Source organism: Lissotriton vulgaris, chromosome 1_2, assembly GCF_964263255.1.
Source record: "Lissotriton vulgaris chromosome 1_2, aLisVul1.2, whole genome shotgun sequence".
Taxonomy (NCBI): Eukaryota; Metazoa; Chordata; class Amphibia; order Caudata; family Salamandridae; genus Lissotriton; species Lissotriton vulgaris.
In genome coordinates, this window is record NC_141686.1 from 362,092,951 (window position 1) to 362,237,129 (window position 144,179).

Consider the following 144,179-nt stretch of genomic DNA (forward strand, 5'->3'; position numbering starts at 1 on the left):
ACCATCTCTCTCCCCAAAGTTCTGGTTGTTTGCCAAAAATCATGACCTCGGTCTTACTAGCGTTCAGCAGGAGACAGTTGGACGTCATCCAGCCGGCGACCGCCCGCAGTCCTTGTTGGAATCTGGGGGCATCCACATCGGCATCCCCGCTGAGTGATGATGTGGTTGTGCTGAGTGATATGTTGGTGTGTTATAGTTATGTGTTGGTGTCCTAGAGTGATGTCATTGTGTCTTAAAGTGATGTGGTGGTGGTGTAGAGTAATGTGGTTGTGTTCTAGTGTGATGTTGTGTTTGAGAGTGATGTGGTGGTGTCCTTGAGTGATACCTCTACTACAGAACTGGAGTTACAGGACAGAAACTAGTAATGTAGTGTCGTAGTGATATATTAATGTTCCTGAGTGATGTTGTGGTGTTTGTGAGTGATGTTATGGTATCCTCTAGTGATGTGTTGGTATTTTTGAGTGATCTAGTAGTACTTGAGTGATGTGGTAGTGTCTGTGAGTGATGTGGTGGTGTTCCTTAGTGATGTGGTGGTGTTTATGAGTGATGTGGTGGTGTTTCTGAATGATGTGATGGTGTCCCTGAAAGGTACCCCTGAGTGATGTGGTGGTGTTCTTGAGTGGTGCCCCTGAGTGATGTTGTGTTCTTGAGTGATGTCGTTGTTGACTATATAGTGATGTGGTAATGTCCTAGAGCAGAGGTCTTCAAACTTTTTGATGCCGAGACCCCCTTGTAAAACCTTTTTAGGGGTAAGGACCCCCTTCTGACAAAAGTTTCTAGAAACTGGTACTCCTCATCATCATCTTTTGACAACCATAAATGTGCCTGTTAGACCTCATCACATCCATCCATCATTCATCCACCCACACTTTCACACATCCATCCATCCTTTCATCCTTCCATCCATCCATCCTTCATCCATCCACCCTTTCATCTTTCCATCCATACATCCATCCTTTACCCATCCACCCTTCCATCCATCCACCCACCCTCCTTTTCACACATCCATCCATCCATCCATGCAACCTTTTATCCATCCATACATCCATCCACCCTTTCATCCTCCCATTCATACATCTATCCATCATCCATCCACCCACCCACCCTTTCATCCATCCATCCACCCATCATTTATCCCCCCACCTTTTCACACATCCATCCATGTATCATTCATCCATGCAATCTTTTATCCATCCATACATCCATTCTTCATCCACCCACCCTTTCATCCATCCATCCACCCATCATTCATCCCCCCACCTTTTCACACATCCATCCATGCATCATTCATCCATGCAACCTTTTATCCATCCATACATCCATCAATCCTTCATCCGTCCACCCTTTCATCCTTCCTTCCATCCATCCACCCTTTCATCCATCCTCCTTCATCCGTCCACCCTTTCATCCTTACATCCATACATCTATCCTTCATCCATCTATCCTTCACCCATCCAACCTTTCATCCATACATCCATCTTCATCCATCCACCCTTTCATCCTTCCATCCATACATCCATCCTTTACCCGTCCACCCTTCCATCCATCCACCCATCATTCATCCACCCACCTTTTCACACATCCATCAATCATTCATCCATGCAACCTTTTATCCATACATACATACATCCACCCATTCATCCTCCCATCCATACATCGATACATCATCCATCCACCCTTTCATCTATCCACCCACCCACCCTTTCATCCATCCTCCCATCATTCATCCCCCCACCTTTTCACACATCCATCCATGCATCATTCATCCATGCAATCTTTTATCCATCCATACATCCATCGTTCATTCATCCACCCTTTCATCCATCCATTCACCCATCATTCATCCACCCATCTTTTCACACATCCATCCATCCATCATTCATCCAGCTACCCTTTCATCCTTTCTTCCATCCACCCTTTCATCCATCCACCCTTTCATCCATCCACCCTTTCATCCACCCATTCATCATTCATCCACCCACCTTTTCACACATCCATCCATCCTTTATCCTTACATCCATCCATCCACCCATCATTCATTCACCCACCTTTTCTGTGCCTTTCTCATGGGGGGGTGGGGGGGGGCAGTATCTCTCAGCGTGTTTTTCCTTCTTTCCCGATCATGGGAGGGCATCTCTGTGCCTCCCTGCTGGTGGCGGGGGATGTGTCACGGGACCCACAGCTCCAGGCGCATATCCATTGACCTCAAAGGGCTACACTACAGCCTGCTCCCCCAGCCCCCCTCCCCGACTTCCCCCAGCTCGAAAGGCTTCAGGGACACACACAGCCACACCCGAGTACTTGACAAGTCTTTTACTTGTTAATGAGGCTTCGATGTTTTTCACACCTCGGTGTGAATTAGGCCTCGCCATGAGCACCCTCATCAGCCCAAGCCAGGGACCGAATCTGCGACCCCCTTCAAAGGACTCCACGACCCCCCTGGGGGTCGCGCCCAACAGATTGAAGACCTCTGTCCTAGAGTGATGTAGTGGTGTTCCAGAGTGATATGTGGTGTCCCAGAGTTATGTGATGGTGTGCTTGAGTGATGTGATGGTGTCCACGAGTGATGTGGTGGTGTCTTTGAGTGATGTGGTGGTATTCTAGAGACATATGGTGTTGTCCCAGAGAGATGTGGTAATGTCCTAGAGAAATGTGGTGGTGTCCTAGAATGATATAGTAACGTCGAAGAGTAATGTGGTGATGTCTCTGAGTGATGTGGTAATTGAGTGTTGTGGTGGTGCTCTTGAGTAATGTGCTGTTGTTCCTGAGTGATGTGGTGGTGTGTCCCCCCAAACAGGCACTATGGCTAAAACGCGAACAAATGCTATTAAATCGACTCGATTTAGATCTGTTAATGCCATCTGGTATTAAAATATGTACTTTAAATGTGATATTTCAGCGGTAATACAAAATGTGCACAGTTATAACAAAGCCCACAAATAAGCAATTTACCAAAAAGCAAATACAGCTGTGGATATTCCACAAACGCAAAACGACTGAAAAATGCACTGCATGCATGCCTTTATTGGCCATCACATCTGAACAAACAGGAGGAAGCAGACAAACAACACGCATTCACATAGAAACATGCTCACTAGGCCAACATATTACAATGTGGGCCCCAAAAATGTACGACGCTGTGAGAATACGGTCCATCTTAACAATTACTGTGTCCCCTAAAAAAGTTAGAAAAAGTGCGGTCTGCGCCTTACCTGCCCCCTCTGGACTGGCTGCTCCCAAGGCACGTGTCTGGCAAACTGAAAGCGACCGCGGGCAGGTAAATGTTTTTATCAGGCGCTAGGAGATTAAGTGATTTGCCCCGAATCACACGACATTGAGGGCCCTGACGGGCCACCGCTCTAGCCGTTAGGCCACATCCTCTCCCTCTGTACCACAATTGCATGATACAGAGGCTGGCAATTGTAATTTTGGGGCCAGTATTCCTGTGGCTCTTGTACTGTACATCTCTGAATCGGGCTCCAAGTATGTTTGTGCACCCTAGGAACAGCTATAACCAGGTATCATTTAATGGCAGGTCATTACGCCACTTTAGTATTAACATCACAGAAAAAAATGAACACATGTATGTCACCTTGAAAAACAGTGAAAGGGTCCCATTTTTTCGTGCTTAAAAGGCCCGGAGCCACTAACAAGAAACGCGCTTGGAACGTATTAGGAATTCTTATTATTGGCAGGCAAGCTATTCGCTAGATGAAGCCATCCCTAACTAGGCTGCACTTCCTTTGTTTTCAGACTGGACGTCCTCGTCCTGTAATTCGGATTCAAATAAAAACGCTGCGCAGCTTTTGACATCTGACAATTGGAATCGCACAAGAACTGAGCATACAGGAAACGGCCAGTGTTGTTTGGAGACTGCGGGGGAAATGGTTGGCGGGAGAGGTGAGGTGAGGAGGGAAGAGATAGCGGAAATAGGTAGGAGAGGTGAATTAGGCGCTATAATACTGGAAGTGTGCTTAGATGCCTCGGCGGGCACCCCAGTTCTTGGCTGGTTGCTGTTGCCTTACAATGTTTTGTACTGATGCACACACACACACACAGTAAAATAAATAAAAATAACTTATGTCGAGTTAGGGTTCTCCTTTCACGCCAGAATGTATTTGCTTTGCTGTCCAACTTCCGTCCTACGAGAACAGGGCTAAGGATAGGTTTTGAACAATGTCACGTGACAGAAAGGACGCCCAATGGGAGAGCGAGTACGTTCTGTGACGTAAGGTGGACTTCCAGGATATCCTTGTTGTGCTAGAGAGACGTTGAATGCGGCGTAGTGCGTCAGCTCTACATCCTGGAATTCTGGGCAAGTCGTTTAATCACCCGGTGCCTACCAAAAATGAATGCGTCCGTGTGTAATGCCGCCACCACCGCGGCGACGAGAGCAGCCTGAGACACCCGGTGAGTGGGGAAGAGGGGGGCTGTGTGCGCGCGTGATGAGCCTGTGAGTGGTGGTGGGGGGTGTGTGCGTGCGTGGCTGTGTGCGCGTGAGCCTGTCCTGTGAGTGAGCGGGGGGGGGGTGCGTGGCTGTGTGTGTGCGCGTGAAGGGGGAGGGGGGTGCATGCGGGGGGGCTGTACGTAGGTGTGTGTGCGCGCGTGTGTGTATGTGGCGGGGGTTGGTTCTCTGTATGTATGGGTGCGTGCATGGGCGCTTGTGTGTCTCTGTGTATGGCATACGTGTATTTGCCACCGTAAACGAAAAGCAGAAAATTATGACACGCACTTAAAAGGAAAGTCTACGTTTGCAGTTACTTTGAGAGAAAATCACACGAAAAGCACTCAAATTAAAGTCTGCCTCATTGTGTGCGATCGCAACGGAATAATAAAATAAAATAACACGACACGCGTTTCGAAAAGTCTGCCTTTGCAGTTACTGTGTGAAAGAAAATAACCGACACGCACTTAAATTAAAGTCTGCCTTATTGTTTTACATACCAACGGAATAATGTACAAAATGTCTTGCCAAAGCTTACTAAATAAATAACAGGAATTAATGCTGTCAAAAAATAAAGACACGCACTCTAAGAGTGAAAGCGCTCAAGCTTTTACACGAAAGCCAGAACACGTAGTTCGAAACCGAAAGCACTGAAGCTGTCTCCAGCAAGCTGCCAGCAGCTAGATACAAAAGCGCGTTCACACGGACGAATCTGAGACAGCGAAGCGCGTGGGCGATCGCTGTCTCACATTCCCCCAGACACGCCAGCAAAAGATGTCTTCGCAGACAAGCATGCATTCGCATGCTTTTTAGGTCTGCTCGACCTAAAAAGCATGAATGCATCAATTTAATCTAGAGGTCCGGGATTGTGTTTCATGCAAATCCTTTTCATTTAAATTGTTGATGGGCGAAGATTTGCGCATTGAAAACAACGGGCTGCTAACAAGCTGTGGCCCTGACCAATGTGGCCCACACTCGCGCCCGTCAGGGGTTTTGGCCCCTTCTGACCCCCTCTGAAGGGGCCCTTTCCACCCAGAGAGGCCCCCGCAGCTCTGTGCTGGCGCTTTGAAGCAGCTCAGCTCAGCCCTGGCTTCAGCTCGGTTTCAAGGCGCTTCAACCCATTGTAGGCCGAGCAGAGACCTGCCAAAGACAGAGCTGAGGAGCGCTGCACCGACCCCATAATAACCGGGTCATTAACTTAGGAGTACCGGTACTCAAGTGCCGGTACTCTGTAGCGGTGAGTACCCACCGGCCCATTTAAAGCACTGGTTATAGTGGGTGCTGCACAGTGGACACAAGGGGGCGCCTGTTTGTTTAACAAGCTGGAGGCAGAGGAAACAGTGAAAGCTCCGGTCCTGGGATCAGCCTCATCCGTGGCTGCACCCCTGCGAGCTGGACCACAAAGGATGCTTCAGCCATTAAATGAAGTGAGATGAGGGAAGTTGTGTTCCATATCCCAGGTCTGGCAGCCGGTGATGTCTGGAGCTGCCTTGGCCCAGTGGCAAAGAATACAGAGCGCCAGGGGAGCTGTAAAGTGTGTGGGGAGAAGTGTGGAGGGCACCGGGTGAGGCCAAGTTCAACAAGCATTGCAGAGACAGACAGGGTTGGATTGGGATTGAAAATCGGCCACATTTGCATAATCACCCCTCAGTCAAATCACTGCTTTGGCTTAATCTTATAAAAACAAATTTAGGATGGGGAGAGGTGGGGTAGTTAGTTTACAATGGTGAAAGAGGTGAGGCCTCTCCTCCTCAGGCCCCCTGCCCCCCCCCCCCTCGGTGTGTGCACACATGAATGGGCCGCCAGCGAAACAAAGGCTGCTGCAGCGCCCACCTGCCCCCAGAGAGGCCACTCAGACCCCCCTGGCAGCTGAGACAGCGCCCACCGGCCCCCAGAGAGGCCACTCAGACCCCCCTGGGCAGCTGAGACAGCGCCCACCTGCCCCCAGAGAGGCCACTCAGACCCCCCCTGGCAGCTGAGACAGCGCCCACCTGCCCCCAGAGAGGCCACTCAGACCCCCCTGGCAGCTGAGACAGCGCCCACCTGCCCCCAGAGAGGCCACTCAGACCCCCCTGGGCAGCTGAGACAGCGCCCACCTGCCCCCAGAGAGGCCACTCAGACCCCCCTGGGCAGCTGAGACAGCGCCCACCTGCCCCCAGAGAGGCCACTCAGACCCCCCCTGGCAGCTGAGACAGCGCCCACCTGCCCCCAGAGAGGCCACTCAGGCCCCCCTGGCAGCTGAGACAGCGCCCACCTGCCCCCAGAGAGGCCACTCAGACCCCCCCTGGCAGCTGAGACAGCGCCCACCTGCCCCCAGAGATGCCACTCAGACCCCCCTGGGCAGCTGAGACAGCGCCCACCTGCCCCCAGAGAGGCCACTCAGACCCCCCCTGGCAGCTGAGATAGCGCCCACCTGCCCCCCAGAGAGGCCACTCAGACCCCCCTGGCAGCTGAGACAGCGCCCACCTGCCCCCAGAGAGGCCACTCAGACCCCCCTGGCAGCTGAGACAGCGCCCACCTGCCCCCAGAGAGGCCACTCAGACCCCCCCTGGCAGCTGAGATAGCGCCCACCTGCCCCCCAGAGAGGCCACTCAGAACCCCCTGGCAGCTGAGACATCGCCCACCTGCCCCCAGAGATGCCACTCAGACCCCCCTGGGCAGCTGAGACAGCCCCCACTTGCCCCCAGAGAGGCCACTCAGACCCCGCTGGGCAGCTGAGACCGCGCCCACCAGCCCCTAGAGAGGCCACTCAGACCCCCCTGGCAGCTAAGACAGCGCCCACCTGCCCCCAGAGAGGCCTCTCAGAACCCCCCTGGCACCTGAGAAAGCGCCCACCTGCCCCCAGAGAGGCCACTCAGACCCCCTGGGAAGCTGAGACAGCGCCCACCGGCCCCCAGAGAGGCCACTCAGACCGCCCCTGGCAGCTGAGACAGCGCCTACCGGCCCCCAGAGAGGCCACTCAGACCCCCCCCTGGGCAGCTGAGACAGAGCCCACCTGCCCCTAGAGAGGCCACTCAGACCCCCCCCCCCCCCCCCGGGCAGCTGAGACAGCGCCCACCTGCCCCCAGGGAGGCCACTGAGACCCCCCTGGCAGCTGAGACAGTGTCCACCTGCCCCCAGAGAGGCCACTCATACCCCCCTGGGCAGCTGAGACAACGCCCACCTGCCCCCCAGAGCTGCGAGACGAGGAGAGACAGAGAGGAGAGACAGACGCTAGAAGAGGATGAGACAGTCACTGCTGGAAGAGGACACGAGAGACAGACAGGGCAGCGGGGGCAGAGTAGGAGGCCCGGGAAGAGCCAGACGGCAGCACTCAGGGCGCTATAGTGAGGCGCTAAGGATGAAAGGCCGAGACAAGGAGGGGAGGTCTGAAGACCAAAGAGAAAGACAGGGGTCACAAAACCAGACTTTGAAGCTCAAAGAGCTGCCTGTCCCGGGGTGCCCTGTCCCTCCCCACTCCCGCCTGGAGGTAGAGACAAGGAATGAGGTGAAGAGAGGTCACAGGGCATGGATGCTCCAGCGGGGCCTTTCACCTGGCGGCGGAGTCCGGCTTCAAAACCCGTCCGACCGGGGGAGCTTGTCTAACCTGCGCGGCTCCCCGTCCCCCTCCACCCCTGCAGCTCCCTCCCCTCTCCCGCCTCCCGCCTTTCTGGGCTCCTCTCACCTCCTCCCGTCCAAAATCGACGCAGAAGTGCCTTTCCGCATTGCTAGAGTTCCGCCTAGAGTCCCACAGCGCCGAGAGGCCTCTGATGTTCTTCTAGGCGCTGCACCCCCTGGAATCCTGCTCGCCCGTGATCCTGAGGAAGCAGGAGGCGGAACGCAAGACTACTGCCGTAAGTGTGACCTTTCCACTTCCTGTATGTTAATGTGAAGGATGTTGTGTAGTGCTGAATTCTGCCAATGCTGCTTCTGGGCGCCTGTGAAAGGGATGCAGCATGTCCTCAAGCAAGGCCTCTCGCGCATGTGTCGCTGCTTGATAATCTAAACATATCCACTCTAAAATAAGTTCGCTCACAGCACAATCGAATACCAACCAAAGTACGAGAAATGCCAACTGTGCAAGGGGGCAACCCAGCATACCCATGTTTGTCATTACAATGTTGATGGTACATAGAGGCCTCCTTTAACTTGTCTTGGAGAAGCTTAAATATGATATTTTCACGAATGAACATCCCATTATTGCAGTCTATTTATACTCTCGTGCAAAAGCATGTAACATTTTACTCCCAGTCCTCTGATAGTTTGGGTTGTTATAATGAACCCCAGTCACTTCACAGTCGCTTTGTTCAGTCGTTGCTACTTAGCTCGTTTTGTGCAGCCCTCTAATTGCCCCTCGAAGATTGCCCCTCCTTTTCATGAACCCTGACTGGATAGAGCATGACATCAGCCCTCTAATTGCCCCTCGGAGGTTGCCCCTCCTTTTCATGAACCCTGACTGGATATAGCATGACATCGGGTGTTTTGATTACTTGTAGTAGTTTTCTTGGTCTGTAGACATGAGAATCTGGCCTCCTGCACCTGAATTGAAAAATGAGGGTAAAAGGACAACGTATGTTCCCTCTCCTATCTTATGTGCCAGTCTCCGCAACATATCACTCTCACAATAGTTCATGATATGTGGTATAATCTGCCACAGGAGCCCCCCAGGGATTGGCTTGGGGGAAGAGCCCTCGGCACTCTCTCCACAAAGAAGACTGACAAAACACTTTGCAGAAGATTCTATGTCAGGACCGGAGGCTTCAGATTATGCTATATCTTCCTTCGCTTTATTAACATAAAGACTCCACAGCAGCTTAGGAAAAGATATAATAAGAACGAAAAATGCTTTAAACATAAAGCATTGACGTAATGTTCAACAAATCAAACAACAACTCCCAAGAGTCTCTTTGCATAACAATAGTCCATAGTCCTTCTACTCTGTCCATCATCACTATATAACCGGACTTCTCATCATCTTCCTCCTCTTTCTTCGCTGCTCCCGCAGCCAGATAAGTGCTTTTCCTATATTTTTCCCTTTTTCAATGTGATTGGTTGTATTGTGTACGATCGTTGGGGGACTCATTGCATGGTTTATTCCCTTACAGAGTCCCCGGTTGCGGGAACGTTCTTCGTTCCTACGCGACTTTATTTCCCACTTGTGTGCGGTGTGTACATAGACCGCCAGGGGGCGGCCTGTCGTCTCGCCGACCCTTCGGCGCGCCTCCGCAGTGCCAGGAGCCGCGCCGTGGAGTCTGCTTGCGCAGGAGCCAGCCCTCGCGTACCCCTCTGACACCTGGTGCCCCGGGTCTGTAATTTCCTACTCTTGACGCCCGGTTGGGGTCTGTATAGCGGCTCTGACCGCGTGAATCACCTTCGGGTGTCCTTTGTGCACCTCTTTATCCGAAGTGTGGCCTAGCGCGCTTGAGGGGTGCGACGACCCGGTCCCGGCGAGGAGGGTCTGCGCGCTTGGGGGTTGGTGCAGCCCACCTGCCACGTCAGTTGGCCCAAAACGTGATCGCAGCCGCTTGGCCTGCCCACATTCGAGATCTTTCTCGGTTGCCGCCCTCTTGGGTGCCCCGCATTTGCCCTTGGTTCCGAGATGGAAGGGGAATACGAGGAGGAACCCTGCCCCTATCTGCAGGACGACGAGTTCTACCAGGCGGTGGACAATTCCATCTACCGCTGCGTGACGGAGGTGGTAGGCCCCATGGAAGACCGCCTTTCCGCCCGCATCGTGGAAGAGTGCGCGAAGCTGGCAGCGGCGCCTGTGCCTCCGTCCCCCGAACTCCCGGGGACGTCCGGCGGGTTGCCACCCGCCACGAAGAGGCCTTGTAAGGAGGGGCCGTCATCGGAGGCCCAAGGTGTGGACAGGGGCGCTTTTGAGCGTCTTCGAGACGCCTTCCTGGCTAAGGCGACAGCGGTGCCCCCTGCGCCCTTGGTGGACCCTAGTGCTTCGGGGGACGTGTCTACGGCCCCCGCCTCCCCAATCTACGACTCTCCGGACTCGGATGACGACGGGGAGTCAACCCGATCTTGGCTTCCGGTGCCCTCTGCCAAGGAGATGCCCCGGGATGAGTCGGGCATGTTGGACCCGGACGAGATAGTCCACCCCCGCTCTGCGGCCTGGGCACCGGGGGAGACGGTGGCGAAATTTGTCGCGGGCAGGCTGCGCAAGCCCCTGGAGAAGGAAGCGAGGGGTTGCCTACGTGGGGAGTGTCCTCGGCCAACTTTGGAAGGGAAAGTGGCCATGACCCCGGAATTGGATCCCAAGATGGCCACCTTCCTGGCAAAGTTTATGAAGGACCCCAGGAAAGGGATTGACCGGTCCTGGCGGGCCTGCCAGGACAAATTGTTAGATGCGGTCGGGCCCGCCACGAAGATCCTCGACATGGCGGAGGAGGCTAGAGCGAATGGCACCGCCATTTCACCGGAGGTGCTCTCGAATTGGGCCCAGAGGGTGATTGTGTTTTTGGGCAACGCCAACTGTGCCCTGTCCACTGAGAGGCGGCGTTCGCTCCTAATCAAGCTGGACCCAAAGTTGGGGGACCTGGCCTCGTCGGAGGCGGGTGCTGTGGCCCAGGGAGGCCTCTTCGGCGAGCCCTTCATCAGGGAGCTGGGCAAGTTTGTGAATACGTTCACGTCGCTGGATAAGGCCCAGTCTAGCACCAAGAGAGTGTTCCACCAGCGTTTCTCTGGAGGGGCCGGTCGCGGTAGGGGCCGCGCGATCGGCCGTGGTCAGCAGACCAACAACAAAGGACAAGGCTCCGGAAGAGGTCAATACCAGACCTCTGCTAACTATACCAACTTCTACCCCACCAGGGGACAGCGCTTCGGTGGCAGAGGGTTCAAGAAGAACTCCGGACAAGGCAATGCCCCCGGTAAGTGTACTTTGTTTGGATCAGGTTCCAATTGGGGGGCGGCTGGCAAGCTTTTACGAGGAGTGGGAATTGCTCACTGCCGACGCTTGGGTTTTGCAGACTGTACGAGGTTTCCATATCGAGTTTTACGACCAGCCCACTCAAGCGAGGCCCCCGCGCCCGATGAGTTTTTCAGAGTCAGACGCGCGATTGATAGACGGGGAGATCTCGGACTTGCTGTGCAAGGGAGCCATTCGTCTATCAACGCGCCACCCACATGGGTTCCTCAGCAACGTCTTTTTAGTGGACAAGACGGATGGGGGCAAAAGACCTGTGATCAATCTCAAAGAGTTCAATGGGTGGTTGGTCTACCGTCACTTCAAGATGGAGGGTATCCACCTCCTTCGAGACGTGCTCCTTCCTCGGGATTGGATGGTGAGACTAGATCTCAAGGACGCCTACCTGGTCGTCCCCATCCACCCCCCTCATCGTCGCTTCCTACAATTCCTGTGGGACGACAGGGTGTTCAAATTCACCGCTCTGCCGTTCGGTCTTTCTTCGGCCCCGTGGTGCTTCACGAAAGTCCTCCACCCGGTAGTGGAGTTTCTCAGAAGTCAAGGGGTCCGTATGCTAGTGTACTTGGACGACATCCTCCTCATGGGGCAGTGCCCAGAGGTGCTGGCGGGCCAGCTGCGTCAGGCTGTCGGCCTGCTGCAGAGACTGGGGTTCGTGATCAACGGCTCCAAGTCGGTTTTGGTTCCCACTCAGCAGATCACCTTTTTAGGTTTCGTGGTGGACTCGGTGCAGGCGGTCTTGAGCCTGCCGGGTCAGAAGGTCGCAAAGATACGACACCTGCTTCGGCAGACGATCGCGAGAGATCGCACGTCCCTGCGACATATCGCCAAGGTGGTGGGTCTTCTCTCGTCCTCCATCCAGGCGATTTTCCCAGGCCCGCTGCGCTACAGGGCTCTCCAACGCCTGAAGGCGCAACATCTGCGCCGTGGGATGAGTTACGATCAGTGGGTTCCCCTCACGGACGAAGTGAAGGAGGAAATGTCATGGTGGCTGTCTCACATGGAGGCATGGAATGGTCGGGCGATCTTCGGTTCGGCTCCGGACCTGATCATAGAGTCCGACGCCAGCAGGTCCGGCTGGGGCGCCCGGTGGGGGGATTTTTCCACCGGCGGCGCCTGGTCTTCAGAAGAACAACAATTGCATATCAATTGTTTGGAGCTTCTTGCGGGCTCCTTCGCGGTTCGTTGTTGGACCAAAGATTCGGTCAAAGCTTGTGTCCTGTTACGGATGGACAATATTTCGGCGGTCCGTTATGTGAACCATCTAGGAGGTCCTCGGTCCCGCGCCTTGGCGGACTTGGCGAAGGACTTCTGGGATTATTGCCTGTCCCGTCACATTGCGGTGACGGCGGAGTATCTGCCGGGTCAGTGCAATCAAGTGGCGGATTGGCACTCCAGACATCTCAGGGACGCCAGCCAGTGGAAACTGGATCCGGAGGTTTTCCGGTGGCTGCACACCCTCTGGGGTCCCTTCTCGGTGGACCTCTTTGCGTCCCGTCTCGACCACCAGCTGCCGCGTTTTTTCAGCTGGAGGCCGGACTCTCTAGCGGAGGCCACGGACGCGTTTTTGCAGGATTGGAGTCGGGAACAACCGTTCGCGTTTCCCCCGTTCTCCATGATAATGCGAGCGGCGGCCCAAATACGCCGCCAGGGAGCGGAGCTGGTGTTGGTTACACCACTCTGGAGGTCTCAAGTGTGGTTTCCGGTTCTTCTGGAACTTTCTTGGGATTTTCCAATCCTACTCCCCCTGTTTCCTCTGCTCCTGACAGATCCGGATCAGGAACCGCATCCCCTCGTCATGCAGAACTCTCTCCGCCTCGTGGCGTGGAGGCTCTCAGGAGACGCTGGTCGCTCCCGGGCCTTTCGGGGTCGGCTGAGCACTTGCTCTCCAAAGCATGGGCCGATAGTACGACGAAGCGTTACAGATCCGCTTGGCTTAAGTGGATGCGTTGGTGTTTACGAAGGGATCTGGATCCCTTGGTCGCAGGCCTCGTTCCCGTGCTGAATTTCCTGGCACATTTGGCCGACAAGGGCCTAGCGTGTGGGACGATCAATGCTATTCGATCGGCGATTTCGGCTGGCCATGACAACATCGATGGTCATCCAGTAGGGGAACATCCTTTTGTGTGCCGGCTTCTGCGATCTATCTGCCTCGCGCTGCCTCCGGAACCCAGGTACTCCGTCCTTTGGGACGTCAATTTGGTTCTGAATTTGTTCCTGTCGTGGCCGGCCAATTCCTATCTGTCTCTTAAAGAGCTGTCGGCGAAGTTAGCCATGTTGTTATGTCTGGTTTCCTGTAGGCGCGTCTCTGACGTGCGCGCGCTGGATGTCTCTGCTCGCATCTTTTCCCCGGATGGGGTTACTTTTACAGTAGGCCGACGCACGAAAATGTCGTCGCATTCTATTTCATATCCAGCTTTTCTTGACACTCCTAAGTTGTGTGTCGTGCAATGCCTCAAAGCATATGAGGACCTGACCTTGGATTTGCGCCCTCCGGGCGAGCGTCAGTTGTTGATTGCCCTGCGGAAGCCACACAAAGCTGTCTCCTCCCCCACTATTGCGCGGTGGGTGCGGTGGGTCATGCAAGAAGCGGGCATCAATACTTCTCTCTTTGGAGCACACTCCGCCAGGGGGGCCATGGCCTCTAAGGCATTCTCGGTGGGTGCTCGTCTGGAGGACCTAATGCGAGCGGCGGATTGGTCCTCGGATTCCACCTTCAAGAGGTTTTATTTTAAGCTGGTGGTGGATTTGGCCCAGTTGGTGGTAAGTAAGCTTTAAACTAGCATAATCTGAAGCCTCCGGTCCTGACATAGAATCAAAATTTGCCTAGCTTACGTAACGGTAAGTTTCAATTCTATTAAGGACACGGAGGCGAGGATTATCCCACCCAGGCTACAGTGGTGTCTCTACCCACCCGTATGGCAGTAAGTAAAGCGTTTTCCTTTATATTGTCAGTACTGTATTAATCACTGAATGCTCCTCGCCTTGTTGTCGCATTCCTGGACCACCTCGCTGATGCTGTTCCGTTTTCGACAGGCAACGACGGTGCTAAACAGGACCAATGAGGCTCAAGCGTGATCTGCGCGAAGAAAGAGGAGGAAGATGATGAGAAGTCCGGTTATATAGTGATGATGGACAGAGTAGAAGGACTATGGACTATTGTTATGCAAAGAGACTCTTGGGAGTTGTTGTTTGATTTGTTGAACATTACGTCAATGCTTTATGTTTAAAGCATTTTTTGTTCTTATTATATCTTTTCCTAAGCTGCTGTGGAGTCTTTATGTTAATAAAGCGAAGGAAGATATAGCATAATCCTCGCCTCCGTGTCCTTAATAGAATTGAAACTTACCGTTACGTAAGCTAGGCAAATTTCGATTGTTCGTTTCAATGTAGGTCACCATGTTGCCTATATTATTTGTGACTGTCACTCCTATCACTTAGTGTTACGCTTGGCGTGTTTTCTAGTTCTGCAGATGGTCAAAATGCCTTTTTTCATATTGCCATGAAGATTGACGAACATTGATACCAGCAAGTTGTCCAACAGGATCTATACTCGCAGGTACGATCCTGACTGCTATGTATGCGAGAAGTGAATATGTACCAAGGAAAGCAGAGCTTTCACAAAAGATAACTGCGGCGATTCACCTTTGTGCCACATCCTGATTATCGTGTGTACCCCTGTGGCGCGACCCCGGGCAAAAGCAAATGGCTGTGCGGAGATAAGTAAAACTTTATTGAGACGCTGCCCATCACAGCCGCACTGAGAGCCGTTGAACCCCTGCAGGGCCGTGAGTATGCTGCCGCGAACTGGCAATAACTTCCATACTCCACGACATGCTATGGAAACCATATAGACTGAGAGTGGGGCACAATATTGTAAAAATACACGGGACGATGCGCAACCGCACGCACTGAACACCTGCGCTGCTGTGGCACCTATTTGAAATAGTGCTAATATCTGGTGGCATCCTACTGAGTCCCCACCGTAACAGCCCGTCTGCTCCAATGCACGAACTGCACAACCATGATCCCAGGAGGCTGCCTGAATAGACGAATAATACCTGCACAATACGTGGGCAAACATCAGGGCACTGCACCACTGAGGAGAAGCAAAATACCCATATGAGCCCGAAAACAAAATACCTAATGACCAGATCTCACAGACGGAGCCAGTCCCCAGTAATGTCCTCATTGCTACGCATGGCTAATGAGAACCCCCATTATACCACTGCAACCCCAGTGAAACAGACTGGTTGGATCTGAAGAATGCCACCAGGGCAGCACTCATCGGGACCCTTAATTAGCCCAATACTCATTCTCCCCAGGGTGCAAAATATAGACTCATCAAGCAACATGGGCAAACTTGACAAACAACAGCCCAAACTATCATTCGATACACGTCGCACGCCCTGGCCCGCACAGGCACTTTCTGATACTGAGATCGACTCAGAACGTTCCTGAGACTCTAACATGGACTACCTTTGATCTTCTCTCCTCTCCACTGATCCAGGCATCGTCTAAGAATATTGCTGATACCACTGTTCACCCCACTCTTTTTATGTCATATTCTACACCCCCGTTTATTCGCTTGTTTTAACACCATGGTACGTAATGTGCAACACTGCATCTGTCCTTTGTTTACTCCCTGTAACTTTGTATCTTACTAATTCCCTTGTTAACACGCTAAATCCTCCAGGTCTTTCCAGCACCCCTGGTGACCATCCCTGTGAAGACTGCCAGTACCTGCTTGACATCCAACTTCTCCCTGGGCCACATCTTCCCTTCCCCTCTACTATCATTTGTTTGCAATGTTTCTACGATCTCCTTATTCTGCCTATGCTCTTTCACCCTTAACTCACTTCTTTCTGCTAGCCCTCCCATTTTAGACCAGGAGGGGTATTGACTTCGATTAAGCTACGTTCAGTTCGGCAGACTACCTATTTTATTTTCATGGTTTTTCCCTTCTACCTCCATCGTTAGCTGATCTAGGGCAGAAGGCGCCTGTACATGTGTACCTACTCTCATTTCCCCGTCTGCTGTATTCGTCCTCCCCTACCACCCAACGGTCCCTAAACGGCCTCCATGTTTGTGGCCCTTGCCAAAGCGCTCCCTCTCCCCTTGTTGGGGAGGGATCCAGTACTTTTGCCCCGGAGTCTCCGATTCCCCTCTGAGAGATTCCACAGTGTTAAGGGTTTCCCACATAGCGGAAAAAGGCCTTAATTGGCCTCCTTGAATGTGCCCCTTACTAAAGCACTCCTTCTCCCCTTGTTGGGGAGGGATCCTAGCATTCATGCCCTGGAGTCTCAGACACCCTTCTGAGAGAGTCCATAGTGTTAATGGATTCTTCACATAGCGAAGGTTTGGGAATATTCCCATTATCGCTGGGAACCCAGCACCTCACACCGTGAAAGGCGCTCTCCTTGAAACCTTTTGATAATCTCCTCTAGGCTGATACCTCGACCCTCTGATGTACTTCGGCGACCGAGTAACCTTGAGCTGATAACCGGTGGGGTTGCCCTATGCAGCTACTGAGGAGTTGGCTCTGGTTCCCCCCTTGGCCATCACCTACCCATCTGATTGTCAAACACGGTTTCTTCTCTTGTCGCCCCTTGTGTTTTCCTATCCCCGCCCTCTCCTCTGTCCTCCCTCCCTCCTTATCTTCCTCTTCTATTCCCTCTCTCTCGTCACCGAATCTCTTTTCCCTGCCAGCCTTTCCCTCCCCATTCCCTCCCCATCCCTTTGTAACTCTTGTATCTCCAGTAACTACGTACCTGAAACTGTTGTAACTATGTAAGTATGTTTTGATGCAATTGTACCTTCCCATGTAAAGCGCTCTGATAGCACCGGGTTTAGCCAGCGCTATATAAAACTTTTCAAATAAAATAGCTGATGCAGGACAACAATAAAACAAAACAAAGTGCCCAGATAATGCTGGGGATTAATGATCCTGCTGGAGAGCAATCATTTGTCTGTTGGTAGTTTTTAAATGCAGATAAACTGTATTTTATGTGGAAGCTTAGTGGGTTACTGCCTTTGTCACAGAGATCCTCGTGTTATTTGCAGTTCAGAAGTTACAATCCTAACATAGGACAGCGACCAATGAACTGTCACAAAAGAGCTGCATACAAACACGAATAGTATAGTTAGAACTTCGCTTTTTTTGTTTTGTGATATAGTTAGAACTTCCCCAGTCTCTCATTATTCTAAGATTGGTAACATGAGTATGTTTGGGCAGACTCATCCTCGACATCCCACGAACCAGCCACATCTCCGGACATCTGAGAGACCTTCACTGGCTCCCCGTCAACAAAAGAATCACCTTCCGCCTCCTCACCCACGCACACAAGGCCCTACACGACCAAGGCCCGAGCTACCTCAACAGCGGAGTCAACTTCTACGCTCCCAAACGCCACCTCCGATCAGCCAACCACGCCCTCGCCGCCGTCCCCCGCATCCGAAGAGCGACTACAGGAGGAAGGTCCTTCTCCTACCTGGCCGCCAAGACCTGGAACTCCCTCCCTCCCGACCTGCGCCTGACCCAAGACCACCTCTCCTTCAGGAAGAAGCTGAAGACCTGGCTGTTCGAGCAGTAGCGGCGTACCCCCCCCCCCCCCCCCCCCCCCCCCCCAGCGCCTCGAGACCCTACGGTACGGGTATGTAGCGCGCTTTACAAGTGTCACTGATTGATATACATTTTTATCAGTAAAGCTGACCCCCATGGAATACTCTTTAAATCCTAAGGTTGTGTTTCCCCAGACCAAACCCTCTTTAAATATACTGTCCACCAGTATGGATGACACGTGATTCCTACACCTTGTAATCATTCCCTGTAGACTGATTTGCATACTTGTATGATGAATTGTCTCTGTATAATGTGTGCGTGGTGTAAAGTACTGACACACACTACACTGATATGAGTAGCGCTATACAAAAAGGAAATGCATATGAGAGAAGGGCTGCGTAAAGATGAGGGGCTCTGTTGGAGGGTGGCAGTGAGGGAATCCAAGGAGGAGGTCATGGGGTGGAGAGGGAGCTAGGGAGAGATGAGGGGCACTGGTGGAGGGTGGTAGTGAGGGAGTCTGAGGAGGAGGTCATAAGGGGGAGGGGCTACAGGGAGATGAGGGGCACTGGTGGAGGGTGGTAGTGAGGGAGTCTGAGGAGGAGGTCATGAGGGGGAGGGGCAACAGAGAGAGGAGGGTGGCAGTGAGGGAATCTGAGGAGGAGGTCAATAGGGGGCCCATGGAGGGATGAGGGGCACTGTTGGAAGGTGGTAGTAAAGGTATTTACGGAGAAAGAGGTCAGTGGTGGGGCGCCAAAAAGGCCTTCCACCAGCGCCAAAGCTGACCCTGTCATGGCCTTTCTGTTTTTGTTTATTTAATTAGCAGTCGGGTCATAAGAGCTACTGTGGAACACACTTTAAAGTGTGTGCTAATTACATTTACTGCTATATTCAGTGATTTAAGTTTGAAGGCGATTTTTCTAATGTTTTTACCGGGCAAAATGAAAGTGGAGCCCGATGGTGCTTGATATGGGGCTGGGGCCCAAGGTCCGCTGTGACATAAGGTGCACTGGAGAGGAGTAGTGGATAATCAAGCCTGTAAGGGAGTGCGTTGCAAAGTCTGGGGTCAGGTGGAGGTGGTAATGAAGAGGGTTTCTCCCTGAAGGCTTGCACAGAGGGAGCCCGAGAAGAGTCACTTGCCTGATACTCCCACCTCAGAAACCTCCTCTTCCCATCAAAGGAACATTACATGGAAAAAACACTTTTTGAGAGTGATAATATTTAGAAAAAGATTTGGAAAATAGTGTGTTTTACTTGGCCTTGTAAGACTAAGAAGAGATAAAGGAGGAGCCTAAAGCAGGCCTGCCCAGACATATATGCGACAAATCGATCCCACAGTGGCCCACCCAAATGCACCCTTGGCCCACCCAAATAAAAATTCCTGGAGCCGTCCTTAAATTTCACGGACAGTCTGTAATTGGGACCTCACGTCCGTTGTCCGTGAGGATCCCTTTTACGGATGCCTTTTGTCCGTAATTTTAGCCTCTCACAGGGAACAGCCCTGCTCCCCTGTGAGAGGCCTCTCCCCCGCTGATGGAGCCACCTCACACTCCTCATGGAGCACAAGAGCAGCCCCACCCGCCCATTGTCATTTTGTATGCCGGGTAATTGCCACATACAGAATGTCAATGGGGCAGTCTGGGGTGTTAAAAGCATGTGGCGGCCTCCTCCTGCCTCAGTTTAGGGCCGGGCATTCTGTTAGATGTTACAGCATGGGCGTTTTACCTTTTATCTAAGTTAGATAAAAGGTAAAACGCCCTTGTTGCAACGTAAGAGAACAGGTCATTTAAAGAAGCCAGTAAAAGAAGTTAAAAAGAACGGGTATCGTTCTTCCACTGTCTCATCATTTTAGAACTGAAGTATTTTCAATATAATATTCAACAAAGCCATTTTACACTAGTACTACTCTATCGTCCCCCTCTGTCGATGCCATCTTTTCCTCTATCTTTGAGTGAACAGGTAGCTGACCTGCTCACGCATAATTCCAGAATCGCCATATTTGGGGATTTTAACTATTGGTATGACAGTGATCTTGCGGGGCCTCATGCTATGGAGCTGTTTGAAACCCTGACCAGCTTGAACCTTACCCAGCACATCACCTCACCGACGCACTCCAAAGGCCATATCCTAGACCATGTATGGACTCATAACCTTGCCTTGTCCTGCCCCAACATCTCCCCCTGTCTCTGGTCAGATCACTATCTGATAGAGGTGACCATCACAATCAAAGGGAGCATTAAGGCCCCTACCCTCCCTGGAGGACAATGCCGTAAATGGAATGCCTATGACGCCCAGGGCTTCCTCGACTTTGCATCCAACACCCGCCCTAACATCGACCCAACATCCGGCACCGACTCTATGGAGGGCGCAATCTCCACCTGGTTGCGAGCGGCCAGCGATAAATTCGCTCCTCTCACCAGCTTCGCTCACACGAGGTGTGGCAACTCCCACCGCTGGTTTTCTGAGGAACTAAAAACCCTTAAATCAAAGCTGCGCCTCCTCGAACGCAAATGGAGATGGGGTTACTCCACAGAGAACCGCGCAGAGTATGTGATAGCCCGTAACGAATACAAAAGTGCTATCATAAAAGCTAAGGCCTCACATATCTCAGAAAGAATCAACTCAGCCTCTAACAAATCTAAAGAAATCTTTAAAATCATGAATGACTTCTCCTCTGACCAAAGAATTCTTCCCTCTCAGGCTCCCACCTTAGATACTTGTAATGCGCTTAACACCTATTTCGTTCAGAAAATCGCTGACATTAAGAGCGCCATCTCCTCGTCCATCCCCCCTAGCTGCCCCGACCCCTCCCCCCTTAACCCTTCCATCTTCACCCAGTTCCCAGCTATCACTCCCAGCACTCTCACTGAGCTCACAACCCGCATCAAATCTGGCTCTCCCGATGACTGTTGTCCCCCCTCGGTACTTAGGGCAGTCTTCTCAGCTCTACCAGACAGTATTCTCCCTCTCTTAAACACTTCCCTTAGCACTGGCACGGTCCCCTCTGCGTTCAAACAGGCCATATTGGTTCCTCTTCTAAAGAAAGCTGGAGCTGACCCTGCCAACCCAGCCAATTATAGGCCTATCTCCCTTCTACCCTATTCTTCTAAACTACTGGAGGCCTATGTCACAACCTGTCTGTCAGCGTTCATTGAGAGCTCCGGCTTCCTGGAACCTAACCAGGCAGGTTTCAGACCAGCCCACTCTACCGAGGCAGTCATTGTAAAAGTCTTCGATACCCTTCGGGAGAATGCCGATAGAGGGTCCCCCCAGGCACTAATCCTTCTGGACCTCTCGGCCGCGTTCGACACGGTGGATCATGACATCTTACTCCACCGTGTCGGACAAGCAGGCATCCAGGGCCCTGCACAGGATTGGATTAAGTCCTTCCTTTCTGGCAGAGTGCAAACAGTCCACCTAGGCCCTTTCACTGCAACCCAGGTACCCACCACCTGCGGAGTCCCTCAGGGATCCTCCCTTTCACCTCTGCTCTTTAATCTGTATCTTCGCCCGCTAATTCAGTCACTAAGCAACTGGAACTGCACTGTCCTCAACTATGCAGATGATATGCAGATCATCTTTCCCTTAGACACCCCGGATGCGACATCCAATTTCCAGGCTGTAATGCTGCACATCCAACAATGGATGATGTCTAATCAGCTTAAACTAAATCCGGAAAAAACAGAACTCCTCTTGCCTTGCACTAGCTCTGCCCATTGGGGACCCCAATTCTGGCCAGCTGAACTGGGCATTGCCCCTACTCCATCGAGTTCAGTAAAAAGCCTGGGTGTCACCATTGATAAAGATCTCTCCTTGAAAACTCATGTTGGAGCCATTATCTCTGCTAGTATGTTCCAGCTTCGCAAAATCCGGAAAATTACTCATCTGCTTTCTCACGAGGCCTTGGTGCAAATTGTCATCTCCCTCGTACTCTCCCGTCTTGACTTTTCCAACGCCCTTTACTGGGGCCTTTCCAGGTCCCTGCTCCACCGTCTCCAGATGGTGCAGAACCAGGCAGCAAGGCTCATATGCAAAGTCCCCAAATGGCAATCTGCTAGACCTCTCCTGGCCAAGCTGCACTGGCTTCCCATTGAGCAAAGGGCCGCCTTCAAAATCGGATGCATAACCTACAAAGCACAGCACACCAACTGCCCGACCTTCCTGAAATCACTCATCAACCCTCATCGTCCGACCCGCAACCTCCGCTCTGCCCACCTTCATCTTCTTACCTCCCCAGTGTTCAAGTTAAAAAAATTGGGCGGCCGGAGATTCAGCTTCCTGGCACCCAAGCTGTGGAACTCCATCCCCCCACACATTAAAACCTCTGACACCTTGCTGAGCTTCAGAAAGGGCTTAAAGACCTGGCTCTTCTCAAACTCTTACTAGCCCTTTTTCCTGCCCCAATTTCAATCTCAGCGCCAGGAAACCTCCGGTGTCAGTGCGCTTTACAAATGCAGCCTAACATTAACATTAACATTAACATGGTTGCTGCTTTTTAGGTCTCGCCTTTTCCATTCCGAAGGAATGGGAAATGGCGAGAATTCAAGTGCTCAAAATACTTGTGAAACCAAGGGTTTTTTCGTGCAGTTTTCTTTGAGTTCACGTGAATCACGTGACCAAACAAGCACGCGCATCAGCCTCCCTCCCTCCCTCCTAATTGCATTTTTTCATGGCCGCCACCACATCAAAGGGCTTCTCCCAGAGTGTGCTCTGCGGCTTCTCCTCCCCTAATTATTCATGGCTGGCCGGTGGCCGGCCATACTTTCAGTTTCCCGGCCGCTCTTGTTGCTTGCGCTTCTTGTTAAACTTGTCTCCATTCCTGCACGGGCTCTAGCCTTGCCTACCACAAGGTTGGTAATCTCACATTAAAGCCATGTTTCCTGAGGGTTGATTCAGCTTTTACTCACAGTAGAAGCATGAAAGTCGCATGCAGACGTATTTCATGCAAAATATGACTTCCGCATATCGTATACGATGAAATGTTTCAATGTTTGGTATACTGTTGAAATGTGGTATGCATGCGTGTGTAGAACCCTTTCCCTGATTATACAACCACCAGAGGAGGGAACCTATAAATTCAGCACAGAGCAACTAACAGGCATTTTTGTTGCTGCTCTGTAGAAGCCCGAGCCGTGTTTGCGTGCTATTTAGTTGTGCCTGAAACAAAATATACTGCGTTCTGGGTGTTTTGCTGCTGCTTCTCAGCGCTATTTCTTCCTCTGGGACAAAGTCTGCAGACAGCAATCGGACAACTCTCCGCTTCAGCAGCTCTCATGACTGTCCCAAGTACGAGTTAGTATAGAAATACGATGTAAGAAGAGTGTCTTACTAAATTCTGATCTACTTTTTTTAGTATTAAATGTTTTTATTCAGCGCAACAGAACACTCCGACCCATGCATGCGAAGGCGCCGGTCGCACATTTACAGTGGTTAAAGTAACTCTTGGCGGGCACAAGCATTATTCGGTATATATTAACACAGCAAACCGCCTACAACCCAGCCGGGCCGGCCGCGTCAAACAAGTATGGCATGAGTCGGATTCTGTAGTGATCTATGCAATACGGTTAAACCCCCAACAAGCCCAAACTGCCCCCCCCCCAATGCCATTCCCACCCTCCTTCTTGTCCGCTAAGTAATGCTGGCCTGATCCCTTTCATTACAATTGGTCTAGAGAGCTGGTACCCTCACCCTCCCGCTCTGAGGTGCGTTCCCACGAGGCTTGACCTTAGGTTCCGGGATAGGAGTGTCTACCAAATGCAGTAGTTGCAGGTAGCGGGGGCAGCTCAATTCCCTAAATTCCCCTGTGAGCAGCGTCAGAAATGGCCGCCAAAGGTCTGCAAACTCCTCACCCCGCCCGCTGCAGTCAGGGATAGCTTCTCCATCCCCAGTACCATCCAGAGTCTATGGAGCCAGCCAAGGTGTATGGGGGGCTGTGGGTCCCTCCAGCGTGCCACTATATTTTGTACCGCAGCACCCAGGGCTATGGCAATCAACCTCCCTCTCACGGATTTCAGGGGATACATCCGTGTATTCGGCAGGCCTAGTAGCACATAAGCAGGGAAACGTGGCAGTTGAGTATCTAAGTGTGCGTCTATGAGGTCCAGGATGGTGGACCAGTATTGTTGCAGCTTCTCACAGCTCCAGAGCAGGTGTTCAAGTGTGCTCCGTTCCCCACACCCCCTCCAGCAGCGATCACTTGTTTTGGGGTCCCATCGGTGTATGCGCACCGGGGTGTGGTACCAATACATGGCTACTTTCGTCAGGGTCTCCGTGAGGCCAGTATGGTAGGCCGAATGTCTGGCTCTATGATAAATTCCCTCCCATTCCTTCCGTGTGAGTTGCCTCCCGAGGTCCTCCTCCCATCTGGCCCTCCCTGGGTGGTAGGTGTGTATGCGTGTGAGGAGTAGGTGTTGGTATAGATCTGAAAGTAGTTTCTTCTCCGACGTGCGCGTGAGAAGCCATTTCTCATATGGCGTGAGGAATCGTTGCGCGCCCGGACGAATGGACGGGTGCAGGACCCAGTGCCGGACCTGCAGGTAAGGGAGTCGATCCGCCTCTTGTATCCCGTAATCCTCTCTCACTTTCTGAAAGGAGAGGATTCCCTCCAGGTTAAACATATGCCCCACCTCCCTGCAGGGAGTGGTCCTCCAAGTTTTGAATGCCTGCGGATCTAGGCCCGGTGTGAAATCGGGGTTCCCGAATATGGGCGTCAGCGGGGAAGGGAATGAGGTGAGTTCATTCCGTACCGCCACCTGATCCCAAATTTTCATCACAGTACTCGTGATATAGGACGCGTAAAGATTAGGGGGTCTGTGACACCTCGGTAAAAAGGGTACACCCTGGAGGGGGCGGCCAGCCACCGCCTGGTCTTGAAAGAGCCAGCGTTTGCTGGATTCAAGTTGGTACCATTCCACTAGTGTGCGCAGCTGTGCTGCTTGGAAGTACAAGGTGTGGTCCGGCAGACCAACGCCCCCATGTGCCGGTGGTAGGGACGCTATTCGCTGCTTAAAGCGGGGACGGTGCCCGTCCCAGACATAGCGTGTCAAGTCCGCCTGGGTCTTCTGAAGCCAACCCGTCGGCGGGCGTAGCGGGAGGGTTTGAAAGATGTAGAGAATCTGCGGCAAAAGCGTCATCTTAATTGCCGCCACGCGTCCGAGCCAGGATAGAGTGAGGCGATTCCACTTTCTCAGTGTCTCATTGATTTGCGTGCTCAGTTTGGCATAGTTAGCGTCGGCCGTTCCCCGCACTGTAGGCGCCAGAAGGACCCCCAGATACGAAACTGTGGAAGCTGACCACTGCAGGTCGAATTCGGATTTGGCCTCCGCCAGCACGTCGGCGGGTAGGGACACATTCAGAGCCACCGACTTATCAACGTTGATTTTAAAGCCCGATGCCTGCGCGAAGGAGTGTAGTTCCACCAACAGAGCCCGGAAGGATTGCATAGGGTCCATCAGGGAGAACAAGACATCGTCAGCGTACATGCTGATCTTGTGCGTGTCCCCCCCAAAGGGGATGCCCCGGATGCAAGGATGTCGCCTGACCCTTTGTGCCATTGGCTCCATGTATAGCACAAACAGGAGAGGGGAGAGCGGGCAACCTTGTCTGGTCCCCCTACCAATCGGTAGACGCGGTGAGGTGTGCCCATTGACCCGTACTGTCGCCATGGGCTGGCGGTAGCAATTAAAGATTCGGTTACGGGTGGTCTCCCCAAGGCCGAATCTCTGAAGAGTCTGCTCAAGATAGGGCCAGTGCACCCTATCAAATGCCTTCTCGGCGTTGATGGTAAGCAGCATACATCCCGGTCTTGTGCGTGAACCGGCCTCTATAAGGTGGAGAACGCGTCTGGTGTTGTCGCTCGTTTGCCGCTGAGGGATGAAGCCGGCCTGGTCGGGTTCGATCAGCTGCTGCATGTATGGTGCCAGCCGGCTCGCGATGATACCTGTATACAACTTCAGATCCACATTCAATAGAGAAATGGGCCTGTATGAGCTGCATCGGGAGGGATCTCTCCCGGCCTTGGGTATCAATGATATGGCTGCCTCCATCATTTCAGGGGGAATCGTCCCGGTCTTATCGAAGGTGTTAAACAGGCCCGTAACAGGGGGGCTAACTGCTGGCAGAACTTTTTGTAAAAAGCCGCCGAGTAGCCATCGGGGTCCGGGGACTTCCCCAGTTTAAGGCGGGAAATCGCGGAAATGACCTCCTCCAGACCGATGGGCCTGTCACGGAACTGAGACTGAGCCTCAGTCAAAGATGGGAGAGTTGCCCCATCAAGGTAGTTGCTGCCCTGCTGCCAGTCTAGCTCGTCTGCATCGTACAGATCGGTATAAAAGGCCCCAAATGCTGCCACTATGGCAGCGCTGTCTGTGATCAGGTCCCCCTGGTTGGGCTGAATGGCCTGGACATGTCGGCGTTGCCGTTGTTCCCGCAACTTGCACGCCAACAATTTCCCACATCGGTCCCCCCCTGTATAGTAGGCATGCTTCAGGCGTATCGCGGCAAATTCCGCGACATCCTGGTCTAGCGCCGCTAGCATCTTCCGTTCCGTGCAAAGTTGGCGCCATGCCCTGGCCGCTCCGGTGCGTTGATGTAACTGCTCCAGCTCCCGAACACGCTCCGAAAGGTCAGCCCTCTTTTGCGCGCGCTCTCTATTGTTGGCCGCTGCCAGAGAGATAAATTCGCCACGGAGGACTGCTTTGAGCGCGACCCATTGAGTAGCCTTGGAAGTGTCCCCGTTAGCATTGTGCTGGAGAATGTGGTCGAAGGCCGTCTTAATCTTTTCCACAAAGGAAGGGCTCTGCAGCAGGCCGTCGCGCAAGCGCCCGTGCCGTTGCGGGCTTGGTGTATCAGGCACCAGAAAAGTTGCCGAAACCGGGGAGTGGTCCGAGAGCGAGGCCGGGTGGATGTCTACTCCCTGAGCGCGCGCCGCTAGGAGAGTTGAGCAAAGCAGGTAGTCCAGTCGCGCGTAAGTCTTATGGGCTGCGGAATAGTGGGTGTAGGCTGTGTCGTGAGGGCGAAGGTGTCTCCACAAATCGATCAGTCCCAAGTCGGTGAGATGAGCGTGCCCCTCTGTTGACACGGCTCCCACCTGGCCCACCCTCTGGCTGGAGCGATCAGTGACATTATGAAACACTAGATTGAGGTCCCCCCCAGGAGTAAGTGTTGGTGTGTGTTGGCTGTGGCCGCCTCTAGCGCCGTGCGCAGGAACCTCTCTTGACCCTCATTGGGTGCATACACAGAGCCAATTAGAAGCATCTGCCCCGCCACCTGGAAGCAGTGGAGCAGTAGCCTGCCCTTGATCTCCGCCTCCTTTTGCAGCACCCTCCCCCTAAAGGACTTCGCCACCAATATGGCCACACCCGCCACCTTCTTAGAGGTGGACGAGAACAGCTGCTCAGGAAAGGCCCGGGACCGAAGCCTATGATAATCTTTGGACAGCAGATGCGTCTCCTGCAGGAGACAGATGTCAGCTCGTGAGCGCTCTAGGAAGGAGAGGATCGCCTTGCGCTTGTTTGGGCTGTTGAGTCCCCTAACATTCAGGGAAAGAATGGTCAAGTGATACATCAACCTGGGTGCGGGGCCCAGATTCGCTTATGGTCAGTGCGGGTCGGTGGCCTAAAGGATAAACAGTCAGTGCCATCTTGTGGCGCCAGCGGACAAGAAGGTCCCCTCCCGCCCCCCTCTCCCTCCCCCCCAAACAACTGCCCCCCTACTCCAGAACCAACAAATCCCAAGGGTCCTCCCCCAGCCCTCACCCCGCTACCCTCCCCGACCTCCCCCCTCTGAGGAACCCCAACTTGGAACCAAATGAAACGAACCATAGTCTCGGGCCTGTTAAACCTCACAGGTCCGTAGAAGAGTGTCTATGGGAAACGTGACAGTAGCGGCTCTCTCCCGGCCCCCCGACCCCCCCATTTCAAAGCGAGGTGTGAGCAGTGGCCCTCTCGTGCTGCTCACGGGGCTACAGTGGTATCTCGCTCCACTTCCTCTACTGCTGCCGCCTGTTCCTGTGCTATCGTCTCAGGGTCTGGGTTCAAGCGGGCCCCACGCCTGCGCCTCCGTCTGACCTTCCGCCAGTCACCCTGACCCCGCTGCTCCGACCCTGCCTGAGAGCCATGTTGTATTTCATCCTCCGAATCCGAGGGGTCCGGCAGGTCAATGTTCAAAAGGGAGCAGGTGTCTCTGAGGGATCGAAGTTGGTGCAGCTTCCCTTGCCACTTAAAAATGATCCGGAATGGGTGGCCCCAGGAATACGGTATTGCTTTCTCACGTAGAAAGGTGGTCACGGGTTTAAATTTGCGCCGCTTCTGCAGCGTGATGGCTGACAGGTCCTGATACAACGCCACAGTCACTCCCCGGAATTGCAGAGGTTGCTGCCGCCGGGCCTCCTGGAGAATCCGTTCCTTCAACGGGAAATCTGGGAGGTAGGCCAGTATGTCGGGTGGCGGGGCCGGTGCTCGTCTCGGCAGGCCCACCCTGTGGGCACGGTCTATGCGGACAGGAAAGTCCTCTGCCTCCCCCAACACCGCTCGAAAGAGGGCCTGTAGATATTCAGTGACACTGTTCCCCTCGGCACCCTGTGGCACATTCCGGACCCGAATGTTATTCCTTCGTGAGCGGTTCTCCAGGTCCTCCGCGTGCGCCTGGAGGCCTACCTGTTGTTCTTGAAGGCGGAGGACCTCTTGTTGCAAGTGCGTGAGCTCGTCACTGCGAGCATAGCCAGACTCCTCCACCGCCGCTACCCTCTCCCCCAAGCCATCCAAGTCACGGCGTAGCTCCTGCTGTTCCCCTGCGATGTCCTGCCTGAGAGCCTGGAAGTCATGTCTAAGGGTGTTAAATAGCGTCTCTAGGAAGGTGCGCGTGATGGGAGCCTCCTGCTCCTCCTGCTGCTGCAAGCTTGTGGCTGCTGGGGTAGAGGGGTCGTCTGCGCCTTCCCTCCCTTGGTGGTGGGTTTCGCGAGCATGTCTGTGATGGTGCGGTTGGTTCTGCGACTCGAACTGGCCATACCTCCTCCCGTCGCAGGTTCGTAACTCAGTCAGCTCCGGGGGAGAAGCCTACTCCCGTCCACACGCGTCCGGCGCGGGCTCACCAGCAGAGCCCCTGCGGCCTTCAATCCTCCCCCACCAAGTCCTCTGTGCCACTCCTCTCCGCCGGGCTCCCCGGGTCTTGCCCTCACGTACTCCTCTCTCTTGCACACTTCCAACCGGGGACTCGATTACTCTGCCCCCCGAGATCAGCGGCCCGGTCTGCTCTGCCGCCGGGGTCTCTTGGCACCCCCAGGACTCTCCAGTAAGCCGGGTGCGGGGGGCACCGTTCCAACTGTCGCTGGGCCCACCCCACCTTCAGTGCTCCGGCGGGGGGGCCTGCCTCTTCCCACTGGTGCCACAGGCCCCAGTTCACCCCGTTGGCGCCGCACGAATCTGGCCCTCCGTTCCGCTTCCTCAGATTGCCTCCACTCCGAGGCCGGGTAACCACGTGGTCAGGAGGCCCAACCGCCCAGACTCCGGTGCTGCTCCTCCGGGCCGCCGGCTCAGTGTCCAGCCCTTCGGCCCCTATACGTGGTCTCACCCGCACCCCCCGGAGCCCCCTGCCGCCTGTCCAGTGTCCTTAATCCGGCGCTGCGTGGCCCCAGGGACGCGCGGGCTTACCTTCGAGTGTTCCGTTTAGGCCAGTCCACGGTGCTGTGGGGGGGCGGGGGTGTCGCACGGAGAGCCTCCTGTTGCTCTAGGCTTCCGCTGCGTCCATCGGTCACCCACCACGCTGGTCTCACCGCTGCCACTCCAGTCTGCTGGGCCCCGCTGCTGCCACCAGGCCCAAAGCCGGGGCCTCGCCCTGGACAGTACGCTGATTGGGAGCCGGGCGGAGACTGCTCCCTACCGCCACTGGCGCCCCTCAACAGGCGCGGAGCTCAAAGCCCCCGCCCAGGCTGAGCGACGCGTCCTTCGTCTCGCGCCTGGCCCCTCGCTGTCTCCGCCAATGTGTCCGGGGATTTTTTAGAAGTTCAGATAACAAGGGCGCACTGCCTCAATTTCTACGTTACTGTGTGTGGTTCATAAAATGGTTACTGTGTAGTGCGTGAAGAGCAGGCGGAAAACACCCTTAACCGTCTGAGAAGTCAGAGACAATACAACAATGTGACAATACAACAGCGTGGGGCCCGCTTGAACCCAGACCCTGTGCTCTCGCAACTACAATGAAGTGTTAAACAATTGAGTACAATAACAAGTATGAATGAATAAACAGAAGCAGATTCTTCAGTGTGTTTCTTGTCCCAGCAAGGTGAAGATTTATTGTATCCAGACTTGAGGAATGTCACAATATGCCGACACGTGTTTCGTCGTGTGCCGTTGAGTCAACACGACTCTTCAGGGCTTTAGACTCAACTCCTGGATGTGGGTTGAGAAAAGTCTGGAGGTTTTAGTGCTGTTCCACGTAGGTGGATTAGAGAGAGACACTGAGTTTTTCAAGTTCAAAAAAGTAGTAGGTAGGTAGGGCTGGAATGTCCAATGGAGTTAGAAGCGAGATTGTATTCTATCCGCTATGTTTCGCCCTATTAGGTGTGTCAGAGACTTCACAATTTAGCGCTGAATACGGGTTCGTTTCAGGTGATGACCGGGAGGGGATCCATCAGTCGGAAAACATCAAAAAACGGGTTCGTTTTTTCAGTTGGCGGTATGCTGTAGTTAGGTATCCCTCCTCCGTTGGTTCCCGGTAGCCGTCTGTCCCGGTGGCCGTCTCCGCTCAAGACTCCGGGCCTGCGTGCCGGCCGTGCCGAATTTGTTCGCCTCCTCTCGCCGGCGGTCGATCTCCAAGCTGGAGGTTACTGCCCACCTCCCGGGGGTCAGAATGCACTTGTTTTCGAGGGCCACCACAGCGTGAAGGGGGCTAACAGGGCATAGGGCCGGGGAGCCGAGGACAAGCACGTCCGTTCAGCTCGCCATCTTGGCCACGCCCCCCCTGATCTACTTTTTTTAACGTTATTAAATATGTTTTTGTTTGTTTTTGTCCCAGTGTTCCCTGGCATCATTAGGCTTTGTGGAGATGTAGGTCCCACGTGCGAGTGAAAACATGTTTTTCTTTTGTGATTTTTTGTTTTGTTTTACTTTTTATATTTTTACTATTTCTGAAATCAAAATATGTCCATATGTCCAATGCATTTGTTGTCGCTGTTGAAGGTTGTGCTTCTTTGCGGTTCAAACCAGGTCATAGTAAAGTGGATTGTTGGGAAAATAGCATGACTGTATTTCTCTAAAACATTTCTTTCTGGTGGTGTTGTTTTTCCAGTTTATTTTTGCAGAGTTTACACTCTCAGAAATGCATGGGTTACGCTTGTTTGAACTTACCAGTCTGTATTGTGCGCTGCTTTGAAAAAAGCGCCTGCAGACTTAGCCGTTGTGTGTGAACGCTACAGAGATGTGTGGCGTTTTCTAATGGTCCCCTCTATATTTTTCTTTCGGCTTTACACCTGTTCTCGTACTTGATTTGAACTCAGAAACAAAAGATATTGATATATTTATGGAAAGATTTGAGCTTTTCAGCACTTTTTAAAAGTCGAAGCGCTATGCAAGTGTTGCTTAACTTTCTGAATTCTGAGGACCTCCAATGAATCCCTTTTAGTAGCCACTGATCTCCGCCTAACCAATTTTTTACGATGTCAACCCCCAAACAATACACCATAATACAGAAACGTGTACATCAAACAAATACATTAGGAAGTAATTTATTTAATGCACAAATCAAAACCGCAGACATTTTAATGGGGAGGTATGACCTTTTCAACATTTAGCTTTATTTCTAAAAACTGAAGCTATATGCTAGATTCTGCATATCCCTTTGTCTTCTTTGCTTCCTATACATTCTCTCTTTTTATCACCGCATGCAACTGCTGCTTCATTTCACTTAAGTATGTGACATTGTCACTGTGTTGCGCCCCTTCCCCCCACGCATTCCCAGCCCTTTGATGCTTCCGCCGCACTCCAATTGCTCCCCTCTCCCGTGGCGTTTGTAATCCTGCCCCCTAGGTTGCCCCCTCACCCTCACACTCTGCTCGCATCTTTTTAGGTCTCGTGACCTCTCAATGCGCATGCATTGAGAGAAGCGAGACTATAGGGCTTTAAACAGACTTTAACTGACTGGCGATTTGATGCTGTGCCCGTGTGCTTTTAGGCCAATGCGCAAGCGCATTGACCTAAAATGCGCGTGCACAGCATCAAATTGTCAGCCATCTGTTGCCCAGCTTGGTGCCGCTCCACCCCCTGCAACATCAAAGGCTTTCACAGCCGGCCGGCCGTGCTTTCAGTTTCACGGCCGGCCGGCCGTGTGAAGTGCGGCCGTGTCGCATTTCTCCTCCCCCTGCCCCACAGAAATGCCCTCCGTCTTGTTTCTCTCTCTCTCTTAGTTAGGCCTTTTCTGAGCGTAGCGTCAAAATAGAATTACGGACCAGTTTGCTTCTCTGATCTGCTTGTTATATATATTCAAAGGCAGAATCCACAATCATTGCATACCAAATCTCACCGCTGTAATTCAAACCTCGTACTTAATTTCTGCGTAGGAGATGATTTCATTATGCCTGTCCCTTCTCTGTCTGAGGTTGTGGCTGCCAAAGGACCTTAGGTGCGTCATCATTTGAAAGAATCTGCTTAAGGTGCGAGTCGCTCGCCCCTCATACCACATCCTTGACAGCCTGCTAGATTTCATCAGACTAAACATAAGCTTCCTGAACATCTAGCCACTTTTTATCGAGGTGCTGAAAGAATGCTGCAGCAGGCTTTAATCTCTTGATCCCCTGCTCTACGCTTGGTGAGAATAATTATTTTGTGGAAAATGGAATGTGAGGCATTGGTGTGAACTGAACCCTCTCTGCCGACAGCTCTGCTGTGCCGCCTGACTCTCTACAAACCAGAAGTGTTGCTGGAGTAATACGGCTTACGATTTTGCTTAATGTCGCCATTATTCCATTTTAGGTACAGGGATGGGCGGACAGCATGGTGAGCGAGCCCAAACCAAGGTTTTGCTCATGTGCTCTGTTGCAGAGCCACAGTGTTGAAATTGCATGCATTCCTCTCTGGGAATTTCCTGATGGGCACTGATTTATTAAATCTTCCTGGGACAGGGTGATGGTCTCTCTTGTTTGAACCCTTGACAGAATAACTATTATTTTCTGTGTTGCTTTGTATTTCTGAGCCCCATATTTTAGCTCCTCTTCCGAGCACCCTATTGCACCATAACCAGGATTCAAAACCTTTCCTATTTGATAATACCGCCTGATCCATTTCTGTTAATTTTGCATAATGCAGCTGACAGGGCTTTGTCCCATTTGTGTGAGATTGCGTAGATGTGAGACAGAAACAGTGCTTTGAAGCACAAAGCTAGTTTTTTGTCTGCATAATTATTCTGCGAGCTGGAGCACAGCATGTAGTCAACATATGCACTATTCTTCGTTCATCTACCCTGCAGTTTGTGTTCCTATTATCTCGCGCCTCAGCCCAGGCATACGTATCTATTACGATCATTGCGTAACGTTGCCGCTTACCATAGTATGATCTGGCTTCAAAAGGTCAAAGGTCGTGCCAATCTTTGGCACTCCGTAAATCATCTTGGGAGTAGGCAGCATGCATTTTACTACCTTTGCAAAAACCTCACTAAGTGCATTTCCTTCATTCTTTTGGACGCTATCGGGAATAACGACATCCATATAGGCAGCATGAAGATGGTTTGGCATCCTTGCTGGGACACAGACGCTACTCACTGTGGGCAAAAACGGCCACCACTGGTACATTTTCAACATAAGGAGTCCATCAGGGTTCAGCCGTCTTGTATTCCTTATTTTAAACTTGTATTGATGTTGTAAGTTTCTCGTTACAGACCTATAGTTCAGTTACTGGAGTGGATACCTGACATCATACATACACTGCAGCTCCGGGTAGTGTATAAAACGAGTGCCTTGATTATATCGTGCTAGCAGGGAGGGTGACATTATTCCTGAGGAATGCCACTGACACCTCCTTGGAGGATTGAATGGGCAGACAAATGTAGACCTCAGTTTGTAGATTTTCCCCCAAGTTTCTTTCATCCTGCCACTAGGGGATTCAATACATTGTATACATTCCACCCTTATAGATCGTTTTAACACGCACACATACTCCTTTTTCCCCTCTGCACTCCCACACACCCTTGCAAACTAGACAAGTAACTAACTCGCATCCCTGCCAAGCACTGTTTTCTCATCAATAATTTTATGGTAAATGTTTACAACTAAACAACGTCCTCAAAAGACAATGAAAATGTGTTTGCCCTCGGCCTTAGTTTACAGAACCCAGAAGTTAAAATCAAGACATATGCCATAAAGCATTCAACCCACAATGCAACACAACTTAATATCACAATTCCTGTACCAGGAATTGCATTTCCATACTAAATGACTGAGTCACTGCAATATGAAAGCACACAGAGCACTGACTCTCCCACTCACTCACTGACTCTCCCACTCACTCACTCTCAACACATATTGCACTACAAATGCAATAGGTGTCACATTTGCGAAAGGAAAAGCTATTGGCATTGTAAATGACAATGCTATTAATGTATGTTTTCAAAACCAACACATAAAAAAGTGTCATTTACAATGCCAATAGCTCAAACTTTCTTCACTGCCTTTGCCAGTGCTTGTTGAATTGTGTCGTAAGCACAGTCCATTGCAACCGCGGAGCCCAGCCATTTGAGGTGTTATTTTTTTCATACAGGCATACAGCCAAAGGGACCTAGATGTTGCTTCACACAGTACCAAGGCCATTTCACCCCCTCACCCACTCATCCTCACACACCCTCACTCACCCTCACACCCTCAACCCCCCTCACAACCCTCTCACCCTCACACCCCTCACCCTCAGACCCCTCACCCTCAGACACCCACACCCTTACCCTCACCCCCTCACCCTGACACACCCTGTCACCCTCACCCCTCACCCCCTCACTCACCCTCACACCCCCTCACTCACCCTCACACACCTTCACACCCCCTCACACACCCACTCACACACCCTTACCCTCACCCCCTCACCCTCACACACCCCCAGTCACCCTCACACTTCCTCACCATCACACACCCTCACATCCTCTCACCCTCACAACCCTCACCCACCCTCACCCCCCCCCACAACCCTCACACCCTCACCCTCACACACCCTCACCCACCCTCACACACCCTCACACACCCTCACCCTCTCTCACCATCACCCCCCTCACCCTCACACACATCCCCTCACTCTCACACCCTCAGTCACCCTCACACCCCCTAACCCTCACCCCCTCACCCTCACCCCCTCATACCCCCCTCACACACCCTCACTCACCCTCACACTCCCTCACCCCCTCACACACCCTCACCCTCACACCCCCTCACTCACCCTCACCCCCTCACACACCCACTCACCCTCCCTCACCCTCACACCACTCAGTGCTACAACACATATTGTGTTACAATAGGCGTCACATTTGCGAAAGATAAAACTATTGGCATTGTAAATAACAAAGCTATTAATTTCGCTATTATCAAAACAAGCACATAAATAAAAAAAGTGTCCTTTACAATACCAATAGCTCAAACTTTCCTAATGCGAGACCTATTGCATTGCTGTGCTTCTCTCCCCTGCTGCAATCTCCTGCTCTCTAGAGATGTGGCCTAACGACCAGAGCTGCCATCTAAGTCACGTAAATACAAAACATGTTGCATTCCAAATGCTATAGGTGTCACATTCGCGAAAGTTATAACTATTGGCATTGTAAATGACAAAGCTATCAATTTAGCTATTTTAAAAACCAACAAATAAATAAAATATTTGTCATTTACAAGACCAATAGCTCCAACTTTTCTAATGCGAGACCTATTGCATTTCCAATGCTTGTTTTTTCTTCTTTTCATGTGCTTGTTTGACTAATAAACGCCAATGCTTGTTGTACTTCGCTACTTTGGTGGTTGATTATAACTTGCTTTTAAGATAGCACCAACTGCCGCAGTTTGCTTATTCTCAGCGCTAATCAGTAAGTAACTTGATTTGCTTTGACCAAATTCACCCGTGCTCAGTTTGTTGTCATTTGAAAGACGTGAAAAGCTGAGCTGGCATTCTTTGTCTTACCCACATCGACTCTTTGTGCACTCGTGGCAAAGTCGTCAGGGCGGGAGGCATGAATGTGTTCACAATCATGTAAAAAAAAAAATACTTTAAAGAAATGCCCAGAACACTGCAAAGATTTAGAACTGTTGTACCAGGGTGAACATCTGCATTTTAAATAAATGTAGTTGTTTGAATTTAGAAGAGAGTTCGTTTCGTTTTTACATGATATACATGCCAAACATGTTTCGGGCTGGGCTCGTGCACACGCTCTTAGAGCCCAGGAAGGCCCCTGGCTCAGCTCTGGTCCGACTCGCTGTGACTATTTTTTTTACTTCCACCCCTACATCCATAGAGTTTGTCTGGGGGGACTGAGTTGTTTTGGACTCAGCAAATTACACCCGATTGTTTACAGGATTCATGGGACAGGTAACAGCACCCACAGTCAAAGGTCACACAACACCCATCTGTTGACTATTTCTTTGCCTTTGACCATGTATGCATCTACTCTGTTGTCTTTTTCCCCTACCTTCATGCTGCATTAATACCGTACACAAGCTTTAAGACACGCAGACTCTACCCAGCTGCCACAGCTCTCTCTCTGCCTCTCTCGCTACCTCTCTCTCTATCTCTCTCACTCTCTCTCTCTACCTCTCTCTAGTCTCTACCTCTTTCTCTACCTCTCTCTCTACCTCACTCTCTAACTCTCTCTCTCTCTCTCTCTCTCTCTCTACCTCTCTACACCTACCTCTACACCTCTCTCTATCTACCTCTCTCTGACTCCACCTCTCTACCTCCATCTCTCTACCTCCCTACCTCTCTACACCTCTCTACCTCTCTCTCCACCTCTCTACCTCCACCTCTCTCCCTCCACTTCTCTCCCTCCACTTCTCTCCCTCCACTCCTCTCCCTCCACCTCTCTACCTCCACCTCTCTACCTCCACCTCTCTCTCTCTCTACCTCTCTACACCTACCTCCACCTCTCCACCTCTCTACCTCCACCTCTCTACCTCCACCTCTCTACCTCCACCTCTCTACCTCCACCTCTCCACCTCTCTACCTTCACCTCTCTACCTCCACCGCTCTCCCTCCACCTCTCTCCCTCCACCTCTCTCCCTCCACCTCTCTCCCTCCACCTCTCTCCCTCCACCTCTCTACCTCCACCTCTCCACCTCTCTACCTCCACCTCTCTACCTCCACCTCTCTACCTCCACCTCTGTACCTCCACCTCTCTACCTCCACCTCTCTACTCCCACCTCTCTACCTCCACCTCTCTACCTCCACCTCTCTACCTCCACCTCTCTCTCTCTCTACCTCTCTACACCTACCTCTACCTCCACCTCTCTACCTCCACCTCTCCACCTCTCTACCTCCACCTCTCTACCTCCACCTCTCTACCTCCACCTCTCTACCTCCACCTCTCCACCTCTCTACCTCCACCTCCACCTCTCTACCTCCACCTCTCTACCTCCACCTCTCTACCTCCACCTCTCTACCTCTCTCTCCACCTCTCTCCCTCCACCTCTCTCCCTCCACCTCTCTCCCTCCACCTCTCTCCCTCCACCTCTCTCTCTCTCTACCTCTCTACACCTACCTCTACACCTCCCTCTACCTCCACCTCTCTACCTCCACCTCTCCACCTTCACCTCTCTCCCTCCACCGCTCTCCCTCCACCTCTCTCCCTCCACCTCTCTCCCTCCACCTCTCCCTCTCTACCTCTCTCTACCTCTCCCCCTCTCCTTCTCTCCCTCTACCTCTCTCCCTCTACCTCTCTCTCTCCCTCTACCTCTCTACACCTACCTCTACACCTCTCTCTATCTACCTCTCTCTGACTTCACCTCTCTACCTCCATCTCGCTACCTCCCTACCTCTCTGCACCTCTCTACCTCCATCTCTCTACCTCCCTACCTCCATCTCTCTACCTCCCTACCTCTCTACACCTCTCTACCTCTCTCTCCACCTCTCTACCTCCACCTCTCTACCTCCATCTCTCTACCTCCCTACCTCTCTACCTCTCACTCCACCTCTCTCCCTCCACCTCTCTACCTTCACCTCTCTCCCTCCACCTCTCTCCCTCCACCGCTCTCCCTCCACTGCTCTCCCTCCACTGCTCTCCCTCCACCTCTCTCTCTCTACCTCTCTCCCTCTCCCTCTCTCCCTCTCCCTCTCTCCCTCCCTCTACCTCTCTCCCTCTCCCTCTCTCCCTCTACCTCTCTCCCTCTACCTCTCTGCCTCTCTCCCTCTACCTCTCTCCCTCTCTCCCTCTCAAATATGGCTGCATCTACGTGGGATGCGGTGGACTTAATGGCAGCTGGAGCTGACAGCACTGCTTGTTTTTTATTCCGCACTCCCCATTGCTCTCTTACTGATTGTGGACATTGCAGATTTTTTTGAGGTCTTGCTTGGCAGCTGTCATTTGCTACCATGTGCTCTGCCACAAGAAAGGTGCTTTCATTCTCTTAAGTTTTTATTTTTTGCATTATTGAAATTTAGGATCTTAGTAATTCCCATCTTAGATTGGTCAATAAAAAAAAACATAGGCAACAGCGCCATTCTGTAGGCGTGTGTAGTAACGGATGCGGGTATAAGTCATAACACATGCAGGCCATACAGCACAAGGTGACCAGCCGTCAGTGCACACTTCCACCAGGCACACACACCACCAGCCATCAGTGCACACATCAATTGTTAACGCATCCACAATTAACTATTGTAGCAATCGCAGCATGGCACTCTTTACTTTTAAACATATTCATCTAAAGCGCAGCACGGCACAATTGCTACAAAAATAAATACAAATATTTTTTGGCCTACAATTTATAGACTTTTGTTGCAATTGGTGTTGCAATATTTAGCAATGCCAATAGCTCAAACTTAATTAATGCGAGACCTATTGGCAACGCCAGTGCTTGTTTATTTTAAGGAACTGGCAAACATTGACGAAGCCAATAGTCCTGGCTTGTTGTTGGTGTAATGATACTTGCTGTATTGTATATCTGGAGGATGCAATGACAGAAATAACAATACCAGTCACGCGAAACACTATGCTAAGCGCAGATTTTTAGCCTGGGTGTTTTAAACCACGCTCTTAATTACATCAAACACCCCCTTTGAAGAGACCCACCAGTTTTTTACACCACTTAAAGCCCTGGAAACAACACCATGTCACAGTCACCTCACATCCTGGCACTGTGCATCATGCATGACTCATGACTTCTACGTTTTCAGACTGCCTGTATGCAGGGGCATAGTGAACCCACCCCACCCCACCCCTTGCTTTAGGAACTACAGCAAGGTGAAGTTCTTGATGGGCCTCTTCTGCCTGCAACTCTGCAGAAAAAGGCTCGGCTCATAATGTGAAAAGTTGGGTGAGTAAATAAGTAAAGGGAAAGTCCCACAAAACATCAGCACCCACATACTGATCACTCGGTGTCTAAGATCACACATACAGTTAGAAACTGGACTTTTCTGGATTGCTGAGATGCATGTTGCTTTAGCTATGTTCTAAAGCGATTGAGTGTATCACTCATGTGTTGTGTTTCACAAACTTTGATGCAAGGACATAGCGGTGTGTAGTAAGTGAAGTACCTCAGCCGACTAGGGCAGCCAATGCACAGACATGTCTGAAGGTCACAAGTTTGAGTCTTGACTGGTTCACTCTTCTCTTGCTCTAATTCGGTTAAAGGTGATAAAATGAGGGGGGGCGTGGCTTGGACGCCGATCGGGATGGCGGCGTGAGCTCGCAGCTCCGCGCGGAATCCCGCTAATTCTCCTGTTTTTTGGGACCCTAGGCGACCCGGAGACGACGCTCCTGCCCTCTGAAGTGTAAGGGGACAGCTGGGCGTAATCGGAGAGTCGCTGGGGGACTGCTGGCCCCGAGGAGATCGAGAGAGGAGGCGGCCGAGGTGTAGCCCAGGGTGTGAAGAAAATGGCGGCGAGGAGGTCGGACGGTCCCGGACTTCAGCCCTGAGCCCGGTTGTCGCCAAGCAGCAAGGGACCCTGCACCCGGCTGCCCGACGCATTAGGATTGGGGGGGCGATGCCCTGAGACCAGGGGACGCTGACCCGATCCACCCAGACGATCGGGGGCCCTCGTCGGCCACCCCCCTAAGACTCGTACTTCCCCCCGCAGGCCAAGGGGGTGACGGAACGGAGCTCGTCCGCCTGGCCATTGCTCCTGTGAACGTCGTCGGGGACATAGCACTGCCCGGTGCCCGGTGGCCGGCACGGACCCACGGGCGCACCCGCAGAACGGGTATCCGGACTTGTGACGCAGCGCCCTGACATGGCGGCGATAGGAGGGCCGATGCCCGGGAGCCGCGAGGGGGACTCGGCGACATCGACTCGGCTGAGTGAGAGTCCCTCCACGGAGCTTGACCAGGAACAGCGGCTGAACCGGCGTCTGGATGCCATCCTTGAGGCGATCACCTCCACTAAGGAGGCATTGCCCAAGTGGCCACGGGCCTGGGGCTGCTACGCGCGGATCACGCGAAGCTGGCGGATCGGGTCAAGGATCATGACCAACTGTTGCTGGACCTGAAGCCATCGGTGGTGACAGCGGAGCACAGGATCACGGACATTTTGGCCCGACTGGGCACACTGGAGCGGAGGGCGGAGGATGCCGAAGGCCGCAATAGGCGGAACAACGTGCGGGTCGTAGGCCTGCCGGAACGGATTGAGGGGGAGGATGCGGTGGCCTACATGGAGAACTGGTTCCGCACTGTGGTGGCGCCGGAGGGGCTTACTCCATTTTTCACTCTGGAGCGAGCCCACCGGGTGCCCGCTCGCCCGCCGGGGCTTGGCCGCCCCCCCCGACCGATGGTGGTGCGGCTCCTCCACTACAAGGACCGAGATCTCCTCATCCAGCGGGCCAGGATGTCGGGCCCTTATGAGGTGGAGAACAGCAAGGTAACGATCTTCCCGGACTATACGCAGGCGGTCCAGAAGGACAGGGCATCGTTCCTTGCTGTGAAGAAGGAGCTCAGGGAGGAAGGCATCCAGTATTCCTTGCTCTACCCGGCCAAGCTGCGGATTATCATGGATGGCACCACGCACTTTTTCCAGACTCCGGACGAAGTTTGGCAATGGCTTGAGTCGTACAGAGCGGGGACGGACAGATCACACCAAAGTCGGCGAGACCAACCCAAGCAGCCCCGGGTGCCGCAGTCACAACGCATCAGATCCCGCAAAAGGCGCCAGCGGGAGAAACGGGAGGCTCAAATGGCGGCGGAGAAGAGGGATGCACTTGCAGCGACGGCGGCCATTACAGGGTCGCAACAGAACAGTGAACGGGCCGAAACGGACTCGGGAGGGGAAGGCAGCCGGACAGGAGAGGAACTTTCGGAGGCGGAGAGCCAGAAAGGGCCGATAGTAACCCCACAGACTTCGGAGGTTATTTTTTGCGGCTGAGAAAGAACTGGGACTAGATCGGGACTTCATGGTAGGGTGTTATCCTGTTGCTGGGGGGCGGGTTGCCGGGAGGGGGAGCTGTGTGTTTTGGAGGGGATGAAGTGCGGGACGCGGGCTCTGCTAGCTGGGGTCGGCGGCGACTCACCCCCCTTAGGCCCTTAAGGTCGACTGTGGTGGAGACCACAGGGTAAGTGTGCGAGGAGTTGGATCAAGGTTTGGATGGGGGCGGCCATTGGGTTCGTGTGCTCTGTCCTGGGGAGTGGGGTTTGGGGAATGTTACAGTTTTGGGGCTGTTTGGGGGGGGGGGCAACTGCATTGGGGGGGCCATGGACCATGGACCGGACTATGGTGAAACGTCACAAAGTACATGCATACCTGGTACGCAGGGGGGTTCAGATTGCTATGCTCCAGGAGACTCATCTCACCAAAAAAGAGTGCGCTGCCTTGCAGAAAAGATGGCGGGGCCAGGTCTTTGGCACCACTTACTCAGCGTATGCCAGGGGGGTCTTGATCTGGGTGAGGGCGGGGGTACCCTTCCAGGTGCTGAATCAGGCAGTAGATCCGGATGGCAGGTTTGTGGCGGTGGAGGGGAGGTTATATGGACGGGATGTGGTTTTCTGTTGTGTTTATGCACCGAACACTGACCAAGGCCGATACTTTGATGGCCTCTCGGGGTCCTTGGCCTCTTTCCTGGCGGGTCCGATAGTGCTAGGGGGGGACTTCAACTCGATTACTGATGTTGCCCTGGATAGGTCCCATCCCCCCCTAGTAGACTCTCCTGTGCGCAGGCTGGCCGCGCACAGGAAGGACTGGCAAGAACGATGGGGGTTGCTGGATGTCTGGCGGGAGAGGCACAGGGGAACCAGGGATTATTCCTTTTATTCCGCTCTCCATGATCTACATGTCAGGATCGATTCGGTGCTTTGCGGGGGATCCCTAGCCCCGTTGATTACCCATGCGGAGTACCTGGCTAGGACTATATCCGATCATAACCCCCTATTGGTGCATATTCAGTGGCAGAGGGAGCGCTCAGTAATGCCAACATGGCGGCTTCGGCCGGAGACGCTGGAGGATTCTGTGTTTGACGATGCGGTCCGGCAAGGCATTGATAGTTATTTCGGTGGGAATGAAGGCACGGCTGCGAGTAGATCTACTGAATGGGATGCAATGAAAGTGGTGGTGAGAGGGGTGTGTTTGGGTAGGTTCTCGAATGCTCGTACGACTGTGCTGAATGACCTAATGAAAGCGGAGGAGGCTTTGAGGGACTTGGAGCGCCGCAGGCCAAATAGGCCAGGTCTACAGGCCCAGTTGTTGGAGGCGAAGGAAGTGGTAGCCGCGGAGACGGAACGTTTGCGATGTTACGACTATAGGCAGTACATTATCAGGGCACACGCAGAAAGGGACAAGGTGGGCACCCTCTTGGCCAGACTAGCTAACCCGGAACTTAGGGGCTGCCCGATCCTCAGCATTAATAATGCGCAGGGAGAGGTGGTGTACTCCCAGGCAGCTATATTGGACCGCTTCAGGGGATATTATGAGGAACTGTACCGGAGTCAGCTGGGGGTGGGGGTCCGGGACATCGCGGAGTACCTGGGGGAGAGGCCGCTTCCGGTCCTGGACGAGGAGGATGCGAAGGAACTGGGTAGCCCGATCACGCTTACGGAAATTCGGGTGGCCATTAAACATATGGCCCGTAACAAGACACCCGGGGTGGATGGACTGCCAATCGAGTTCTATCAACACTATGTGGACATTCTGGCGCCCAGGCTGCTGGTGGTGTATACGGAAGCCTTCGAGAAGGGGGCATTGCCTGGCTCCATGCGGGAGGCCTTGATAGTACCGCTCCTCAAGCCTGGCCGGGATGCCGCGGACGTGAGGTCTTATCGCCCGCTATCCATGCTGACGGTGGACTATAAGATCCTGAGTCGCATCCTAGCCACCAGACTGGCCCCGCATATGACGGGCCTGGTGCACAGGGACCAGGCCGGGTTTATACCCACGAGGAGCACGGCGATGAATATCCGCCGCCTGGTGGGGATAATGGACGCCATCTTGGATGGGGAGGGAGTGCCGGCGGTTCTGTCTGTGGACATCGAGAAGGCCTTCGATAGCTTGGAATGGCCTTTCCTGGATGGAGTGCTGGAGAGGTTTGGCATGGGCGGCGGGTTTCGAAGGTGGACGAGGGTCTTATATACCTCGGCGACGGCGAGGGTACGATTGGGCGGCATGGTGTCTGCAGCGTACCCGGTGGGCAGGGGAACACGACAGGGATGCTCTCTCTCCCCTCTGTTGTTTGCCCTGGCGATGGAACCCTTGGCGGTCCATGCGAGGTCAGGCGACCGATACGCGGGGATAGTGAGTGATGGGCAGTGGCATTATATATCGCTCTATGCGGATGACTTGCTCCTGTACCTAGCTGACACCTCGGGGGCGTTGGTTGGAGCGATGGATCTGTTGTCTGAGTTCGGCCGGCTGTCGGGCCTTAAGGTCAATTGGGCGAAGACTTGCGTGTTCCCGCTGAGAGCGGGATCGCCAGCCCCTAGCAGCGATTTGGGTGTGGTATGGGAATCCTCTTGCATCACCTACTTGGGTGTCCGCATTTACCACTCGGCTGCTGACCTTTTGGAGGGTAACGTTGGCCGCTGTGTCCGGGCGCTGCGGGGCAGCTTGTCTTTCTGGTCAACCCTCCCGCTGACAGTCCTAGGCAGGATAGCACTGTTGAAAATGGTGGCGCTCCCCCGCTTCCTCTATTATTTCCGAAGCTGCCTGTCTGGATTCCCCAGGGGGTGTTTAGGGAACTGCGGTCAATGATAACCGGCTTTCTATGGGGGCATGGCCGCCGCAGAATAGCCCTGAGCACGCTACTTCGCCCCAAGCTGGAAGGGGGCATGGCCGTGCCCGACCTGGAGCTGTATTTTCTGGCTGCGCAGTTGCAGGTCCTTACGCAGAACGTAGCCAGGGTGTTCCGGGGACCGGAGGAGGATCGGGATCGGGGGATACAGCGCCACGTGCTGTCATACATCATCATGCAGCAGCGGCTCGAGCTACGGGCCCTCACCATGGAGGAGCGGACGCTCCGGCTGTGCTGGCAGAGGAGCCTTCGGAGAGCGAGGGCATCGCGGCCTTATGCCCCGGAGATCCCGATCGGGATGTTGACGGCATTGCCGCACGGAGGAGATTGGTCCCCGTTGTTGGATTGGGAGGAGGCGGGGTTGCAGGTGGTAGGCGACTTGTACATAGATGGGGCTCTGGCGCCGTTCGAAGTGCTCCGGGACCAGTTCGGACTGCCTGAGGGGGGCTTTCTCCTACATGCGGCAGTTGTGGCTGCCGTACAAAAGCACTGGAGAGAGGGGCTCTCGGAACCCGCGACGACTATGGCGTGCCAATATGTGGTAATGGCGGCTGGTACATTCAAAGCTGTAACGTGCCTACATAATAGGATGCTGAACGAAGGGCTGGAACCACTCCACGGACTCAAAGCTAAATGGGAGGTGAGCGTTGGCCGGCCCATTCCGGATACGGCATGGGGCCATATCCTGGGACGCACGTGGAAGGGCACTAGGAACGCGCGCTTTCAGCAGGTCCTCTTCTATGTGCTCCATAGGGCCTATTTAACTCCTGAGAAACTACAGCGGTACTTTCGGGTGCCGGATGCCTGTTGCCCCCGGTGTTCGTCCCTAGGGGCGGACATGGACCATTTGTTTTGGGGGTGCCCGCAACTGGGGACCTATTGGGCGGAGGTAGGGGAACTCCTGAATGAAGTGACTGACAGGGAGGTAGACTTTGACATGGCAGTGTGCCTATTGCTCTGGTTCCCGCATACTAAGCACACCAAGGTGACAAGTAAATTCATAGACCTGGGTCTGATATTGGCACAGAGGGAAATATCGTGGCACTGGAAGTCCAGGGGAGGTCCCTCACTGCGTAGATGGAAGAATGAGTTGCTGCGGTGGTCTGACTGTGAGAGTGTGCTCCGGATGAAGCAAGCAGTAAAGTTGGGGAATGAGAAGGTACTGGATGCGGCGCGAGCATGGGAGTTAGTGGTACAGGCTTTGCGTGATTCTTTGGTTGAGGATGAGGAAGGCGAGAACTAAGCCGCTGGACGCCGCGGGGCGAACACAGAAGTATGGTACTACGCACTGTAGTGGACCCATCCAATTCGATAGGGCGAAGCACACACCTTAGCAGTTGCCAGGGGAGGGGGGGTGTTGGGGGGGTTGGTTATAGGGGGTTTGGGGAGGGCCGGAAGCCATTGGAGGGTTGCTTGTTAGGGCCTTGGACCTACTGGGACGGTGGCACTGAGTGGAGGGCAGACTGACTGGATGGAACGGCCAGGTGCGCAGGCCCATATCGTTTAGGGCAGGCCCTGTAAGGGCGACATCGTTGATTATCACGGAGATGGCTGTTGGGACTGTTGTTGTGGGTGGGGGGGTAAATGCAGATACACAAAACGATCTTCCGCCAGGGTCCCAATGGGACGTGCACTGTGATGTGTTCCTTTTGAGCGATGTGATATGCCGCCCGGCCTCCGGGATGCGGGCTGAATGGCTGTGTACAACTGTGAACTATCATTGGACGGGGGGAGCCCACAAGTGCACTGGCTGTTTAATTGTATCCTGTGGATTGTAACTCTGCAATAAAAATATATTTAAAAAAAAAAATTAAAGGTGATAAAATGAGGACTGTTGTTATTGGCACCCAGAGAAGATATGGTTTGGTTTGTTTCGTCGGCTAAATAACTAGTAATCCATATTATATGACATGCAATCCGAGTACAGACTGACTCGCACTTTGTTCTTGCATCGCTAGTCACTGACAAGTCACCTATAGGCTTCCTTGAACCTCAGGCCTCAACACACTAGTAGCACACCGCAACCAAACATTGACCCAATCATATGATCACTCGCATTCAATCTTCATATCGCACGCCCCAGCCAATCAGATGTTGAATCTCCTCATGACCTGCAAACAATCCTTTCGTACAGTTCATTCTCTCCCTCTGGGCCCCCCTTCTCAGTCAGACATGCACTCTAGACGTGTTGTTACTCTGAACGCATACAGTCCCTATGGCTCCAGAAGGGGTTGTTGGGATCCCCTCCTGAATCCTATTCCCTTCTGACAAGGGGCTGTACCTAATCCCTTAACCCACCAAAGGAATGTCCTTATCACGATGTATCATTTACACTAGAAATAGATTCTGTTTGACAACACTCCCATTACAGCTGCTATACCAATCTATTGGAAAACACTCAAATGCATTAGATCCTTCAACATTTTTTTATGAAAATCCGGTGCACCCTTCTGAAAGTCTAGAAAGAGACACATTGCTCAAAAAGAGTTTGGCTAGCAGTAGGTCAGTTGAGATTACCCTGACAACACAATAATTTATTAGGTATTCTACAATCACTAAGATAGTGGTGTACCCTTTGACAAACCAAATATCTGCATGAAATCCAGAAAGATAGCATTACAAAGCCTTACTGGTACTAGGACAATCTGACAGTCCTTCATGTGTTGTGTGCTCATTCCCCTTTTTGTATTTAGAACATCTGATACAGATTTTTATAGCAGTCCATCAAATCGTCCACCAAAAATGCTTTTGATTGTGATCCTCCGTTATTCAGCTACTTAGGTTTACAACACCAATGAGGATGTGTATAATACAAACTCTTAAAGCTTTTTCTTAGGTGGGTACATGGCTAAGCCACATCTTTGGTGATAGTGAGTTCTTTTCAGCTACAAACTTCTACATTTAGGGGAGGTAAAATCCAGAGGGATCATATTCTTGAAGTCCTTTTTGATGTAACATTCGTCAAGCCGCAGCTTTAATGGTGCATTGGATTGGCATTTCTTCCAATGAGTCCATGTCATTTTGAGTTATTGCTTGTGCTTTTCTATAGGAATGTTCTAGAGTGAGAGAGTAGTCAGAGAACAAGTATTGGCATAGCCAATAGGTCTCGCCTTGGGGGCCTTATAAGTGTTTTGTTATTCAGCACAATATCCTTGGTGCAACTACATCTATATTGCATGGCTAAACACTTATACGGTCCCAAAGGCGAGACCTATTGGCTATGCCAATGCTTGTTTAGTATTTTTGTTTACCCTGGCCTCTTCCACTACTTGTAGATATCTTAATCACCTTGTACATATCACGCATCCAGACATGTCACTGAGCACAGTATGTCACTTGATCACAACTCAACCTTGACTTTCACCTTGTTGGCAGCCGTGTATATGAAATGTATTATATGTGGGTATATATAAATGATGCAATTTATATAAAATATCCCAATACCTTGAAACCCTGATTCTGTGCTTTTATTGTGTGTTCCAGAAAATGTTTTCACATTTAACCTGTGCATAAAATACTTTGTTCCTAAATTGAATTGTATTTATAAGAAATATTTTGGTTACACCGGACAGAACCATTGTACTTTTTGCAAGACTATACCCGGGTTCTAAGTGACACAGGGTCACCCCATTGTTTATTGAGCATGATTCATTGCAGCCACTCCATTTCTCCCTTGTTCAGCCTGGTGGCGGATTCCCATGCCATGGTCCTTTCTTATTTCCTACACGGCCCGCTTGTTTATACCCTCTGCTTTCATGCTGCTTTGTTGTTCTCACCAGTATATTCCATTCTTAGCCGTTTATGGTAGCAGGCTACTCATTTAGGAGGTTAATGTTTTTCTGAATACACAGTTTGTAGTTCGAGGCAACCAAGTCTCGCGCTTTGTAAACCTGTCGCTGCTTCTGATGGCCAACGGTGGTCGCGCCCACTACCTCCGTAGTGCTGGGCACGTCCGTTGGCCGTCTCGGACCCGCCCACTACACTAAACCGCCGCACCGCGACGGAATAGCTGCCGCGGTTAAGCAGCTAAAATAAACAGCAAAGATTTGTAAACCTTGTTTCTAGTATAGTAATTTCCTTACTAATGTTTCTCTTTCAAGATGGCCGCCATTGTTGTTCTCGGCCAACATGGCCTACCCAGCTTGTTTCTCTTGTCCTTCTTCAATGTCTATGGATCGCCTGCAAACACAACAAGCTTTCATGTGGTTGCACAGCAGCAGCAATTGTCCCCGCAAGTGCTGAGCTAGTTTCAGCATGGCTGCCACACGCCCTTCTTTTTATTAGCGCGGGGCCCTTCCCTTGCCACCCTGACTAGGAGTGCAAGTAATTCACTTCCCATCATTGAGTACAAAGTCTCCCATGCTTTGCTACTGTGCATGCAGTGTCTCCTGTAGCACGTGTGCTGTCGGCAGCACGCGCAACCCGAGCTCCTCCTGTGATGTGCACCCGTGCTCCCGGGGAGCCCCCAGCCGGGGAGCCTTGACACCGGTCCTGGACCCCTTTCACCCCAGACAGACGCATGGAAACCACTGAGCTCTAGTAAATGCATAAGGTCTGGTTTCATCAGCTGCTGTTGCAAATTGGGTTCTGCCATTGGAGTACCTAGGCCTTGTTACACAAGCACAGCGCGTGGGAGTACAGATCCGTGCACTCTCCCTCCTCAACAAGCAATAACAGATCCACTTTGTGCATGTGAGAGTCTGGGACGAGGGTGAGAAGACTGTATTCAGTCTAATATTTACTGCTGTCTGTCCAACTCCACAAGTGGCAGCGGGACAGCAGAAAATCACCAAAAATGAGCACACACATCCGACAGTGGCAGTGCCGCCTGCCCACCCAAACCCTGTGGTGAGGCACCCTTAGGGTGTCGACAACTTACACTCCATTGTTTACATTAACTTTATTGGCTGTCGAAAGCACATGTGTGTCAGCAGTATTGGAATGTCAATAAACATACACAGAACAGAAGCTGAGGCAGCATATTGAGAAGTGTTGTATGTCTTGTGCTTGAGGGGACTCACAGACCCATAATTCTCCTTCACCATCTTCCTATAGTTCTGCAAACCTTTATTTTTTTGCAGATTTATATAACTCTACATGAGCGCCAGATAACATGTCACATTTTTTAGGCACAGAGATTTACCTAGAATCACATGATGTTGAGCCGAAGCTGGGACTTAAGCCTGATTCCCCCAGTTCCAAAGTTGGCTGCTCTGCCCATTATGGCACATCTCTCATACCCATAAAGGTCACAGCTCTGTTCCTACACTGCAGCGGGAATTCCAAGTCAAGACTAGGTATGTACCTGTCGGAGACACATGACAGCACCAACATGGACTGCCCACACAAGGGGAGAGGAGTTGGCCCAATGGCTAGGGCGGTCGACCTTGAATCTAGGGAACCGGGTTCGAGTCTCAGCAGGGATGCGAAACATCCTGTGATGCAGGGCAAATCACGTAATCTTCCTGTGCCTAACAAAAAAATGAATGTGTCCTCATGTAACGCAACTGGTGCTATGTAAAGCGCTCTGATACCCGATACCTTTGGGTCAACCGTTTTGCCCTCAAAAGCTTTTGCAGGATGCTCCTCCATGACTTTCCCTACATTTGTCACGTGGTACGAGGTCAAATGCCGCCTTGAAATCCACAGAGCACATGTGCAGCGGCGTCTTACACTCTTCGTGATCAGACACACGGCCATCAGATTGGATAGGATCCCTTGGTTCTGATTCAAGGGCAGTCTTCCAGCTTCTAATGCCCACTCAGACAGGCCTTGTGACAACAGGGTTGAGAAGTATTTGACGTCCACTTCTGTCAAGGCCCTACTTGTACACTCACTGTCCTCAGTTCACTCACAGTAGCAGAATGATGTGAGTTCTCTTTTCACCCTGCAGACCTCCACACAAGTCTTGTAGTTACAAGCTCTCGCATGAACCCCGAAGGGAAAGGGGACAGAGAAGAGGCTGCCTTGCTTCTGGGTTCACTTCTGCATTGCCCGGCACCCACTGTTGCTAATCTGGAGTAACACTTCTATGCGAACTGCAATTAAATAACATCAAATTAATAAGCTTCTCTAACTTATTCTTTTACACTATTTTACTCTCTTATTGAATACATTCACTTATACCACCTTTGTTAAGGCTTAGCCTCTCTTCAATGAGTCTTTTTGTACCTTTAACTTATAACTTCAGCGGTATCCGGGACCATGCTCCAAATTGAAATTATCAGACAGTCTTCAAATATTTCTTATATCTAAAACTGTATCTTTTTTCTTTCAGATACTTGCGGTTATAAAGACTGGATTCTACTCCTTGATGCAGACCTCCGTGAGGTGAACAGGTGAGTGTAACTGATTTGCTATGAACAAATTTCTCCAATATTTACATTCTACTCCTATTTAATAAATATATTAATATCCTATCTAGCTCATCGTCCCACATGAGACGCTAGCTACCCTAAACTGATTCTACAAATGAACTTGAGCTGCACTAAACCCTGACTACCTAAGAACATTCCTGAGCTCTCCTTCTCTCTCAAACCGTTGTTGAAGTGCGCAGCTTCGAACGCTGCCAATGCACTTCACTGCTGAGCGGCTGTTCTCGCGCCTTTAAAGGCTGTGACCGGCAACTTTTGAGTCTTAACGCGCGCCTGCAGTGATCTCTCTGATCACTGCAGGGGGCGCGTTCAAATCAGACAAAGCATAGCTCAATCTGTGTCCCCCGATCCGACTGCAACAGATTACGGCTACACAGTCTGCCGCACAGGCAGTCGGACGCGGAGCCTTGACAGTAACCCTCTGCAAGGCCACTCCTCCTGGCTTGGGTTTGTGAGGATACTGATGATGAAAGGCTCGTATCAATCTAGGAGCATGAACGTCAGATCTCTCCTCCCAAGATCTTTCCTCTAGTCCATAGCTTTTCCAATTGATCAAATAATGTCTTCTCTCTAACCATTTTTGAATATAGAATCCTTTTTAACCTCATATTCTTCCTTGCCTTCAATCAACAATGCTTTTGGAGGTTGTGTTTCCATAAAATATGGTGACACCTTTTAAACAGAGACACATTAAAGACGGGCTGTATTTTGACCTGCGAAGGGAGTTTTAGCCTGTTAGTCAGGGGATTTATTTACTGATCTACTGAGTATGGACCTACAAAACAGGGCTGACATTTTCTATTTCCTCTGAGCCTCAGATTCTTAGTGCTCAACCTCACCATATCTCTCTCCTGCAAATTTGCCCTGGTCTCCTCTTCTTAGTCGCAACGTTCTTTCACTAGAGCCAAATTTCTAGTTGCTGATTCTTGAACTTTTGTTAGATGTTAAATAATAATAATAATAATAATAAAACCATTTATTGAGCGCCTGGTTACACTGAACAGTGTGTCCCCGCGCTATAGAACCCCATCATTAAACCATCAGACCATCCAGATCAATAGAATCTCTAACCAGACACAGACCGCTAGTCTTTAGGGAAGAGATGCGTCTTAAGTTTCAAGCGGAATCTCCTCTCGGAGGGTTCCATCCGCAATTCAAGGGGTAGTTTATTCCAATAGGAGGCCGCTAAATAACAAAATGAACGGCCGCCCATTTTGGCTTTAAAAATGCGAGGAACTGAAAACAGCATACTGCCCAGTGATCTTAAGTGACGTTTTGGGCGGTGGATGCTGAGGAGCTTGTTCAGATAAGGGGGTCCTTTCCCTTGTGCAATTCGATGGGAAATGCACATGGCCTTGAAAAGTATACGCTCCTTTATAGGAAGCCAGTGCAATTTGGATAATGCATCCTTTCCTGAAGCTCTGCGTGGGAGGTTGAGAACTAGGCGGGCAGCCATATTCTGGACTCTTTGTAGTTGTTTCAGACCTTTTTGGCTCAGCCCTATAAGTAGGGCATTGCCATAGTCAAGATGTGGGGTGACTAAGGCATGGACAAGGGATTTCCTTGTACTCATCGGTACTAGGTCCAGGACCTTACGCAGGATTTTGAGAACTGCGTAACATTTACCAGTAACCTTTTCAATATGCTTCACATACGAGAGTTTGGTATCTAGTATCATTCCCAAATTCTTGGCTGAATCCGTAGGAACAGGGGTCTGACCAAGTTCTGCTGGCCACCAGTCTGATGACCACGCTGAAGGAGCCTTACCAATGAGCAACACCTCAGTTTTGTCTCCATTCAGACGCAAACAGTTATTGTTCATCCATCTCGCTACAGCTGAGAGACAAGCTGAAAAGTTGATAGCTGTCTCTTCTCCATCTTGACTGAGTGTAATCACTAGTTGCGTATCATCGGCGTAAGTTATAATATTAACACCGAAGGACTCAACTATAAGTGCAAGGGGTTCCATATACAGGTTGAACAAGGTAGGGCTCAGACTTGAGCCCTGTGGAACCCCGTGCTTCAGCTGTCTGGGAGTGGACTTGAATGGCGGACAATGAATTTGGAAACTTCTATTTTCCAGAAATGACTTTAGCCACTCATATGCATCTCCTTCAACTCCAATCTCTGATAGACGTGACAGCAGCGTAGAGTGTGACACAGTATCAAAAGCTGCGCTTAAGTCAAGTAACACAAGCGCTGCTGTCTGGCCTTTATCAGCTATTTGCCTCAGCAGTTCTGTTGAGTAAAGGACTGCCGATTGAGTAGAGTATTGAGCTCTGAAGCCAGATTGAGTAGGGTGAAGAAATCGCCTTTGCTCCAGATGTTCCATAACCTGTATATTTACAATTTTTTCTGCCACTTTCATACAGAAGGGCAACAGAGAGATTGGGCGGAGATTCTGAAGTTGAGACACGTGCAAGTTAGCTTTGAACTAGATCTTGTACGGCAGGCACCATCACCTCTTGAAATGCTACAGAAAAGTTTAGGTGCCGCCCATAATTTAAATAGAAAGGGGAAAACCCTGTGGAAGCATTTTTAGCATTGTTGTGTGCGAATTCAGCTGCCCAAACGAGATCTGGCCCATCACCTTCCTGATCTAACAGAAACAACCGTAAGTATTTTTATAATTCCTGATTGGTTCTCTCTGTCTGACCATCAGTTTGTGGGTGAATACTTGTGGAATACCTAATTTCTATGCCCTGCTTTCTAGTAAAGGCCTTCCAATAATGGGACAAGAATTGAGATCCTTGATCAGTAATCAGAATCTTAGGGATTCCATTAATCTTAATCAAATGCTGATTGAACTGCATGGCTAACTGTTTGGCATTTGTGTTTCCCTTTAAGGCGACAAAGTGAGCCATCTTAGAGATAGCTTCCACCATTATTAATATTGAACTGTACCACTATCAGAACCATGGTGACAGTGTGCCATGGGTGAGGAGGAGTGGGTAAGGGTTATACAGCCCGTGAGGGGCTTGCCGATCCGACTTTCCTCGTGCACAAGTCTTGCATCCTACTACATATTGTTGAACATCTTTTGTCATGCTGGGCCACCAAAATTGTCTCTTAAGTAATTCTTCCGTATGAGGAATTTCAGAATGACCGGCCAAGGGACTGTCATGGCAATCAAACAAAGCTTGCTTTTGGAGTTCACAAGTTGGCCAATACAATGTGTCTGCGTGGTAAGGCAATCGCTGGCGAATCTCTCTCCCAGTGTAGAAAACGGTAAGGCTAGGACCTTTTCTCAAGATTTGCCCGGCGCTAACCGCCCTTGTACCATTCAAATTTACCAAGCAATGAGGCAGGCGCCGGAGACCAGAAGGCAGGAAACAGAAGTTTTATTCCGACGGAGCAGAACACATCAGATCAGACAACAAGGTATCGTCTCGAGGTGCTCTAACAGCCTCTCGGAGGCCTGGCCTCTTATACACTGGTTTATGGCATGTGACCTTCCGTTAATACAATCAGATCTTTGCAAAGCACGAAAAAGTCATCCCCGTAATCCACGTGTTAATCCCACCCCCATATATCTTCACAATAGGGGTCCTCATCCTGTTGATAAGAGGAGGGGGGTCATCACGCCGTGGAGTGTGTTGTCGAGTCTTAGGATGTGTGCGCCTGATCATGTCACAGGGGGTGGGGAGGTCTGGATCAATAGAGGGACCTTTGAAGGAGAGCGACCTCATACAATAAAGAGCAGTAAATGATATCTCCCGGCTTAGGCAATGGCCTCGGACCTGTGTGGACAGTCGGACACGGGGTGAGGGGCCATCAATGGAGAGGTATTCATGCTGCGTGGACAATCCAGGGCAGGAGGGAGGTTTATCAACAGAGGGGCATTCATGAGAGGGGAGGAGGTGTTGGTCAGGCGCTGGCGTGACTCCCAAGGACAGGGTCATGCAGAAGGGTCGTGCTCAGAAGGAGGAGGGAGGGGGAGCCAGGATGCGCGGGGGATGCTTGCTGGGTCAGAGGGGACGTGCTGGCGATCGCTCGTGGACAGGGAGACCATGATGCTAAAAATGGCGATCGTGCACGTTGTGCATGGGTGACAAGCTGGCGCAGATGATGTTCAGATTGCAAACTAAAATTCCACAGTCCTCCCTTTTAACATATCTCGCCAACTTGTCAGTTTGGATTTATCCCCATAAGGCCACATACTTCTACTTCATAGAGGGGACTCATGTGCTCATTTCGGAAGTCCAAAGTCTTTGGGCACATACAGTTGGAAACAAGGCCGAACAAAGGTGGCAGACATTGGATACCTAAGCAACACCCACATATGATCACAACAGGTATCAGCACGAAGGAAAACAACCTCCAACCCCAATTCTTCAAAGTGTCCCAAAACCAGCTCCCAAGCGACCATCCTTCCTGTTCTTGGTGAACCTCTGAGGATAGTCTGTGGAGGTGTTCAATGGCTTTGTAGACTGAAGGCGAGTTGTCTGGCACGTAGGTGCAGCAGCTGGATCCGATGATGCGGCATGCTCCTCCTCGGTCGGCTAGGACCACGTCTAGGACGAGTCGATTTTGAAGAGTCACGAGGCGGACCGCCTGAAGTTCCGCAGTGTTGTTGGCGAGGATACCGGCGGTGATGTTGATCGTTGTTTCCACTGCCTGGGTCAGGTGCCGGATAGCACGGCTGTTTGCCATTGGGCCCCACAGAGGAACTAGTCCCTTTGCTGCATCCAGGAACTGTGCTCCGGTGGAGTCGGCTTGTCCAAGGTCGTCAGCACGCCTCTGCCGGTGATGGTTGGCAGGGGCTACATATGTGGGTGGAAGAACGAAGGCAATATAACAGGTGCCCTTCCAACCTCTCGGGAGCCAGGTGTAAGCCTTGGTGCCACACACAAAGTACATGTTTGGAGAAGCAACAAACGAAGGGGGTTCAGTTGAGTCCAATGTTCTGGTGATTCGGCAGGCGCTGTAACCCACCAGCTGCGTTCCCTGGCCTTCTAGGCACACAAGGCCGGTGATGTTGATAACAGACAGGGCCACAGTCAGAGTGGCGGTAGTTTGTTTTTGCAGATGAGTGAAGGTGGTTCTGGCTGGATTGTGGAGCACCTGTACTTCGACTCGTTCTTTGGCAGGAATGTCTTTGATGAAGGTGGCGCCTGCGAGCGCAGGACACAGGGCAGCTGGGGTCTTTCCTGTTTTGCTCAGCCAGAACCCAGAGTAGAAGTGTGACACTGTCTGGCTGGAGGTGGCGTTGTCCCTGTGGCTCTCTTGCATGAGGATCAACCAGGCGAGGCAAGAGCCGTGAACTGAGAAGGGTGAAGGGATGAAGGGAATGGAGTGTCCAGTGGCATGCGGGAGCAACCCGCAGATCCAACAGTTTGTAGCATTTGCAGCAAGGTTGTGTTGGTGCAACAGTTGCACGAAGGAATTGTTCCAGAATTCCCTGCGCCTTTCTCGGAGCTGAGGCGACAGAGAGATTAGGTGATGCTCTTTCAGGGGCGTTGGCTGTGCAGTAGGTAGCAATGTCTCATGAGCCGGTGTGCTTTCCTCCAGAATCCAGAAGGAGGTCGTGAGGAGGAGGCAGAAGAGGAAGACAATGAAGAGTGCAATTGTCTTTGATTTGTGCAGGTTGTCAGTCTTTGGATTTCTATACTGGGTATTTCCCGTTGCTTCCATCATCTTCTTATCTGGCGCTTCCATCATCTTCTTATTTGGCGCTTCCATCACCTTCAAGGGGCTCGGTAGTGGGCAGAACCACAGACTTCGTTTAGCTTCTCTCCCGGCGACCCTTGATTGTGTGTAGGTCACCGTTCTGAGATTTAACTTAGTCCGTGGCCTACTTAGCCGAAGCTCCCTCCTTTCGACGCAGGAAATACCCTTCTCTGGATGGCACAGTGGGATCAGAGAATTTCGCAAGTTCGAGTGCCTCAGTATCGGGATAACAGTCCAATATCGGTCGGTCTTTGCTCAGGAGCTCTTCTTGGGTGCGGACGTTTTCTGTCGTGGCCAGGTTTGCAGAGACCTTCCGGCAATGATGCGCGTGCAGCCAGTGCTTCTTCCCCTCCACTCGAAGCGCCGTTCGGGTGGTAATCAGCACTTGCCAGGGGCCCGTCCACCGAGGTTCCAGACTTTTGGTTCGCTGGAAATTTCGTATCAACACGAAATCTCCCGGTTGGATGTCATGGCCGGGGCCCCTGGAAGCATTGGGGATGGCCTGCTGCACCTGTTGATGAATGACAGACAACGTTTTAGTTAACTTGCACAGATAATCAGATAGTAGGACGTCTGGGACGTCATGAATGGAGGTCGGTTTGGGGGCAGTCCAGAGATTCATCGGACGCCCAAACACGACCTCGTAGGGGGTCAAATGGTGCTTGGTGGGGGTGGAACGCATCGATAACAAGGCCAGTGGGAGGGCATCCGGCCAGTTAAGTCCAGTGGTGGCCACTATTTTTGCCAGTTTCAGCTTCAGTGTGGCATTATGGCGTTCCACTAGACCAGCGGATTGGGGGTGGAAGACCGCATGAAATCGTTGCTTCACCCCCAACCCCTTTAGGATTAATTGGATAACCTCAGCTATGAAGTGGGGGCCGTTGTCGCTCCATAAAATTCGACAAAGGCCATAGCGAGGGAAGAATTCCTTCAGTAGGACTTTGGCAGTAGTCATGGCAGTGTTGTCACGGGTTGGATAGGCTTCTACCCATTTGCTGAAGGCACACACGATGACTAGTACGTACTTCAGGCTTTGGCATCTCTCTAGTTGGATGTAGTCCATCTGAAGGACCTCAAAGGGATGATTGGGGGTCCCGAACCCTCCCCGGGGCACTACAGTTCCTTTCCCGGGGTTGTGTTGTAGGCAGATAAGGCACTGCTGAACTAGACGTCTGGCTGAGTCAGGGATTTTGTCGTTATGCCAGACTTTGGAAATGAGTTCGATCATGGGTGCAGATCCTATGTGTGCGGGGGAGTGAGCCATGGTCAGTATGGGAATCAGATATGAGTCGGGCAGCAACCATTTGCTTGCATCCTTCGTTCGCCAACAGCCCTCCTCATCCTTCAAACCCATCCTTGCCCACTTAGTCAGTTCGTGAGGGGTGCTAGCCGACTGAATGTCTCTGATCATTACCCTTGCATCACTCCATTTCTCTGCTTGTGACCTGGTCACATACATGCGTGTCACTGTCCTATTCTCAGCTGTGGTTCGTGCAGTGATGTCGGCCAATGCATTCCCTTGTCCGACTAAGTCTGTTACCCTTTTGTGTGCCTGACATTTGATCACCGCTAATCGTTTGGGGAGGAGAACTGCTTCAATCAGAGCTGAGACTAGGTCTCCGTGGAGGATTGGGGTGCCGTGGGACGTCAGGAATCCCCTCTCCCTCCACAGGAGCCCAAAATGGTGGACCACTCCGAAGGCATACTGGCTGTCCGTATATACGTTCGCGGTGGTCCCTGTGGCTATGATGCATGCTCGGGTGAGGGCTATCAGCTCTGCTGCCTGGGCAGATCGTTGTGTGATGCAGGTTGTCTCAACTACTGTTCGGGCTGTCGTTACTGCATAGGCAGCTGAAGTGGTGCCATCTGGAAGTTTGATGCATGAGCCGTCTACCCATAGCTCTCCATCGGGGTCAGGAAAAGCCGTGTCTCGAAGGTCAACCCTACTCCTAGTCTGCTCGTCCGTGAGGGTCACACAGTCGCGTATGGGAGGGATGTCGGGGTCATTTTCAGGCAGGGGTAACAATGTGGCAGGATTCAAAGTCGTGCATCTCTTTAGTGTGATGTGGGGTGCAAGCAGAGTCAACTCGTACCCTGTCAGTCGTGCGCTAGTCAGGTGCTGGGTTTTGGTCTGGTTCAACAGGGTGTCGACTGCATGGGGTACTAGCACTGTGAGGGAGTTGGAAAGTACGATTCCCTCGCTCTGACGGATAGAGACAGCAGCGGCAGCTACCGCTCTGAGGCAGGCAGGTAAGGCTCTGGCTACAGGGTCAAGAGTGGCGGAGAAGTAGGCACAGGGGCGCTGCTTAGGACCAATTGCTTGAGTTAGGACAGACAATGCACACCCCTCCCTTTCGTGAGTGAAGAGGGAGAAGGGTTTGGAGTAATCTGGGGTTCCTAGGACAGGCGCCGAGCAGAGAGCATCCCGTAATTCCTTAAAGGAGGCTTGACACTCAGGAGTCCAAGGAAGCGGGGAGGGGACATCTTTGGTCAGCAGGGCAAGTAATGGTTTCACAATGAGACTGTAATTAGGTAACCATTGTCTGCAAAAAGAGGTTAGGCCAACCAGAGAGCGGACTTGCTTTTGTGTCTTCGGGATGGGGGTGTCTAGGATGGTTTGTATTCGGTCGGGTGTAAGCTTCCTCCCTTCTTTGGACAGGAGATGGCCTAGGTAAGTCACTTGTGGCTGGCAGAACTGTAACTTCTTTTTGGAGACTTTATGGCCATTTTCTGCAAGAAAGCGTAGAAGTTGGACGGTGGCTGTCGTTGCAAGCGGGGTGGTGTCGGCCGCCAAAAGGATATCATCGACATATTGGATCAACACCACTCCTTCTGGTAGCTGGAGGGCGTCTAGCTGTCTTTTGAGGGCCTGGCTGTAAATGCTGGGACTTTCAGTGTACCCCTGAGGAGCTCTACAGAATCGGTACGAGCGGGATTTTAAAGTGAAGCCGAAGAGATAACGGCTGTCTGGATGAATGGGGATAGAGAAAAACGCGTTTTTAAGGTCGATAACAGTGAAGGTGGTGGCAGTGGACGGGATGAGGGTCAAAATGGTGGTGATATCAGAGACTACAGGATATTGGGGTACCACCACTTTGTTAATCTCTCGTAAGTCGATGATGAAGCGGTACGCTTTCTCATCTCCTTCACCTTGCTTCTTAACAATGGGTAGGATTGGGCTGTTGCAGACGTTGCTAACCACCTCTTCAACCACTCCTGCATCTACCAGAGACTGAATAATCGCTACCAGTGCTTTCTCACCCTCGGGGGATATCCGATACTGTGGAAGCTTCGGGAGTATGGCGTCCTGTCGTACAGTTATATGAATAGGATCAATCATCATTCGCCCCACATCAGAGTCATTTGTGGCCCACAAGTACGGAGGCAGGGTGTCAAGCAGGGACAGGTCAGCGTCAGTTATGGAGCACATGTGTTGTGGGGGACGGGATCTGGGCATGTCTGGGTTGTCGTACAGGATGACTCGTATTCCATCTGGGGAACACCTAATGGTAGCTCGAAAATGCTTCAGTAAGTCAATGCCCATAATGGCGTCAGGGGAGTTGGAGGAGAGTAGGAATGTCACGTCAGCAGTGTTGTTTTCTAGGTCAAAGGTAATAGGTACGGACAGGGGGTTAGTGGAGGGCGTCCCATCGAAACCTATCGACGTTATGTGTGAGCCAGACAAGGGTGCCCTTGGAATCAGTCGTTTTGATAACACACTACGTGTCGCCCCAGTGTCTACCAAGAATGGAGACTCTGTACCCAGGACCTTAGCGGTGACATAAGGACCTTGCTGGTCAACACAGAGCTCGACTGGATCCCTCCCTTGCCCCTGGCAGTCCTATGCAAAGTCGGGGGCATTTTCACCTTCGGACAGCTGATATTGGTTCTGTCGGGGACGGTCAAATGTGTTCAATCTTCCTGATCTGTCATTATTGGTGTCGTTGGAGTTCCCTCGTCCCTGTACTCTATTCCTCGGACCACCCACCACATCCCTCGAATCCCTATTTCTATTCATCTCTAGTAAAACCGGACACTGGTATTTCCAATGGCCAAGCCCTTTGCAGAAGGCGCATTGGTCATTGCCAACGTCTCTCCGTCCAGTGTGGGACGTTGGGGTGTGATCCTTAGGAGGTAGATCTCTGGGGGTGTTTGATTGGTAGTTTCCCCTTTGGGGTTCCCGTCCCACCGTCATACCTTGTATCTGGGCTATCATTACCCTTTCTTTTAAATCTTTCTTTTTTTTCTCGGACGCCCTGTCATTCTCATTCTTTTGGTGCTCGTAATACTGAGCCATCTGAAGGATAGCTGCAGGTTTGGAGGCTCCCCAACTACTCTCGCTCGTCTGCAGCTTTTGGGAGACTTCTTGTGTTAGTCCCTTTACATAATTTTGCACAAACAGGTGCTGTCCGGTTGCGGTGGTCATGTCTTGGCCACTGTAGTCGGAGAACACGATCTCAAATCGAGAGAAGTATTCTGACACATCTTCCTGGGGTTTCTGTCGACAGGCCGTGACTATCGACCAGTCTACTTTTCTTTCCGGGACCAGTGTTTTTAATTTCTGGACTATTTTATCTGGGAGTTCCAGTATGTCTTTCACTGGTTTGCTCCCTGGCTCTCGCTGTCTATCTAGTTTACCGAGTTGGTCCCAGGTATGTCCAAACAGATCCGTGTGGTCAGCCTTCCGGATTTGCTTCCACACGTCAGCCGGCAGACATAGCCCAAAGAACAAGTCAATATCTGCTAAAGTCATTATTGTCGAACCCAATGCTGTGCCTAACTCGGTATAAAATGCTGTCGGGTTCTTTCTTAAGTCGGGCAGGGTTTGCTTAAAGGTGAGGATATCTTGTCGGTCCCATGGTTGGTAAACCCAATTGTACACAACCCTCCCTTTTGCATTTTCATTATTAATATCATCGCTCGTTCCCTGGCCCCGTGGCGGGATCCAGTAAGGAGCCGCTTCTCTGATAGGCATCATGGTATTGACTACTTCTGCCGAGGTTGTTTCAGGGACCGTAACCTTGGCTTCTGGTTTTTGTTCCGTAAGGTGGCGGAAGACCTCAAGCATCTGCATGAAGAGTTCCGTCGCCTCACATTCAGTCCCATCTCCAACGTCAATTTTCCTATACAGCGTTGTCAGCCTGGCGGGACCCTTACTTTGGTACCTATCTTCATATGCGTTCAGGGTATAGTAGCTGAATCGCAAGATGAAGTGCCGTCTGTGGCTGTCGGCATGCGAATTATATACGCTCATTGTGTAATCTTCGCTCTCCCTTCGTTCTACTAATATCTTCGCTATTTTGTCGATCCCATCCCGCTCATCTTTGCTCAACCTATTTAGTCTGGCTGGTGATTGTTTGCTAGCCTCGGGGTCATCTGACGAAGTTGTTAATGTGGCTGGTGCAGAGGCCGCGGGGGCTGGTGCACTAGCGCTAGGGTCACTTTCACTCACACTCGGGGCTTGCAAGCTTTGTTGGCTGGGAGCATATGGAGGGGGCATGTCGATGATTGGGGGACCTAGTAGTAACTCATCGCTCGCCCGTTGTTTGGAGGGCAATTCAGGGTAGAGTACAGAGGGGGTCCTAACAGGACATTGGCCTGTTGACCCTGATTCTTGGTTTTGTGTAGCTTCCTTTCTTTCTTTTATTTCTTCTTCTAGTTGCTTTGCGGCTAGGTGGGCTGCCTTTCGTAATTCTTTCCCTATTTTTGCTTCTTCTCTTTTCTTTCGTTGTTCCGTTTCTTTGCGCCACATGCCGATACTGTCGAGCATGGTGGGCGTGGTCTTATTCTTCTGGAGCGCTATTTCTAATGTTTTTATTTTATTTTCACTAAAGGAACCTATCAGTGGCCACCGACTTTCAGGGTTCCTTTTCGTATATTTATGCCATAGTCTAGTGTAAGCTATAGCGACTAGTCCATACTTAGTGAACATGTCCTTATTAGGGGTGCCCTCCAGTGGAGCTGGATGGTTCATCTCTAATAAGCGGTCCGGGCTAAACAGGCTACCAACCAGTGGGGAGAAGACAGGCATGACGGTCTACACCGGGGACAAAAGTCTGCACTACCTGTCTTATCACGGCGGACAAAGACTAGACAGAATATTTCTATTCTACGTTATTTGGAGGCCGTGAATACCTCAAAAAGAACCAATACCGAATAATCGGCCAATCAAACAATCCAGTGGGGAGAATAAGTGGGCACGAAAAGCTATCGCTACCCACTCTTTCTCTACCTGCAAAGAGAGACCTTGTTCTTCCCTGTTTGCAGACGAAGAATCTCCAGTCAATAATCCACGAACGATAGTTCGGGAAACAGTGGGGGAGGAAGATAGGCACGACGGATTACAATGGGGACAAAAGTCTGCGTTACCTATCCTTCACTGCTTGCAAAGAGAGAGCCTGTTTGTTTTTCCCCGTTTGCAGACAGTGAATCTCCAGAGGTTTCAACAAAGCGTAATACTAGTATTATCCAAACAAAAACAATTTTTTCTCAATTCGTCGTGCTTACACGACCTTACCCGGACCGCATGGACGGTTTCCTGTCCTCTGGATCCAGCGCCCGATCGTCCTCTCTCCTTTGTGATGTTCGCGGCACTCCTGATGGTTCCCAGTCAGGACCGTAGATCACTCGAGAGAGGTCTGTTCAGAACTAGTGAAGGTCGGATGATCGGCTGTCAGACGAGGGTCTATCGGACACGAGCTCTCCCGATCGTTGCAGTCGTTCACTCTGTCGTCGGGACCTCTCCCACTGGATCCACGTGTCGCTGATGGGCCCCACGCTTTGGGACGCCAATTTGTAGAAAAAGGTAAGGCTAGGACCTTTTCTCAAGATTTGCCCGGCGCTAACCGCCCTTGTACCATTCAAATTTACCAAGCAATGAGGCAGGCGCCGGAGACCAGAAGGCAGGAAACAGAAGTTTTATTCCGACGGAGCAGAACACATCAGATCAGACAACAAGGTATCGTCTCGAGGTGCTCTAACAGCCTCTCGGAGGCCTGGCCTCTTATACACTGGTTTATGGCATGTGACCTTCCGTTAATACAATCAGATCTTTGCAAAGCACGAAAAAGTCATCCCCGTAATCCACGTGTTAATCCCACCCCCATATATCTTCACAATAGGGGTCCTCATCCTGTTGATAAGAGGAGGGGGGTCATCACGCCGTGGAGTGTGTTGTCGAGTCTTAGGATGTGTGCGCCTGATCATGTCACAGGGGGTGGGGAGGTCTGGATCAATAGAGGGACCTTTGAAGGAGAGCGACCTCATACAATAAAGAGCAGTAAATGATATCTCCCGGCTTAGGCAATGGCCTCGGACCTGTGTGGACAGTCGGACACGGGGTGAGGGGCCATCAATGGAGAGGTATTCATGCTGCGTGGACAATCCAGGGCAGGAGGGAGGTTTATCAACAGAGGGGCATTCATGAGAGGGGAGGAGGTGTTGGTCAGGCGCTGGCGTGACTCCCAAGGACAGGGTCATGTAGAAGGGTCGTGCTCAGAAGGAGGAGGGAGGGGGAGCCAGGATGCGCGGGGGATGCTTGCTGGGTCAGAGGGGACGTGCTGGCGATCGCTCGTGGACAGGGAGACCATGATGCTAAAAATGGCGATCGTGCACGTTGTGCATGGGTGACAAGCTGGCGCAGATGATGTTCAGATTGCAAACTAAAATTCCACACCAGGACCTTCTTCAACCGATTTTCGTATTTCCTCAAGAGTCATTTCTTTCCTGATCTTTTCTTCTATTAATTCTTTCACAGTGGCCCCAATTATTTTGGTTTCCGGAATGATTCGCAGCTCGTGCAAACATGCTTTTTTCACTTCAGTATCAATTCGGGATAAGGCATCCGCCTTTCCATTATTCTTGCCTGATCGATTGGTGATGACAAAGTCGTAGTCAGCGAAGTATAGGGACCATGGTAGTTGTCGAGGAGCCAGGGTTCTGGCTGATTTAAAAAAATGCAAATTCCTGTGGTCCGTAAATACTGTCACTACATGATTGGCCCCTAAAAGATTGTGTCTCCACTCCTTAAAGGCATCCTTGATGGCCAATAATTCTTTTTCCGTAATAGTGTAGTTGATTGCTGCCGGAATTAGTTTCCTAGAATGATATGCGATTGGATGCAACTTTCTGGTACCTTTTATGCCGCTGTGACAAGACTCCTCTGATAGCTTCCTTTGAAGCATGTTTCTACGTAAAATTGTTGACTTGGATCAGCATGTAACAACACTGGTGCGGAGGTGAAGCTTTCCTTTAAAGACTGAAAGGCTTCTTCTGCCCCAGTAGTCCATTGGAAAGGAGTTCTCTTTTTTTAAAGTCTGGTGATTGGTATGACCTTCTGAGAAAAATCCTTAATGAACCTCCTGTAGAAATTGGCAAAGCCAGTAAAGATTAGTACTTCCTTCACAGTTGCTTGAGGAGACCATTTAAGTACCACTTCAATCCTTTTTCTTGTCCATAGTCGGACCCTCTGGAGCGACGATGAATCCTAAGAAATCCACTGATCTTACTCCAAAGGCCCATTTCTCTAACTTTGCGTACAAACTGTTTTCTCTTAGACGCTGTAAAATTCTTTTGACCTGTAACTGATGCTCCTCTTCGGTAGATGAATAAATCAAAATATCGTCTTTTTTTTTACAATTGCACATTGATCAATAAATTCCTTTAACACGTCGTTGATAAAGTATTGGAATGCCGCGGGGTGTTGCAGAGACCATATAGCACTACCTGATATTCAAATAATCCATATTTGGTTCTGAAGGCCGTTTTCCACTCGTCTCCTTCACGCACGCTGATAAGGTGGTACACACCCCACAAATCTAATTTCCTAAAAATATTTGCACCTTTCAGTTGATCCAGTAAAACTGAAGTCAAAGGTAAGGGATAACGATTCTTAGTAGTTATTCTATTCAGTGCGCGAAAGTCAATACAAGTCCTTAATTCGCCATCCTTCTCGGGATTGAAAGAGTGGTGATGAGACTGGAGACTGTGAGGGTTGGATGAAACCATTTTCAAATTTGTTTTGCAAATAGTGCTTCAAATACTGATTTTCCTTTTCAGTGAGAGCGTAAATTCTGATGCACGAAAGATTAACTCCTGGTTCCAGATCAATTTTACAGTCATAAAACCGGTATGGCAGTAGTTTTTTTGCCTCTGTTTCATTCAACACATCGGCGAATTCTTGATATTCTTCTGGGAGTTTTGCAGTTTGAACCGTACACACCATTAGCTTGTTCTCGCACAACTGGGAGGCTGGACTCTTTCTTGTTTTCCACCTTTTCATGACTGCAATCTTAGATGCTTCAATTTCAGTCTTTAGGGCCATATTCTCCTCTCTAACCGCCATTAACTGCTGCTGTATTACTTCTAGAATTTTCCCCAGATTCTTCTAATCATAACGTTCTTCCATTCTGCTTGGGTGAGTTCACTTCTTGGGCACATCACTCTGCCAAGGCCCTACTTGTATACTCACTGTCCTCAGTACACTCACAGCAGCAGAATGATGCGAGTTCCAAATTCCCCCTGCAGACCTCCACACGATTCCTCTAGTTACAAGCTCTCGCATGAACCCCACAGGGGATAGGGGAAGGGGACAGAGAAGAGACTGCCTTGCTTCTGGGTTCACTTCTGCACCGCTTGGCACCCACTGTTGCTTCTTCTGGAGTAACACTTCTATGCGAACTTCAATTAAATAACATCAAATTAATAATCTTCAATAGTTACACTCTACTATTTAATAAATATATTAATATCTTATCTAACTCCTCGTCGCACACAAGACGCTAGCTATCCTAAAAATGAACTGGGCTATTCTAAACCCTGACTAACTAAGAAAATTCCTGAGCTCTCCTTCACTCTCAAACCATTGGTGAAGTGCATGGCTTTGAACGCTGCCAAAGCACCTCACTGCTGATCAGCCTTCAAAGGCTGTGACGACTAGACCGGCAACTTCTGAGTCTTTAACGCGCGCCCGCAGTGATCTCTCAGATCACTGCAGGGGGCGCGTTCAAATGGCGACAAAGCATAGCTCAATCTGCGTCTCCCAATCCGACTGCGATAGATTACAGCCACACAGTGTGCCGCACGGGCAGTAGGACGGGGAGCCTTGACAACATCTAACAGCGCTATCAATCGTTCCCACGTACGACAATACGGACCCCAAAATGCTACAAGAATGGGCTGACAACAATTTACAAGCCTGAAGGAATATGCTGCATATCCTAATAAAGTATGCCCAATCTGATAGAGAGACCCTGTTGGTGGAAATAGAACGGAGTAATGGCTTAATAGAAGCCACGGGAGAAACAGAATTGATTGCTAAATCCAGAAAGGAAATCGAGGCCCGTTTGAAAAAAATCTGAGGAGTCCATTCAGGAACGTAAAATCCATACGGGTCGCATATTCACCTTTGCCCGCAAATATGACTCCTACAAACGAAAAGCCATGTCTGGACAACAGAAAACCGGGCAGGTGACGGGCCAACCAGTTAATATCAACAATGAGGCCACAGAATTCGACAATGCATCTCTCACTTCTAACCTCTTAAGTGCTGCGTCGGGGCGTTGGCCGACGGCAGCACTACCTCCCCAGTGCTGCGCACGACCATTGGACGTCCATTCAGCACTAGTTCCAATGGACAGCGCAGCACTGGGGAGGGATATTTGCGCGCAACTAAGGTGCTAATAGTGGGTCTGAGGATAGCAGATCAGTGGTTTCTACGGAGGCCTGCGACCTGACAGACTTCTCCGTGGTGGATGAGCTGTATTTTGTCAGCGAGGGCTGGAGATATTCCCTGCGTCTCCGCAACCCTCAACAACAACAACAAAGCAGAGCAGCAGCCAAAAACGCCGCAACAGGAGGCGCAATTCCAAAGCGAGGCACAGCAAGGGGCAATTCCCGGAGGAACTGGACCAAACCCCAATGAGGCAACAGAACACAGTAATTAATTTGACAGACCTCATTTTGTCTAAAGCTGAGGAGCAACTTTTGTCGTTAGGCCTTTCATTTTGTCCGAAGAATAACTTTTCTTACACTCAGGCACGCATAGACGTTTTTAAATGCATCAGGAAGATCAAACTAATGAAATACTTCCAACTGCACCCTAAGCCTGATGATCCAGCAAACACTAGTACTAGTACACCATCAGAACCAACAACTGTTTCTTTGCAAGTAAGAAATCTCGAAGGCCTTCAAACCCTTCTCTCCTTAGCCCATGGTGACAACGAGGAGGAAACACCTACCGTAAGTCAAGTTGACATCTTTAGCGACCGAGTCATAGCCGAACTAAAACAACTCAACAGAACTACTTTTGGAAAGAAAAAACAATACAATCATAATAACGAGCAATACTGGTCATTGATAAAGAAAATTCAAACTGACCAATCAGTGATTGTTAAAAACGCTAACAAAGGTGGTAACACGGTATTATGGGCCAAAGTGGATTACATCCAGGGAGCACAAAGACAATTGGATGATCCCTTGTGTTACACCAAGACAACTAAATTTGCCATGCTAAAAAGCAATGACATTACTAGAAAAAAGATCCATCAATGGCAAAGACAAAGCCTCATCACCAAAGAAGAGGCTAAATTTCTCAGCGTTTCACACCCAATCACTCCTGTTTTCTATCTTTTCCCCAAAGTTCACAAACGCATCACTCCTGTTCCTGGTCACCCTATTTCGGCATGTGGTAGAATGAAAATCTTTCTAAGTATATTGATTATTTCCTCCAACCGCACATGACTTCACTCCCTTCTTATCTCAAAGACACTACAGACTTTTTGGTTAAAATCAAACATGTTAATTGGTGTTCTGATTTCTGTTTTTTGGTGATGGACATTGAATCATTGGACATTTTGTCCTATCATTTGCCTGATTATTTAATGACCATTTTGGAATTCGACCCAAGTGTAATATAATAAGCAGATTGTACGGATCTGTTGAATTCGCAAACTGGAAGAATGTACTACCCTAACAATTTTACTGAGTGAATATGATATATTTTTAGCTGAGAGACTGGTGTCCCCGTAATTCTAGTCCAACGGGCAGCTATTCTTAGGCTATCCTTCCAATCTGTGACGACATAAGGTTTCATATGCTCTGCTAATCATAGATTTATCATTAGAACCATATACGCAGTCCCATATATCTGAATGGGATAGATTCACCAGTTTCAGATGATTAACAAAATAGTCACGAATCTGTATATATTTAAACTGCATATTGCATATCCGTAAGCTTATAGACAATCTGCATTTTACCGAAATTCATAAAACCACCATAGTCGTATAGGTCCCTGTTGTACACAGAAAGTCCAGTAGCCAGGTATACAAAACAGGATAGCATTATTATTCAGGCTTAAGTTCCAGGTTACGTTCAGGATAAGAAGATGAGTAGATGGAAATGTAAACCCCACCAGGCGCGGCCTCCCTGTCGCTCAGCCTGCCTGCCCTCAACTGCCACTCTACACTCAAGCCATGCACCCAAACATTCCATGAGGTCATCAGGCATTCTAGCACACATACTAGCTGAGCAACAGGGAAGACACCACCAGAGTAATGAACGGCATAAGTCACTTATAACACATCCCCCTTCCTTAGGGAAATAATATTACAGCAGTGAAAGAAAGAGATGTGAACATCTTCAAAAACACTGCATTAGATCTTCAAAAACACTGCATTACATCTTCAAAAACACTGCATTACATCTTCAAAAATAAAAACATTAAGATTAGCCCCATCCCGCTCCCTTCGGAAGATACACAACACAAAAGCGGTGAAACAGAACAGGCACGCACCCACGACCAACATGTAACGGGGTTCTGCCCCACAAACTATATGTGACAGGGTACACACCACCCTGTGGCCCAGTATTGGGACAAAGACTGCCCCACAACCTATATGTAACAGGGTGCACACCACCCTGTGGAACGAAATTGGAGCACTTATCGCTCCATAACCAACATGTAACAGGGTACATACAACCCTGTGAACCAGTACTGGGACACAAACTGCCCCATAACCTACATGTAACAGGGTACACACCACCCTGTGTAACAAAATTGGAGCACTTATCGCTCCACAACCAACATGTAACAGAGTACATAACGCCCTGTAGAACATGACTGGGCCACTGAGCTCCCCCAACCATATCGCAAAAGGGTAAACCACCCTAGCAAAAAAAATTATAATAGTTAGCACTTAGCTCCCGCAACCACCGCACAATTCTACGCAAGACTGGCACACCTCACAGCAATGAGTACTCACCACCCTAAGAAAAAAACCGGGGGACTTCGCTCCACCACCCCACAACCTCCCCGCAACAGGGAACCTCTCTATGAAGCTATAACTGGGGCACTTAATTCCCAGAAACTACACGTAAAAGATGACCACAAAATACATCACTAAGAAACATAACTAGGGCAAAATCTCAACATAAAAAATACACCCCTCCTTAAAAACAAATCTCAACCACCACCACCATCCTCACAAAACAATTTTGTCGCAATTGTCAGATTGAGCAAATAGCAAATGTGTCGCTCCGGTGAGCGATCTCTCACCCGAGGTCCTCACCACACTGAGTCCTTTTTAATGAGTTGCAAGTTTCTGCCACTCAATGCGCCGGTACACCAAGTTCACTGCCGAAGCCTTCATGACCGGGGGCACACGAGAGCCGCACCATACAGGCCGACAAAAATAGTATGCTCCCTCACCATTCTGACCCGCAACAGCGCCATTGTCCCAAAGTCTGCATGGGATGAAGACAGCTTGGGATGTCGAGACGAACTGCAGGCCACCGGAGGACTTCAATGCTTAGGAAACTTTATTGGCAAAAGTTGTACACCACAGCGACAATTGCAGAGTAGAAGTGAGGCAAGATGGCGGCACACAGCACACGCTGTACCGGGTGGCTTTCCGCATGTTGCTGCTGGAGGACGCGTAACCGCAGCAATGAAACCTGGAATGAAGTGAAACGTCACAGAAGACTGTCTGGCCGAAGCGCGTGAAAAGGTGAGTAGCGCTTGATAGTGCAAGCTGAGCACATTTGAATATTTGAATGTTGCGCAAAGAATGCAGCCACATGACAGTTGCTCAATGACGTCAAAAAGGAAACTGACCAACGCTGATCAAAGCAAAACCGCAAGTTTCTTCCTCAAAGTGCGATGAAAACCGGGATACCTCATTACCTCCTCGTCAGCCCTCCCCGTCCCAGTCCTAACCAATGAGCATAGCTCCTCCCACCAGAAACTCCCAAGCAACTAATAACCCATCCCTTCCCTCCAGGCCACACCCACACCCTAAGGCATATAAGCATGTGACCCGCCCATCCACATCCTGTTTGTTTTTGCTGCGGATTTCATTTCCTGGCAACTTCATCGTGGGGGTACTGGACCGGTGCCTCCTTTCGGGTAAGTGTGAAACGGCCTGCTGGGCGGCCGTTTGTTCCCCTGTTGTACCTGTTTTTATCATGTACTTTTGAGTCCTTGCTTTAGCGGGACCGTGGGGTTGGGGGGCCTTGACTGCCTGGTGTGGGGTGGTGTCTCCCTGCTGCGGCCTCCCCTCTTCCGGGTATGTACCCTGCCCTAGCGGGTGCACCCGGGGAGGGAGGGGGGGGGGTGTGTTGGGCGCGGCTAGCTTCTCTGCTCGCCAGTGGCGTGGCGGTTTGGCTCCTCCTTGGAGGTGTGTTTGGGGGCTCGGTGCTCGTCTCGGGCCCGTGTTTCCCTTTTTTGTTTTTGTTACCTGGGAGGCAGTGCGCGATGCAAATATCGTACTGGATGCGCACAGAGCAAAAGCGGCCGCGAGAACAGGCTCTGCAATATCCCTGCGGGGAAACGCTTTGAGCATTTGAATGGACGGGGCTCTGTCTACCGGGGCTTCGTGATCTCTGGCCGCGGGTCGCTCCCTGCCCCTTTTTAGGGGGCATTGCTTTGGTTCACACAGTGGGCCGTGTTTGCGATGCTGTGCCTGTATGCTTCCTTTGGAATGTCCGGGAGTTCGTGTTCCCGTGTCTGTTGGGAGGCAGGTTGCTTTTCATGTGGAAGCTGCTCTCTTTCGGTCCTGTTTTGGGCTGCCTGTTCTTTCTAGGGCCCGCCTCGGCGGGTCTTGGGCTCGAACTTCCACGGACCCGATAATTCTTGCCTCGGTGCCTATTCCAACCCTTGCGGGTGAGTAGTGCGCTATGCAAGTGTCCATATGCATTTAATTGCGTTCCGTTTGTCCTTCAGTTTGGGGGCGCCCTGGTGTTCTGGATGTATTGGGCTGCGCCTCGTGACACATGCGTGGGGCTGGTACTTTTGGTGGTCGGGACTCTGTGTGCTGGGGCTGCGTGTCCTTGGTTCCTCCCCTGGCCTCTTTCTCCTGCCGTGGGTCACTCTGTGCCCCTTTTTTGGGGGCATGGCTTTTGTTTAAGGCAGTGACCTGTGGTGGTAGCGCAACTTGTCTTCCTGCTGGGGCCTCTCCTCTTCCGGATTGGTTCCCTGCCCTGGCGAGTTCACCTAGGGTGGGAGGGGAGGTGTGTTGTGCACGGCTGGCTTCTCTGCTCGCCAGTGGCGTGGCGGTCTGGCCTCCTTTCAGGTACCTGTGGGTCGGTCTGCTTGGCGGCCGTTTTTTATTCCCCTTGGATGCCTGTTGTTTCGGGTACATTTGAGTTACTGCCTTGGCGGGACCATGGGGCTTGGGGGAGTCCGGGTCTCCCTCTTTTTGTCTTGTTTGGACTGGCCTGCTGGCCTGGGGGGTGTGGCATTCCCTGTTTGGCCCTTGTAGATCTTGCTTTGCTTGGTCTGGGCGCTCCTTTCTCTGTTCTGTGCCCCTGTTAGAGATGTGGTTTTGGCATGTATGGGCTCTGCTGTCACGGGGAGGTGGTGGTCGCTGGGTCTTCCGCTGCTCCTTCCTTTGGGCATGGTCAGGTTGCTTCTGCCACGTGGATCCTGTCTTGGATTGGTTGGGTCCGGGGGGGGCGTGCGTTAGTGGTTTTCTGCTCCGTGTTCGGGTCGCTTTTTGGTTCCATAGGCCCTGGGTGGGTGGACAGTCTGTAGACTTTTTCGCCTTTCGCCTATTGTTGGGGCTTGTGGGCCTCCCCTTTCCTCGATCTCTGTGTATGCTGTGCAGGAGGGGGTGTGGGGGATGTTTGGCGGACTTGCCTTTCCCCGGTTTCTGGGGGTGTCCTGGCTGTGTAGCGATTGGGGTTTCCTTTACAATGGTTCGCTGGGGTATCCTGGCTGTGTGGCGAGGGGATCCCGGTGGCTGGTGTGGCAGCTCGGTGCCTGGTGGTGTCCGTGGTTGCGGTTCCTTCTTCTCCTGTGGTCATGCGGGATGGGGGACCTTGAAGCTGGCTTTTGCTACCTCTGGTTTTGCGGTCCGGGCTGCGTCTTGCCCTGGCTTTTGGGTTCGGTCGCTTTGTGTGACTGTCCGTTTTTTCTGTGCTGGTTTGCTGATTTTGGGTCCCTCTGCCTCTTTTTCCGGGTTGGGACTGCAGTTGGACTTCTGGGCAGGCTTTTTCCTTTGCGACCCTTGGTGCGGTGGAGACGGTGGCTGGGTCCCCTGTGTCTGCTCGCTGGGTTTTGCCTTGGTGGACGGTTCTGCTTGGGGGACTCCCATAATGGTACTTCCCTTCGCGGACTCTTTACTATTTTGGGATCCGTGGGATTGTGCGCCTGCTTTTGGGCGGCGTTTCGTTCTAATTTGGTGGCCCTGCCCTTTGGTGGTGTGGAATGGGGCCGGGGTGTCCCTTTCTTCCTCTTGTCCCAGGGTGTACGGAGTGCTTCCTCTTCTTCTTGTCCCTCCTTGTTGGGCTGGGCTGCTGGCTGTGTTCTGTGCTGCCCCTTTTTCCCATTTCTCAGGCGCTGTGGCGGGCTCTTTGCTCAGGGCTCGGGTCTCATTTCTGAGGGGGCGGTGTTGTGGGTGCAAGTGTTTCGGCAGGGTCGGGGGGTGTACTCGCTCCTGTTTCTGTTCCGGGGCCCTTCTGGGGTCTGCTGTCCGGTGCTGGTTGTGGCAGCTGCACGCTTGTGTCTCCCTCGTCGGACCTTCTGGTTCTCCGGGACGCATTCTTCTTATGCCGGTTCCCGCGGCTTCTTTGCCTACTTGGGGGTTCCGGGTGTTCCCTGCCTTGTTAGGTAGGTGATTCTTCCTCTTCTTTCCTTCCGGTTTAGGCCCTTTCAAGGGGTGTTTGCTGCCTCCTGATTCGGTTTGGGGGTTTCTTTACTTGATGTCTTCCTTCTTTGCTTCACTCATGTGCTGCTGTTTGTGGGGTGGTTTCGGCACCTCGGTTGGTGGGGTTTTCCTGACGGTGCCCCGCAGACTACGGTGGTGGTTGGGGGCTCGGTCTTCCTCTGCTCCCCGGCGGCTCCATGTTCGGCGGCTGTTTCCTGCTGCTGTGTGGTTTGTCCTTGGGCCCTTTGGCTCTTGTTCCCCCTGGCGTGTCTTGCTCTGGGCCTCTTGCGGGGCTATCCGTTTGGGTCCTGAGAGGGGTTGGTTCTCTGACCTGGGCTCTAGTGCTCTGTGAAGTGTTTTGTGCCTCTGCTGTCGCAGGCTCCCGCTGGACGGTGGGTTCATTTCCTGCCTTTGCTTTCTTGGTATCCCATGGGGGTTTTGTGCCTTCGGCCTTGCTTGCCTGGGTGCTCCTGATCTTGTTTGAAGGATCTGGGGTTCTGCAGTTTCTGGCCTGGTTGGTGCCTGGTTGGGAGGTCGCCTGGGTATGCTGGGTGCTGTTGCTGCTCTTGTGCCTTTGGTGGCGCTGGCTCGCTCTGGTCTGGGGTTGAATCCTGATTGCCTGTGCTTTCAGTCTGTCCCATGGTTGGTTCGGTTGGCCTGGCCTTTTTCTGCCTTGGTTCCTCCTGAGGTTCGTATTGGTCTGGTCGGGCTGTGTGCTGGTGGTGTGTTTGGTCGTCTGCCTTTGTTGTGCTGGGATGGCTTCACTTGACGGTTCGGCTGTTCGGCCGGGAGGGGGGGCGTTTTCTTCCTTGTGGCCCCTTGGACTGTTCGTCTACCGGGGGGGTTTTCTTCCCGGGGCGGCTCTCCTGCGTGGGATGTTTCCCTCCCGGTCCGGGTTGTGCCTCTTGCTGTCCTGGTTCAGAGTCTCGTGGTTGGGCCTGTTTTGCTTCTCCGGGGATTGCCTTGGGTTGAGGTTGTTCTCTGGTTTGGTCAGGCCCTGTCTGCGGGGTGGTTGCCTTGTCCTTCTGTTGTACGGAGGCCTGCTGTGTGCTTTTCCCCCGTTTGCGCTGGTTCCATGGGTCCTGCTGCGGGTTGGACTGGGTCGGGCCTCGTTTGTCCTGGTGGCTCCGGTTGGGTCTGGGTGGCCTTGGCTCCCTCTGTTGTGTTTGGCGGTGGGGCGTTGCTGGTGTTTGCCGGTGGTCCCTTGTTGTTTCCCCTCTGTCTCGGGGTGTCTGGTCCACTTGCGGAGGGGAAGTGTGGCTCAATGGTTTGAGCGGCAGACCCTGATGCAGAGGTTTAGCCCGGGACCAGGGTTCATTTCCCCGCCTCAGCGGGTCTTGGGCTCAAAATTCCGCGGACCTGATAATTCTCGCCTCGGTGCCTATTCTATTTAAAATGAATTGGCTGTGGTGTGTCGGGTCCTCCTGGCTTTGGGGTGTTCTGGCTGAGGTTTTTTTCGGTTCGGGGGCCCTTCGCCTCTCCTGTCCTGTGCCTGTCATGGGGTTTTCTTTCCTGGATTGCTGTCCGACACAGGGTGTGTCTGCATTGGATTCCGGGGCTTGTCTTGGGTTTCTGGGTGGTTGGCTTCGACTTGAGTCGGGCTGTATCCTCCCTGCGAGCTCTGTGGGTGGTTGGTTGGCCTTTCGGGGTTCGGGCGTTGGGCTGGTGCGCCCCTTGATGTCCGGGTGGTTGTGGGGTTGTTTCCCCCTGGCGCCGTTCTTTCGTTCCTTTGCTCCTTGTTGGAGTTTCTGGTTCTGCCGGTTTTCTGTCCTGTACCTCTTACTGGGGTTTGGGTGCTGCTGCTCTGTTTGGCGGTTGTGCGGACTCTGGCGGTGTGCCTCCTTCTGCTGTGCCTTTTTTATGGGGTGGTGTTCCCTTTTTGTTGCCCTTAGGCTGGCTGGTCGTGTTCTGGGGCCTTCTGTGGCTGCTCTCCATCAGTGGCTGTGTTGGCTGTGCGGCCTGCTGTTGGGCTTGTGGTGTGTTGACGCCTGGGTCGGTTCGAGGCTCCTCGCCTCTGGGGTGGCTGCTCCTTGGGCTTGCTTCCGGGATGGGGCTCCCTGGCCGTGTTCGGTGTGGATGCTGCTGGTTGTTCTCCTCGTGCTTTTATGTCCTGTAGTCATTGAGTGATATGTGGGACTGTGTCTCCTGGGTCTGGGAACGCTGGCTTGCGTTCTGCTCGGGTTGTGTGACTTTCTGCTTGTGCGGCTTGAGTCTATTTTTCTGCTATGTGAAGCCGGTTCTTGCTTTGGTATCTGCTCATTGGTTAGGACTGGGACGGGGAGGGCTGACGAGGAGGTAATGACCGGTTACTCACCGGTAATATTCATTACTACGAGTCGTAGCCCTCCCCGTCCCAGTCCTGGTTCCCGTCCCTCCCTCCCTGTTCGGCTTCTTGTGCTTGGTAGTACAGGATGTGGATGGGCGGGTCACATGCTTATATGCCTTAGGGTGTGGGTGTGGCCTGGAGGGAAGGGATGGGTTTTTAGTTGCTTGGGAGTTTCTGGTGGGAGGAGCTATGCTCATTGGTTAGGACTGGGACGGGGAGGGCTACGACTCGGAGTAATGAATATTACCGGTGAGTAACCGGTCAATACATGGCAGTCATTTAATTATGTGTTTTGCTTGTGCTGCTTGCTGCTAAAACAAACAAGCACAGAGTTAATGGCCTGCACTGTGCGCTGCTCTCCCCCCGTGCTGTCAAACAGCGCAGCAGGCGCCAATCTCCCCAGAGGCAAAATAAAAGTTGTGTGTTTAACTGCTGATAACTGATGAAAGAGGCGTCCCTTTCCTCAAACAAGACACTCGTCCATGTAAACTCCTCTGGGGTGTCAAAGGGTGCTCAAGCCCTCTGGCATAAGTTCACATGCATTGCAAGAATCAGCACTTAGAAATGTCTTACTGGGTGTCTGTTGGTTTTGTCAGAATAAATAGCTGCTGCCAATTCAATCCAGAAGCGCAATCGTCACAGTAGTTACACGGATCCTGAGAGTAGGGGTCAAACGCCTTGGGCAGCAGGCTGTCCAAATGGCAAAGGACACTGGTGGGGTTAGGCAAGGCGTTTCCATGTATTTTTCAGTAATGTCCTTTGTTTCAGTAGGCTCTTATAAGCAGATTCTCTTTGCTGTAGTTTCTTTGTTTCCAATATTTCAAATGCTTTTTTCTCAGTAGGTTCTTTGTTTCCAATATTTCAAATGCTTTTTTCTCAGTAGGTTGCTTGGTACCTTTAGGCATAGAATCTTTAGTGCACGTTGTAGGTTCTTTAAAACGTCGCCAAAATGTTGTACACAGAAAGTCCAGTAGTCGGGTATACAAAACAGGATAGCTTTATTATTCAGGTTTAAGTTCCAGGTTACGTTCAGGATAAGAAGATGAGTAGATGGAAATGTAAACCCCACCAGGGGCGACCTCCCTGTCACTCAGCCTGCCTGCCTGCCCTCAACTGCCACTCTACACTCAAGCCATGCACCCAAACATTCCATGAGGTCATCAGGCATTCTAGCACACATACTAGCTGAGCAACAGGGAAGACACCACCAGAGTAATGAAAGGCATAATTCACTTATAACAGTCTCCTAGGCATGTTACCCCATAATTGATCCAGCGATTACTTGCCGGGTGCTTGCCAGCCCTGGATTACCCAAAAGGGGTCATTTTCTATTCACAAATGTCAAGCCATACTTAAGAGCGATTGCACACCATATTGTTATGCCCTCGCGAATCATCTTAAATTGAACCCTTTTAGAATAGTTTGGGTCACTAGTTCTAAACAAAAATAAATTGCTCTCTGCTGACTATATAAATTTGTGATAGTAGGTGCTCTTCTCAGAGTGAATAAAGCTACGGAGGCGACCAAAAAAAGCAGCCCAACAATAAATTCTAAAATCCGGGAAATTTAGACCCCAAGGCTAAAGGGGAGTTTTTAACAGATCCAGAGCTTTTCTCGCTTTTTTATAGCCCCAAATGAAACTGCTGAGAATCCCGTCTAATCGCTTAAAAAAAGACCTAGACAATCATAACGGAACAGATCTAAACAGGTACAGAAATTTGGGCAGAATCTTCATATTTATGTTGTTTATACTCCCTATAATACCAATAGGCAGCATATGCCAATTCTTAAATGATTTAGCCGTCTCCTTCAGCAGAGTCTCGTAATTTAAAGGAATTATTCCTGCAATCTGTGCCGCCATCTTAACTCCCAAATATATAGCAGTTGAACAAACCCCCTGTATCGGAAGCGCTAATTTATAGTTCAGTAGGATCTGAGTCTTGTTGATATTCAGTTTGTACCCAGATATCAAACCGAACTTTTGCGCTTCACCTGTAATCACTTGGATAGCCCCCTGCAGGTCCATTGAGAACACAGCTATGTCATCGGCATATTCGATGACTTTAAGGGAGCTATCCCCAAGCGAGAAGGGGCGGATTAGCTGCTGATTTTGGAGGATTGAAACAAAAGGCTCTATATAAAGAGCAAATAAAAGTGGTGATAGGGGGCACCCTTGCCAGGTGCCCCGGAGAATCGAAAAAGCAATTGATTGTAAACCTGCATACATTAATTTAGCCCTGAGTTTATCATATAGAGCTTTTATCCAAGGGAGATATTATTATTATTATTATTATTATTATTATGTTTCTTATATAGCGCCAGAATCGACCCCCGAAGGGGTATCTCCGCGCTTGCCTTGGGAACCCGTCCTGGCTTTTACCTGTGAGATAGCCCCTATAGGGGCTATCTCACAAGGTGAAAGGTGAAAGCCAGGCATCCCGCCGCGGGGGGGGGGCCGTTGTGGAGATTAAGCAAGCTTAATGCCCAGAGTTGCAGAGTGTGAACCCAAGATTAGGTCAGGCACCGAAGCGAGAATTATCGAGTCCATGGACATTTGAGCTCAAGACCCTGCTGCGTCGGGAATTGAACCCTGGTCCCGGGTCTGACCTCTGCTTCAGGGTCTGCCTGCTCTAACCAGTGAGCCACACTTCTCCACATATTGCCCCTTAATGTCGAAAGCGTCAAGTATGGCCCACAAGAAGTCCCACCCCACTCGGTCGAATGCTTTCTCAGCATCTAACAATATCATACCGAGTGAGGTTGACTGTATTTTTGCTGCATCGCAAGCAGAGACAGCCATATTCACATGTGCAGTCGTGTCTCTCCCTTGAATAAAGCAATGCTGGTAAGGCAACCCCATACTAGGTAACACTAGAGATAATCGATTCGCTAGTATTTTTTAAAAAATCTTTGCGTCGGTGTTAATGAGTGATATCGGCCGATACGACCCGTACTCATCTGCCTGTTTATTCTTTTTAGAGAAAAAAATTATTTGCGTTACTTTACATGAGTCAGGAGCCCTGCCTTCTTCACCAATAAATCCTATAACCTGACTAAGTGATATCAATAGTTTCTCCATAAATTGCTTATAAAATTCCAAAGGAATGGTATCGTCTCCTGCTGCTTTGCCTTATGGTAGGGAAGTAATTGCTAACCTTATCTCTTCCATTGTTATGTCCCTAGCTAGAGAATTGGTTATTTCCGCCTCCATACTTAACACGGGATTATCTTGAATATAATTATATATTTCCTCTTCCTTTGGCTAATTATCCGGAGTATATAGCTCTTAGTAATAAGCCACACATTGTTCCAATATTTGATTTGGGCGTTCATATAATTTATTATCGATCCCCTTAATCTTCTTTATAGTTGTCTTGGCCCTGTCATCAGCTACTCTAAAAGCTAAAGCTAAAATCTTACCTATCTTTTCCCCAGACTCATACTGCGAAAGACGATAATTATTCAGTTTCACTATACTCCTCTCCCTGAATGTCTTTTTCAGTGCTGATCTAAGATCCACTAGTTTGCACCCCAGCTCGTCTTGGTTTTGATGGCCTCTGGTAACTGCCTCTATATGATCATTTTCTATCTTCCGTATTTCCTATTTAGTTGCTTCCAATTTCGTTTTCTGCTTTTTGTTTTGTCTCAAAATAAATTGCTGGACAAATCCTCTAGTTGTTGCCTTAACCCCTTCGATGCTCATGACGAGCTCAGCTCGTCATGAGGCACGGTTGAGCTGTGCTTATGACGAGCTGAGCTCGTCATGAACAATGGGAAAGCTCACAAAGAAGCACAGGAGGGGAAAACCCATAGCAGCCAAGGTGTTTAAATCTGTCCCATACTACTATGGGAGAGGCTGATCCTATGTTAATTTCAAAGAACTCCTTAAGTTGTTTCTTAATCTTAGTTGTAAACCCTTCATCTGTCCGCAAATATCTGGGAAAGGAGAAAGTTTGAGAGCTTATATGCTCGGGGGAGATTTTAAGTGTGAAAAGAACAGGGTTATGGTCTGACTTTACCCTCAGAGATATTTCCATTTTGCTCAACCATAAGATATTGTCTGATGCCCAAGCCATATCAATTCTTGAATATAGCTTATGAGGGGCAGAGTAGTACGTTTAACCTGCTATATTGGGATAGAGGGTCCTCCAAACATCCTTGATTGCCAGCAAACGCCCCAGCTCCCATATAGCTGCCCGTGTTTTCCTCATCATTTGAATAGCCCCTCTCCTTGTAGTGTCTACTCCATAATCCACCCGCTCCCCTTGCCAATCTCCAAAGTCACTGCCTCTATTATAGTAGGATCGTCTACGTTTGGGTCGTAGAGTGAACAAAACACATACTTTTCACCGACTATTTTCACTTGCGCGATAGCCCATCTACCCCCGTTATCAGACTATGTCCTACAAATTTCTGCTCCAAATTGGTTACTCTTCAAAATAGCTACCCCCCGAATAGACCTAGTTTGCGCCGAGCTAACTATCACTTCATAACCTAAATGTCTCAGAAAACCTCTATCTTTGTAAGAAAGGTGTGTTTCTCACAGCATAACAATCTGGGGGTTATACATTTTAAGTTCTTCTGCTACTAACTGTCTCTTAATCTTGCTGTTGAGACCAACCACATTCCATGCTAAGCACTTTATCACTGCCATCCTAGCATTAATTCCTCCCTGCTTTTTCTATTATTACCTCCATTAGCTTTTGAATATTTTTTTGATTACTTTGTTGCTTACTTTCCATCTTAGATATGCACTTGCTTTTTTCCACCTTTATCCCTACAATTGTGTTGACTTTTTCCCCTTTAACACACCACCCTCCACCTCTCGCCCCCGCAAACTAAAGGAGGAATCAACCCCTTCCTGATGCTGCCAGTGCTCTGGAAACTGGAAACCTGCAGCCATGATGGCCACCTAGTAGTCGCAATCCCCTAAGTCAATTAGCCGGAGAGAAAAAAAAAACATACGAGGTGGCTGAGCCTTCTGCAATCTGAGCGACAGTAAAAAAGAAAGAGGAAAAAAAAAAGGGGAATAAGAACCAGTTTAATGCAACAAGGATGATTAGGATAGCTAGCCACGAACAAAGAGGAGCCAGCTTATCCTTTTTAACTAGTTTTGGGCCTTAACATTACAGCTACTAATCCCTTCTCAATCTTTAGCAGTCCCCTCTTTCAGCCATTTTAATAACACCTCCTTTGCCTCAAGTTCAGACGTAAAAGATAACATTTGGCCACTCCTGATGATCTTCAGGTGAGCTGGCTCCTGTAAAAAAAGCATGTGCCCCTATCAAGTCAAGTCAAGTTTAAATTTGTATAGCGCACTACTCACCCAGAGGGTCTCAAGGCGCTTGAGGGAGGGGGGAACTTTACTTATCAAATATCCAAGTTTTTAGTTGTTTTCTGAAGGAGAGGTGGTTCTGTGTAAGGCGGAGGTGGGTGGGGAGAGAATTTCAGGTCTTGGCCGCTAAGTAGGAGAAGGATCTTCCCCCCATGGTGGATCTTTGGGTGCGTGGAATTGCGGCGAGGGCTTGATTGGACGATCGAAGTTGGCGGGTGGGGGTGTAAAAGGACAGGCGCGTGTTGAGGTATTCGGGTCCTAGCTCGTAGAGGGCTTTGTGTGCGTGAGTGAGGAGGCGGAACGTTATTCTCTTGTTGACGGGGAGCCAGTGGAGGTCTTTCAGCTGACCTGAAATGTGAGCTTGGCGGGGATGTCGAGGATGAGTCTGGCTGAGGCGTTTTGAATGCGTTGGAGTTTTTTCTGTGGTTCCGGCGTAAAGGGTGTTTCCGTAGTCCAGTCGGCTTGTGACCAGTGCATGGGTGACAGTCTTTCTTGTTTCGGTGGGGATCCAACGGAAGATTTTTTTGAGCATACCTAGTATGTTGAAGCATGATGATGAGACGGCGTTGACTTGTCTGGTCATCGTGAGGGAGGAGTCCAGAATGAAGCCCAGGTTACGTGCGTGGTCCGTTGGTATGGGTGCGGTTCCCAGGGCCGGTGGCCACCATGAGTCGTCCCAGGCGGAGGGGGATGATCCTAAGATGAGGACTTCAGTTTTGTCCGAGTTCAGTTTTAAACGGCTGTTCTTCATCCACTCGGCTACTTATTTCATCCCTTCGTATAGGTTAGTTTTGGCGGTGTTTGGGTCATTGGTGAGGGAGAGGATCAGCTGGGTGTCGTCTGCGTAGGAGATAATGTTGAGGTTGTGTTGGCGCGCAATGGATGCGAGGGGACTCATGCATACGTTGAAGAGGGTGGGACTGAGTGAAGATCCTTGGGGTGCGCCGCAGATGACTTTGGTGGCGTCTGATCTAAAAGGGGGGAGGCAGACTCTCTGGGTTCTTTCGGCGAGTAACGAGATTATCCAGTCTAATGCTTTTCCTTGTATTCCGACGTTGCTGAGGCGTTGTATAAGGGTGCTATGACAGACTGTTTCGAAGGCTGCAGAGAGGTCAAGTAGGATGAGGGCAGCTGTTTCTCCGTTGTCTAGTAGAGTTTGAATGTCATCTGTTGCTGCGATGAGGGCGGTCTCGGTGCTGTGTTTGGCTCGGAAGCCAGACTGTGAAGGGTCGAGGGATTTGTTGGATTCGAGGAAGGCGGCGAGTTGGCTGTTGACGGCTTTCTCAATGACTTTGGCAGGGAAAGGGAGGAGCGAAATGGGGCGGTAGTTCTTAAGTTCAGTGGGGTCTGCTGTAGGTTTCTTCAAGAGGGCGCAGAGTTTGGCATGTTTCCAGCTTTCCGGGAAGGTAGCGGAGTTGAGGGAGCAGTTGATGACGTCTCTGAGATGGGGTGCGATAATGGAGTCTGCTTTTTTGAAAATGTGGTGGGGACATGGGTCGGTTGGCGATCCTGAGTGAATGGTGTTCATCAGGCTGATGGTGTCTTCAGTGGTGATTGGGTTCCAGGCGCAAAGGTTGTTGGAGGGGGGTTTTAGTTCGGAGGTGGGTGGGGTTGACTGGTCTCCAAAGCTGTTATGTATGTCAGCGATTTTGTTGTGGAAGAACGAGGCTAGAGAGTCGCAGAGGTCTTGGGAGGGAGTGATGTCGTTGGTGCCGGCGGTGGGGTTGGTGAACTCTTTGACGATGTTGAATAGTTCTTTGCTGTTGTGGGCATTGTTGTCGAGTCGATCCTTGAATGCTGATTTCTTGGTGGATCAGATCAGTTGATGGTGTTTACGGGTGGCGTTCTTGAAGGTGGCCAGGTTGTCAGTGGTTGGGTTTTTTCGCCAGGCTTTCTCAAGGGTGCGACAGATCTTGGATTTCTTAAGGTCATCATTAAACCAGGGGGCTTTTTTGCTGCCTTGCTTGATTTGAGGGTCTTTCAGGGGTGCTAGTTCGTCAGCGCTGTGGGTGATCCATTGTGTGAGGTTGGTGGCTGCTTGGTTTGGGTCCGATGATTTTGCAGGAGGGTTTTGGTGAAGCGATTTGTGAAGAGCTGGTCGGTGGTAATTTTGTTCCAGTTTCTCCGGGGAATTGGTTGTGGGTGGTTGTGGGTCGTAATCTTTTTGTAGTTGAAGTGAACGGAGCTGTGGTCCTTCCAATGGAGAGCTGTGGTGTGATTAAAGGAGATGTGCTTGCTGGAGGTGAACATTGGGTCGAGCGTGTGCCCGGCATAGTTGGTGGGGGTATCAACAAGTTGTTTGAGTCCGAGATTGGTGAGGTTGTCCAAAAGGGTGGTGGTGTTGCTGTCATTGTTCTTTTGCAGGTGGAAGTTGAGGTCTCCCAGTAGAATGTAGTCCTCAGAGGGGAGGGTGTGAGGGCTGATGAAGTCAGTGATGTCTTCGCTGAATTGTGTGCGGGTCCGGGTGGTCTATAGATGAGGGTGCCTCTGAGTGTGGTGTTAGGGTCGGTGTGGATCTGGAAGTGAAGGTGTTCGGCGGTTGTGAGGTTGTCATCGGAGCTGGTAGTGATGCGGATGGTGTTCTTATGAACAATGGCGATTCCTCCTCCAGTTTGGTTGATGCGGTCCTTTCTGATGATTTTGTAGCCATCCGGGATGGCTATGGCGATGTTGGGCGTTGATGAGGTGTTCATCCAGGTTTCTGTAAGAAAGGCGACGTCCGGCGATGTGGTGACGAGTAGGTTCCAAAGTTCAATGGCGTGTCTGTGGACAGAGCGGGTGTTGAGCAGGATGCACTTCAGGTGGTTAGTGTCGGAGCTCTGTTTGGAGTCTGTGGGTTTGGTGTGGGTCCTGATGCAGTCGAACCTGCAGGAGTGGCATGTGAAGGATCCATGGGTGTGTCCTGTAGCTTTTAGGGAGTCAATTAACTGTCTCATCCGCCATCGCCTGTCCATAGTTGCCTTTCAAAAGTCAGAGCAGAAAAAAATCGATTACTACCCTACAGCGACCGCGGTGTTCGCTCGCTTTTAAAGAAACTGCTTGTCTCAGCAATAGTTCCCAAAATATATCAAAAACGGCCTTGAATAGCGGTCATTCTTTAGACGCTGAACTAGAGGGAGTCTGTGAGCCCTCTGGATCTGGCAGTCCCAGTCCCTTTCCACCAGATCCTGGAAGGCCTTCTGCATCACTTGGACAATGACTGATCTGGTCTCTGAACCCTATTGCCCTTCAGGGATACCAAATAATTTAAAATGTTGCCTCCTTTGCCTATTTTCCAACTCTTCAAGTTTAAGTTCGAGGCTTTCTAACTGGTTGTCATAATACTGTGTTAAATTTACTAGCAGTAACCTCCTCAGTAGTGACCATTCTATGCTGTATCTCTGTTATCTCGCCGGTCATTTCCCCAACTTTCCCTGTTACTTCCTTCAAGGATAGTTGAGTACTAAGATTGTCTGCCCTAATCTGGGCAAAGAGATCTCTTGTCTCCTCCCTCTGATCTTTTAAGGCTTGTAATATCAAGAAGAGTATTGGAGCATCGTTTTCCTTGGAACGCCTTCTTTGCGAATCCTCGCCCGGGCTCAACGAGTGAGATAATTGAAATGAACCACGTGAACCAGATACCGTAAGTGGTCCATTTTGGCCTGAGTCACCATTTTTCTTAGGCGTTATGCAGGATTCTGAATCAAGGTCAGTTTCTGAGCAGCTTGCACCACGTACACTGGTGACATTTGTAGCCTTGTCCGTCAACCCTACATCAGATAACCTTGACATAACAGTTTTTATCCTTCCTTTTGAATGAACCCATCTCCGCATGGGGCTGTTAGCAGACAATCCCTTAATTTGTTCCTTCTTATTGGCAGACCCGACACTGGATATACTCTGTCTCCTATTTATGTTTTCCCCAATTTTGACCTTTGGGCTCTTCTTTTTTTTCAAGGAGAGGGAGACCAAGGAAACTTGATTGTTGATGATGCTGGTATGGTGCAGCAAGTTTATGCAAACACAAGTGAAGTGCAATATAATTATACAAATATCCCGGCACTCAAGTGACATCTCCTGTTCGTAGTTAGTCATAACACACTACATTGTTCATACTTATAATATCACTGGCAACAAGCAGATTTAAGTTAAAAAAAAACAGTGGTTATTTAATCCAAACAATCATTTAAGACATCATGGTTTACAAAAAGGACCAAGAAGAGACCATTTCCCCTCAAAAATATATAACATTCAAGAGAATCCGATTGATGGTTATGTCCTCATAATCTTGATCCATATACACGACAGCCGACACGTGTTTCGTCACACCAAGTGACTTCCTCAAGGCTTTTTCCCGATTTTAAGGGCATGAGAAGCTGCACAATAGTTTGATTCCCGAAGTCTTCCACTGTGGACGGCGTCGACCAGGGAAGTTGCTGTTCAATAAGAAAAGTCCATCTATTTCTTGTTTCAAATATTAGAGCAAAAAAGCCGCCTATGAAAGTAATTCAAAAGGACGTGTCATGCGAATAAATACTAGGTATGTCTCATGTATTCTCAATAATTCGTTCAAAGTGTCCCCGTTGGAACCGTAATACTGTTGACTTTCATTAGCTTCAGTATAGTTATCCTGCTACTTAGTGTGCCACCGAGACAGTTGTTGAAAATCAGGCTGGCTATGATAGGCCCCGCAAGTTTTTCTGTCTGTGTACCACCAGCGCGGACTCAACACGGCACGTCCATGATAGGGTTCCTGTGTGAAGTGCAAACGACCTCGCCGGTATTATTGGTAAGTTTGGGCCTTTCCAAGAGGTTCTGTTCAGAGCAATTACACAATGGTACCTCGGGGTGACTAAGTTGATGGAATGTCATGTTCAGTATCTGAAGTTAATGTCTCCATTTGCAAGGTGTCTGGAAAGCCTCCCTTTTTAAAAAAAATTCTATTTGCATCTATTTCCTTTAGAGGTAAGGCTGGTTTGGGTAGGGTATGCTTGTCTTTGTCCTTCTGACTTGCCTTCCACTTTTTTGCGCTATTTTCATTAACTTTATTTTTTAACTTATTAGAACGAGGGGGCGAAATTCTATCCGCTGATTGAACCAGTAGCGTACATTTTTCTTCTACGATCTTTGTTTCTGGAAGAGATTTCTTTTTTTTGCGTAGCACTAAACAGTGAGTAGAATGTTTTGGCCTCTGCATCGATTTGCGTGGGACCATTCATGTTCTGTCTTCCCTTTCTAGCACTTTTTTTTGCCTTTTTGTTAATACTTGGGTGAATGTGTTTTTTGCTTTTGTAGTAAGGGATTGTAGGCCACTAGTTGTTAACTGGATCAGCGATATATCGTTTTGGGTTTCTTTTGTATTTACACAACCTGACACATTTGGTTGTCCTCCCTGTTGTTCATAGGTTTCCTTTTTTGGTGAGTTGTCTAATAACTGCAATTGCTCTTTGTGTGTTCCTCTGGAATTTGCCTTAAAATTAGTTTATGATCGGCCTTGTGCTTTATTTCTTTCAATATATCAATTAGTGTAGCTGGCAGAGTACTTAATTTATCTATTATTTGGTCGCATTTGCAGATACATTGTGGATCTGTGCTCTTAGGTGATTGGACCTTCTTCAGCTGTTTGGTAAGTATATCTATTTTGGTGTTAATACTAGAGACGTGTGTTTCCATAATGTTCATAGGGTCGATCTGAAGATCTAATTTATCAGATTGCATATATTCAGTGCTGATATAGACGTTTGCAGAATGCTTAATAATGAGGAGTGTAAAAAGGATAGGTTGCCTGTCTCCGTTTGGTTGATATATTTTTCGGTTTACAGGTTTCGTATCCTCCAGTTTTGGAATTATTCTGCTGAAATGATGAAATACTTAAACTTTTTTCATGTTTGTATATCAAATTGATCCTGCCTTGAGTTGGGTACTGAATCATGTATTGAATACTTCTTTAGGTCTGTTAGGATTTGAGAAGAAGAGTGGCTTGATGTTTCTATAATTGAGGAAAGGTCCTGCTTTGTTTCAGTGCCAATTGATCTAGTTGCAGGAACTTCTTTTGTTTTGTATAATTGATTTGTAGTTTCTATTTGTGAGGTTACAGGAGTAATTGCCAAGTTTGACAGTTTTTTCTTTTTGTCTCCAGGGCATTTACAAGTTCAGCATTGTTGGAGTTCTGGACTTTTTGGTTCCGTCCAGAGGTGTCAGGGTACAACACCCAAAGACCCCGGAGTTCCACCTGCCTTGGTGCACAAATGAACAGAAACACGGGCTTCTCGATGGTGGCGTCAAAGACCAAAGGTTTATTACTGCAGGGACACAGAAGTCACAGAATCTACACACGGGCAGAGACTAGGAGCCTGTTCGATTTGTACAAAGTGGGTTGCTCCTTATATACGAAATTTTATGCTGGGGGCGAATTCTTTACATGTAATACATTCCCAAAACCTTTGTGTCTAAAACAATAAATATTTGGTGTTACACAGGAACCGTCGATAATATCTGAGGCCAAACATTGCGAAAAGAGGGGTTCCCACTAGTTTGTCACAATTCCCTGTCAATATTGCATTCAGGACCCGGACCGCCTCATCGTAAAGTTCGTTACCTCCCCCTAATAAAGATTCAGAAAGAAAGAAACAGAGCCAGGTGTGGAAGATAGAAAAGCGGGATAAGGGATGTTTGTGGGTTGTAAATGTGCAAGGCTACCGGCTTCGGCCGCCTAATCATGATCAGGTACAATGGACACGAAGACCAGTTTGGCAGGACTGGCCTCGGGCAGAGGAGGCAGCCTTTGTCGAGTCATGCAGCTACAGCGTGATCTGGTTTAAGGTGCACGTGTCATGTAAGAGGTGAATCTCCGGCTAAGGCTACGTGTCCTTAATCAAAGTGGAGTGAATGAAGTGATCAGAGGCTATTGCATATGTGAGGGCAAGGAAACACAAAATGGCGGCCACGATCTAAGATGGATGCCGTGGGTATATCAGAAATATGTCAATGGAAGGAGTGCTCTTGCTCGTAGCGTAGCGAAAACACTAGGATATACTAAATGGATCATTTGCGGTTCACTGATACCAATATTAGGTATTTCCGACAAACTTGAAAACACAGGTTCAAGTCGTCACGGAACCGTCACGGAACCTCAGACCCTCCTTTTGCCCTTACATAGGCAATTACTTAGTCTATGTCAGAATCTAGTTCTATGCTCATCAGGTCAGTGACATGTTGTTGTATCATCATCCTTTCTCGTGTCTTTTCTCCAAACGCAGGTGGTTTTCTGAGACAAGTCGCAGCACAAAGACTACACAGAGCAGGACCACACTGGATAATCAGACAACATGAGAATAGGAATACTAGGATGACACCAATGACCATTAGAACCTTCCATCCCCACGCTGAGATCAGAGTCCAAAACCACTCCATGAAGGACCAGTTTCCTTTGTCTACATGTATGGAGTCTGAGATCTTGTGCAACTTAGAGATCGCCTCATAGACTGTTGGAGCATTATTAGGAATAAAGATACAGCAGCTCGATTGGATCATTCTGCATACCCCACCTCGATCTGCAAGTATAACGTCTAGAACCATACGGTTCTGCAACGTCATGAGCCTATCCGCCTGAAGCTCAGCTGTCAGATTGCTAAGGGCACCAGCAGTTTCAGTAATAGTAGATTCAACTACCCGTGTTAGCTGACGTATGTTTCTACTATTGGCCATAGGTCCCCAAAACGGAAGGAAGCCTTTGAAGAAGTCTCCGGCTTCCTGACCAGCGGTATCTTCCTTGCTGAAGACACCTCTCGCTACTCTTGTTCTGTGGTAATCAGGTGAAGCAGTGTATGTCGGAGGCAATAATCGAGCAATATAACATGATCCTGAGAAGTCGGCAGGCAACCATGTATAAGCTCTGTCTCGACAAATGAAATAGGTACCCCTAGCAGTAAGAAAGGCAGGGGAAGAGTTAGCCGGAAACACATAAGTCTCTACGCACTCACTCCTCCCTAGCTGAGCTCTCGGATTTCTCCCATTACCTTGCAAACAGACCTGACCTCGGTGAGGTACGACCCAGATTGGAGTTGAGCTTTTACGCTTGCTTTCTCCTAAACTAAGGCGATACTCTGAAGTATTCCAACTTAAATATACTCGCAATTCGTCTCTAGGGTAAGATGGAGTATTATTGACGTCCTTGACCATGTCAATAATTCCCTGGACTAAGGCTTTGTTAGCAGAGTTATATTTAGTGGAACGTGGTGGACGTGGAGGATAGGTTTCGAGGGCATAAGCAAAGATGGTTTGGAAGGCCTGAAATGATCCATTATAGCTGTAAGGCAAAACCAGATATGGAATACCTTTATCCATAGTGTGAGGTATCAAACCACACACCCAGCAGTCTGTAGTGTTAACTACCAGTTGGTGTTGGTGCAAGAGCTGTACAAATGTGTTGTTGGTGAATTCTGAGCGTCGGGCTTGCTCATGTTCTGGAAACGAGTGAAAAGAGTGTATAGAAGAAACAGTAGAAATAGCAGGATCAAGGGGAGGTACTGTAGAAACTGGCACAAAAATCAAATTTATGCTAAAGACGATTCCACCCACCAATGTTGCTAAAACAATCAAAAATGTAACGGCACATTGCATCAAGAAACATTTGCTGTGAAGAATTCTATTAAGTCTGTTTCTGCGAACGTAAATCACATTCTTTCGTTGCAGCGCAGGAAGCTCCATCTTCTACAATCCGCTCGCGACCACTGATGATGTGTACGTAGATGAAAATGCCTCTATCAGCCCTGGGAGTTCCCAGAACCAACAGAAAGATCGACCTTGTGTCAGACCCCTGCAAATTCAAACTAGGCACACAGCCACGACCCTACGGCTACCCAGACGGCAAGGCAATTTTAAAAACAATAAACAATAGCAAACTTCCTGGCTGTAGGCAAAAGTTCAATATATATATATATATCAAAATCACAGTATGCAGTTGCCTGCTTTATTTGTCCTTTTTATGGCTTCTAAGGTTGTATTTCTGTTTCGCTGGTACTGTTTGATCGGAAAATAGTGTATCACTAGCAGCTGTTGCAGAGTTTAAGTTCGCAGATAGCAAAGTTTCTTCTGATGCTGGAGACAAATGTTCAGTGTTCAAAGGAGTCTTTTCAGGAGGAGAGTCAAGTTTCAAAGTGTCAGTAATCAAATCGGCATCGCTGAAAGGGATAAACTTCGGAGTGATTTCAGATTCGGAGGCACCAATTCCCTTCTTCACCCAGTCGTCGTAAGGCAGCGGCAACGGAGCACGCTTTACGTGAGAAGCGTGGATCCAGTGTTTTCGGCCAGCGACACGTACGGCTGTCCTCGTTGCCAGCAGGACCTGGAAGGGGCCGATGTAGCGAGGCTGAAGATTCTTTGTTCTCGCGAAGTTTCTGACCACCACGTGGTCGCCGGGTTTCAGCTGATGCCCTGGACTCTCCGGAGGTTTTGGCAAAGCATCGAAGACCTGTTGATGAATAAGACTTAATTTAGCAGTCAAGTCGTAAAGGTAGTCTATCAACATAGGATATTCAATGGAGCAAAATTGTTTAGGCCTCGGCACACCCCAGATATTTGCCGGACGGCCAAACACAATCTCATATGGAGAAAGCCCTATTCTAGAATGCACTGTTGCTCTCGTTGATAACAAGGCCAAAGGAAGTGCGTCTGGCCAAGCTAAACCTGTGGATGCTTGTATTTTGGCTATCTTAAGCTTCAGAGTGCCATTGTAACCCTCGACTAAACCAGCAGACTGGGGATGGTTTGCACTATGGAATTTTTGTTTCAATCCTAGACCAGCACACACACTCTGCATAACTTTCCCTATAAACTCACTTCCGTTATCTGACCATACAATCCGTGGCATGCCATACCTAGGGAAAAATTCCTTGAGAAGGATTTTGGCAGTCGATAGGGCAGTGTTGTCCTTTAGTGGGTATGCTTCTATCCACCTGGAAAAAGCACAAACTACCACCAGGACGTATTTTAAATTGTTGCAGCGTTCCATGTGAATGAAGTCTAACTGAATTACTTCAAAGGGGCAGGATGGAGGAGCGAAATGACCAGCTGGAGTTGGAGTTCCCTTGCCAGGATTATGCATCAAGCACACCATACAATTTTTCACCACTCTCTCTGCACACTTACTGATTCCCTCATTCTTCCAGACCGGAGCTAACATCTTACATATCCCTTTAGAACTTATATGCGCTACTCCATGCGCCATCGTCACTACTGCAAGCACATATGCATCAGGCAACATCCAACGCTGCTGTTCTGTCAAATCAAGCCAACATCCATTCGAGTCCAACTTGCCCGTACTTTCTCTCCATACACGTTTCTCTTCCTCAGTCGCTTCTTTCTGAATCTCTTTCACACTTTCCATAGTGTCCTCACACATTCCAGATTCAGCAATCCATCTTGCAGACGTAGCAACATACATTCTACTCATCGTGTCTCTAGCTGTCTGTTTAGCAGTTTCATCAGCAAAGGCATTCCCACGACCAACATCATCCGTGATTGCTTTATGAGCACTGCACTTTACAATCGCAACTTCAGTCGGCAAGGTTAGAGATTCCAACAAGTCGTTAACTAGCTGACCATGTTGGATCTTAGTCCCATGGGACGTAATGAAACCTCTTTCTCTCCACAACCGGCCAAAACTATGGGCCACGCCAAATGCGTACTGACTATCTGTAAACACATTCACTCTCTTTCCCTTAGCTAAAACACACGCTCTTGTTAGAGCTATTAATTCTGCAGCTTGGGCAGAATTCTGACTTATTCTTGCAGTCTCCACAATCGTCTTCAAAGTCGTTACTGCGTAGGCAGCAGTCACATCACCATTCTCCAATTTAAAACATGACCCGTCCACATACAGCGTACCATCTGGGTCTGATAGGGGAGTATCCTTTAAATCGATACGTCCTTTTGTCTCTTCCTCCGTTTTAAAATAACAGTCATGTGGCTCAGAATCACTCGACTCTTGATCAGTCGGCAGCAATGTTGCTGGATTCAATACATTACATCTTTTGATCTGAATATGACTCGCTAATAATGTCAGCTCGTAACCAGATAATCTCGCACTAGTAAGGTGTTGTGTCTTCGTTCGATTCATGAGTGTATCCACTGCATGAGGAACCATGACCACTAGCATATTGTTCATCACCAAACCAGCAGATTGTCGAATGGAAGCTGCAGCTGCCGCTGTAGCCCTCAAACAACTAGGTAATGCTCTGGCTACCGGATCTAATGTTGATGAAAAATACGCACAAGGGCGTTGCTTATCACCAAATTTCTGTGTCAGAACACTCAACGCGCAACCTTCTCTTTCGTGAACGTAGAGCGTGAATGGCTTACTGTAATCAGGTGTACCCAATACAGGAGCTGAACACAATGCTTTTCGTAATTCAGTAAAACTCTCTTGACATTCATCAGACCATGGCACCGGACTCGGAACATTTTTCCCAGTCAAAGCTACCAATGGTTTTGCTAACAGAGAAAAATTTGGGATCCACTGCCTACAGTAAGAGGTAATACCTAGGAAGGCACGTACTTCTCTCTGTGTGCGTGGAACACTCATCTGCGTAATTGCTTTTATTCTTTCTGGGGTCAACTTCCTTCCCTCCTTTGACAAGAGATGACCTAGGTAGGTCACTTCTTGGCAGCAGTATTGCATTTTGGAAGGAGACACCTTATGATTCAAATTAGACAAATGATGCAATAGGGAAATTGTAGCTGCTTTGCAAGTTTCCTTGTCATCGGCAGCCACTAAAAGATCGTCTACGTACTGTACTAGGGCAGAACCTGGAGGAAGGACAAAATAATCTAGCTGACTTTTTAAAGCTTGACTGTAAATGGATGGACTTTCACAATAGCCTTGTGGAGCGCGTTTAAATCTGAAACTGCGACCTCCTAAACAGAAGCCGAAAATATCCCTACTTTCTTCTGCTATCGGAATGCTGAAAAAGGCATTCTTTAGGTCTATAACTGAGAACCACGTAGCTGTAGCTGGTATCAATGTTAACAAGGCAGTAATGTCTGGCACTACAGGAAACTGCGGAATTACAATCTTATTAACTTCTCTAAGGTCTATGACAAACCTATAAACTGGAGGTTTTGTAGGATCAGTTCGCTTCAGAATCGGTAAGACAGGACTGTTACAGACATTTCCTCTAGTTTCTTCAACTACACCTTTCTTTATCAAGTCTTGCACAATCAATAAAAGTGCACGCTCACCTTCACTCGATATTTTATATTGGGGAATTCTTGGAAATTTCACATTCGCTTTCAAAGTCACTACATACGGTGGAATTTCTAGGAGACCTACATCATTAGGACCAGTCGCCCAAAGAGAATCAGGGAGTGAACGTAGCTCCGGCGGGAGTGCGTCTATTGACAAGTACATCGGAGAGGTGATATTTTTACCCAATGTAAGCTGTACTCCTTCCGGAGAACAGTACAATGTCGCATATAGTCGTTTTAACAAATCTAAACCAAGCAGATTTTCATTACAACCTGTCGTCAAAATCAGGGGTGCTTTCAATTGGCACGGTCCAACAGAAATAGACAAAGGACCAGATATTGGGTTGTACACAGGGGCGCCTGAAAAACCTACGGAAACATTTGTTGAGCCAGACAAAGGTGCGCCAGGGAGTTTCGCATGCATGATAGAACTTTTTGCGGCACCAGTATCCAACAGAAACGGTTCGACTACACCTGATGTTGCTACTGCGACATAAGGCCCACTCTGATCCACTGGAACTGATACTACTCCCTCTCTCTGTCCATGGCTGTCCTAGTACCCATTTTGTTGAAAACCCTCATCTACTTCACAATAATCTTCAACAAGATATTGCTGAGATCTATTTTGCTGAACGGATTGTCCATTTCTCTGATCAAAGTGATTGGAGGGACGATCATTCGTTTGTGGAGGCATAGCACCTCGTCCTCGTCCTCTAGAATTCTGCACAAAACCACCACGACCTCTCTGAGCTGCTGCTGCATTATTTTGCGCTAAGATCGGACATTCATTTTTATAGTGGCCCTCTTTCTTGCAGTACGCACACTGATTCCATTGATATTGAGGTCTTGATGAACTGTAATCTGTTCTTTGGTATGAGTTTTGCTGTGTATTAGTCTGATTCGCGCGAGGCGGATACGCCTGCTGCAAAAGAACTTTAGTTTTTAAATCTTTCGTTTTCTTCTCTGATTTTTCCTTTTCCTCTTTATCCCTATTTTCGTAGTACTGCGCAGTCGCAAGTATTTGCGCTGTCGTAGATACAGCCCATGCACTTTCTGAGTCTTTTAATTTATTGCATAATTCAGGTAACAAATTATGCACAAATTTATCGACAAACAATCTCTGTCCTCCTTCTGTACTCATGTCCTGACCACTATGATCCACAAAAGTCTCTTCGAACCTCGTGAAGAAGTCCGAGACACTTTCGTCTTTCTTCTGCCTACATGCTGACAACTTGTCCCAATTTACACGCAATGCTGGCATCAGAGTCTTCATTAGATCAATTATTCTACCTGGCAGATTAGCAATCAAAGGTTCAGGTTTCGCACCACCTGTTTGTTGACCATCTGCTGCAGTGATAGCTGCCCAATCACCACCTAATGCAGCCTGATGATCCTCTCTACGAATTTTAGCCCACACTGGTTGTGGAACTACATTACCAAACAACATATCAATGTCGGCTAAGTTCATTATACAAGCCTCAACTGTCTGTGTTAATTCTTTGTAATATCCGGCTGGATTCTTACGCGGATCTGGCAAGGCCTGTTTCACTGCTAACACTTCTGCTCGCTTCCATGGAATGTGTATCCACACTCGTTGGAACTGTGCTGGAGCAGCCGCAATTCCTGCATTATCATCACGTTGTATTGCTTTGCGCCAAATTGGAGGAACCTCCCTCATAGGATATTGGCGACTTAGCTTCATTTTACCTTTCTCTAAATCTCTCGGTGAACGAAGAGATGGATCATTCCTAAAACTTAAAATGAGTTCCATCGCTTGTTTTATACTCTCACCCACTATCATTCCAGCAGCAAACTCCTTTTGAACCCTAATTAAATCTTCCAAATCTGATTCGACATCATCTTCTTCTATCTCTTCACGTAACAACGAGCACATCTCATCAAAGACGTATCGTTGCGTTGGCTCTCCCCACTGCATAAATGTGTCTAACACATCTCTCGTACTATATCTTCTACCCTTCGAAATCCACCTGAGAGCCGTGGAATCTAAAACTCCCCGTTCCTCAGTACTCGGAAGCTGACTCCGTCTCTGAACAGAGTCAGGAGTAGGAGTCTTAATCAAAGTTTTATATATAGGAGACAGCATATTAGTAACCGAATCAGTGATTCTTCGACGAACAGAAAGTGGAGTTAGTACACTCGCAGACATAGAGAATGCAGTAGAGGTAGGAATAGATGAGGAAGCAGTAGGAGTATCGAGGAAAATAGTTTCTGGAGCAGTAGGTACAGAGGTAGGTATAGGGGCTGGCAGTGTAGGAAGAGGAGGAGCTGTAGGAACATTCACATTCACCACAGGAAGTATAGGAACTTGATTCTGAGGGATAAGAGCAGGAGCACCAGGTTGTCCAGCAACCGGCAATTGAACATTCGGGACAGGTGGAGTCGTAGCACCTTGTGCATACGGTGGAGGTGACCGTAACAGATAAGATAGCAGAGGATCGTTTTCGGAGTCCTCCAGTATCTTAGCCATTTTCGATGGCAAGGCAGGATAGCACTTGTCAATCGCTAAGTTATGCTCTCTAATGGCTACATCTATGGCCTTCTCACACTCGTTAGCCTGCAACTGTTTAGTCGCTTGCTCTAGAGTTAACTCTTCTTGTTCTTTCTGCTCTTTCTTCAACCTTCTCATTTCTCTTTGTTTGGATTCTTTCCGCCAATAACGGAAGGAATCAAACATTGCCGGCCGGGCTTTCTTCTTAAACAATTTCGCTTCTAAGTTGTCGAGAATCTCTTGTTCAAAACTACCATGCAGTGGCCAACTAAGGACACCATCCTTCTTACAATAGCGGACCCATATCTCATTATAAGTTATAGGACCCACTCCATACTTACAATATAAATCATATAGGGGAGTCCCAATCGGAGGAACCAGACAAGAGTCCTCCAATCGTGAGTCACTGTTGCAACTAAAACAAGACAACATTTTCCGACTTACCATTTTCAGTCCGGAACACAAAAACAAACAAACACGGAACAAATATGTGCACTCGAACCAAGAACTTAGGCCTTCCAAAACGAACTGATGTATCGATACCCAAAACTAAACCAAATAGATTATCGTAACTAGAACAACTAGTGATAATCTGACAAAACCAAACCAAACCAAGAACCGATCAAGGATTTTAACAATCCTCACAAAGTAACCAGCTAGCTATCACTAAATACTTAACTGAGTCACTGAAGACGTCACCAAGGAGAAACCCGTCACGTTTCGCCGTACTAAGGACTGCACCACTTCGGGTCCAAGACAGGGCGACGGTCAAGGCAACGGCCCACTGCAGCCGTCCTGAACGGGAAACCCTCGTGGAAGAGAACTTCGGGCCACTTTTGCGATATGCCGGGATCGATGAAGTGGGGCGCCTCCCTCAGGAATCTTCACACGAAGTTTCTCGAACTCTTCAGGCTTTTGGACCGGTACCGAATGACGTCGCCCCACATTGGGCGCCAATTGGAGTTCTGGACTTTTTGGTTCCGTCCAGAGGTGTCAGGGTACAACACCCAAAGACCCCGGAGTTCCACCTGCCTTGGTGCACAAATGAACAGAAACACGGGCTTCTCGATGGTGGCGTCAAAGACCAAAGGTTTATTACTGCAGGGACACAGAAGTCACAGAATCTACACACGGGCAGAGACTAGGAGCCTGTTCGATTTGTACAAAGTGGGTTGCTCCTTATATACGAAATTTTATGCTGGGGGCGAATTCTTTACATGTAATACATTCCCAAAACCTTTGTGTCTAAAACAATAAATATTTGGTGTTACACAGGAACCGTCGATAATATCTGAGGCCAAACATTGCGAAAAGAGGGGTTCCCACTAGTTTGTCACAATTCCCTGTCAATATTGCATTCAGGACCCGGACCGCCTCATCGTAAAGTTCGTTACCTCCCCCTAATAAAGATTCAGAAAGAAAGAAACAGAGCCAGGTGTGGAAGATAGAAAAGCGGGATAAGGGATGTTTGTGGGTTGTAAATGGGCAAGGCTACCGGCTTCGGCCGCCTAATCATGATCAGGTACAATGGACACGAAGACCAGTTTGGCAGGACTGGCCTCGGGCAGAGGAGGCAGCCTTTGTCGAGTCATGCAGCTACAGCGTGATCTGGTTTAAGGTGCACGTGTCATGTAAGAGGTGAATCTCCGGCTAAGGCTACGTGTCCTTAATCAAAGTGGAGTGAATGAAGTGATCAGAGGCTATTGCATATGTGAGGGCAAGGAAACACAAAATGGCGGCCACGATCTAAGATGGATGCCGTGGGTATATCAGAAATATGTCAATGGAAGGAGTGCTCTTGCTCGTAGCGTAGCGAAAACACTAGGATATACTAAATGGATCATTTGCGGTTCACTGATACCAATATTAGGTATTTCCGACAAACTTGAAAACACGGGTTCAAGTCGTCACGGAACCGTCACGGAACCTCATTGTCCATTATTAATGTGGAGTGCAACCATGAAGTTTGCAGACCTTCCTTCTTGGAAGCCTTTATATCACAGGGTGTTGAAGGGGAATCGTAGCATCGATTCTCCTCAACCTGTTTATCTCTGTTAGGAGTTGAGTGAAAGTGATCCAGTGTTTTGAACTTGGATGCTATTGCTATTTCATCATGTTGATGGTTTCTTTTTTTAAGTTCAGTAGTCAGGTCTATACATGTTTGCTTAATGTCTTCCAAATCGTTCTTGTGATTATTCACTGAGTGTATAATTGCCTGTACAATGATTTTTTTCCTACTTTTTGTTTAGTGTGTTTTTAGCTGATTTTCCTCATCTATTGAATCTGTTATTATTTGTTCCATTTTTCCTACACTTTCCCTGTGTCTGGGCTCTGTAAAAGGTGCCATTGCATAAGGTGCCTCTCGCGTTTCCAAAGCCATTGGTTTTTGTGGGGCAAGAGGTGCGAGCAAACCCTTTATACTTCCTGTTTCCGAAAAGATTGCTGCTGCCAGGTCTTTCAGAAAGAAAAATGTATTTATTTCTTGTTCCAACCTTTTCGCTTTTCCAAAATTGGTTTCCAGTGGAGGAAGTATTGGGCTGGGATGGTTTCAAACAATCAATCAATCAATCACGGCATTTGTAAAGCGCGCTACTCACCCGGGAGGGTCTCAAGGCGCTGGGGGAAAAGGGGATGTTACTGCTCGAACAGCCAGGTCTTGAGCTGCTTTCTGAAGGAGAGATGGTTCTGGGTTCGCCGAAGGTGGGTGGGGAGGGAGTTCCAAGTCTTGGCTGCCAGGTAGGAGAAGGATCTTCCTCCGGCGGTGGTTCTGCGGATGCGTGGTACGGCGGCGAGGGCTTGGCTGGTTGATCGTAGCTGGTGGGTGGGCGTGTAGAAGGTCATGCGGTCGTTGAGGTACTTGGGGCCCAGGTCGTGGAGAGCCTTGTGTGCGTGGGTGAGGAGTCTGAACGTTATTCTCTTGCTGATGGGGAGCCAGTGCAGGTCTCTCAGGTGTCCGGTGAGGTGGCTGTGTCGGGGGATGTCCAGGATGAGTCGTGCGGAGGCGTTCTGGATGCGCTGGAGTCTTCTTTGGAGTTTGGCTGTGGTTCCGGCGTAGAGGGTGTTCCCGTAATCCAGTCGGCTGGTGACGAGTGCCTGGGTAACGGTCTTCCTGGTTTCAGTGGGGATCCATCTGAAGATCCTGCGGAGCATGCGTAGGGTGTTGAAGCACGAAGATGTGACGGCGTTGACTTCTTTGGTCATCGGCAGGGAGGAGTCCAGGATGAAGCCCAGGTTTCATGTGTGGCCCGTTGGTTTGGGAGCAGTGCCCAGGGCCGGGGGCCACCAGGAGTCGTCCCAGGCGGAGGGTGATGATCCCAAGATGAGGACTTCCGTCTTGTCTGAGTTCAGTTTAAGGCGGCTGTTCCTCATCCAGTCGGCGACGTCTCGCATCCCTTCGTGTAGGTTGGCTCTGGCAGTGGTGGGGTCGTTGGTGAGGGAGAGGATCAGCTGGGTGTCGTCGGCGTAGGAGATGATGTTGAGGTCGTGTTGGCGTGCGATGGCTGCGAGGGGGCTCATGTAGACGTTGAAGAGGGTTGGACTGAGTGAAGATCCTTGTGGTACGCCGCAGATGACTTCGGTGGCCTCGGATCTGAATGGGGGGAGGCGGACTCTCTGGGTTCTTCCGGCGAGGAACGAGATGATCCACTCCAGTACTTTCTCTCGGATTCCGATGTTGCTGAGGCGCTTCACTAGGGTGCGGTGGCAGACAGTGTTGAACACCGCAGAGAGGTCCAGGAGGATGAGGGCTGCTGCTTCCCCGTTGTTGATCAGGTTTCCTATTCCTTGGGATCTTGTTGATGTCCCCCTTGCTGTAGTTGACTTCTTTTGTGACTTTTTAGTTTGTGTGATTTTTGTAGTGGGGGCACCTGCCTAATCCGCCCTGATCTAATTTCGCTTCTACCACTTTTCTGGTGAGACACCAATTAGAGGTTGCCGCCCAGGTTTCCTTTTTTTTAAATGCCTGCCGGTTTAATACAGCAAGATTCCTCACAGTCAGCAAAGGTCAAAGGGCAGATAGCACAATTGCTGGAGCCAGCCCGGCCCTCCACCCACTCCCAGTGTGCAGTGGAATAAATAGCATCTGATAATTCATTAAAAGTATTACAAATATATTGGCTGCGTGTGATAATAAGTGTTAGAATATATGTCTAACTTGTTATTCTTTCCTAAAGATTCACTTGTTTTGCTTTCACAACCTTGAGTTCCAGTGGTTCCAAGCTCCCTTTCTACACAGTGTCCCCGAGCTGTTTCACCACTATTAGAAATGCAACTCAAGCTGATTGCCTATCTTGCTTCTATATATGCTTTCTTTCTGCAAAGTACAAAGTCATAAATATTTGTTCTTTATGTTGATTTACAATATCAAATTCTATTTCTCCAGGTGACTGAAGCATGAACAGAAAAAAGAAGGTTTTAATTTAGTGAAACACAATAAAAAGGATTATTTCAAGGAAAGTTAAAACATTCTCGAGCTCTAGAGGAGAAACATATTATATGTGCCAGGAATGTTGATGAATTTGGAGCGGAAGAAACTGCTGAATGTGAAATTTGTCAAATATTTAAAGAAATGACGGTAAATGTTTACGAAGAGTCATTTACTGAGATTGAGGACTCTCTGAAGTATGAATGGAACTCAAGAGTAAATTGAAAGTCTGCATCTACGAATTGTAAAAATATTTTCACTTAAAAGAAACATTTCAAGATTGGTTGGACAAAGAACATTTGCTACATTGGATACCCACACAGTGCATTTGAGAATAATCAGTGTTGCAAATTCTGTCTGATGGTTTATGAGAAATGCCCTGGAGACCCAAACCCCTCCTAAAAAAACAGTATTTGTGCATGTGATTAAAAGAACGAGCTTTTGTCTACGTCTCAAGTAATTGTTAGAGAGAAGACATTGTTAAGAAAAAAACCAATTGTAAATGCTCTTTCTCATTACAGCAAAGACGCTGGATTATCATCTCCAGTATCGAAACATTATCCCCCATCAACTCTGTCTCTTGGGTTGATCAGAGTATTTTCAAATTGGCTCGGACTACCAAAGTTGATCATGTACCTGCCCTAGCCACTAGAGTGGCAAAGAATGTACCTGCACAAAGTTTAAAAGAGGCCAGTGCTATGTATTGCTAATTCATAAAACCACCCTGGCATGCCCTAATCACCTGTCATTACTTGTATGAACAAATCTACTTTAACGGCAAAAACTAAACCCCAAAGACCTTATCAGTTATTTTAAAACTTCTAAATCGAATCTGATAAACCGGAGTCACAAAATTAGTTAATTCAACTTGATAAAACTCACTCGGGCATAACAAGGAGAAAATGAACCCATCTCACTAAATTCAAGGGGCTCCTCAGTGAAAGTTTATAAAACAGGTTAGACAGGCTGCCTTTAAAAGTAGGAAAATAGTTTCCAGATAAAAGATATAATTAGTTTAATACAAATGTTAAGAAGAGCATCTGCCGTGTATTTTAGAAGTTAATGCTGAGTGTAGCATAAACAAGTACAAACTCTGGAATCAGATACAGTCTTAACATGGCCGGTGTCCAGGAGCAAACCCAACATGAAAATTCCCATAACTCGATTAGGAGTGATGGATTTGAGAACAGCTTTAGTTGTCAATACCACCCCACTAAACACGAGAGAACTGACACTGGACAAAAACCTTATCAGTGTCCTGAATGCCAGAAATTCTTTACTCAAAAATACTCTCTCATTCAACATGTGACAATCCACACTGGGGTAAAACCATATCAGTGCACTGAGTGCCAGAAAAGCTTCAGTACGAAAAGTAGTCTCACACGACATGAACGGATTCACAGTGGGTACAAACCTTATCAGTGCTCAGAGTGCCAAATAAGCTTCAGTCATAAGGTCAGTCTAATTTCTCATGAGAAAATCCACACTGGGCTAAATCCTTATCAGTGCTCAGAGTGCCAGAAAAGCTTTAGTCGTAAAGACTGCCTCATTCAACATGAAAGAACACACACTGGGCTAAAACCTTATCAGTGCTCTGAATGCCTGAAAAGCTTCAGCCACAGAAGTCATCTCACTCGACATAAGATAACACACACTGGCTACAAACCTCATCAGTGCTCAGAGTGCCAAAAACGTTTCCGTTGTAAAGAAAATCTCAATCGACATGAGAGAATCCACACTGGGCAAAAACCGTATCAGTGCTCTGAATGCCACATAAGCTTCAACCGGGAATCTAGTCTTGCTCAACATGAGAGAACACACACTGGTGAAAGACCTTATAAGTGCACCGAATGCCAGAAAAGCTACAGTCAGAAAGGTAATCTCACTGAACATAAGAAAACACACACTGGGTACAAACCTTATCAGTGCTCAAAGTGCCCAAAAAGTTTCAGTTGTAAGGCCAGTCTCCTTAAACATGAGCGAATCCACACTGGGCAAAAACCTTATCAGTGCTCTGAATGCATGAAAAGCTTCCTTTGTAAAAGTTCTCTCACTCGGCATGAGATAACACACACTGGGTACAAACCTTATCAGTGCTCAAAGTGCCCAAAACAGTTTAGCTGTAAGGCCAGTCTCATTAAACATGAGAGAGCTCACACTGGTGAAAGACCTTATCAGTGCACCGAATGCCAGAAAATGTTCAGTCAGAAAAGAAATCTCATTGAACATAAGAAAACACACACAGAGGACAAACCTTATCCATGCTCAGAGTGCCAAAAAAGCTTTGTTTGTAAGGTCAATCTCATTCAACACCAGAGAATCCACACTGGGGAAAAACCTTATCAGTGCTCTGAATGCCAGAAAAGCTTCAACCGGGAATCAAGTCTTGCTCAACATGAGAGAACACACACTGGTGAAAGACCTTATCAGTGCACTGAATGCCAGAGAAGCTTCAGTCTGAAAAGTAATCTTACTCAACATAAGAAAACACACAATATTTACAAATGGTAGTGGTGGTCCTGCTGGTAGCACATCACTCTCTAAGTGCATTAGATATTAAGTCACAGTATTGGTGCCCCTCAAGTTTATAGATTTTCACCCCACTCCCTAAGGTGTTATCCACTGTTCTCAAAGAACCCAGTGGCAATGTCAAAGACTATAGATAAACCTCGGCACTCAAGTCAGTTTAATTAGATTCCTAAAAAAAGATTTTATATTTGATGTATCTACAAACAGTGAGTTTCATAGAGAAATTCAAAATGTCATTGCTTGTTGTTCAATAGAGTAAATATATAAATCAAATGCATTTAGATCATATGTTTGGAAACAGATGACATATGTTTTAACGATGGAAAGCTTGATACAGTAATCCTTCCACATGTGTTGGACTGGCAGCCGACACGTGTTTCTGTTGGAACTGCAACACCCTCCCTAAATAATAATGGAGGTGGAGACGTCAAATAAAATCCTATAGGAACTAATCTTACATTAAATATTGTAAAGTAAATAAAAATCTAAATAAATGGAATTGAATGGCAAAAAATAGCTGAAAAGGAAGCATTTTATTATTTTGAGATTTTTTATAAATTATTCACTCCTATAACTTTCATTTTTAGAAAAGTATAAATTATCTTTTTTGTACTCATTCCACCGTCAGTCACTAGTTAACCTAGTCGATGGTCTGAGAAACTCCTTACCGTAAATGTGACTGCGTGTCTTGCTGAATAGTATTATACACATTACAGTCCGGCATCAACTCAGCAAAGTTATGGTGTAATCATTAAACTAATAGGATTTGCTTGCTAGGTTACAAAAGGAGACCTATGCTTTGAAGCTTCTTTATTGTTATACGCTAGGTCTAGTTGACTCTTACACCTTCCTGACTTAATCCAGTCTAGTTCAGACGGCAGAACCAGAGAAATGATTTGGTGCTCATTGAGGTTAATCAATGCCAAGTCTACACCAAGGGATATCAGAGAGTGTCTTATCTTTACTTCACAGCCTGTGAGTTCCTCTACATAGTCACCTAGTCATTCCAGTAACGTTTCAGCATAGGACAATCCATGAACTTATGCTTGTTGCCTGCTTCCGTCATATTGCATCTCTTCCAACATGGGACTACTTGGGAGTACTTAGCCAGTCTCTGGAGCATCCAATGGGCTCTGTGGAGAGTGAAGAGTAAGTTTTGCTTCAGCGGTGTAGACTTTACTGTTTTATCAAGAAGATTTCTAGATACTTCCAGAGGTCTTCCACAGCCAGCTGCCACAGGTCTTTCTCCCATATTCGGTGTGGGTCTATATTCTTCTTGTCCTCTGCAGCTATCATGTCCCAGTACCACAAAGATACTTCCTTTTTAATCCATTTATCCGCATTAAAGAGCGTTTTGTGTTCCCAGGGCTCTATTTTTGTTAGTCTCTGAGCTGACCACCGTGAAAAAAGCTGCAGATATTTCAACTTTGAGATTTCCCTTACCGTTAACAAATGGAGGTCCTACCCTGCAATAAAGATGTGTCTCGACTTCAGATCCCTCCGGGTACTAGAGTTTACCTTTTGTAGTTGGAGACTGAGTTCATCCCTTAACCACAAAGGAGTCCCAGGAAAGTCCTAAATGGGAGCGGAGTCTGTATAGCAGTGGATCCCCGGAGCCTTCATTCAGTGTACCCTATCCTTGAGTGCTGCCAAAGGGACTTTACTGCCTTACTTACTTAGAAAATTTAGGCTCTCCAAATTATATAAAAAGATTCTCAGCACTCAGGGATGTCAACATAGCAGAATATATATGGTTCAGCTGCAACTGATTGAGCGTCCTAGCTAAAGATCGAAACTTTTTAAACTGAAAAACAAAGCAGGGGATCTGGAAATCTAGTAAGGCTTAATGTGGGCCTGAAAATGGAGGTGCTAAGAGCTCTGGGAGCCTCTGTTAAGTTTACATTCCTCGCCAAGTTGAAGGATATATGGAATAATGAGATGCACAGTCTTAGGGAGGGGAGAGGATGCAGATGAATTAATCAGAAAAATTAAGTTAACAGCCTTTAAGAGTTTGTGGGCCAGGAAGAGGTGAAGATCTGGTGGGAGAACGGTCTAGAGAAGGGTAATGTGGGTAGGTCTCCAGTAGTAGATAGTGGAATGTCTGAGACAAGCCGGATGAATCACTGGAGCTCCCTGCGACCGAAGCTCCCTGCGACCGGCATCAACCTGCAGCCATGTTCCTATTCCCTTCTGCTCCTCGTAAAGTATAATTACATTTATTATCATTATCTTTCTACAACTCATTTAATAGTTATTAATACATAATGCAAATGTTACTTTATGTGTGAAACTTTTAATTTAAGCTGAAGAAAAGATACACATAATATATTGAACTTGGGTGGAGCTCTCTCTGTAAAAACATAGGACAAATTAAAAAAGTTTATTAAACTTGAAAAAAATGAAATATTTTTATGTTTAATATCAATGTAAATTAATTTTATGTACTTCAAATGTAGAGCGAAATGAAAAATGCTACAATATTTGTAATTTGTATTTTAATTAAATATTTAATTAATTTTAAATGCGTTAAATAAAAATGTCTTTAAAGATTTGTTGTAAAAAATCACATGGAAAATGAAATTGTGTTTTATTTGTTATGTACTCAGAATATCTAAATTGCCTTACACATATCTGTTTAGAGGACACTGCCTTACAAAGAGTTATGTATATAATTATTTCTAATTATTTTCTTAATAGTTATAATATTTTTTAAATTAAAAGTTTAACATTTTTATCATGAAGAAATTATTTTTGTTATTTTGTAAAACAAAATTGAATTTATATGCAGGCTAAATAAATCATTTTAATTCATCTTAATTTCCCATTGGGTTCTATTTTTAAGTCTCTGTCTCCAGTATTTTCCAAGGGAGAGTTTTGTATTACCGTTGACTGGCTATGTGTGGGGCTGCACTTTCTATTGCTCAACTTTAGGTGTAGTAAGTTACATTTGGTAAATTTTGCCCCACCTCAGTTTAATGGCGTAGAGATGTGCAGTTCTACATGTTTTAGTGTGTTTACGATCGTAATGTTGGCTAGCTAAAAGGAGCACAGTAAGTCTCCGAGAGCATCCTTGCATGTGCGGAGTACTCATAAGTGTAAGATACCTTTGTGAATAGCCCTCGAGGTGTCCATCTCGACGAGTGTTTAATTTTTGTAGTAAAGCTAAAGTGGATGCGGTTACTTGGGCTGTTAGAGTGAAAGGGAGGATCCTGCGCGAACACCAGAGCACTCGTCCAATGTGTTTGACGGAGGAGCGGCAACAAATATCTTGAAGTCATTTTCCTGGACTTGCTACATCACTCAGCCTCCTGAGGGCCTCTTGTAACAGTGATTCGATACTGCAGTAGTAGGATCAGGTTATTTCTCCTTGTTGTTAACCGTGTTATCATGACTTGTTTTTATATTTTCCCTACTCGTCCGTTCACCTGATTTTGTTAAGTTTACCGCCCCATAGGCACTGAAATAGACTTTGCTGCTGAATGGTCCTGAGATCTTATTATTCATGTACATTTTTGTACGATGAACAGTTGTTTTTCCTCACTGTACGGCTACAGTGTAGGCACCAAGAGCCCAAAACCTGAGATCCCTCCACCTTGATTTGCCTTTATTGGTATTCCACCTTTCCACTTGGATAATTGAGATATGAGTCGAATTGCTGATCATCCTTTGAACCTGCTGTGGTATAGCTTGGCTGTCACAAGTGTCATGTTTGTACTGTCCGTATGAGCTCCCATACGCTACTTTTTCTCACACCACGTTCTTTGCGTTGGTCCAGTTCATCAACCTTGAATCATCTCCATAATTTGGAAACCATGAACGCTTTGCATCTGTTTTAATTGCCTGATGTTTGACGCATTTTGATGGCCAAGATTTAGGTTTGACTTGATGAATCAACTCTTCTTTGTGACTATTTTGCACTTAATGCCAGTTCAGTGCATCTCGTCACCTTCTCTGACTGGTTCTGCCCAAAACCTTGCATCAAATTCCAGTGTTAATCATCACTGGAGACTAGACTTAACAGTTCCCCCTCGAGCACAGCTTGTACCTTTTTTTTTTACGTTGCTTCAACATTGTTTCAGTGGATCTTTTTTATTTTATTTATTACTTTTCCTTTTTTGTGCTTTTGAATACATGACTGAGCGTGTTTTTTTTTTAGATCAGTTTTTGCTAATGATTAATCCTTGTTTTTGATTTTGTTCTTGTAATTATCAAATATTCTTGTTGGTATAAACTTGGTTTGACTCAGGAAGCCCCATGTCTCTTTATAAGACACTGTATTGAAATGTGTGACTTCCACTGTTTTGCTTTACCTTCGAGCATGGCCTTACTGCTCAAGACACTTTACTATAGGAAAGCCAAGAACACTTTAGTGCAAGACACATTTACCTTTGTTGACCGCACTATGGGAACAAAGCAGGCTGATTCCAGGAAACAAACTTCCCAGCTGAAAAGGTTACCATTGTGGTTTTTGATTGGGCTTGTGCTCCCGTATGTAAATGAGCCTCTGTGACCAGAAAACCCAGGCTTTTATCTTATTTAATATTGATGATGATGTAAGAACTGCAACAAAATCACAAACAAGGGCTATATTGAGAAATAATTGGTATCCAAGTCACACAATTGTGGTTATGTAATTATTTATTCGTTTTTTAAATTTGAGTTAATTTGCAGCAGTTCTGCAGGTTACTTATTACTAAGTATATCACTAATGAATGTTTATTCATTAGTATTATACATTTACCAAGTGTTTTATTATTGCTTGCATATAAATATATATCTCTATATACATTTGCATTTGGCATCTGGGAAAGCCTTTCTGTTAGGGAGCATTGCATGAATAAACCCCAAGGCTTTTTTTTTAAAATACATTTCTTTATTAGGTTTTCGCCAAATCGGCAGTTCACATCCAAAACAACATGTATACATTTCGTCCAACTCAGCCGAGGTGAGGATCATCACAGTAAGAATACATGTCAAAAATAATGTCTGAGTTTGCAACCGTGGAGAGTCCACTATCTTCAACATTATCTTTGGTTTGTCTTTTTATATGCATAATCAAACCCAACTGTATTAAACTCCCCTTCCTCCCTTCCCAACATCCCCCCTCAGTACCCCACCCCCCCCTCTGCCGGGTCTATGTAACTCAAGGTCCATGTATCGAAGTAATCATGTGGGGCCACCCTGTGTCTCCATCACCTGTCCTTGTGCCCCCTCCCTCCACGGAAGACATCTCAACTGTTCTACTATGGTGACTTGGGATGCCTGTCCTGCTATCTCCTGCGTCATCGCTCCCCATGCCATAAACACCTCGGGCAGTGTGGCATACCTCCTGGTGCTCCGTATATGCCCTTCCTCTGCTAGGACCCACTCCCGTAGATCCTTCTTCCATTTGGCCAGTAGCGGACCTTGCTGAGTTAACCAGTGTATCGCAATACGCCTCTTGGCTATAACTAGACCCACGACCAGGAATCAAGCCCAGTAGACAAGCACATGGATCCAATGCTATAGTCCATCCCGTTATCCGGGTCAGATCCCCGAGAACCACCCCCAATACATCTGGCTAGTTGGGCACGTCCATACCATATGCAGAAAATCTGCCGGATCATAGCGACATCTGGGGCAGTGAGGGTCTCTGAAGCCATCAATGGCGTGCAACCTCCTGGGTGAGAGGTTCGTCATATGTATTATGCTGTACTGGATTTGCTTAAAGCGGCTGCTCACTCCCATGTATCTTTTCCCAATCTCGCGTTGTGACCTCTTGTGGACACACCTGCTGCCGTTTTTCTTCTATTTTTAGGGGACCATTCGTTTTATCATCCCTCAATGCCCTATAGAGATGAGTAACACACTTTCGCCCTCCCGCCATAACAATCATAGTAACCAGGGGTTTGGGTGTGCCCCAGGGCTTCCAGAAATGTGGGCCATAGTTGCTGTGCCGTTGACGCTATTTTTGCATATTGCAAAAACTGCCCTGCCCCCAACTCAAAGGTGGTCACTGCCTCCTGATAAGTGATAAATTTACCATCCAGGTAGAGGTCAGACATCAGGCAGCCCCCCCTTCCAGGCCTCTAATCACATCACCTGGTCACTGTGAGCAAAGGGCGGCATCAGCCAGAAGTCCGCCTCCGGAGCGAAAGGTCTTTCCTGAATTATTCTAGAGACCAATCGATTCCAAATTGCAGTCCCCAGCCTTACCAAAGGAGGGCGTGCACCGTGAACCCCCCGGCCCGCCATTACAATGCCCCGAGCTGTCGGTCCCTGTACGTACGTGCCAGCAGGGACCTCTCCAAGGAGGGATCCACGTCCAAGCAGGCTATGGCATGTTGCAATTGTGATGCAAAATAATAAAGTTCCAAGTCTGGGATCTCCAAACCCCCTTTACCCCAACTACGTTTCATGACTTCTAAACTAACCATGCATTACTTTCCGTTCCATAATAGTTGGACCAGCAGTGCATCAAATTCCCTGAATACCCGGTGTGGAATTTCAAAGAAGGAGCCTTTCATGGTATGGAGACATCGGGGCAGGACTACCATCTTTATTAGTGCAATCTTTCCCAACAGGGAGAGGTTAGGTGTGTTCCAAAAGGTAATACTACCCTGCAGCCCCCGGATTATCCTCCCCATGTTGTGCTGATAAAACACTGCCTCTGTCCTACCAACCCATATCCCTAGGTATCGGACCGTGTCCTCTGCCCATGGAAGCTCCAGCACTTTCCATTCCAATCGCCTAGAGATGTTCAAGTTCGGGCATTTATATAGCGCACTACTCACCCAGAGGGTCTCAAGGTGCTTGGGGAAGGGGTTCATTATTTGTCGAAAAGCCAGGTTTTAAGTTCTTTTCTGAAGGCGATGTGGTTTTGAGTAAGGCGGAGGTGGGTGGGGAGTGAGTTCCAGGTCTTGGCAGCCTGGAAGGAGAAGGATCTGCCCCCCATGGTGGATTTTCGGATGCGCAGGACTGCAGGGAGGGCTTGATTGGACGATCTTAGTTGGCGGGTGGGTTTGTGGAAGGACAGTCGAGTGTTGAGGCATTCGGGTCCTAGATTGTAGAGGGCCTTGTGTGCGTGGGTGTAGCGATCACCCTGGGAGACAGGGTCTGGAAGGGGCGGCTAGCGGTAGTTAGAAACGGAGGTTACCGCATCTCGCCACTAGAGGGAGTTTGGCGATTGCGGAACTACAATCCCCAGAGACCCATCAGACATGGAAACGGAAGCGTAACAATTACAAAAGCCTTCGGAGGTAACGGCTCGGGGCTTGTCAATCAGGACCTTGAGCGTCGTTTGGACGGAGCCATGCTGGTTTAGTTTGAACGGAGAACAAGGTACTTTGTAAGTCCTGAGCAGAACGGAGTCTGCTTCTGAATCTTCTCGAGACAGTTTCTTGCAACATTGTTACTTTCAGCGAGTCCCCGCAATTGTAAGACGGGCGGCCTCGCTCTAGCCAGTGGCGTTTGTGAGACCCGCGCAGGAGCGCGTTGTCGTCTCCGTCACTGTATTCTTCCTGGGAAATTCATTTGGTGCCTCTAGGCGTGCCGGTACCGGTACGCTTTTCCAGAAGAAACCCTTGCTGATTTTGTTTTACCAAACCCTTGCTGATTTTGTCTTCATTTCGAACCAGGATCGTTATTTGCCAGACTGCCCTATAGACGTTTTGGTTCTACCGGATGAAGTATTGTTTCCTGTTTTATACTCCTAAGGGCTTTTTCCAGCGATCCAGTCCCACCGCACAAATTCACCGGGGGGTCCTAGAGACTGGCGAGAGAGTGGGTGGACGATATCCAGATATTCCTAGAAAGCCCATTGGGACATCTTACTTTGGTTTAATCCCCCTTTTTCCCGGGAGGCATTTATGCATAGTTGTGTTACCTTTCACTGTGTGTGGTGCGTTCTGGAGACGAGGGGGACTAGTCATCCATCCATCGTTCCTGCTGACATCTTTCAGAGGTTAGTGGTAATTTCCATTGACGTCGTGACAGATTGACAAGCCTGTGGCCGTGCGATTATCCCTCCCCCTTTCTTGGCGGCTCCACCCTGTATTCCATGTATCCCTGCTTCGTCCCTGTCGGGTGGGTACGCGTCTTCCCTCTCGCCCTGGCCCCATTGATCTTGACGGGGATGAAGTATTAAGAGGGCTGTTGGAAACGATCTGTATCGTATACATCGATGACATCCTGATATATTCTCGTAATATCGCAGAACATATCTGCCACGTGAAAGCGGTGCTTGATCGTCTTCGCATCCATTCCCTGTTTGCTAAGCTAGACAAGTGTCTATTCCATGTTGAGGAGGTGGCCTTTTTGGGATACGTCATCAATGCCCAGGGGTTCCAAATGGACATGAGCAAGGTAGAAGCAATAACCCAGTGGCCAGCCCCTATCCATGTGAAGTCTGTACAGAGTTTTATGGGGTTTGCTAATTACTACCGACGGTTCATCAAGGATTTCTCTCGCATTCTTACTCCTATATCCAGATTGCTGAGAAAGAACGTATCCTTTGAGTGGACTCCAGAAGCGGATCAAGCCTTTGAAACGTTGAAAAAACGATTCACTCAAGCACCTATTCTGCGACATCCGGATCCTAATCTACCGTTTGTGGTCGAAACAGATGCTTCACAATATGCCTTGGGTGGAGTGTTGTCCCAGCGCCATCCAGAAACGGGACAGTTACATCCAGTGGCCTTTTACTCCTGCAAACTCACACCCTGTGAGGTGAATTACTCAATCACAGATAAAGAACTGTTGGCCATTAAACGGGCATGTGAAGAATGGAGGCATTACCTGTTAGGGGCTCTACATACAGTCGAAATTTATACGGATCACCGAAATCTGCTGTTTTTGAAGACCGCAAGAGCACTAACTCCCAGGCAGCTACGATGGTCTCTTTTCTTTTCGGACTACGATTTCATCATAAAGTATAGACCTGGACCCCAGAATGGCAAGGCTGATGCTCTCTCCCGCAGGGTGGATCTTGCAGAACCTCAACAGATGGATGATGTGGAGCCTCCTCCTATTATTTCTCCTTCGGCCTTTCCGATCTCAACGCTGGCACTTGTGATATCAAGGGAATTCTTAGACGACGTCAAAGTGGCATCATCAGGAATCGATGGCACGGCATGGATACAGGAAGAACCGGAACATAGAAGTTCCAAGGATGACCTACTATATCATTATCATGCTCTATATGTACCCTTGAAAACCCTCCAAGAACAGACCATGCATTGGTGTCATGATTCTACACTAGGAGGTCATCTGGGAGAGTACAAGACCATTGCTAATATGGAACGTTCCTTTTGGTGGCCCTCGCTGCGAAAAGATGTCAAAGACTATGTACAAAATTGTGCTGTTTGTGCTCAGAGTAAAGCCAGTCATTCCAAACCTGTGGGATTGCTACGTCCCATTCCCATTCCACCTTCCCCTTGGCATACAGTGTCAATGGATTTTATTGTGGAATTGCCCCTGTGTGAGACATATACCACCATTCTAGTTGTAATAGATCATTTGACAAAAATGGGTCATTTCATTCCCTTGAAAAAATTACCTACCTCCTCTGAATTGGCTTTGGTGTTTCTTCAGCATGTAGTGAGAGCTCATGGTATACCTAGAGTATTAATCACTGACAGGGGTTCTCAGTTTACCTCTCGTTTCTGGAAGGCTCTTTGCCAAGCATTGCATATGGAAGCTCGGTTATCGACCAGTTTCCATCCTCAAACAGATGGTAAAACTGAGCGGCTTAACCAGTCCCTAGAACAATACTTACGGTGTTTTACTCTGCAGAACACCGGTGACTGGTTTCCTCTGGTCTGGATGGCGGAATTTGCCTACAATAACGCTGACCACTCCACCCTAGGATGTTCGCCCTTTTTCTGTTCCTATGGGTTCCATCCCGATATGCTTCCTTTTGAGTGGCCTGTCACCTCCACTCACCCTTCCATCCAGGAGCATCACGCTCATCTTCGGGCTGTCTTGATTGACGCTAGGAACCACTTGGCGCTGTCTCAAGCATCCCAGAAACGATGTGCTGATCGAAAAAGGGTTCCCGAGCCTGAATACAAGGTGGGGGATAAGGTTTGGTTATCCACTAGGAACCTGCATTTGAAAGGAAGGGGTAAATTGGCTCCCAAGTACATAGGGCCCTATGGAATTGGGAGGATTGTCAACCCTGTGGCCGTGCGATTATCCCTCCCCCTTTCTTGGCGGCTCCACCCTGTATTCCATGTATCCCTGCTTCGTCCCTGTCGGGTGGGTACGCGTCTTCCCTCTCGCCCTGGCCCCATTGATCTTGACGGGGATGAGGAGTATGAAGTTGAGGAGATACTGGATTCCCGTTTGTCCCGTGGGAGGGTGCAATACTTGGTTTCATGGAAGGGGTATGGAGTTGAGGACAGAACTTGGGAACCTTCAGCCAATTTGCATTGCCCTCTGTTGTTGGACCGGTTCCATGAAGCTTATCCTGGCAAGCCTGGACGACCGCCGGGACGTCGGTCCTTGAGGGGAGGCTCTGTAGCGATCACCCTGGGAGACAGGGTCTGGAAGGGGCGGCTAGCGGTAGTTAGAAACAGAGGTTACCGCATCTCGCCACTAGAGGGAGATTGGCGATTGCGGAACTACAATCCCCAGAGACCCATCAGACATGGAAACGGAAGCGTAACAATTACAAAAGCCTTCGGAGGTAACGGCTCGGGCTTGTCAATCAGGACCTTGAGCGTAGTTTGGACGGAGCCATGCTGGTTTAGTTTGAACGGAGAACAAGGTACTTTGTAAGTCCTGAGCAGAACGGAGTCTGCTTCTGAATCTTCTCGAGACAGTTTCTTGCAACATTTTTACTTTCAGCGAGTCCCCGCAATTGTAAGACGGGCGGCCTCGCTCTAGCCAGTGGCGTTTGTGAGACCCGCGCAGGAGCGCGTTGTCGTCTCCGTCACTGTATTCTTCCTGGGAAATTCATTTGGTGCCTCTAGGCGTGCCGGTACCGGTACGCTTTTCCAGAAGAAACCCTTGCTGATTTTGTTTTACCAAACCCTTGCTGATTTTGTCTTCATTTCGAACCAGGATCGTTATTTGCCAGACTGCCCTATAGACGTTTTGGTTCTACCGGATGAAGTATTGTTTCCTGTTTTATACTCCTAAGGGCTTTTTCCAGCGATCCAGTCCCACCGCACAAATTCACCGGGGGGTCCTAGAGACTGGCGAGAGAGTGGGTGGACGATATCCAGATATTCCTAGAAAGCCCATTGGGACATCTTACTTTGGTTTAATCCCCCTTTTTCCCGGGAGGCATTTATGCATAGTTGTGTTACCTTTCACTGTGTGTGGTGCGTTCTGGAGACGAGGGGGACTAGTCATCCATCCATCGTTCCTGCTTACATCTTTCAGAGGTTAGTGGTAATTTCCATTGACGTCGTGACAGTGGGTGAGAAGACGGAATGTAATTCTTTTGTTGACGGGAAGCCAGTGGAGGTCTTTTAGGTGTTCGGTGATGTGATCCTGGCGAGGGATGTCCAATATGAGTCTCGCTGATGCGTTTTGGATGCGTTGGAGTTTTTTCTGTAATTTTGCTGTGATTCCGGCGTTTAGTGTATTACCATAGTCCAGTCGACTCGTAACCAGTGCGTGGGTGACAGTCTTTCTTGTCTCGAGGGGGATCCAGCGGAAGATCTTTTTGAGAATGCGAAGTACGTTGAAGCAGGAGGATGAGACTGCATTGACTTCTCTGGACATCGAGAGGGAGGAGTCTAGGATGAAGCCAAGGTTACGTGCATGGTCTGTAGGTGTGGGTGCTGTGCCCATGGCGGATGGCCACCATGAGTCATCCCAGGCAGAGGGGGAAGTTCCTAGGATGAGTACCTCTGTTTTGTCTGAGTTGAGTTTAAGGCGGCTATTTTTCATCCATTCGGCTACTTCTTTCATGCCTTCGTGAAGATTGTTTTTGGCGGTGTTAGGGTCTTTGGTGAGGGAAAGGATTAATTGGGTGTCGTCGGCGTAAGAGATGATGTTGAGGTTGTGTTGGCGCGCGATGGATGCGAGTGGGCTCATGTAAACGTTGAAGAGGGTGGGACTGAGTGATGATCCTTGTGGTACTCCACAGATGACTTCAGTGGCCTCTGAGTTGAATGGGGGAAGTCGGACTCTCTTGAGTTCTCCCAGCTAGAAACGAGATGATCCAGTCCAAGGCTTTTCCTTTTATGCCGACGTTGCTGAGGCGTTGTATGAGGGTGCTGTGGCAGACTGTGTCGAAAGCGGCGGATAGGTCGAGTAAAATGAGGGCCGCTGTTTTTCCGTTATCCAGTAGTGTTCTGATGTCGTCAGTTGCTGCAATGAGGGCGGTTTCGGTGCTGTGTTTGGCTCGAAATCCGGACTGTGAGGGATCGAGGGAGTTGTTGGATTCAAGGAAGGCGGCGAGCTGGCTGTTGACGGCTTTCTCAATGACTTTGGCCGGGAATGGGAGGAGGGATATGGGTCGGTAGTTTTTAAGTTCAGTGGGGTCTGCTGTGGGTTTCTTCAAAAGGGCGCTGAGTTCGGCATGTTGCCAGCTTTCTGGGAAGGTGGCAGAGTTGAAGGAGCAGTTGATGACGTCGCGGAGATGGGGTGCGATGATGGAGTCCGCTTTGTTGAAGATGTGGTGGGGGCAGGGGTCGGTAGGCGAGCCAGAGTGGATTGAGTTCATTAGGCGGATGGTGTCTTCGGTGGTGATTGGGCTCCAGGCGCTAAGGTTGTTAGTTGGCGGAGTAGGATCTGAGAGTGGTGGGGAGGGTTGATCGCTGGGAGAATTCTCGAAGCTGTTGTGGATGTCGGCAATTTTGTTGTAGAAGAAGGGGGATAACGCATCGCAGAGGTCTTGGGAGGGAGTGATGTCGTTAGATGCTGCGGTGGGGTTGGTGAATTCTTTGACGATGTTGAAGAGTTCCTTGCTGTTGTGAGTGTTGTTGTCGAGACTATCCTTGAATGCTGATTTCTTGGCGGAGCGAATCAGTTGGTGGTGTTTGCGGGTGGCTGCTTTGAGGGTGGCCATGTTGTCGGTGGTTGGGTTTTTTCTCCAGGGTGCGGCATAGCTTCTTGGATTTTTTAAGGTCATCATTAAACCAGGGAGCCTTTTTGCTGGCTGATTTGATCTGGTGCTTTTTCAGGGATTCTAATTCGTCAGCACTGTGGGTGATCCATTGCTTGAGATTGGTGGCTGCTTGACTTGGGTCCGATGAGAGGGTGGGAGGGTTTTGGTTGAGTGATGTGAGGAGTTGCTCGGTGGTGATTTTGTTCCAGTTTCTTCGCGCGATAGGTTGTGGGCGGTTGTGGGTCATGGTAGTTTTGTAACTGAAGTGAACACAGCTCTGGTCCGTCCAGTGGAGAGCTGTGGTGTGATCGAAGGAGATGTGCTTGCTGGAGGTGAAGATAGGGTGGAGCGTGTGACCGGCGACATGGGTGGGGGTGTCAACAAGTTGTTTGAGTCCGAGATTGGCCAGGTTGTCCAGAAGGGTGGAGGTGTTGCTGTTGTGTTTGTTTTCAAGGTGGTAGTTGAGGTCTCCTAAAAGAATGTAGTTCTCGGAGGCGAGGGCATGTGGGCTGATGAAGTCCGTGATGTCATCGCTGAATTGACTGCGGGTACCTGGAGGCCTGTAGATGAGGGTGCCTCTAAGTGTGGTTCTAGGGTCGGTGTAGATCTGAAAGTGGAGGTGTTCGGCGGTTGTAAGGTTATCGTCGGAGCTGGTCGAGATTCTGATGGTGTTCCTGTGGATGATGGCGATGCCTCCTCCTGTATGATTGGTGCGGTCTTTCCGGATGATCTTGTAATTGTCCGGGATGGCTATGGCGATGTCGGGTGCTGATGATGTGTTCATCCATGTTTCTGTAAGGAAGGCGATGTCCGGTGATGCAGTGTCGAGTAGGTCCCAGAGCTCAGTAGCGTGTCTGTGGACTGAGCAGGTGTTGAGTAGTATGCACTTCAGGTGGTTAGAGTCTGAGCTTTGTTTGGAGGAAGTGGATTTGGTGAGGGTCCTGATGCAGTTGAACTTGCAGGAGAGGCAGGCGAATGGGCCGTGGGTCTGTCCTGGGGTGGCTTCGCAGCATTGTGGTGTGCGTCCGGGGTTGAGGGCGAGGAGAGTTGCGGTATCATATGTGAATCTAGTGGGCTGGGTACGGCGGGGACCAGGGGGTCTGACGCTGGGCGCGGTCCAGGCGCGGATGGGCGTAGACGGGCTTACCTTTGGCGCACCTTCGGTGCGCATGGGGCGCGACCGCTGCGTGTGAACGCTGCACGAAAATGCATCAGTCATAAGTGGATAGTGGAGGGGGAGGGGCGAGGGAGGAGCAGCTGGGAGGCGGGAGCGGGGCGGAGTTCAGGGCAGGGAGGCACAAACAACAACAAGACACAAAATGGCAGTCAGCCCAAAAGCGCAATCGTGTTGGGGCACACTATAAGCAACAGAACGCGATCTGTAGGTCAGTGGAACCGGCACAAGTTACAATCAGGCACAGAAATCCCACATACAGGCAGCACACTAAATCAGAGCGTTGCAGCGCGCTATGTCAGACTAGCGCCGCGATAATATGCTAATGAGCTCTCGTGAACTCGGCAGGGCAGCGCAACAATACAGCAATTAAATCGAGCGTTCTGACTCGAACTGGCACAACGAGCAATGCGGTAATTTAATTAATGCAGGCACAAGTCTAGCAAGCTGTGGGCGCTACGATACCAGACAGTCTCGCAGGGCAGGGAGCAGCGTGGAGGAGCGACATCAGCGAATTGGGCCAGCGCTGTTATCAATGTCCGCAATGACTGGGACGGTTGATTCATGTATATTAACGCATCATCGGCGTACATTGACACCACTTGCTCTACCCCCACACGTATGCCCTGTTGTAGGAAGGTGGCTACCTGACTATGGTTACCCCAGATTTTTTGCCTGTGTTTAGCTGGTTTTCGACTTAGTTGGCCTGGTTCCCTGCTGATCAGGGCCCCAGGCTATCTGCTCTCTCTGTAAAATGGACTCCATGTACCCTAGGTGCATAACTAAATTGGCTTGGGTCACCTTATCATCCCCTGTATAGTGCACTATAGGTGCCACCCAAGGCCTACCAGGGGCTGCAGCATATCTTTTGCCACCCCTGGCTGGCTATCCAAAATTGACACAACTGGCTGATCACTCAGCTGGGGCAAGATGGTGTAATCACCCCTTGCTTAGATATAGTATGCCTATATCTAAACCTATATCTGGACACATATAAACCTGTGAGTCACTCCTATGGAAGGCCTTATCAATCCTGAAGGCAGAGTGCGTGGTTTAATATGAGATGGAGCTCTGGCATGAGCTGAGCCTGTCTGCAGCTGTCGGGAACAACTCCCTAAGCTGATCCGGGATAATGCCATACCATATACTATTAAGTGCCTTATAATCCTCGCGGTTATATAGCAACTTTGGTTTAGCTTTATCAAAACATGTCGTGTAAGGTGTCATACGAATTGGAATACTACCCCCTCGCCAGTTCTGGCGACGGGGGTAACATTCCACCCTTCTAGAGGGAGAAGACATGTTACTTTACTGAAACGCGGTTGATTTTAAAAGAGACTCAGATCCACAAAATGGATGCCTCTGCCACAGACACGGGTCTGGCCTCCTGCTGCTGACCGAAACTCAGCAAATGGTGGCCTGGACAAAGGGTTTCCTGTCACAGGGCGGTGTTACACTACCCCAGACAGGAGATAGTGGATTGTAGCAGGGAGGTTTCAAAGAAACCAGACACTGCCTGGGGAGCACAAGGCTGCCCCTTGCATAATCCGGCCAAACCGGTTCTGGGGCACACCAGCCCCAGTCCCAGCGCGGCCTGGATCAAAGGAAAGGGGTGTATCCACCCCCTTCCTGGGTCCCACCCATAGGAGGGGACCTAGCAGGTAATCCAGCCCACCAGATTCGAATAAGAGTGGGAGCAGTGCCAATGCAACTCAGATTATCCTGAAGAAACATAAGAAACGAAACTCTGGACCCTTCGACATCCTACTCAACGTTGAAGACTGAAGAATTTCCCTTGTGGTCAAGGAGGGCCCACCCTGTGCAAACAGGTACCATCCAGCACCTCGACCCTTGCTTTGTTGCAGTTCCCGCCGGAACTCGAGCGACAGAGATCGACGAGATCAAGCTTGCCTGCCTTCCTCCAGCCTGATCCACAGTCCCTGCAGAGCTGAGACCCGTGGAGGCGACCGGAAGCGTGGGGAACGCCATCTTGAAAAGGCTACGAGACGCTGACCGTGCAGCCCACGAGTGACCCTCGAAGCTGTACACCAGGGTTTGAGAAGCCCCCACCCTGAGCTGCTCTTGCACCGAAGCTACCCCCTCCACAATCGACGAGTGCTGCGTGGGGCCCCTCTGCTTGTGTTGGCTCGAGGCGTTGGCCCGGTCACTTGCCAGCTGGCTTGTGGCCCCTGTGCCGACGAAAACCTTAAACCGACTTGCTTTTCTGGTTGCTCCAGATTTGCACCAGCTCCTGGGAAAAGGAGCCCCCGCTCTGACCCTCCTGGTCTGAGTGAGAAGAAATCTCCGCGTGGATTGCTTTTGCCAAGTGCTGTTTGCTCCAATCTCGAAGCCGACGGCGCTGACGGCGAGAGCCTGCGTGGGACAGATCGTGACCTGCTCCTGGACGTCGCAGATGCCCCAGAGCCCACGTGACAGCGGAGAGAAGCTCCTCGACAACCATGTGATTGCGCCCGACATTGCCTGGTTACGTCCTGGTTCCACCCTGGTCACTGCTGAGTGACCCAGACTCTGTCCCCTCTGATTTCAGATACTTTTCGACTTCTATCCACCCTTGGATCACACCGAACACTTCTGCTTCCCATCGCCTGCAGCATCTTCAGCTCCAAGCACCAAGAGCCTGCGTGTCAAAACCCGACGCCACTTCGACCCTGTGCACCCACTTCCTGTGGGTGAGGTAACATTGCAACGCCGGTGTTCCCACACTGGTACACACCTCTAGGGTCTGTGTCTTAAGTTTTGTTCCTTTAGGTTCAGCGGAAGTATCTTTAAACTCACTTTGTGTAACTTTTACGCACCATTGACATTGCATTGGTGCAAGCCGCACTTTACGTGCTGCACCCGAATCCCGCGGGCTTCTCCCGACTTCAGCATTGCTAGTCCTGACTGCTCCCAGCGATTCCCTAGGCCTAACCACTGTTCGATTGGTATCTCCATGCTACCCCTAGGATAGCTTGTCTAACAAGGTTGACTTACAACCAGACACCATAAGGGATTGTTTGGACTGATACAAGGTGGTTCCAGAATTGGAAACATCATATATCAGGCCAACTTCTCACACCTGTCCTACAAGTATCTTGCACAGATGACACGCAAACGGCTCCATTGCCAGGGCAAATCGCAAGGGGGATAGCGGGCAACCCTGCCATGTCCCTTGCTATAGGAAATGTGTCTGACACATAACGTCCCGTACGGATCCTCGCCATCGGACGAGCATATAGTATTTTAATCCAGTTTACGAACCCCTCCCCTAGAACCATTTTAAGCCGTACCTGCCATAGTCAATCCCATCTGATCATATTGAACGCCTGTTCGATATCGAAGAAAAACCAAGGTGCTCTATTGGGCCCGTCCCTCCAAAGATTGCATAATGTCCGCCAGGCGGCGGATATTCCGCAACATATTTCTGCCAGGTATAAACCTGGACTGGTCGTCATGGACCAGCTGCCGCAGATAGGGGAGGAGCCTAGATGCCAACACCTGGCTGATAATTTTAAGATCAACATTCAGCATAGAATGGGCCTATATGAGCCGGGGAGGAGGGGTTCCTTCCCAGGTTTGGGGATTATCAAGATCAGTGCTTCCCGTCTGAAGACCGGGAGCATTCTGCGTTCCTCGGCCTCCACTTTGATCTCTAGTAGTTTGGGGCTCAGCACTCTGCCGTACTCTTTATAGAGTTCGGCTGCTATACCATCCATTCCTGGGGACTTTGCTGTCTTTAGGTGGGTGATTAAAGGGGCCCCCCAGGGCTTCCTGACTGTCTGCGTCTATACTAGGCAATTCCACTCCGGCCAGATAGGCCTCCACAGCCTCAAGGGTCGTGGGTGACTGGGTCTTGGAGTATATTTTACATAAGTGGGCCAGGAAAACGTTATTTATTTCATGTTGAGCACCAAGGTCTTTTTTAAGTGCCAGGATTGGGTAAGGCTGAGTCTCCACCCTAATCAGGCACGCCAGAAGCCGCACTGCCTTATCCCCTTCCGTATACCAGTGATCTCGGTCTCGCCAGCGAGTAAGCAATTAGGAGTGGGGAATGGTCAGTCAAATAGCGGGCTAGGTATTGCGTCTCTGCCATCCGATATATCGCCGTCTTTTGAATGAAGAATTAGTCTAATCTACTATAGGTATTGGCAGCAGGTATGTGACACGAGTATACTCTACAACTAGGGTTACGGTGGCGCCACACGTCCAGCAAGCCATAATTGTGAAGCATTTGGCCCATCACTTCTCTGACTCTAGGTTTGGCATCGAGTTTTGGGTGGAATCGGTCGAGCCCCCCCATCCTGGGCACAGTTAAAGTCACCTGCCACTACCAATCCTGTATCCGGGTCCAGATCCAGCTGTCCCATAACTCGGCTCAAAAACCCACCGCTATTCGGGCATAAACATTTACAAGGTATATACTGCACCCAACTAGGGCCCCCCTCCACCACCACAAACCTCCCTACAGGATCCTGTTGAACATGCACCGCCTCTGCTCAACCTCCCGCGCAGAGCATCAGGAAAGACAGCACTATCTAAACTAGACTGGCTCCCTATTGTGGAACGCATTAAGTTTAAGGCGTTATGCTTTGCACATCGCATTGCCCAGGGAAAGGGCCCAGGTTACTTGCGAAAACTCCTCACCATCCATCGTCCTATCCGGAACTTAAGATCTGCCGGAGCGATATTGTTCAAACTTCCCTGCATTCACAAGGCCAGAATGGGAGGTCGCTCCTTCAGGTTTTTTGCAAGAAAACACTGGAATGAACTCCCGCTTGCTCTAAGCATGGAACCCTCTGAAACTAGATTCAGACTGGGACTCAAAACCCATCTCTTCCCACACATATAAAGTTCTCTTGCTCCTCTGACTTAGGCCAGTCGCTTCTGGACTTCTTTCTCTCTGGGAGCAGCAGCAATTTTAGCGCGGGGACACACGGTCTTGAGTGTAACCAGGCGCTCTAAAAATGGCTTTATTATTATTATTATTATTATTATTATTACTAAAGGGGACTCCGGGTGCCTAAGGTATGATGCCACCCAGATCTGTTTCACCCTATTATTGAGCCCCCGAACATTCCATGTGATCAGTTTGTAATTCTGGTTATCCCCTGGCATGAGTGAACAATTTGGGGTATCACAGTCCCCCACCTGTGGTGTGGGGACCCCCCCCCAGTAGTGTCATAGCTTGCCCCCAAAAGAGGAGGACGTCTTCGATCTCCTGTGTAACAACATAGACCAGACCCAACAGCAACCTCAACAAACCCACAACTGGAAACCCAAACTCCCCCCACCCACAGGCGGTAGCCCTTCATTCTCGCAGCGAGTCCTGGTTTGAGGACTCTGAACCCCGCCCTAAAGCTCCATCCACCCCCTAGAATACCCCTCTCAACTTGAAAGAATGATTACAACCACGCTTACCCACCCAGGTCCGTTTAAACCTCCCTTCCAGCTTAGACTCTGTGAATCAGCCGACTGACTGGCACCGCGCAGCCCCGCCCGACCGAGGTCTAGCCAGGTTGCCTTGGCACTCCACAACCGGCGAACCTAACCAGCATATAGTGCCCTGTGGGCCAAAGCTGGTACTCACATTGTCTATGGTTTAGAACCTCCCGATCTCAGTGTCAGGTCCCTCAATCACTTGTTTCCAGAGCCCTCTACAGCCGGGCCAGTGGCACCGTCCTAGTATGACTGTGTTTCCTTGTTAGACCTGGCAGCCTTGGCGTGGGTCTCCTTACACTTACAACTACGCGGACGACCTGCAACTCATCTTTCCTCTTAACTCCCCTTCTGCTATCCCTAATTTCCAGGCAGCCATGCCCCATATCCTCCAGTGGATGTGTCAGAACCAACTTAAATTGAACCCCGGAAAGACGGAGCTCCTTCTCCCTGGCAGGAGCTCTGCCCACTGGGGCCCGCACTTCTGGCCGGCAGAACTTGGCCCCCCCCTATCCCTGTAGCCTCGGTGAAAAGTCTCGGGGTCACTATTGACTCCGGGCTATCCCTTGGGCCCCAGGTGGGGACGGTGGTCTCCTCCTGCATGCACCAACTGCGCAGGATCAGGAAGGTGGCTTATCTCCTTACTCCTGAAGCCCTGCTGCAAGTCATCATGGCCCTTGTCCTCTCCCGCTTGGACTTTTCAAACTCCATCTATCACGGTCTGTCTAAATCATCCCTCCTCAGACTGCAAATCATTCAAAACCAAGCGGCGAGACTGGCCTTCGGGATACCGAAATGGCAATCTGCCAAACCCCTCCTCATCAAACTGCACTGGCTCCCTGTCATCTCGAGGGCAGCCTTTAAGATCGGCTGCCTCACTTTCAAATCTCTATCTGGTTCTTGCCCTGCTTTCCTGAAATCCCTAATCAGGCCCTACTGTCCCTCACGCAATCTCAGATCATCTTACCTTCACCTCCTGGTTGTCCCCCCCATCAAACTCTGCAGATCTGGAGGTCGGAGATTTGCATACCTGGCCCCTAAACTCTGGAACTCCCTTCCTCCCTCAGTCAAAACCTCCAACTCTCTTATCCAATTCCGTAAATCCTTAAAAACCTGGCTCTTCCCACAACCCAGCTAAGTTCCTCTGTCCCCTCAGCATCTGATCAGCGCCAGGAAACCCATGGTGACAGTGCGCTCTACAAGCACCCCTTAACATAACATTCTTTCCCACTAAGCCCCCGTGTCTGTCCCAGTCTTCCAGCTAAACTTCTTTGTGCCTCACCCCTGAACACCGTGTGAGGCCACATCCTAATCAGTTAGCCCTGACCCCCACGTATTCACCCGGCCCCGGGGGAGTAACAGAAACTCCAGAATAGCGCCCCATCCCCTGGGTCCACGAGACTTACCCGTAGCATAGACCTGTAGCACCCCCCAGCGTAGGAAATCATGTAAGATCCCTGACTCCCTATCACCCCCACTGTGCTTCAGTCCATGAGAGACATAGGGCCGGAAACACCTTGCCAAGTTGTCCCCCAGCCTGGTGTTAAGCATGCAGGCACTAAATGAGGGCGGTGGAGGAGTTTCGGCCAAACATCCTGTCTCCCCCGAGGCTGTCCCCGCTGGCAGTCTGAGCACCCTGCCCCCAGCTGGAGAGGAGCCAGATGCCATCTGGCAGGAAGCCCGGGACAGGAGGGGGAGGACATCAAGGAAACCTCTGTCGACTCGGACCTCCAGAGCCCTGCAGACGGCATCACAGCTCTGTCGACTCGGACCTCCAGAGCCCTGCGGACGGCGTCACGGCTCTGTCGATTTGGACCTCCAGAGCCCTGCTGACTTCGTTGCGGCTTTGTCGACTCGGACCTCCAGAGCCCTGCTGACTTCGTTGCGGCTCTGTCGACTCGGACCTCCAGAGCCCTGCTGTCTTTGTTGCGGCTCTGTCGACTTGGACCTCCAGAGCCCTGCTGACTTCGTCGCGGCTCTGTCGACTCGGACCTCCAGAGCCCTGCGGAAGGCGTCACAGCTCTGTCGACTCGGACCTCCAGATCCTTTCTGACATTGTCGCGGCTCCATCCTGCAAGTATGGCTCGTACTCTTGTCCGCACCCGCTGATGCGTCTCGTTGATCCTCAGCCTGCCGGTACGCTCTGTACCCCTGCGCTCCCCCGCTGGTGCGCATCCTTGAATCTCCACCTTGTGAGTACGGCTCGTACCCTTGCCCGCACCCGCTGGTGTTCCTTGTTGATCCTCAGCCTGCCGGTACGCTCCGTTCCCCTGCACGCACCCGCTGGTGCGCATCCTTGGTCTCCATCCCGCGAGTATGGTCCGTACTCTGGCACGCACCCGCTGGTGCACATCCTGGAACTCCAGCCGGTGAGTACGCCTCGTACTCCTGGACGCACCCGCTGGTGTTCAGCGCGTCTTCACCAGTAGCCTGAAAGGACTACCCCGACCAAGGAGTGCGGGCCGAACACTGGGTTCGCCTTGCATGTGGGCACCTTTGTATCACGCGGCTCAAGGATTGGGAGCCGTACGCCTGATAAACCCGCAGCAGTCTTCCATCAATACCCTCGTGGCCCGAGGATTGAGAGCCGGCCGCCAGGCAACCACACCACTGCTGCTCTTCACGGTCTTGCGGGACCGAACCGGGCGAGGGACTTCAGGCCAATGGACTGTGAGTACTGAGAAACCACTGCATCTATATCCCGATCGAACTGTCTCCTACACCCCTTGTGCTGACGGATACCCCTAACCCCTATCCGGATGGCATAGTGTACCCGTGGATCTTGCAAGCTTATTGACCCCTGTTATATAAAGAATCCTTTTCTACCTGTAATCCACTGGTGTGTTGTCCTTTTGTGGTAGGATGGGATCTCGCTGTGTGCAACTATCAATGCGTAACCCTCCCATCTGAGGGTCAGACCCCAAGTGCTCGGCAACGCTCCTCGGAGAGGGGGGGTCCCTGTGTGGTCCGCAGTAACTACCTCGGCCACCCAGTGACCTCCCCCTTCTAACACTGGAAGCAACGGAAGGATCCGATCCGGCATTGTTAGTTGCTGCACAGTGAGTTACTGACCTGCTACCTCGCAAAGACAAACACTAAAGCCGCCCTGAGGTGGTGAAAACAAGCCCTGTTTGTCTGAAGTTCGCCAGAACTAGTAAAGGAGAGTCCTGCACCCCGACAGCCATGAGTCTTACCGACACCAATGTGAATTAGACCTTTCAGGAAAAACAACTAGAAAATTACACCCATAAGGAGCTAAAACAATTCTGTAAAGGCTTACAAATCCCTACCAATGGCCTAAGCACCAAGGAAGATGTCCAAAAAGCCCTGAGGGCCTGGGTAGAGTCCAGGGCCCCTCCCCCCATGTAGAAGGTAACGGCATTGGGGTGCAGGACGAACCCTAGAGCCCTGGGAGAGAGGGAGCAGTCTCCCCTGCGCGTAGCAGCGCATCAGAAAGGGGCCTGTCCGCAGATGAGCTGGTGGACTGAGAGAAAAGCAGAGCCCACGAGTTAGAGCTGGCTAAGCTCCTAATCGAAGGGGAATGGAAGTTAGCATAGAGGAAGTTGGCGATGGAGGAACTAAGGTTGCAAGGGGAGTTGGAGGAGAAAAGGCTACAGCTGGAGCATGAGGGCAGGAGACTACAGTTAGAACATGAACGGAGCTTGAGCTCAAGGCTTGGAAGGAAGAAGCCGGACCCCTGTGAAACCGAGGGGCCACTCCCCCTGTAGAAGCCATGGTCCACATCCCCAAAGACGTAGTAAAGGAATACTATAGGAATGACTACATTCAACAGTGGTTTAAAGCCTACGAGGTAGCCATGACCTCCCACCGGGTCCCTGAGAAGGATTGGGGTGCCGGGTTATGGGGGCGATTCCTGAGCGAGGGGCGGGATACCTTGCTAGAACTACCCTCCACGGTACTGAATTCCTACAGTCACATGAAGGAGGCCCTGTTTGCTAGATATGGGCTCACCCCCGAGATGTACCGACAACGATTCAGGGACTGCAAAAAGCTCCCTGGTACCACTTGGGTCGAGTATGTTAACTTTTACAGCAGAGCCTTAGAAGGTTGGATCAAGGACAGCAAGGTCACCACTTTTGAAGACTTATTTGATTTGATAGCCTGGGAACACTTGTCCTTAAATTGCTTTGTAGAACTGCGCCAGCACCCACTCGACTACAAACTTACTGACCCTAGGAGGCTTGCTGCGGAGGCAGACCGCTGGGTGAACACCCGGGTCCCCAGTAAGGGTCGGCTGAAAATTAGTTTCGCTCGCGGAATTTGTGGATTTTCCGCGATTTCGCGATCCGCGAATCTCGTGAAATCGCGGTAAAATCCGTGAGCGGGACGAATTTTCAGCCAAGCACTTACAGGGTTACTGCAGCAGGTGCAAAAGTTGAAGCTAATTTCTTTGTAACCTTTTACAAAAGGGTTACAAAGAAATTAACTTCAATTTGGGCACCTGCTGCTGTAAGCCTGTAAGTGCTTCCTAGCGCCTCGTTGCCTACTTGCAACTATTCTCTGACCCTGCTCTGACCCTTGAAGCAGGGTCAGAGAATGGTTACAAGTAGGCAATGAGGCGCCTGTCACGAAAATTAAACCGCAACAGGAAGCACTGACAGATATAAATGATATAAATGATGCTGTGGGGGACCTCTGCCCCCCCCCCCCCCCCCCCGCCAGACAAAGAGCCAGCTCGCAGGGTCATTTGACAGGGGTGTAAAAAATGCTCCTATCTAAAATGGTGTGACCTATGGGAATAGATTAATAAACAGCAGACATTCCTCGTGTTCATTACGCTGAGTTCATCAATGAATGAATTCCGGTCACACTCCGAGATTAGGCACTGAAAACGCTAATTGTCTGCATACTCAACATTAAGATTAAATACATAAATCCTGTATAGAAAGAAGCCTGCTCAGGGCTGTGCTCCTGGCCCCAAGTAACTGCAAAAAAACCTCAAAGAGACGCACATGTCCTGTGATTTATTGAACATGGAAAAGCTTTTTAAACAAGCGGTTTAAACTATGAAGAAAATTAAGGGGCAACAATGGTATGTTGTGCAGAATTTCAAAATCTGTTTAACAACCACTTTATCGGAACTGAAATAAATTCAGCTCCTATCAAGAAAATGTATATCTTCCTTAGATTTAGACGAGGCACAACCCACAGGTGGTGACTGAAGGCACATGGATAGCTCTTGCATTGGGGTTCGCATAGGTAGACTATGTAATGCCCTCCTGAAACTGAATGCACAAGGCACCTTCAATTTAGATGTAAACATCTAGATATGGAGAGGAGTCTCTTAGTTACACATCTGGGTTGGAATGGAGCTAAGATTATAGGACTGAAGGCAAAACAGCATTTTGTCTGCTTTGCGTAGGCTGCGGCATGGATGAAATTGGAAGTGGCTATCACTGTTGTGTGCCAGTGTGTTGTTATCAATGAGTGTATGTATGTGTGCTGCTTGTTTGCCTTTTTGCTTTGTCAGTACAAAGGTGTCCCCATGCACAGTGTCTGTGTGAGACTGGGCGCCTAAGTGTGAATCTCTAACAGCATGTCCGTTGTCTTGTGTGCATGTGTTGTGTGCCAGTGTGTGAGGTGGTTTGTGCGCATGGGTATCTGTATGTCTGTTGTCACTTTCGGTAGGGTGTTTATAGATCTATGAGCATTATTATGCATATGTGTGCATAGGTATTTGTAGTCAATGTGTACAGGCTCCTGTAGCTATATTTATCTGCGTGCACGGACGTCTCAAAGTAAGTTACTGTCTGCTTGTGCATGTATGAGTGCTGGGTTCTCTAGTTGTTTGTGTGGTGTGTGCATCTGAATGTATCAAGTATTCAAAACTAACCCTACTGGCTTTGCCAAGCCTTGTTAATTAAAGCTTGCGATTAGAGCTGCCCACGTCGCTTTCGTCCAGCGCCTTGAAAAGCTGCTGTTAGAACTTTAGCCGTCACAGCTCGGCCATTGCCGCTCCTCTCCAGCCGAGGACCGTGAAATATGGCCCAGCGTGTTATCTGCGCCCCACGGCCCCCCTGCGTCACTGAGGAGCTCCGGTGAGGGCAGTGTCACTCACGGCCCCCTGCGTCACCGAGGAGCTCCGGTGAGGGCAGTGTCACTCACGGCCCCCCGGCGTCACGAGGAGCTCCGGTGAGGGCAGTGTCACTCACGGCCCCCCTGCGTCACCGAGGAGCTCCGGTGAGGGCAGTGTCACTCACGGCCCCCCGGCGTCACGAGGAGCTCCGGTGAGGGCAGTGTCACTCACGGCCCCCCTGCGTCACCGAGGAGCTCCGGTGAGGGCAGTGTCACTCATGGCCCCCCTGCGTCACCGAGGAGCTCCGGTGAGGGCAGTGTCACTCACGGCCCCCCTGCGTCACCGAGGAGCTCCGGTGAGGGCGGTGTCACTCACGGCCCCCCGGCGTCACCGAGGAGCTCCGGTGAGGGCAGTGTCACTCACGGCCCCCCTGCGTCACCGAGGAGCTCGGGTGAGGGCAGTGTCACTCATGGCCCCCCTGCGTCACCGAGGAGCTCCGGTGAGGGCAGTGTCACTCACGGCCCCCCTGCGTCACCGAGGAGCTCCGGTGAGGGCGGTGTCACTCACGGCCCCCCGGCGTCACAGAGGAGCTCCGGTGAGGGCGGTGTCACTCACGGCCCCCCTGCGTCACCGAGGAGCTCCGGTGAGGGCGGTGTCACTCACGGCCCCCCTGCGTCACCGAGGAGCTCCGGTGAGGGCAGTGTCACTCACGGCCCCCCGGCGTCACGAGGAGCTCCGGTGAGGGCGGTGTCACTCACGGCCCCCCTGCGTCACCGAGGAGCTCCGGTGAGGGCAGTGTCACTCACGCCCCCCCCCCCCCCCCCGGCGTCACGAGGAGCTCCGGTGAGGGCAGTGTCACTCACGGCCCCCCTGCGTCACCGAGGAGCTCCGGTGAGGGCAGTGTCACTCATGGCCCCCCTGCGTCACCGAGGAGCTCCGGTGAGGGCAGTGTCACTCACGGCCCCCCTGCGTCACCGAGGAGCTCCGGTGAGGGCAGGGTCACTCCCGCTGGCGGTGTGGCTGCGCTGATCGCTCACGGCGAGGCCTCCCTCTGTGCATTACTTCACACCGCTCACTTCTCCTCTCTTGACCTCCAGTTCCAGATGCCGGTCATGCGCAGGGGCCTCGTGAACGGACGTGAGGTTATCACATATTCATGACCTCAGGCCTCCTTTTTACCCATTTTAAAGGCTCCAAATGCACACACCTGAATGAGCACAGCTGCGCTTCTCATTGTGTGCTTGGTTTCATGATTTGTGTCACTGCACTACTTTAGCTTCTGTTATTTCACAAGGTACAGAGCTGCATCTCTCCATGCAGTGCTGCCAAGGTTCTAGATTCCTATGAGTGACATTTCAATGACTATGAGTGACACTTTCTTGCCAGCATAATTAAGCGAAGAATAAGAGGAAAGAATATAAATATCAGAAATTACACCCATCTGATCAACAAGAAATTAAAACGTTAAGTGCTGCAAAGCACCAGAAATGGAAGGGAAATAATCTGGTGCACTTGTACAGTCAGAGGCGCAACACTACTGTTAACCGCTGCAACTAGTTAAAATATCTAAAACACTCCTAAAACCATTCATAAGCAATAGCTGTGTCACCTATGGTTCCACCATTCATTTGCCCCATGCGTGCCATGATGTAAAGCTGTTTCTGTGATATCGACTGATGGAGCTTAATCTGTTTGTCTATTTCTGTATTACACATGCAGCACAAATGGTGTATTTCATAAGGATTCATGCGGACTGCTGTGATTTTCGTCTCCAATCAGGAGGCACGCTGGACGTGAGAGGAGCTCTCTGAACTGGTGGATGTCACCAGCTTCAAAGTACTGGTGTTGCCAGGCGACAGCAACAATTCCAGGGGCCCGGGCAGGTAGGAAATAGCACTAGGGACATGTTGCCACAGCCTCGGATACCTGTTGGGAGAACGGGCCGGTGTTCTACGGGCACAAAAAGACGAGGAGCTCAAATCAACGTTACACCCTCAGAAAAGCAATTAGTCATTCCAGCTTTCGCCAGCCTTAGTACACCCTCTGGGCCCTAGGCTTTCTGCTGGCAATCAATCGAGGCAAAGGAGGAACATCACTGGCCAGGCGCTCTCTCTGTCCCACGCAGGACTCGGCTCCACTCTTGTCGGATCTGAGAGGCCAGACACAGATTTCCGCTGCCTCACCCTTCATAATTATAGTCCACTAACAGTAGTCAGGTCACAGCCTGGCAGCCTGCTGAATTCCAATAAACATTCACTGACAACTCACAGAAGCAAAATAAAAATCATTCACTATAACTGAAATTCTGACTGCCATGTGAGCCGGCATACCACACCCATGACCCCAGTTTAGTTGCATCAGTATGACCAGCCCCGCCACGTACCATGCATCAGGCGTTAGACTAACACATTTCAGTGTGGTGGTCTGCATCACCGCGCTGAAATGCGAAGTCACACATTATAGCGCCTCCTCAGCTGCTATAATATACCCTGACTGAATGGCAATGCATGTTGCGTGCTGTTCCCGCTAGGTTTCAGGGGCGTGCTCATGATCTGCTCCTCACAGATCTCTACTTTATTACAATGCATTGGGACTTGACACACCACGGGCCGATACCACGCCGCATCACTGAGGAGTCACTACCCAATGGCTTGGCTACTAAGATACTTAAAATATGATTGTGAAGCCTTGAGACATTTTAATAAGTGAAGTGCTGAGTCACGGGGTCAGTCCTGCAGTGCTGCCGGCCCTCGCTACCTGCAGCGTTGCAAGTGCGTGGCATTTCAGGAAGTGTTCGCTGATACTTGTCAGTGTGTTGGGCGATTAATGGTAGCTCAGGTCCTCTTTGCCGCTCGCACCACAGCACTGTGGATGAGGATTGATTCCCAGACCCAAAGTTGGCCACGCCTGACTTGCCACTTTGGTGAAGCAGGTCAGCATTGCCATATGCTCCCCAGCCCAGCGGTATGGATTCCGTGAGTTACCATGTCACACACAGGCTGAGCCCACCAGAGCTGGCAATAGAGCTGATGCCAGTCCGAGTCAGCAGCCTACCCCCCTGCCAGAGTGAGTACTGTCCCCGCAACACACACAAAGGAGTAGGAAAGTGGATAGTAAAAGTTGGCACGCGCTCAGTGAGAAAAAACTGCCCTCACTCACAAAAAAGTGACATGCTTCATCATTGGGCTTGATTACTAAGAACCTTGTGTTCCATGATGTCCCCTTGCCCCATGAGCATCTATCTGTGAATAAAACTAAATAACATATGAGAAATATAAACAACTGAACATGCTGTGTGGCTATAGAAAAAACTTGATGAACAAAAACGTAGGAGAGACACAAGTTAATGTGAACCTTGGTTGTAACCACACAGAAGTACCATTAGATGCCAGAAATCCAATACAAAGTTTTCTACACACTACCTAGAGGAACACCACACAGTAAATGGCCTATCCTGGACGGTGCAGCACTAACCCAGAATCAGACCATCTACAGAGGATAAAAAGAGATTACTCCTGATGAGGGAACAGAAGTGGGTGTACAGACTAAAAAGCCATGTGGTGGGATTGAATGATGATATCCCTTGGAACACCCTGAATATATACAGTTGACCACTATATAGACTCCAGGTTTGATTAGTGGCCCCCTTGACTCCTACCTCCCTCACATTGCTGGAACTTTTCCCGTCTTAGGGTAGGAGGAGGACAGCAACTCGCCACCTACATGGAAAGAGTTGGAGAATGTCCAGGAAGAGTACCCACCTTGATGAAGTAAGGAGCTAGGGGTAGGATTCTGTGGGATGGAACATCTACAAGATGTGGACATAGATTACGGTACTAGGTGTGTAGATACACAGACAAAGTAAATACGTGATCGCTTACTTTAATTATGACTATGTGTGGTAGTATACGCGTGTATATCATGAACTGGAGCATTTCCACTGTAATCTAGGCATTTTTTCAGCATCATGACCCTTACGACTGTGTGAAATGACACCATGAGTTGCTTCCGAATTAATTTATTTTCCACATTTATACTGGGTGTGCAGTTACACCAACAAAGTATAAAAGTGATCGCTTACTTTAATTTTGACTATGTGTGGTGGTATACACATTTATATTGTGAACTGGAGCATTTCCACTTTAATTCAGGCATTTTTTCAGCGTCATGACCCTTACGACTGTGTCAAATGGCACTAGGAGTTGCTTCAGATTTATGGATTTTTCCCATTTAAACATATCAAATAATCATGCCTATTTATGACACCATTATGTATATGTTTTATCTCCTTATAGAGTTTGACAATAGAGGGTCCCTCCCAACCCCTCTCTAATTCTAGCGATTCACTTGGTGAAACTCAGTGAGTGAGATTTTCTTGCTCAGCATTAGTGGGTGCATTTGATTGAAATGGATTTTGGTGATGGTAAAAGCATTTACCTGAGTGTTATGTGGTGCGGACACTGTTCCACGATGAATGTTTAGACCGATTTGGATGCAATGCTCCAAATATTATTCCATTGACCAATGTATTAATCTTAATCTTTTAATAGGTAAATATACTTTGGCCAAACCTGGTTCCCTATTTCTTTGTTTTGCGGACCTCTCTAGTGCCTTTGATCTGGTGAATCATTCTCTGTTGTGGACAACCCTTCTTGATATGGGGGCACCCCCGGCTATTATCCATTTCCTAGCTAGGTTATATTCCAATTTGTCCACACAGATTCGATATGGCCCAGCCGGAGAGTGCACGAGCAAGATCAAGGTAAAATCAGGCATTAGGCAGGGGTGCGTACTGGCCCCCTTGCTTTTCTCTCTTTTTATTAATTCCATGGAACATGAATTAAAACAGGTCCAGGCTGATGCACCACAAGCAGGGGGCTTACCAATTCCAGTGTTGTTATATGCGGACGACACTGTTTTATTATCCAGAACTCCAATTGGCTTGCAGCGGCTAATGAATTGTTTTTATGACTTCATCCAGGGTAAAAAACTTAAAATTAATAACACCAAAACATTTACAATGGTCTGTGGCAAAAAGTCGAATTACCACAAGTCTTTTTATTTTAAAAATAACAGAATCGAGGCAGTAGACAATTTTTGTTATCTGGGCATTACGTTCAACAGTCAGGGCTCATGGGCACCAGAACATACTAATATTAAAGCCAGGATGGGGAAGGCTTCTTTAGGTGTCTTTCGCTTTGCCAATAAATTGGGCAGCCGCAGGATTCCTGCAATGTTAAATATTTATAAACACCGATGTCTATCTTTAGCGCTCTATGGATCGGGGGTATGGGGGTACGGGTCTAACAAAGAGTTGCAAATTTTGGAAAATTTGTTTCTGAAACGGTTACTTTGTCTACCCCCTACGGCATCAAACTATCTGGCCCACGAGGAACTAAGGTTGGACCATATAGCCGATCTAATTGAATTGAGACCTCTCCTGGTTTGGAGATCTATCTGGCTGAAGGATGAAACAAGTTTTACAAAGTGCATTATCAAAGATAGTCTGGTACTGGATAAATATGCGAATATACCATGGATAAAGTATGTGACTACTACTTTTAAGGAACTTTTCCATTTGGATGTATGTAAAGATCCTGAGATTGCAACTTCTTTATCCAAAAAGGGGTTGAAAGAGGAATTCATGAGGGTAAAACTAGGTAAACGGAAAGCAGATACATGCAATTATTCAACCCATGCTTTCTATTTTTCCAATGTGAATGATGGCCCTGGTTTGCCGACCTACCTTAAAATAATCCAAAGACAATCTCATCAATTCGTACTATCCAGACTTAGACTTGGCATTGTCCACATTCTTGTGGCCTTCCCAAAGATGAAAAATTATTCAATTTCTGCTTGTCCATGTGATGGACTGACCAAACAAAGTACCATCCATTTCATGTTATTTTGCCCCCTCTTTAAAGCCCTACGAATCGTCTACCTGAAACCGATGTTTAAAAAATACTCTGTGTTTTCTACCTCATATGCTATGAAACTGTTATTTTCGCTTGCTAGCCCGGATCTGTGTTTTTTTATTGCAACTTTTATCCTGAAGTCTGTTGCTCTGAGGAAGAGTATGGTTTTTTAGTGGTTTTACTGTGTTCCCCATTTATTGACTTTTGTATGTTCTCGAAATCACATTTGATGAAATGTACTCTCCCAGTGTTGTGATATTTGTACGATTTTATTTTGTGTACTTTTATGACGTTTTTTAAAACTGTCGAATAAAGTTTATGAACTGAACTGACACCATGAGTTGCTTCCGAATTAATTTATTTTCCACATTTATACTGGGTGTGCAGTTACACCAACAAAGTATAAAAGTGATCGCTTACTTTAATTTTGACTATGTGTGGTGGTATACACATTTATATTGTGAACTGGAGCATTTCCACTTTAATTCAGGCATTTTTTCAGCGTCATGACCCTTACGACTGTGTCAAATGGCACTAGGAGTTGCTTCAGATTTATGGATTTTTCCCATTTAAACATATCAAATAATCATGCCTATTTATGACACCATTATGTATATGTTTTATCTCCTTATAGAGTTTGACAATAGAGGGTCCCTCCCAACCCCTCTCTAATTCTAGCGATTCACTTGGTGAAACTCAGTGAGTGAGATTTTCTTGCTCAGCATTAGTGGGTGCATTTGATTGAAATGGATTTTGGTGATGGTAAAAGCATTTACCTGAGTGTTATGTGGTGCGGACACTGTTCCACGATGAATGTTTAGACCGATTTGGATGCAATGCTCCAAATATTATTCCAGTAGGGTACTGTGAGGTTTGAGGTGGTCCGTTGGATGTGGTGCAAAGAGGGAAGAGGCACCCAGGGGTTTGGATTTTCCACTCCCTGATACTTTGTGGAGGATCAAATGAAATCTAGTAATAATTTCCTCCCCTCCGTGTGCTTTTCCCACAGATTACGAAGTGTGCTTGAAATAGGGAACTCCATGTTGGAAGGAATGCATTCCATAGATGCCTAAGCCAGGATCAGAGGGTACTACGCTTTGGGATCCGGAGGGTCCTGATGAATGCCGGAGTGACCTGACAGTGTGAACACGATTTAAATGGCAGAAACATGTAGACGCCTTGGCAGTAAGGAGGGGTGAAGGAATATTAATCTTCTCCTGTCACCACCATCCTTCACGTATTAAAAATTAGCCAGACGACCCAGGAATAAAGTTTCGAGTGGGTGCACATCAGAGCTAGTTTTAACTTTCACTAGCTGCACTTTTCTTCGGTGAGCCCAAATTGTCATTGTTTGTATTGCTTTTCCCTCACCTTTGCTCTTCCCCAGGCGTTGATGTGCACAGGGGTGTTAGTAAGCAAGGCCAATGATGAAGCATGTCACCATTTTGTGAGTGAGGGCATTTTTTTCTCACTCAGCATGTGTCACCTTTTACTATCCACTTTCCTACTCCTTTGTGTGTGTTGCAGTCATAAATTGGGGAGGTCGGAGTAGGGATTTCACCTCTCCCCCCCTTCAAGTTGTGTTAAAGTGAGTTCTGTCACCATCAGTGTGTGTACAGTGGCTCATGACCATGAATCATGCAGGGTGGTGTTGGATGCACCACAGGCCCGGGAGTCCATGACGAGTTGTTGTAGGCTGGCCATGCAGGGGGTCCGCCTGTTGCAGCAGCGCCAGTGTTCCGTTGTAGAAGTAAGTACCTGAGAGAGAGCCAGCATTCTTCCGTCTTCATGTAAACTTGTGCCATATCTGTTATTTGCTTTTAAAAGGTTGCTATGTGTGACATTTTCATATTTTCAGTGTAATTATGAGTGACATTTCAATGACTATGAGTGACACTATCTCTGTCACCAGTGACCAGAGTCACCCGACAACACCCGCAAAACCAGACACTTCTGATGCAGATAGATAAAAAATTAGGATTTGGACGTGGCATTTCTTGAGACCAGTTGTAGTAGCCCCGTAGCTTGTCCCTATTTCTCCTCAGTGAATTGCTTGCTCTATGTTTCCTCCTATGTTCTACATTTGAATCACCTGGTATAATTTGGTCACAGCCTTACATCCAGCTATTGGTGATGGGAGGCTGAAACAATTCCCATCAGACCACCCATGTGGTGGAGTTTGCGTCACGTGGGAACTGTTGTTCATGCCATCCCAGGTCCGCCCATATGATGTCAGTGCGGGAGTGGATGTCGAAAAAGGTGATCATAATCTACCTCTACAGGTGATGTAAATGAGAAAAGTGCAGTGCTCAAATAATAAAATTGGCTACCAGTACTACAGAAGATGTTTCGACAGAAGTCCTGGTGTCAAGGATTAATAACACGCTGGGTAGTCAAACTACTCTCTAGCGCTGTGCAGTTAGGTCGACATGTTTCAGCCATTAGGGTATCTGACCCGGCTTTCTTCAGGACCAATTGAAAAAAATAGCTACTGCAACTACATTTAGATTGTATTGGTAAAGAATCCAAACATGTAAAAAAAGTTCACATATATACCAGAAAAATTCAAGCATGTACTAAAGAAGTTACATATATACCAGGACTTTAAATACTTAAATGTCCACTGGAAGGAAGGGAATGATTCTTCTTCCTAACAAAAAAGCAAAAAGACAGTATGTCAGACAACGCCGAGTTTCACATACACCAACCAAGCGCACAAACACAGGGACCGTGCAGGCACACATGCATGAATAATTTGCATTCTGCATTTATAAAGAGCATACTAGCTTGATCACACTGAGGCTTTTCCTCACGGTGATACTCACCCAGCCTTGTGTGGGTGATAAACTCACCTCACCCGGCAACCGCTCGGGGGAATGAGGCCCCGCTCTGTAGTGTAAAAATAAAATAAAAGACACAGTAAGCACATAACTTTACCGTGCTTAGACCAAATGGCTTTACACTTGAACCCAACAAACGTGTGGTAGTAGCCCCACCGTCATACCAGACACCGACATCATCCTAGATTTACAGAGTGCGCATTGAAATCGCACAGTTAACAATGTTTTACTAAGTATGAACACTGTCCTGGCCCTGCTATGTGCCTTAGAACAGCTCACTTTGAAATAGTAGTTATCAAGTTTCTGAAACACAATTACAAAAATCCTTTCTGGAATCTTTTATCCTTACTCCCATATAGAATAAGGCTTATCAACACCCATAGCTGTTAGGTATACAGGGCGCTGAGGTCATGGTGGAGTGTCCTAACCTACACCTATGAATAGATACCAAACGACTTTCTTCATTGTCACTTGCTTAATAGGTAATCTATCCACCCTCACACACAGTTGTAAGGAAGAGGGGCCATATTGGCTCCCTTTAGTCTGGCCCTGAAATCGAAGTAAAAGCCCTGCGAGTCTCACCTGTCCGTCGGTGCCCCAGCTCTGAAAACGAGCGGAAGTTGAGGTAAGTTGCTAACACGCCCTTCCTCCTTAAGTAGCCTTCCAGCAAACATTAGCAAGTCCCTCATTCTATGACGAATTAGCTCGATCGCGGGAGAGCCGCGAAAGGAACCGCTAATTGGTTGCGCACGCGCAGAGAGTTGCCACACACTGTTCTCTCGCGCATGCGCATTGTTCATTCCTCACAGGAGCCCAGAGTGAGCATTTCAACACCCACGGGGTAGGAGGATTTTATTTCGGTGAGCACATTCCTATGTGGGTTTAAAACTCCAAAATAGGAAAATAATTTCGCTCGGTATGAGCAACAATAAGGACGCGATCGCCTGCCCTAGAGGGAGACTCTGCTCTTCACACATTATGCCGGTTGAATTAATCAATCCGGAAATACCAATGTGAGCCACCGCAGTAGTAGGAGGAATTTATCTAGTAATTGGGGGGTGAATAATTTGTAAATGCACAACTCGTACACTCAAGACAACCACTAACAATGGAGTGGATAGTGATCACCCATCACATGTATGGCATGATGGGCAATAGCGAGGTGATGAATGTGGTGCAAGGAGACCTCCCATTGGGAGTGACTCAGCAGGTAACTCAGAGTGGGAAACAGATTTCTAACTTTTAATTGAGTCAGGTGACACGACTCCATAGAGAGTTATTCTAATGAGACATTACGGACGAGAGTATTATCCTCAGATGTCAGTGAATGAAGACATGGGGCCACACATACAATTAAGTTAGGTGAGCTAAGTGATGCAAACTAAACTTAGTTTACATCCTGATTGGGTAGACCCGCAACTGAAAGTTGCACTTAATACTAGAAACAAAAGGGGGGGTCAAGGGGAGTGTTTTATGGGTGGTCTGATGGGAATTGTTTCAGCCTCCCATCACCAATAGCTTATACTTGTGGCAGCCTTGCTTCACGCATTCACCACCAGTACTGCACGGGTACTGTTGTAGGCACATACTCTCAGTGACTTGATCTGCTCTATTTGTGTGTTATGTATCGATATAGGGGAGCGAGCAGACAGGTCATAAAACACTCCCCTTGACCCCCCCTTTTGTTTCTAGCGACAATTAATGGTTGCCACAATGGGGCTTTTTGGATGGTCAGTCATAGCTCCGAACCTGTGCTTTCCTGTCTCCTCTGAGTCCGTACTCTTGCATGGACACGTACTGACTGAGTTGTTACTACTTTGGCCTTTTACCATAGGAGAGCAGAGCCACAGAAAGCACAGTCCTTAATGACTGCCCTTCCTTAGGGGCGAAAGCCAGGCTAAGGTGTCAAGCCAGTTCTTAATTTGTAAAATATTAAGTGCAGGTGCTCAAATTTTGGGGGGAGGCCACACGCACTTCCCCAGCTCCACCCAATTCCACCTCTAGCTCCACCCACTTACTCTATTGTCCCACCCAAATCTCCATAACACACGCTCTTGCATGTAATTCTACATTAGTATTTTAACTTATAGACTGTAAGTAATAAAAGGATCTCTGAGCTTGACTTCCGGCAAAAAGGGGCAGTAGCGTAGTGGTTTATAGTTTCTGCTTACAAATGGAAGACATTCAAGATAAAATCCATCATCTTACAAAAGTAAAATCAACACTTTGTAAATTCTATGGCATAACACAATTGCAGTAAATCTCATATTATAAAATCTATACAAAGTGAACAATTAGTATGCATTTTAAAAGTTTGAAAATCTCTTTCTTAAGCTCAATGCACAATCCACCTGCGGACCCCCGAGTTGATTATTATCATCCCACAGAATACAGGCGTAGCAGAATCCAGAGCAACCCTACTGGCGAAGTGCTATGTTCCATATAGATATGAAGCAAGTTGACCCCAGACTGTAGATATAACTCGGGCAAACCTCCTCCAGTGTACGGACTCACACCTTCTAGCCTTGAGAAGTTTGAGCTCGCGGGATTTTATAGTTACAGAATATATTACATTAGAGAAAGCCTGATGGCCGGCTTGTCACCATTTGTCTGCATTTTTCTGAAGGTTGCCCGGCCCCATAGTTAAAAAGATGTTACCTACAAACCCCAGCATGCAATGTGTTGGGTAAAAAGTAAAATCCACACTGGCATACATAGTAGCGGGATGCGATGCCGCCAAGATCTTGTACAAGTTGTGGTCCAGTTACAAGCAGCTTACTAAAACCAAGGCAATGTCAGTATCTCAATTTTTACAAATCCCTGGTTTTTGTGGCTTCTGCAAATAACCGATGGCACTATTTCCCAGTTTCAGGTACTTGGTTTATCAAACTAGCAAAGATGAAAGACTGAGTTTGCCCTGCTACGATTTGAACTCATTACCTGCAAGAGAGCAGAGGTCAAAACCGAGCACTGATGTCACTGAGCCAAAAGAACGAGATAATATGGAAGAAGGAAGAAACTTGTAAATATGACAGGGAAAAACTTGGAAGAGCTAAAAAATATTACCTGCTTTAAAGCATAGCTAATGAACCTTTGAAAGAGCGGCCTGTGCAACCAAGGGTGTGGAGTCCCAACTTAGCATGTGGGCGAGTGAGAGCCAGGGAGCGAGGCGCTCAGGCGCAGAATCAGAATAAAATTACTTTTACTGATTCCAGTCAAGATTTATTTGTGACACCACCGCGGCCGCCCTAAGACTTTCGGACGGACTTTTGTTATTTTCAGGACCCCGTCCCCGATCCATCCAGCATCAGTACTGGATTTTCTGTTAGCAAGCAAGCGTAGTATCCAATCTCCCATTCATTCCCATACAGTCAGGTGCATTTATAAACTGAACTGTCCCTGTTGGACTTGTAATGAGAGGGTAGGGAATGTGCCGCTTGCTTGCCTTTTAGGCAAGGCAAGGTTACTTATGTCAGAGCATGTCCGGCCGGCGCCGATTACCCAATAAAGACCCATTTGTTCACTGAGTGAGACCAGTACAGACGACCAGTTTAAGCCCCTTTCAACATTTGCCAGGGTAGCGACCTCAAAAGCATAAATTCTGGTTGGGCGAAAGCCTCCCTCCCGCCCTGCTCCCCAGATGAGCTTCGTCCAGTGCTAAGCCAAGCCTCCTGGGAGATTCCATGGCGAAGTTGTGATCCCCGTTTGCCACCACAAACACAGAGGTTATGTTTTAAGACTGCGCGTGCCCTTTGTTACTCGTTTATTTTGTCAGGGTCCATTACACTTTAAGCATAAATTCAATAAAGAAGCAGCCTATAAACAGATTGATCATTACAACAGTTTCACAATTTACTCTCACTTTCCGAGGGTAATTTAGCAGCGTGTGCAACACTAAATATTAAAGAGTGCGTCGCCGTTGGTCAGGCGGGGTGCATGTAACTAACTTAACTTACACACACTGAGTTACCTGCTGTGTGGTGGGCACGGCCGGCCGTCAGGGGCTAGGTGGACCGAGGCCCACACTAGCTGCACGCACGGTCTTTCTCTTTAATAACTGATATTTGGCCTTGAGCTGCAGCTGATTACTACTATAACCAGACACAGTAACTTACGGGCTGATGATCGATGTCCTCAACGCAACTCCTCGGTCATCGGGGTCGGGCTGACTTGAACGCGATGATGACTCTTGGGCCGGTGAGCTTAGCTGCTGCGCGCTGCGGTGGTTATGCTGGGGCGTGGCAACGCGAAACAAAATCTGCGCTCATTGCCGCGCGCACAGCCCCTACCCCAGTATAACTGAAATAAATTATCCAGCCCAATTCAGTGTCCTCCTGCCTGCGGCCCGCCCACAGGCAAGTGGCTAAGACCGCCGCGGCGTGCAGCGCTGTGCCGCCATCAGGAAAACAGTTGTACATTTAAATCATGTATTTAGGATAGGAATAATGAATTTCCTCAGGGTTCAGGGCAGCAGTCTAAGTCCCAAAGCAACACGTTTTCACCGCCGACACTGTGGGAGATGTGAAAAGCACGCAGCGGCTGCACGAGAGTACAGCAGTAAGTTAACATTGAAATAAATGTGACTTACGCAGCAGATGTGTGCTGTAGACTGTAGACCCGGCCCTGTCAAATAAGTGCCGGTGCTAAGCACCGGCACAAATTAAGCCCATCAAGCACAGGAAATACATGCCTACTAAGAAACACTTGGCTTCGGGTCCAAGGGTTCCTTTGCTATCAGTCCACTCTCTCAAACTCAGTTGCCTTTTGCAGCACCTTTAGTACTACAGCTGCTTCCAGGCCTCCTCCCTGTCACGCTGGTTCTCTCTCTTCCTACAATGTAGGATACAGAGTTGATATACATAATATCCTACCAAGTGTCTTTTCAGACACTGAAAGCCTCAACCTTATTAAATACAGCATTACTCCTCCACCCCTATGATTTATAGTCATATTGCGGTCCTTGTTGTTCAGAAATAAAGACTTGATAATAATTATGTGTTTCTTGGAAGACTGAGGACGTTATCCTGACAATAAATGCGTACATTAAATAAAGGTATACTTATCTACACTAATCGTAGGTTGAGACATTTTGCAATGATTAATGATACACAATATAAGTTTGAGACTCTTACATTGATTCAGCACAAGTATTGTCAATTAAATGAACCTATAAGAAACAGGTATAGGAAATATCCCCTTGTTAGGATTTCTCTTTTAGCAGAGTTAATATTTTTTCACTAGAAGTTAGGAGACAGAATTAATTTTTAAGATTCAAAGACCTCTGTTTTTAATGAGATAAATTAACAAAAGGAAACTGTTCCGTTTAATAGAACTAGTATCTCTACTTACAGAGTTAGTGGATGTTTAGGGATCGAGCAAAATATATTATTGTTTAAGTCAATTGCTTTATGGAGAAATATTAAATATGAATGGTTATTTATTTACCACAGACAAATCCTGTGACATAACCTTTAGTGTCATATTGTACTGAGAAAATAATTAAATGAAATGTGCACAGGTTTAAAAGAATATAATTTAAGTGATCAATATAATCGTGTGGAAATGTACTATGAATGTATACTATATATTTGCGATGTTATTCTCATTTACAATTGTTTTGATATCTTGAATGGTTTTCATGTTCTCTTTTTGAGTGATAATTGACATCTTAATTATAAAATGTTATGTGAAGCAAAGTAAAACATATGATAACTGTTCGTCTATCTGTCTTTTTTTGGATAGAAAATATTGTTTATGATAACCCAATAATCATGTAAACAATATTGTTGTGTTGCGTAAACTAGCGCTCTGGCCAAGCTCGATAGGCTTTGGCTTTCCCACCCATGGGTGCCTGGCCGAAGTTCAGTGCTCCATTGCTTAAACTTAAACAGAATTCCAAGTTATTGAACCCCCATACAACCCCATTGGGCATACATGCCGGTGTGGTGTCTGTGCTTTCTTGGTTACAAACAGTTCTGTGAAGAGTTCAGGGAGGCAGTGGTAATTCTAACCCAATTTTGTTCTTTAGCATAGCACTCACAAGTACTGTACTAAGAAAAGACATTATATATGTTTTAAAGTGTTTATTTCGACTGTCTAATCCTGTTGCGTAGTACATGAGTAATAACCACACAGAATATAATTAGAACAGCACTCATGTATGTTACTAGCAGCAAGAATAATATGAACATTTGTAACAAGAGTAGAACGTTCCTAGGAGCTTAGCAACTGGAAGACTACTTCTATGTGCTACACTATGAGAGTTTGGAATAGCTAACTTGCCAGTAGAGTTTCTTGGGACTCAGCAAACTGCATACCTGCTCACATTGGAGAAGCTGTGACTATAAGACTGAAGTTGAGAAAGTGTTCCCTAGGATGGAAAACACACATCAGCTGGGCTTAGCTCTGCTGCTCTCTGTTTGGCTCTCAGCATAGGAACAGATGCTGCAGCCGTCTGGCAGGAGCTCTTGCCATAACCCGGGATGAAGATCTCTCTAATTCAGTGCTCAATTCATGAGTGTTAACCACTGACTTTTACTCTACATTGGGGGACTTCCCAATAATCCGAGACGTAACTGCTATGAACCAGCATGATAAAAATATGTAAAACAAGACGACATATATATTTTTCACATTCACTGTCAGACCTTGAAAGGCAGATATCATGGAGCTGGTAGCATACTTGTGTCGCCTTGTGTGGTAGCAAAGTTATTGTTTGGATACATTGAAACAGTCATGAGTTCCCCGAAAGATAATGACATGCCGCATACCGACCAAACACAGACAGGATAACGTGTTGGGAGTTTACAACAGTTGTGTGTCTAGTTATCTATTTGGAAAAATAATATTGTCTGTGATAACCATATAATCATGTAAACAATGTTTAGGTAATATATGTATTTGTAGTTTTGTGATTGA

The 144,179-nt window shown here is 49.1% G+C and overlaps 1 protein-coding gene across 1 annotated transcript; it reads left to right on the forward strand.

Annotated features, from left to right (window-relative positions):
- The first annotated feature begins 50,552 nt into the window (after window positions 1–50,552).
- LOC147736869 (uncharacterized) lies at window positions 50,553–105,216 on the forward strand. Its single transcript, XM_086953536.1, has 2 exons — window positions 50,553–50,620; window positions 100,247–105,216. Exon 2 carries the CDS (start codon window positions 101,405–101,407, stop codon window positions 102,797–102,799), a length of 1,395 nt encoding a protein of 464 aa, XP_086809662.1. The 5' UTR covers window positions 50,553–50,620; window positions 100,247–101,404; the 3' UTR covers window positions 102,800–105,216.
- Window positions 105,217–144,179: the final 38,963 nt, after the last annotated feature.

What these genes read in the sequence shown, in the direction of transcription:
- LOC147736869 (XM_086953536.1), top strand. Translation starts at nt 101,405, where the DNA reads ATGGCCGGTGTCCAGGAGCAAACCCAACATGAAAATTCCCATAACTCG.